This window comes from Phyllostomus discolor, chromosome 7 (genome assembly GCF_004126475.2).
Source record: "Phyllostomus discolor isolate MPI-MPIP mPhyDis1 chromosome 7, mPhyDis1.pri.v3, whole genome shotgun sequence".
Classification (NCBI taxonomy): domain Eukaryota; kingdom Metazoa; phylum Chordata; class Mammalia; order Chiroptera; family Phyllostomidae; genus Phyllostomus; species Phyllostomus discolor.
The window spans coordinates 427,498-567,825 of NC_040909.2; the positions used below are offsets into that span (position 1 = coordinate 427,498).

At 62.2% G+C, this 140,328-nt stretch overlaps 1 protein-coding gene across 1 annotated transcript; it reads right to left on the reverse strand.

Annotated features, from left to right (window-relative positions):
- Positions 1-1,293: 1,293 nt before the first annotated feature.
- On the reverse strand, positions 1,294-113,694 carry LOC114501801 (contactin-3-like). Its single transcript, XM_036031499.1, has 24 exons — positions 113,632-113,694; positions 85,558-85,692; positions 78,727-78,853; positions 67,335-67,510; positions 55,136-55,231; positions 42,129-42,332; positions 40,553-40,655; positions 39,685-39,869; positions 36,318-36,454; positions 35,165-35,294; positions 32,759-32,909; positions 23,829-23,956; positions 22,889-23,064; positions 18,077-18,194; positions 17,023-17,181; positions 16,772-16,921; positions 15,135-15,205; positions 12,975-13,209; positions 10,812-10,927; positions 4,530-4,713; positions 4,130-4,242; positions 3,336-3,624; positions 2,245-2,442; positions 1,294-1,394 (listed from the first exon to the last, which is right to left on the reverse strand). Exons 2-24 carry the CDS (start codon positions 85,610-85,612, stop codon positions 1,294-1,296), a joined length of 3,402 nt encoding a protein of 1,133 aa, XP_035887392.1. The 5' UTR covers positions 85,613-85,692; positions 113,632-113,694.
- Positions 113,695-140,328: the final 26,634 nt, after the last annotated feature.

A 140,328-nucleotide genomic window follows, 5' to 3' on the forward strand; every position in this document is an offset into this window, starting at 1 on the left:
GGCCTCAGGTGCTGATGACCTGCAGAGAACCGCAGGTTTCTGCCAAATGTGACGTTGGCAAAAAGAGAGGTAAAAAAAACCTGATTTTGCGATGTCTAGCACGACCTGCCCCGTCCATGGGTTCCCTACGTATTGCTGTGGGGTCAGGTCGTGGGGACCCTTCGAACACTGCACGCAGCAGCCGGCTGGGCCGCCCGGTTCTGTTACAGACTAAACCGGACACGAAAATCCTGCCAGACTCGTGCAGGCGGCCGGCCAGATCTCATTAAAAAAACCACCCACGTCACCCAAAAAAGAGAGGGTCCCTTAATGGAATCGGAAATGGGAAATGGAAAATCGTGTGAATTTCGCCTCACGTTTGGGTTGAGATTCGGGCCCTCCCTTATTTTTGCCACCGTGCGTTGTTCCCAAAGCCCGAAAGCTTGCTCATAGGTGTGAAGGAAACAATTCATTTTTTATCATTGTTCCTTATTTCTGAGAAAGGAGGAAGTGGGATCGTTTCGGTATCCCATCATCGAATGGAATAAAAAAACTCTGCCCAGAATGGAATGCAATCTTCACAAAGGCGCCTGCTGCTCTGGCCTGAGGTGGGTCTCTTCACACGGATGTCCATCCACACAGGCCCAGCGCGAGGGTCAGCCAGGACCACGCCCATTTCCTTAGTCACGGTTACGGGGCGCTCCCGGGCAGACGCCGGTGAGCGGGCCTCGAGGCCCTCCCCAGTGGACGGAGGGGCAGGGAGAGACCTGGGCGGAACCCCGGCTGGGCCAGAGGACGCCGGCACCCACAGCGCCCCCGACCCCGAAGGCAGGCGGCTCCAGCCCTTCCGTGAGTCTCGTGCGCACCCTTCCCGACGGGGGCGGGGTTCAAGCGCATCTGTGACCCTCCCAAAGGGACCCTGAGTCGGCCTTCCCAACGACGCCGCCGCGGCGAGAAAACGACATGGGGGCTACACGAGTGTTTCTGTGTCGATAAACACGGTGCACATGTGTGTGTCCGGCGGGAGCGCGGGAGCCTTTGCCCACGGGCAGTGTCGGGAACGACGGCTTAAGGTCGTCCATGTCGGGAGTCCGGAGTCCGAAACGTGGGGAGTCCTTTGGTTTGTGTCGAGTATTAAGGCATTTCAGGGTCTCCTGAAAGGATGCACTGCACTGCGAGTCACGTTGGCATCATTCCTGGGCAGAAAGTTGAAAATACGGAGTCGGGAAAAAAACATGCACAATCACTGCATTTCATGAAAGCACTTTTCCGCGGCCGATTCACTTCCCGGTGAGCAGTCGGAAGGAGCGGCCGTCACCACAGCGCGCTGACGGCAAAGCACAGGGCCAGCGGCAGGCAGCTGGCCGCGGGGCGGGCCTTCGGCGGGGCTGACGAGGACCCCCTCGCGTCCGAGTCTGTCGAGGACAAGAAACGGCTCGTTAGTGCGGGTCCCGCCGGCACCCGTGACCAGGCAGAAGCAAGTTTCCCTCCCACACCCGGGCCCCGGCCAGAGGCTCCCCGAGGGCCGCATGCGGGATCAACCCCCCTCGGCCTGTGCCGACGGCCACGTGTACCTAGGCAAACACCGATGTGGTTTTCTTAGATAGTTCTAGGCTTTGTTCATCTGGGTTATTTAATGTTAAGACTTAAGGATCTTGAATCAAGGGTTTAAATAAAGAAACCTTCCCTGGATAAGGATTTGAATGATCTGTGTTTGTTTCTATTGTTTTTTTTAAAGATTTTATTTATTTATTTCCAGAGAGGGAAGGGATGGGGAGAGAGAGAGAGAGAGACATCAACGTGCGGCTGCTGGGGGCCGTGGCCTACAACCCAACATGTGCCCTGACTGGGAATCGAACCTGCGACGCTTTGGTTCACAGCCCGCGCTCAGTGCACTGAGCTACACCAGCCAGGGCTTGTCTCTATTGCATACATTTTCAGAGAGGTGATCGGGCAGGATTAACGAAACATCATCTCTCAAACAAGGCCAGCAACCGCAGCCCGTCTCCTCGGAGGAGGCCTGGCCCGCACCGTCTGAGCGGACGGCGGGCGTCACCGGACACGGGGCTCCCGACCCCGAGGCCCTCCAGCTCGAGGAGGCCGCCGGGCCCCGCCGAGGCCTAGAGCCCGTTCCCGCCGACAGTCACTGGGCCGCCCGGAAACGCCCACTCTGTCCCTCGCGGTGTCCTCGGGACAGGACAGCTCCTCTGCGTCACTTTAAAACCACCCTCCTCGTCATCGGCTGATCCCCGGTCCGGCTCCCACCGAGGTGCCCGCCCCCCCAGACGCTCCGCCTGCCGCCCAGCGGGGCGTGTGCAGGTTCCCGCCGGTTCTGAGATGACCGGTTCTCCTGTCTGCGTGCGGCCTGGCTGCCTGTGTAACCCGAGTACCGCGGTCTCCTGCCCGTCTCCCCACCCCCCTCTCCCTCCGTCAGCCAACGAGGCCCCACCGAGCTCTGCACGGCTGCCGGGGGGGGGGGGGGGGGGTTGGGAGGCCACAGCCTTGAGTGCCGGACACTGGGGCGTGGCCGAGCTGCCAGAAAGGCCGGGAGCGCAGGTATCCACGCCCCTGAGAACCGCAGAGCCGGCTGCGGGGCCGGCCGCCCCTCCCCCGCAGCCGGAGCCCCAGAGGACGGCAAGCCGGCCTCCCGCCCGCGGGTCCCCAAACGCACGGGGACACCGTCTCCACCCGCGGGCGGGCGGGCCGGCCCACAGACGCTGACCCAGGGCTGCGGAGGGCCGGCTGTGCCCGGGATGAAAAAGCCTGCACAGGAGTGAACCCTCCCGGGTCAAGGGTCAACCCTGTGCAGGTCAAGGGTCAGCTGTACTCAGCCTGAGGCCTGAAAACTCCAGATTTGTGAGATTTAGAAGGTAGAATTTTTCCATCACTGTCACTGACAAAGTACAAACCCAAGCCTGCTTCCCCACCCGACCTCCGAAAGCGGATTCCATCACGAAACAGGGTGCGCTTGGAGCTTTAAAGGGAAACTTAGTGCGAACCTCGTTTGAAAACAGAAACAATTTTTTTAGGTGTTTTTGGTCTGGCCAAGTGGTTTATGACCTTAATAAGGTTACTTTTTTCTACTTTTTAAAGAATTCGTAAGACGTAACTACCATTTGTAGAAAACAAATAACTTGAATATTAAAAATCCTAAAAAAATTCTGGGTTCAATACTGCCCTTAAGGAATTCTGTTTCTACACGCAATCCAAGGGCAAATTTAGGCTCAGAATGTGGGGAAAAATGCAAATTCACAGTTTTGCTAAATACTGGCTGAATTTGCTGTTTTCTGGCTTTTACGTTTCTCCTCATTTTGCACGACTCCGGCCTCACGCCCCCATCCCCCCGCCCCCCAAACCTCCTCGGCGCCCCGCCCCCACCGACGCGTGGTGGGAGGAGCGTGCGCAGACGCCCGACGCCTCCGCGGGGCCACGGCGGGGACGCTGCCGACACGGAGCTGCCCCTCGGGCCTTACTGGTCATCCGCGGGACCCTGACGGGCTCGCTGCTGGCGCCGTCCCCTCCGGCCGTGGTCGCGCGGACCTGGATGACGTAGCCTCCCTCCTCCACGGGCAGCCGCAGCTCGGCCGAGGTCCCCGTGGTGCTCAGCACCCGCACGCGGTCCTGGCCGCTCGTCCTGTAGAAAACCTGGAGCGGGGACACGCGTGCTCGCCACGGGCCGGCTCGCGGGCGCTCACAGAACCTGCGGCTGTGGCCGTGTTCAGCCCGTCACAGCTCTGTCCGCAGGGGCTGGCACGTGGTGGGATCATCGAGTCCTCAGGCCCGGGGGATGGGCAGGCGGAAGGTCACCGTGGGCGGGTGTTGGGGGGCTGGGCAGGGTGTTGGGCGGCTGGATTGGGGGGGGCACTGGACTGAGCGATCACAGAGCCGACATTGCTCTTAGCGTGTCACGTGGGCAGGATCAGACGCAGCAAACTAACATAAAAAATCCACATTTTCTCCAAAATCCGCACACGAGCAGACTTATTTCACCTAAACTGCACTAACGGAATCAGACGTTTCGGAAAAGGGCCTTTTACTGAGCGGGTTGGCCCGGGCACCACAAAGCTACGTTACAGGAGGAAGCCGGGTCGCCCACGCGGAGAGAGCCAGCCCGCGGCCGGGAAAGAAGTCCCGGCGGATGCGCGCTCACCTTGTACCCCGTGACCTCCGACTCGTTCTCGGCCGCGCGCACCCGCTCCCAGCGCAGCAGCACCTTGGTGTCGGTGGCGTTCCAGACCACGTTGCCGGGCGGCTGGCTGGGGGCTGGAGGAGGAAGTGAGAGGTCAGTGTGGGGGCGGGGGCGGGGGCGGGCGCAGGGCACCCCCCTAGAGCGGATACGCGTGAAAGTAAAGCGGCTCGGAGGGTCAGGGGGTGGACTTGCGCGCACCCCTCGCACTGAGCTTTTGCGAGGTCGCCCGAGGGCCTGCAGATGTCAGGAGGACGCGCGTGGCTCGGAGCTGCAGGGGCCGGCGTGGATCTGGTTGCTGTGGCCCGCCCGCCCCAGACACACACGCCTGTCCCTGCGTCCCACCCACGGGGAAGCTACGTACGCATCTTCTTGGTGGTGGCGTTGACCGTGGCGCTGAAGGGCCCGGCGCCCGCGCTGTTGTAGGCCCGGACGGCGGCGTGGTACGCGCGGTGGCTCCGCAGGCCGCGGAGGCGGGCCGAAGTCTTGCCGGCCGCCACGGTCACCCTGCGCGGCGGGCCCTCCTCTCCGCTGCTCCAGTAGCGCACCTGCGGGCAGAGCGGGGCAGAGCCACCTTCAGGCTGGGGGTCCCGCTGCGGGGGGCGCTGCGGGCGCTGCGTCTTCCTCATTGACTGAACAAGCGTTCGCAAGGCGCCTACTGTGTGCCGTGCCGCCCCGGGCTCTGGGCCACGGGGTCAACGGAAGGGCGTCCGAGAGACGGACAACAAACAAGTGCACAGATAAGCCGGGAAACTTCAGAGAGGACGCGCTAAACCCCAGGAGAGGCGAGTGCTAACGGGGGACAGGAAGGAGAAACCGCCTAGTCAACGGTGAGGGGTCCCTGCGCCCCCCCCCCCCCCCCCCGGCGGGGCCAAGCCCGACTCCAGAACGCTGGACGCTGCTGCAGCTCCCTCCACTGCGGGGGACTGTCCCTCTGGGAGGGCAGTGACCGGGGGAGAGAACACCATCGCGGAGCCAGCTCCCAGCGACTGCCCTGCGGTGACGGCCACGTGCGCACCAGGCCGCGGAGCTGCTGCGGAGGCAGGGGCGGGGCGGGGCATGGCGCGGTGGGGGCCGACGGTAAAACGCCTGCGTGGGTTTCGTTCTTCCGCGCTGTGGGAAACGACCTGGGGCTTCGCCTAGAAGCAGACGGTCACGGAGCGCAGGGATGGCCGCGGGTCCCGCGGGGCTGTGCCGGAAGTCCGACTGTTGGTGCAGCCAGAGCGAGGCGGGAGCGGCCAGGGCTGCGCGGCGGCCAGCAGGAGGCTCACGCGGAGCCCGGACGTGGCCGCCTGACCGCCAGGACACAGGACGCAGACACAAGGGCAGGCTGTGCACACGTGTGTTACTTTCATGAAGAGTCCGTGCTCTCCTGCTGTTCTTGGAAGATGCCCTTTCTTTCTCTCCTTTTCCCACTCTTCACAGTGAAATGCAGAGACAGGGAACCGTTGGACAATTTGTGCACGTGAGGCTGCTGGCGCAGGTGGGGGCAGGTGGGGGGGGGGCGTTGAGAGGCCTCGGACTGGGCTGTGGCGGAGGGCGGGGCACAGTCCCACTGCCCCTGGGGGCGGAGTTGCCGCACGGCTCTGGTTGACCGGGGTGGTGGGCCCGGGAGGGCGGTTCTCTTTGTTTTGTTTGTTTTTTTATAAAGAAACCCTGGTTTTAAGGTGAAATGCCCCGAGCTCAGAGTTGGCCCCATTTCTTGCAGACACTGCAGGCGGAACACGGTGTGGATATTATGGGCTGCGCAGGGTGACCGGTTGCAGTCCGCTGGGGAAAGACGCTAGACGTTATGGCTTTTTGTTGTTTGAGTGAACACCTATCGGTTCGTTCTGTGAAAAAATCGTAGCAAAGCACAAATTCGGGACTTTCCACAGTGATCCCAGATCAGCACGCTCGTGTTACACCCGCCCAGCATTTCCCCTCTGTGTGCGTGTGTTTGCATGTGCACACGTGTGTTTGTACATGTGTGTGCACGTGCACTTGTACGCACTGCGTGTCTGCGTCTCCTGGAAAGGAGCGACCAGTTTCTGTAAGAAGGACGTGACCCAAACGACTGGGGAGAAGTCGAACGTGTCGTCCCTACAGCCTTAAGGCACCGAGTTAACAGTGCAACTCGATGACGTTTTAGCCGCATAAAAAAGCACATAAATGGCAGGCGCCGTGTGCCACTACGGGAGAAAACCACGTGGGTAAGGCGAGAGCCACACGCCAGGGCGTCTGCTCCGAAGCCGCGGCCGAGCTCACGGCGGGCGGGGCTGGGGCCCCGCGGGTCCTGGCTGTGCGGACGGTGAGCGAGGCCAGGGAGGAGGGCTGGCAGGGGGCCAGGGTGACGAGACAGTGGCCCCCTCCCCGAGGTGCCGCCCGGTTGTCAACGAAGAACGACGTGTGATCTCGGATCCCAGCCCAGCGTGGAGGAGGCCTGAGGGCGTGGCCTGAGACGCTGCACAGATGGGGGCGGGGTTGGGGGCGGAGCCAATCTGACGGATGGGCTCCGAGGACCCGTGGGGGCAGCGGGGACAACGGAGGGGGCAATGCGACCCCGCCAGGGTCGACCTGCCACTCACTCTGGTGGCCAGCTGCGACCCGTGGTCCCCCCTTTCCCGTGTGAAATCGCCTCGTCAGAAGCCCCCAAACGCTGCTCCCCAGGGGACAGAATTAAAGAGGAGGTGCACGCGGCCCCGGGCCTGCGGAAGCCCTTCCACGGGTCCGTCCCCGGGAGGAGCCGGAGGTCCCGGCGGCCGATCGCCGCGCAGAACCAGACGTGACCTCAGGTGTCCATCCTCACGTTCAAGGAGGAGTTGCTTCATCAGGGAGAAAATGCCGCCACACCCAACGTGGTGTTGGTTAAAATGGATCATGGACTCTAACTCGGCTCTCCTTTAAAAACTGTGCGAATATGCATTAAACCAGAAGAAATAAGCTGTGACATTAATATTCCCAATTTCTGTGAAATTTTCCCCAAAAATATTTATATGAGGCTGGGCTCTGTTCTCCACACAAAGAGGGAGAAGTCAGGAGTGACCGGAGACAAAGGGCCGTCTGTCCTCCTGGCTGTGGCCCGAAAAGGTGCCCCCCCGCCACTTGCTGGGGCTTTAGCAGCGTGGGGCGGTGCCCAGAGCTGCCGAGAGCGTTGGCGCTGCCAGATACCAGGGCACCGTCCACGGGAGGCAGCGGAGGCAGATCGCAGCACACAGGTGCCTGAGGACCAGGAAGACGGCGGGTGGGGTGGGGCCAGCTGGCTCACCCGTCAGCCTCAGACCCTCACTTGACTCTCTGCCCCCTGGCAAGTCCACCGAAGGGGAGACCTGACTCGTGACGCGGGAGGGAGGGAGGGACAGAGAAGAAAGGGGGCGGATCTAGAAACCATGGAGCAGAGGCACGATGTTAAAGACTCGGACCCGTGATGGAGCTCAGCGGAGGGCGAGGAGGTGATTGAGGAGCCCAGACCGTGGGTGGAGGAGGGTGTGAGCACCGTGCACCCACAGGCAAGAGGCAGGGAGGACGCCGTGAGCGTTCTAACCCGAGTTCCAGAGGGAGAGAGCTGGGCGACGGAGAGGGAACACCCGAGAGTTTTCCAGAACCGAAGAAACCCGGGGGTTTTCACGCTGTGCATCCCGTCCACAGACGCAGCGTCAGAACTGCACTGAGTTACGCGGGTCGCCCGCGGGTGCCGGGAAGTGGGATGACCCAGGGAAAACCCACAGGCTGGGTGCAGGGTACAGCGTCCTGCCGTTCCTCCTGCTGGTGCCGCAGACCCCCTTCCCTGCGGGGGGCGAGTGCCCAGACACCTGCAGCCACCGCGGGGACCGGGCCCTAAATCACACTCTGCCTCTTCCTGTGACACACGCCTGAGACAAAGCCGATTCACAGACCAGATGAACCACCGGACAGTTCACGAACTAAAACCTCTGAGGGGTTGATCTGTGGAATTTCCGTTACATTCTCAGAGCCCGGGGGGCCACAGGGCTCGACATCCGGGGACTGACACACTCAGGCCGACACTCTGGGTGTGCGGCACGCCGGAACTCCCGTTTCTGGGTGAGAGATTTTTTTCCTCCAGGACCGTAAAACCACTCCGCAGGCCAGAGCATCTTCACATGCGCAGAAACGAGCTCGGGGATGTCAGGGTTCCGAGTGCGACCGCTGTTTCTGCGAGGGGTTCGGTCGTTCCGAGAATGGATGGCCCTGAGGAAGAGGCCTAATACGGCTGCAGCTGAGACGGCACTTAATTTAAACTTGAAATGAAATGCAGTTTGTAAAAATAATGCACTGAAAAACGGTGCCTTTTTTTAGCCATTAAAGCACAGGTATGAAGTCTAAACTGCTCTTTTAATGGGCTAAAATAATTCTGTTCATACTTACAGATTTGCAGAGAGGAGTGTTTCCGTGGAGCTGCCAGACCGAACACATTGAAACAGATATCAGGCAGGCGAAGGTGCCTCCGCCGTGCTTCGGAGGAGACAGCCAGATCTGAGGTCTCTTCCTCCTCCTCACCGGGGTCTCAGGCCCGGGAGGGCCCGGGCCTGAGGGGCAGGCAGGCCCCTCGCCCTCTGACCTCTCCTGTGGGTTTGGGCATGGACACAGGAGGCGGGGGAGGGCTGGGTCTCAGGTCCGGTCCCTCCAGGCTGAGCTGGGGTCTGGCAGGAGCCTCTCTGCCCAACAGGGACGCAGCTCTGCAGGGGCTCCCTGGCTCTCAAGGGCATCTGCCGGCTCCCGGTTTCTGCAACTGTGTCTGCGGGGGCAGTGCGGGGTGGGGGGGGCTTCCCCCACTCTCCTCTGTTCTTCCGCTGGGTCCAGAGTGGAGTTGCCCCTTCGCCTGACGGCAGGGAATCAGACTCAACAGGCATGTCTTTCCTCCCAGCAGAATCTTCATCCTCAGAAACCTCCTCCAGCCCCTGCCGTCTCTCTCCGGCCCCGGTGAAAGCCCTGGGGAGCCAGCTCGCCCACCCGGCTGCCGACGGCAGGAGGCGGTGAGGGCAGCTGCGGCGTCTCCATCCGGTAACCCGCACGCCTGTCTGGTGACAGTCCCTGCCAGGTGCTTCTAAAGACCGAGAAGGTGCTGGCACGCAGGCTCAGGGGCCTGTGCTGTGGGCCAGGTCCACACCCGGGTCTCCACCACTCACCAAGGTCCAGCCAGGCCCAGAGGAGTCTCAGGATGCGGCCCGTGGACAGCGTGCCGCTGGATCCCGGTGTCCCCCCCGCCCCCTTCCCCCACCCTGAGCTCTGTCCGCCGGCATGGGAGCGCGCCAGCTCGGTGGGACGCCGCCACGGCCCCGGGAAGTGGGCCCTTCAGTGAGGACTCCGTCCCATTGGGGGAGCTGGTCGGGGGCGCAGCCCTCACGGGGGAGCCCGGCGGGGTCAAGGCCATGCGGAGGGTGGGGAACGGCACCCAGGCAGCCGGCCCCCACTGGGGCCCTCAGGAGCCCTCGGTTTTCCAGGTTGGTGTTCACATCCTGACCGACGCTGAAACACCGATGTTCTTCTCTGTGTGAGTGTATAAACCACGTCTGAAGGCGTCCCCCGTTAGGAGGTCTTCAGCTGAGCCGGTCTCGTTCTCATCCCACTTCCGGGAGCCCCGGGGGAGGGACGCACCGGCTGTTCCTTCGGGACTGGGGTCAGGCCCCGTGGATGCCCGGTGGGCTGCCCAGTGGCAGGCTCGAGCTGCGAGGCTGTGCCCAGGACTCGCCCCCCGGAAGACGCACCCCGGCCCCTCCCCACCCGCCTCCCACTGACGGCAGCGCCGCAGGGGAAACACGGCCCCAGTCCCACGCTCGGGTCCTGCCATCTCCACGTGACTTCACGGGGTGTCAGACTCCCTGCCAGGGACATCCACCCCAGGACCCACACTCAAAACAGGGGGGGCTCCCAAGTCGTGGGGTTGCTGGACGATGGCCGTGAGGTAGGTGGTCTACTGTTATCACCCTCATCGGGGTGACTTCGGACAGAGCGCCCCAGCATCTCGCCCCGGCTGTGTGAATGCAGAGCCTGGGGGGGCGGCAGAATCGGAGGTGGCTCGGGTGCGATCTCAGGGCCACACTCTGCTGCAGGTGTGCTCCCTGCGTCCCCTGCCCCCACCTGTCCCGGCAAAGCCGTTTTTTGCACCCGTGGGGCGCTGCCCCGGCTGCCACCATCTGTGGCACTTGGGTGCACAGCCCTGGGGCTGGATGGGTCCCCTGCCCGGGCTCCGGGGCCCTGTGTGGGCCGACCCGGCTGCCCTGCTGTGCGGTCACTGGTCCCTCCTTCCTCAGCTCTGTGCTCCCTACTCCGGGGACCTCAGCCAGCGTCCCGTCACTAACCCACAGGAGGACATCCCCACGAGTACGTCCCAAAGTGTCCATGCACGAGACCCATCCCCGGGTGTCTGGGGTCAGCGGGTCCAGGACGGTTCTGGGAGCTCATCTTTAGTGGAAAACTCAGGTAAACCTGACGGCCAAGGTCCACGGGACACCAGTGAGGGTCACGCTGCTGAGCGATCCTTTCTCTGTCGCGTTCGCCCAGGTCAGTGCCCGTTGGGCCCAAGGGACAGGACGCCCCTCAACTCACACACCACCCGAGGGTGGGCCAAGGGGCTGGGGGAGTTTCAACAAAGGCCGGACTTCGGCCGAGAGGTTGCTGTCGAACACAGGACATTCCCGGGACTCACCTCGTAGCCCAGCAGGCGGCCGCTGCTCAGCCTCCACGGCACGGCGCCCCAGGACACCTCGATCTCCGAGGCAGACAGGCTCTCCGCCGAGACCCGCGGCGGCGCGGCGGCGGGCTCTGCAGGGGGGCGGGGGGGACACACAAGGGGAAGCGCAATGTCAGCGCCGGCAGCACGTCTGAAACACCCCCCGCGGTTCCCGGTGTCGGCCAGCGTGGCAGCGCGTGGGAGAATTTCCACAGCGGGCGGGGAGAGCGTTTGAGAACAGGAACCGTCACATGCAAACAGAGGCACCGGCCGACGGGTGTCCGTTTCTGAGGACCCGATGGCATTGGAGCCGTGCATGGCCCCTGCTCTGGGGCCACGGTGGCCTGGGCGCCCCTCTGACTGGTCCTGGACCCCCACTTTTCCCCCCTTCCCTTCACGCTCCCTGCCCACCACCGCTCTCTCATCCTGGCTCCTGCCTGGGCACCACCATGCCCATGACAGCTACTGGTTATTGCTTTTCAACGTCCCAACCACAGTCAAGGGCTACAGGTGTCACCTCTAAACGGGTGGGTGGCTGCTGGGGCCCAGGCCGCTTGCACCCGCACCTGGGCGGGGCGCCCTCCGAAGGGGTGGGCACGCACAGGACGCACATGGTCAGGGGCCCCTCGGTGGCAGCAGACGGCTCCGGGGGCTCCGGCCCGGGGACCCTCCCCGCTCAGCGCAGCCCTGAGCCGAGACCCTCTCCCCCGAGAACCCGCCCTGTCGGTAACCGACTCTGCTCACTGCCACAGCGGATGGGTCCCGGGACTGCGCCCAGGCCCCACCCGGGCCCCTGGGTGTTTCTCCTGGGAATTCCAGACTTGGTTTGGGAGGGTGAGGGGTGCTCGGGGCCCATGGACCCAGTCCTGGCGTGCTGGGGAGACAGCCCTTTCGGGGCCCAGGCCTTCACTGACAAAGGCTCTTGATGAGGCTCTCTGTTCAACTCTTCCTCCACCCCACAAGGGGCCCCAGAAATTCCCCAAAGACCCCTCAGGTTTTCATAGACCAGCACCCTCTGTTCCTGATGCTTGGAACCGAAGGACCCGTCACCGCGTCCCCAGGGGCGGCGGGGGGGGGGGGTCACAGGAGAAGGGAGGTGCGGGTGCAGGAAGGGTCGAGCTGTGTCTGTCCCTCCCCACGGCGCCCTCCGGGCTGGGGTGCCTCGAACCCCCTGATTCACTGGGACCCGACCCGGACCCCAACCTGCCCCAGTCCCGAAAGCCCAGCACTGCTCAGAAACGGGGTGTGGGTGGGAGTGGAAAAGCTCTCTTCTGCGAAGCTGCTTGTGACACGTTTGTGTGTCTGCCCAGAAAAACGGGGGGGGGGGGCCTGGGGGAGAGGGCGGAGGAGAACGGAATGTCTCCTTGTCCTTCTTTGGGAGCCGCGGCCGCAGAGGGCACAGCTGACAGCGTGTTTCACAGCTCGGCATGTGCCAGCTCGGTGGGTCGGCTCCACGGGGGAGGGGGGGGGCGTGTTTACCCGTGTCATCCACAAGCTTCCACGGCCCCACGTGTGCACCACGAGACCCCCTGAGCCCCTGCAGGTCGCCCGGCTGGGAGAGGCCCGAGGAGGTCACCTTGGCCACCACACCTGCTGAGGGCTGCGGCTCCCAGCGGGGCCTGGCATCGCGGTGCTTCGTGACGAGAGGCAATACCGGGGCTGGGGGTATGTGAGGGTGGACGGGGTGGGTCCAGGCGAAGGGTGCCCCCCGGGCCACAGCTCTGAGCTGCGCCTGGGCTGCCTGGCTCCACCACTGGCCTCACCCTCCCACTGAGCCCCTTGCTCGGTCACGGTCGTGGTCACGGGCATTGGAGCCACCGTAACACGGGAGACCAGGGCGCCTCCCGGGGAACCCCGACCTCCGAGCCCAGGAGAGGACACTAGGCAGGGCGGGCCCCTCCCCCCCTCGCAGCCGGGACTCAGCATGCTCCCTGCACGGACCGTCATGGAGGGTGACGCCTCTACCTGCCCAGAGTCTCCTGTTGGCGAGGGGCCCTGGGAACCTGTGGCTCCCACCATCGTGCACCTGGAGGGACACGCCTGAAGTCACAGGGAACCACCCCCCGCCCCCCAGAGGTCAGCTCAGGGACAGGCCGGTGGGCCTGTGGGCAGAGCCGCCGGACAAGCTGCCGCCCGTACCTTCCTCCGCGGAGAACACGGCCGTCACGGGGCTGAAGGGCCCCTCCCCCTTGTCGTTGTACACGCCCACTCGGACCTCGTACGGGGAGAAGGGCACGATGCTCTCGTTCCGGAAGACGTATCTGGGGGTGTCCGCGGACGGGACCACCGTCTGGATCCAGCTGGAGGCTCCCAGCGGGCGGAAGGCGACCACGTAGCCGAAGCCCTCCCCGTTCTGCAGCTCTTCCGGCACCGGCTGGGGGGAGACGCAGCCCGTGGGCGGGGCCGGCTGCCCCGCGGGGCCCAGCCCCGGCAGCCGTGACCCTCGGGGGGCGGGCAGGGCGGCCCCGGAGAGGAAGCCGCATCGGGGGACGCGGGTGCGTGAACAACAGAGGACAGGCCCGGGCAGACGTGGGGTGCTCCCTCACAGCCAGGCCCGTGGAGCCCTTCTCAGGGCCCTGGGGACCTCGGAGCCTCCCCGAGCCCCAGTCTGAGCTCTGGACGATGGTGATGGTGGTGGTGATGATGATGGTGATAATGGTGGTGATAGTGATGGTGATGATGGTGGTGGTGATGGTGGTGGTGATGATGGTGGTGATGGTGATGATGGTGGTGATGGTGATGATGATGATGGTGGTGATGGTGGTGGTGATGATGGTGATGATGGTGGTGATGGTGGTGATGATGGTGGTGATGGTGAGGATGATGATGGTGATGATGATGGTGGTGGTGATGATGGTGATGGTGGTGGTGATGATGGTGGTGATGGTGATGATGGTGGTGGTGGTGATGATGGTGGTGATGGTGATGATGGTGGTGATGGTGGTGATGATGGTGGTGATGGTGAGGATGATGATGGTGGTGATGGTGGTGGTGGTGATGATGGTGATGATGATGATGGTGGTGGTGATGATGGTGATGATGGTGATGATGATGGTGATGGTGATGGTGGTGGTGATGATGGTGATGGTGGTGATGATGATGGTGGTGATGGTGATGATGATGATGGTGATGATGATGGTGGTGATGGTGATGATGGTGATGATGATGGTGGTGATGGTGATGATGGTGATGGTGGTGATGATGGTGGTGATGGTGATGATGGTGATGATGATGATGATGGTGATGATGATGGTGGTGATGGTGATGATGATGGTGATGATGGTGATGGTGGTGGTGATGATGGTGATGGTGGTGATGATGATGGTGGTGATGGTGATGATGGTGATGATGATGATGGTGATGGTGGTGATGATGGTGGTGATGGTGAGGATGATGATGGTGATGATGATGGTGGTGGTGATGATGATGATGGTGGTGATGGTGGTGGTGATGATGGTGGTGATGGTGATGATGGTGATGATGATGATGGTGATGATGATGGTGGTGATGATGATGGTGATGATGATGGTGGTGATGGTGATGATGGTGATGGTGGTGATGATGGTGGTGATGGTGAGGATGATGATGGTGATGATGATGATGATGATGGTGATGATGATGATGGTGGTGATGGTGGTGGTGATGATGGTGATGATGAGTGGATAACTCCTCTCTCATGCCAACTAGGAACCATCTAGTCCCCACACTGATAGGGTAATTAAGCCCCAAAGTAAAACTAGGAAACCAGGAAGTAAAACAAGGTGTCAAACTCCAAGCTGTGTCTGCATCGTGTCAAAACCCCCTCCATCATGATCTCTGCACTTTCACTTTTTCAACAACGTCTTCAGATAACACAGATGAGTGCAGTTAGTGCCTCCTGGCTTTAATGTGCTCATTGAAACGGCCCCTGATTGTCACATGAAGCAGCCGCTGTGAGGACACCAGGAGGCTGGCCCCTGCCGGCACCCGTGGGGGCTGTGTCCCCTGCAGGGGGCTGTCCCCGGCGGTGGCGTGGCAGCTGTGCAGAGACCTGCAGGGCCAGCTGGACAGTCCACAGCCAGGACCCGACTCTCCCTTTGGTCTGCCAGCCCAGTGGCCGCAGGCAAATTATTTAACAACTCTGTGCCTTGGTGTCTCATCTATAAGTTGTTGCAAGGATGCAACTTAAAAATATGCAAAAGGGTCGGAACTGTGCTCAGCACAGGGCGGGCTTTGAGAGCATGAGCTGCTGGCGGAACCACAGCCCCGGTCTCCGGGAGGCCCGGGGAGCGGGGAGCGGGTGGGGCGGCCGACACTTACGTCCCAGGTTATCACCAGCTCGGACCGGCTCCCGCCTCCGCCGCTGACCTCGGAAGGGGGCACCTCTGGAGCTGAGGGCGAGAGAGACGGGGTGAGGCCCTGCGAGGAGACGCCCTCTGGCTCATGTCTGGTGTTTGAAGCAATCTCATCGCCGGCACATTTTACACGTGTGTGTGAGTCTATCGGCGATGCGTGCACTTATGTGTGTGCACAGCTGACCCGGGAACAACGCGGGCTCGGACACGGTTGTCCTCCCTGAGCCCTGGGCTGTTTCTGACTGTGGTCAGGGTGTCTGCGGGTGCAGGGGGCCGGCTGTGCGCACCCATCTACCACCTCCCTCAGCCGCGGGGAGCTCCCTCGTGCTTTGCAGCCGCCCACAATCCCCAGTGGGAGCTGCCATGCAGCTGCAGTTGTTGGGGATTCCACCCGGGGAGTCCCACCCCGGCTATCGACTGGGCGGGGTCCGTGCTCGCCCTGTTCAGGGTCAGCTGTGTCTGTCTCTAGGGCACCGTCGCATCATTTGTGTTTGCGTGACGTCATCGAAGTTTCAAACAGTGAGAGCGAACGGCTGAGGAGCCATAACATGAGGAACGTGACTCCCCGGGGACCATCCGAGGACGATGCCACCCTCGACCCAGTGGTGGCTGTACACACACATGCCCAGACCGCACCCTCCCGCCCTGTGACCCGCTGCCCTTCCCGACCCTCAGCCAGACGCCGCGCTCTCACGGGCCGGGAGGCTTTGGGCTGGGGAGCCCCGGGCACTGCGAGAACGCTGGATCCCTGCCATCCGGTCGGGCCCCGCTGTGCCCACGGTGTCGAGAAAGTGCAAAGCCCACAGAAGACACGCCCTCCATGGGTCACGTGAGTGAGGGCAGCACCACTCAGACAAGGTCCCCTGCATCCCCAACACCTGGCACCAATTGATCCGTGTCATTCCCAGTAAAATGGCATCGTTGAAATTGCTGAGACCTGTGCCATGACTCCTACGTGGCTCTATTCACAGCTCTCACTGACGGGAGAACTGTATTTGAAACATCATTTTACTTAATACCACCTAACATCACAGACTGCGCAGGGAAAGCCTCCTGGTCCGCCCAGACGCCTCCGTGACGTGACACCGGGCACAGCTGTGATGCTCAGACGCTTCTGTGATTGTGAGCTGGCCTGACGGCTGCCACGAGCAGCCTCCCCACGTGGACAACATGGATGACTCCCTCCTAACGGAACACGCACGGGGCCAAAACGGGCCCCTCAGTGACAGCCTCCGCGCGTCCCCAAGCTGCTGGCTCCCCGGCGTCACTGCCCTCCCCCCTGCCAGCGCCCCCGTCTGGGCAAACGGCACCTCCCCCATCCGCAGAGTGACTGGGCCGGGGGTGCTTGTCACCGCCGGGGACGACACTGTGCTCGCTCAGCGTGCACTGACAAACACCGTGGTGCACGGGACTCCCGGACACGCCACACGGCAGCAGGTCTCTGACACACGCCGCCCGGCCGTCCCCAGTCCTGCCGCGGGGGGTCGGGTCATCGCCACGGTGCACCGCTGCGGCGGGACCCCGCGGGCCTGGGCACCAAGGGACAGGGGACCCGCGCCCGGGGGACCTGCCACCCCGTTACTCAGGAAACGGAACACTAACCTGCCTCTTCGGTTCTTACTTTTTCTGAGGGTAAACTGGGCTCTCCGCCTCCGAGTCTGTTGCTGGCCACGACCCGGAACTCGTACTCCACCCAGGGGCTCAGCTCGACCACCGTGGCCGTTCGCGTGTTCCCGTCGAGCAGCCCGGGCACTGCGCGGGGCGGGTCAGAGGGTGAGGGCCCGCCCTCGGCGCTCGGCGGGGACCCACCGCAGCGCGCTGCCCGGTGCCGGCGGCGTCCGCCTGCCCCGTACCTGTTGTGGCGGCCTGCCAGCCCACGGAGAACGGCGTCCTCGCCTGGACGGAGTAGGACGTGACGGGGCTGTGGTTGTCGGCTCCTTCTCTCCAGGACAGCCGGGCGGTGGTGTCCGTGGTTTCATCCACCTTCACGCCCTCGGGCGGCCCGGGGGGGCCTGCGGGAGGCGGGGCCCGTCGGCGGGGGGCCGTCCCTGCACGCCGTCCTCCTCCACCACCAAAGGGGAGAGCACGCCGGGGGCCCCGATCTCAAACCACCCGGACGGGCCCACTCACCTGTGATGAAGCCCCCCCCCCTCCCCCCACACACGTCTGTGGTTAGAGCTTCAATCAGAAGGTGAGGCAGTAACTCCGAGGTCAGAGCACCCCTCGACGGCACACGGCGCCAGCTCTGGGCCCCACTCGGGACTCCCGCTCCTACCCACATGCAGCGCCCTCTCCTTTGGCTGTGCAGCCGGCCCCTCCGCCCGCTCACGGGGAGGACTCGGGCGGCCCGGCTGCCGGGGCTGCTTTGCTGTCTGGGGCCGGGGTCCCACCCAGTCCAGCCCAGGAGCAAGTCAGCACCTCGGACAGCAGCTCCGATCCGTAGCCTCGGGCATCCTGGGAGGCCAGATCCTGCCTGGCTCACTCGCACACATGCAGACACAGGTGCGCACACACGTGTGCATATGCAGATGTGTACACACGCACACATGAGTGCACACACACCCACTCAGAATCATGCACACATGCACACACTTGTGCACGCACATGCTCACATGCACCATCACTGTTCCCTTGCACAGCACACACGACCGCTGCGTGACTGACAGCTCACACCAGCCAGGCAGCGGCTGTGATCGCTTGTCAGCGGGAGCCTGTGTGAGGGCAGCGCCGACAGTGCCATTCCTGTGGACCCGCACCCTCCCCGACGGTGCTGCCACATTCTCAGGGGGGGGGGGAGGGGGACTAATCGATATCTGAACCCGTGGGCTCCCCCCCTATCCCGAGATTCCCGCATCGGGGGGGCTCGGGCGAGACGGGAAACCACACGCGGAGGGCGTGGAGGGCTACCTCGGACCACGAGGTCGGCGGCCGACGACACGCTGTCCACGCCGCTCTGCACCACGCAGACGTACTGCCCGCCGTGCTGCAGCTGCACGTTCCGGATCAACACGTCGCCCGACGAGCTCTGTGGGGCAGACACGCGCTGAGCACCCTCGGCTTCGCAGGCCCAGAGCACCCTGAGGGCTGTGGGTGGCTCCCCCCACCCCGGGGTGGAGCCTGCACCCTGTAAGGAGACTGCGTGGGGGAGACGGAGGAAGCCGGGCCCGATGGAACGTGGGGACATGGGAGCCGGTGAAACCCCGGCCGGCTGCAGAGGGGCCGGGCGGCCTCTGGGCATTGCCGGTTCCAAGGACAAACGGGGGCAGGGGTCACAGTCCCAGAGTCGTTTCCTTCCGCCGGGCGACCCTCGTCTGCAGACCCATGCTCAGCACCCGCTCCCTCTCTGCTCCGCGCCCCACCTCTGCACAGACCTCCCGAGGAGAGGGGGGAGCCTGCCGGTCTCGGGGGAGAGGCGGCCGCAGGGCAGGGGCTGCCGGGGTCCAGCCACACCGGCACTCGCACACCTAAGGGTGCTGGATTGCGCTTCACCGCAGAACACAGGCACCGTCCACATGAACCCCTCACACGGGGGGATCAGAACGTTTCCGGCCCTGCAGGGACCGGCCGTCCACCGAGGGGCTCCCGGTGCCTCCGTGCTGGTCATTGGGGCCCACGTGCTGGGCTTTCGGAGCTCAGCTCAAACGGCCCTCGTCTTAGAAGGACGTGGAACCACGTTCACAGAATGACTGACCGCAGGCCGGCACCACACATCAGTCACAACAGGGGTTGGAGTAAAACGGTTCGGAAAGCAAAGCCGTTTCCAGGCGACCACTCACGGGAACATCTCTAAGTTGGTGCAGGTGAGGAAGCAACTGTGTATCTGTGTGTATCTTATTTACGAAAAAGGGAGTGTGACTCAGTTTCCCTAGGGCCCAGGGACAGATGGGTGCTGCCGCCCAGCTCCGAGGCAGCCCCTACGGTCTCCCGAGGGGCAGCTCTGTGATGGCCGCCCCCACCCTCAGGCCGCCCCACGGGCCGCACCCTCCCTGCAGGCTGGCCCCCCGAGTCCCGGGAGGAGGCAGATGCAAGGTGATTGGTGGCCGTCATTCGATGATAATCCAGGAGCTCTTAGCAATGTCATTGCTGCCACGCTGAACCTGGTTTCTCCCTCCCCGCCTCTGTCTCCCCCTCAGCGGGGTTTAGGAATGTGTCCCCAAACAGACCCTTCCCTGCTTGCTGCCCCTTCAGGGGGTCTGCAGGTTCCAGGGGCTCCGTCCGCTCACAGCAGCTGGATTCCAACTTCTGGAGAAATCTCTGTGTCCGGAGAAGCGGGAATGTTGCTGCTAAACGCGACCGAGGCACCGTCGTCGCCACCAGCAGTCCCCTTCTTCCCTGAAGGGTCGTTCAGCAGTTTGGGGGGCGCTGGGCCCTGGGGACCGGGACACGGCTTCCTGCGTGTCCTGGGAGCGGAGCGGCCCCTTCCGGGCACACGGCTCTGCTTCTTCACTCTGTTTGGCTGGAGGCCGGAGGGACGTCATCGCCAGCTGGTGGACACACCAGACCAGTGTCCTGCGGAAATGCGGTGGGGTCGATTCCGGGGAGACGGGATGTCGTGACCTTTCACACCGCGCAGCGGGGAGAGGGAGGGGCTCAGGGCCACACGGCGACGGTAGGGGCCGCTGATCACTCCTCCAGCACCGGCGTGGCATTGGACGGGGGAGCCCAGGCGAGGAAAACGCAGCCAAAACCAGGAGCGACGCCCCCCTCCGTGTCCCCCCTCCCAGGAAAGCCCACCGGCGCTGTTCCTCTCCCCGTGGCTCCCTCCCTCACGCTGTCGTCTCTCCGCGCGGCTTCAGGGCGGGGAGCCCACGCAGGGCACAGGGATCCGCGTGCCTGGGAGTGAGTGAGTTGTTTTCTCGGACCCGGGAAGCTCACTGAGCAGAGGTGAAGCGACCTCCCCCGGCACGGACCCCGTGCAGGAGCCCAGAGTGAAGGGGGCCCTGGGGGTCTCCTTCCCAACGTGGGGCCACCAGCCTTGTTGTCGCTGGGGGGGGCGGGCGGGGGGAGTGGGTGTGTGGACCGGGCGGCCACTCCGGAAGCTGTTTTGGAAGCTGTTTCGTTGCCTAGACGACGGGACGTTCGCAGGAGTCCGACCCCGCCGCTCCCCCTGAGAGTGTCCCCCGAAGAGGAGTGCACCTGGCGTCGGGAAGCACGTGTGTGGGCGGGGCCGTCGCTGCCGCCCCTGTCGCAAAACTTGGGTGTGCACCCCCTCCGGGCCCCCCTCCCTGCCCTTCTGCTGCATCGGGGGTCAGGCTGTGTGTGAGGCGGTCCCTCACCCCGGCTTCCCCCCGCCCCCGGCTCCCCCCACAAGTCTGACGGGGGGCCGACAGTGAGGGAGGGGGACTTGCTCATCAACACTCCTCCCTGCAGAGCTGTTCTGAGTGACTGTAACAAAAACCCCCAAGTCTGGCCCGGACACCCCCCTTCCCCCCAGCAGCCCAGTGTGAGCCCAGGAGGGCGCAGGCTGATCGGCCACGACCGCAGACGGGGGGGGGCACCCCACGGCTGTCCCCACGCTTCCCGGGGGCCCCCTTTCCCTCTCCCAGGTTCCCCGAAGGGAACGGGGACCAGGTTTGGTGTGAAGGTCGGCGACCATTAGACTATTTTCTGGTGAAAAGCTTGATCTGAAGTTTCAAAGTCCATGTAAGAAACACAGTTTAAAAATCAGTTTTTACTGTTAATAAAAAAGTTCCTGATGTTGACGGCCACGTTTTAAATCGCCGTAAATGAACCGTTCATCCTTCCCTTCCGCGTCCATGGTCGCATCAGTTAGAGGGCCCCATGAAGCACCACGTCTGGGAAAGCGAACGGATTCCCTTCTGCAACTGGGGCATGAACCCTCAGCCAGCGTGACAACTTCAGCGCAGCGATGGAAAGGCCAGTGAGTGCACCCCCGCCCCCCGCCCAATGCACCCTGGGTGCGTCCCCCCGGCTCACTGCCGGTCAGCACCAAAGCAGCTGGGCGTCACGGCTCCACCCCAACGGGAGGGAGAGATCTGAGCCAACGAGAAAACCAACCACTTTCCTTAGACATGGAGACGTCACAGACACACCCACAGCCTCCGACACGGGGGAGACGACAGGCTGGGGGGCCCTTCTGTCTCGGGACGGCGCTGAGCTCCGTGAGCAAAGGCACAATCCTGGTGGTGGTCCCCCGTCCCGTGCACGCCGTCTGCATTCAACCCCAAGGCCAGGCCACTGCCGGCACTCCGGGCCGTGTGTGCAGGAAACGCCCAGCGGGCGGACACGCAGACACACGCAGACACACGCAGGGTGGAGGCCTGCAGCTGGCAGTGGGGTGGTTCTGGGCAACGGGCGTGAGGCCTCTTTCTGAAGGAATTAAAACACCCTGCAGTCGACTTTGGTGACCGAGGCAGAATTTGGTGACTGTGCCCCAACACTCGGCTGCTCACGTGGAGTCGCTGCTCCGTGGGGCACATGAGTAACGCCTCAGGGACGCTGCTAAGGACACCGGCACCCGCACTGCAGGACCAGCCAGGACCGGCTGGGACTGGCCTCCTCCCTGTCTGGGGCTGTGTGGTCCCCCGGTCATTGCCCTTGTCGGACTCGCCCCCGTTTCCCACAAGTGGTCTCTCCAGAGCAGAGAGCTCCCAGAAAGTCTGCAGCACCGCATGGCGGGAGGGGCACAGAAAATTCTAGAAACTGTGCAGAAGATACAAGGAAAGGGGGAACAGGCAGTCCACCATTGCAGGCAGTGGGACCCGGGCTCCTGGGTGAGTCCGAACACAGGTCCCGGCTGCTCTGATCATGTCTTGGCCTGTGGTGACCCCCGACTGGTGGTGACCCCCTGACCGGCGGTGACCCCCGACCGGTGGGTGCGGCTGGTTCTCGGACCCTCCTCTGCAACGTGCTGGTCGGGCTGCAGCCTCCGGGAGACGGTGCATCACCAGCACCAGGCACTGCCTCGAGGTTGGTTCTCCGCAAAGTCTGAACCCCTCCTTGAAACTGCACTTCTTTTTATTTGAACTTATTTACTGACTGATTGATTGGAGAGAGAGACAGGCAGGTGGAGAGAAACATCGATCTGCTGCTCCACTCATGGACACACTCGTTGGTTGGCTCTTGCCTGTGTCCTGACGGGGAGTCGAACCTGCACCCTCAGCGTACCCGGATGATGCTCCAACCAACTGGCCTTCCCGACCGATTCCCGGTCGGCGGGACCGTCACGGAGGAGGAGACGACGGAGCACCGGACAGCACCTGTGTTCTGCTGGAGTCTCGATGACGGCCCTCCGCAGCCCGGCAGCGCCCGGCGGGTGAAAACACGTTTCAGACCCTCGGCCTGTGTGCCCGGGTCACGGCAGTGCCGCCGCTCGCGTGGGGGCCGCCGCGGGGCCCTGTGGAGGGGGCGGGGCTCACTGAGACCGAGGTGCTGCCTGGCCAGCCTGTTCTCGGGCGGTGGACACCGTGTGTGTGTGGACGTCGTTCCTCCCGTGGGCGTGGGCGGCCCCCGACAGAGCCGCCCGGGACGGCGGGTCTCGGACGCCACGTTGCACTGGAACCACACACTCCAGGTGGCGGCAGACGTGCTCACGTCCAGGTGGTTCCCAGGACGCCGTTGGGTCCTGACAGACCTGGGAGCCCTGGGTCACGCGGGTGACGGCGTTTCTGGGGCCGCCCAGATGTGCGGTCAGCGGCCTCTGCACCCACGGGGCCGGAGTCTCGAGTCCTCAGGGAGCAGGAGGGGCCCACGACTTACCCCGCCGACCTTCTCCAGGTGGGACCCGGCCCGGCCGACGTCCGCCAGGGCCCCGTTGAAGTACCAGGTGAAGGTCGCGTGCAGCAGCGGGTCGTGCCGCGCCTGGCAGGGCAGGAGCACGCTCTCGCCCACGGCCACGTCCATGTCAGGCGGCGCCACCGTGATCCGCGTGGGCTCTGGGGGGACGGGGTTCGGGGCAGAGCGTCACCACTGTGTTTCGGTGGACATGGCTTCCACCGGCAGATCGCTGGTCTAGGTCAGGGTGTGTGTGTTTGGACATGCACACGTATGTGCCGGTCTAAGAGAGTGTGTGTTTGGACATACATACGTGCTCATCTAAGTTGGAGCATGTGTTTGGGCATGCACACACATGGGCTGGTCTGTCAGAACGTGTGTGTTTGGACATGCACACATGCTGGTCTAAGAGCATGTATGTTTGGGCACACACACGTGATGGCCTAAGAGTGTATGTTTGGACATGCACATGCATGTGCTGACCTAAGTCTGTGGATATGTACATATGTGCTGGTCTAAGTCGGAGCCCATCTGCCCCGTGAAGGCTCCCACGGTCTCCCCTCCCCACGGCCCCCCTCTCCCCGCTCCCTCCGCTCGGCAGCAGCAGTGGCAGCAGCAGCAGTATCGGTGGAGGTGGCATCTGCCCCCCGCGCCCTCCCCTCCTCCTCCCCCCACTCTCTCCATCCCTCCCGCCTCCCAAACCCTCCCAGTTTCCTCCCACCTGCTGGCCGCGCCCTCCCTGCCCCTTCTTTCCTACGTCCGCCCTCGTCCGCCCTCGCCGCCTGCCTGCAGCTCGGCGGTTTCCCTCACTCGTCTCCGCTCCTTCTCTCCGAGACTCGCCGGCCCCCTTCTCCACGGGGCCCGGCCCACTGAGACCGCCCCCTCCGCCTGGTGGCGCCCCACAGCACCCTGCCCGCACACCCACCTGTGACCACCAGCCGCGTGGAGTCGTTGGCTCTCCCGAACCGGTTCTCGGCGAAGCAGGTGTAGGTCCCCGCGTCCGCCTTGGTCACGTTGGCTATCCTGAGGCCTCCGTCTTTCAAAAGAGAAATTCTGGAGGAAACGCAGATTGGACCAGTGAAGGCCCGGCAGGCACATCCCCCCGAACACGCAGCAAGGTTGTAAGCACAAGTGCTGCCTCAGGCTGTCCCTTTCAAGGCCGCGAGGCCAGCTGTCGCCTTCAGGAAATGGAGACGAGGAAACGACGTTTCCCGTGCACCTGCCGGGGCTCCGACTCCCGCCGCCCGCCCCCACGCCCCGCCAGGACCTGCCCCAGCACCACTGGACAGTGGGCCGGACCCGGCGGATTCTCCCATCAAGTAAGTGTGAAGTACTCTCCGAAACACACGCCGTGGAGGTTTGGAGAAAGCAGATACGAGACTGTTTATCTTCAGCTGGAAACCGTGTACCAGAAATAGGAAACCCGCTGGCCTGTCCTTAGGAGCCTGGAGGAGGCGTGTGCGGCCGGAGAAACCCAGACTTTGACGGGAGAGGCTGGCGTGGTCGCCGGGGGCTTCTGCTCAGAAGCCGGGCTCCCTGTTGGGCTCCTGCGGCTCTGGCATCCGAGTCATCAGTGAGGAACCCATGGGTGCTGGGTGCTCTGAGCCGGGCAGGAGCCCACCTGCCGGGGGGCAGGCCCCGGGCGGTGCAGGGAGTCCCTCCCCCCACAGGTGCCCAGGTGGGGTCCCGCCCGTGAGGCCTGCTCTGGGGACACGGGGGGCGGGGGGACACCCAGGGGGTGGCGGCCGCAGGAGAGCCTCTCAGAATAGGCGTCACTCAAGCTGAGAAGCAAGAACGAGGAAGGCCAGCCGCCCGCCCGCCCGCAGCCCCACCCGAGGATCCCTGTCACCCCTCGTCGCCCCCCTTCACTGTCTCCCCATTCCTCTAACTCCGTCACCTGCACGACCCGCAGCAGCACCTGGGGCTCAGCACTCCGTGCTTGTCAAGGGGACCGACCATGTGGAGTGCTGGGCATGAGAGGCGGAATCCCGGAGACCCCTGTCCCCCAGCCTGTGTGCCGGCTTCACCGCGACTGTCGGTGTGACCTGAGCCGCCAGTCACGGCTCTGGGCCTCGGGAGCCTGGTGGGGGCGGGCTCACCCTGATGGCACAGCCGGGTGGGAACCAACGCGGCCACGCTGGGCTCTGCTCTCTGAGTACATCTTCTAAGAGACGGATGCTTACGATTGCCGGTGGGAGACGCACCCCCAGTGCAGGGGTAACGGGGGTGATGACGGCAGGTGTGCAGGGCAGACGGAAGTCGGTGAACGGCACCGGAACCTCGGATGCCGGGTGGTAACAGCCCCGAGGTCAGGGGCCGCTGGCTCCGAGGAGAAGGGCGTCGGAACCCTCATCTCTCAGCCACCCCCGCTCTGGGCTTTCCTCCCCCAAACTCGTCTGCATCAGCCACGTGATGTATGGGCTGGAAGATTTCAAGGACAAGGGCAGCAGAGAAGGTACAGCAGTCGGGGACCCTGCGTGGGTGAGCGCCAGGCCACCGACACTCCCCACGGGACCGGCACCCGGGGTCCGAGCCACGGTGTGGCGCGTCTCGCAGCCCACGGACAGTCCCGCACGTCCGTGAGCACCGGCAACAAAGGGACGGTGTCACGACTCCCGGGACACCTTTCCAGGGCTGCCCAGCGTGCCAGACACGCCAGGAGCCAGATTTATGGGACAGTGACGCGGTGGTTTTTCTTTCTGAAATAACTGAGATCCGAAAGGCCCCTTAGAGGACATTTCTCGTTTTAAGGGTTTTATAAAGCTATTCTCCTAAGCAGTTCGCGAGACCCAGGCAGCAGCCCGTTGGGGACACGGTCAAACCCTCACGCAGCAGCAGACAACCTGCCGAGGCTCTGAGTGCCCGGGCACGCGAGGCGGTGAGAACACACGTTACTAGGAAACCCGTCCGGACGGCTCACGCACAGTGAACCTCGGAGGAAACGCTGGTTTAGGTCCAAAGGGGGCTCCGAACTTGACACTGATGTTCTCTGCCCCGTGACGGGCTCACGAGTCAGACCCTCGAGGGTGGAACCTCCGGCTTCGTTGCCTGCCCTACACCGGGAGCCGGTGCAGACCTGCCGCCCCGGAGCCGGGCACGTGGGGTGCGCGGGGCCAGCCCCCGAGCTGCACAGACGCCTGGGGATGCTTCTCTCCAGGCAGGAGCCAGACCTGCCTCTGGGGGGTCAGAGCCCCATCACTGCAGGGCTGCCCCCTTCCTGGGCCCACCACCCTGGGGTGCAGCTCACCTGCGACCACACCGCCAGGTGTGCTGTGCCAGCTGGCACCGCACCCAAACGGGGAACCTCACCAGCTCAGGGGCCCGGAAGGAGCGGGTTTGGGCTGCTGACACGGGGCACGACCTTGAGGTCAGTTCCACTGCGAGGTCATTAAAAACAGATTCACGGAAGTCAGCTAAGAGAGGGGTGGTCTGTCTGTGGGTCAAGGGTTCCGAGTCTCTATGTGCTCAAAGACGCCCGTGGGTCTCATCAGGCCTCGCACTGTCTTTCAGGGGCCGAGTTAGCATCCTCTCCTCACGGTGCCCCCCCAGCAGGCAGGCGTGCCGGCACCCCGTGGCCAGGAGGACTCGTGCGCCCCTGACCGCTGCCTCCTCCGGCACCTCGGGTTGTGGAACCGGCTCCTCCGTGAGCAGAAGGCTCTGGGTCTGCACTGAGGGTTCGGACCGTGGGTGCAATTCTTCCCCTGGAGCAGCCTCGGGCATCAATTGTACGGGTGCTTTTCAAACACCATGAACTTCCCAGTTAAGTAAATTAACACATAGCATGAAAACTTAGGTGCCTAACAAAGTCTTAAGTCAGAGTTCAAGATGTCTCTTTCCTTAGCATTTGAGTGTCAAAGGCTGGGTAAACACTTTTTTCAGAAACAAAATCAATTCTCATACATTCGAACCCAATTACAGGGGTTTTCGGGATCACAGGCCCACGAAGGGCCAAAGGCTCTGGTCTTCCCACAGAAACCGCTCAGCCACGACGGCTGCGTGAAGACAGAACCTCAACATACCACAGAGGAGACCGGGCAGGGGGAGTCCAGCCACACAGCGGAGTTTCTGAGGGTGTCAGGCAGCGAGACCTCCCGCTCGGTGACGGAGCACGGGAGTGCGCACAGCAGGCCGTAAGTCGGATGTGCCGCGGCCGGGCCCCAAGTCCGTCCCCCTGTCCCTCCCCACGTCCGTCCCCCCCGTCCCTCCACCCGCCCCGAGTGCGGCTGAGGGCTGCAGGAGGGGGTGCACACTAGAATGGCACCCCCCACTGCTGATAGGAAGCCTCAGGTAGAAATCTATAGAGAAATCAGTCTCACACGTTTCTGAGGAACGGCAGCAGTGAATTAAACAAGAAAACGATAGGTGCGTGGGGACAGGTGCAGGAAAGCCTGGAAGACTCTTCCACAAACGCCTGCGGGGTTCTTGCCACGCCCTGGGCGCGTTCTGGAAAACCAGAGGGGTGAGGAGGTGCCCGACCCGGGGAGACCGACACCGACGGGGACCCGCGTCCCGCAGGCGCATCCGACCGCCCGCTGTGACCGCCGGCGGGGGGCCGTGCATCGGAGCTGCCCCCTCCTTCCCTCCATGGCGCCCTCGGGCCGGCCTCCGAGAAGCCGCCGACCCCCAGCCGCCCCTCGCCGGCCTCAGGGCGCCCTCCTGTCTCTTCGGCCCTCCGTCTACACCACAGCCCGTGCCCGCCTGGCCAGACCCTGGCGCAGCCGGCGTCCGCCCCTCCACCGACGCTGGCTCCCTTTCTGGTGCAGCCATGATTTTGTCGCGGTCCCCGAGGGCCCCGCGCCGGGACCCGGCCCCTCTCATCCTCGATTCCTGTCACGGCCCTTTGCACACAGCGTTGGGGACACTGCGGTCCTCAGGCATTCGGGCTCCCCCCTGGCTCCAGGAGTCCATCCTCTCCCTGCCCAGGCCTGGGCTCCGGCCGCCGCTCCTCCTGGGAGGTGGTTCTTCCAGCCCCCGGCCTGGCCTGTGGCTGACCTCGGCCTGACCTTCCAGCGCTCTGCCCGAAGTCACGTCCTGCAGGAAGCCGTCCTCAAGACGCCCGACGTGAGTGTCCTCCCGGCCCCTCTGTGCGCCTGGGTGCCTGCCCCCCCGCAGTGCCGGGCCCTGCTCCCCACGGTGGCCACAGCCCACCCCCCTCCAGTGCTCGCTGTCCTGGGACCCAGGGAGTCTGGCTGCCATGGGGATTCTCCGGGAGCCGAGGGACCCGCAGGAAGGGGGGTCTGCACCTGCCCGGCCCGGGGCTCAGCTCCCAGCTCGCTGGCTGGAGTCGGACTCCATCTGGGGGAGATCTCACCTTCGTCACCGTGTGGGACCCTGAGAGAGCCGCGCCCTTTCCCCTCCAGGCTACGCAGCCCCTTGTCCCTTCTCTCTCGCCTGTTTGTTCACCTGCACAGACAGACCCTTCGAGACGCAGCCCCGAGGTCACTGCCCCTCCCTCCGCCCCCAACCAGGGCCGGACACAGCCTCTCCTTGGTCTCCCCACGGGCCCCTCGTGGACACCCCGACTGCGGACAGCTGGCAATGTTCAGATTCCTGGAGGCCATTGCTGACAGCATCCCTGTTCTCTCCCCAGGTGTCCCGGTGCACAGAGCTCCGAGGTCACCTGGGTGCAGCTGGTGGCCGGGTGGCCCGCATCCCACGCACGCTGTGGGGCCCCAGGGGGGGCTGGTGCTGGATCTTGCTCACACGTGCGAGATGGCAGTGCTGGGTATGGCCCCCACGCTGCGTGAGGGTGGGATGAGCAAGTGGACAGCGTGGGTCCCTCCCTGCAGACAAGACCCAGGACTCGGATCCCTATCCAGCCAGACCCGGGTCCTCACCCGGGGCCTCACACGCACGACACACAACCCTCACTCGTTCCGGAAAGGCCGGCGGTTAGCGATAAACCGGGAGGGAAGGGGGCGGGAGGCGTGGAGGGCTCGCCGAGCCACAACAGGCCGGGGGCCTGAGGCTGGCCCCGCCCACACCGGTCATCGGGAGGGGCGGCTGGGCACGGGAGGGAGGCGGAGGGGACGAGCGGGGTGGGCGGACGGGTGCGGTGACCAGGATGTGTGAGGGAGAGGGGACTCCCCTGAGAGGAGGGAGACAGAGAGGGGGGGGGCCAGGAACCGTGAGGCGGCAGCAGCAGCGAGGGGCGCAGGGGGGCACGGCTCCGCAGACGACGGGTCCCCCTTCTCCAGTGCAGAGCTTCGGGGTGTGGGGCGGGGGGTGCCAGGCCGCCTCAGCCCCAGCTGCTCTCTCTCTGACCGGTCTCCGCCGACAGGCGCAAGTTCAGACTCCGCCCCGAGCGATCTCACTGAGCAGATGGCCCCACGTCTCCCAGACGGCCAAGGGCCCCGCGGGGAGCCCTTCAGGGGGTGAAGCCGCGCGAGGAATCGGAGGGAGGTGGCGGCGGAACTGTGAGCACGTGGCTGTGCGAGGGGGCCCAGGTGTCTGCCCAGAGTGTAAGTCACCTTCCCTGCGTGTGGCTCTGCGGGTCTTCACAGGTCAGGGGGGCCGCGCCCACCCCGCGGCAGCCGAGGGCGGAACCGTCCCCTCGTCCCGAACCCCCCGCCCCCCGCGGGCCTCCCACCTGCCCGCCCCGCCCAGCGGCGGTGGCTCTTCCCTGTCCCCAAGCTGCGCCTGGCCCAGGGATGTCGCAGAAACAGGGGCCCCCGGCCTGCGGTGCTCGCTGCCTTGTGAAGCCGCTTCTGACGACGTGCAAAACGATACACGGAGAACTGGTCGCATTTCTCAAACCTGGTCCGCATCGTGGTCATTAGCAGCTGGAGGAAATGCGGGCCATTGATTTCCCCCTTTTAAAGGCGTTCAGACGTCCGAGTGTTAAATGCCGCTCAGAACGCACAACGAGCCGAGGCCGCCGCGGCGAGAAACCTGCCCCCCCGGGACAGGCAACAGCACGTGAGGGACACGCCCTTTCCGGAAATAGCCGGCTGGTGCGTTTCAAATGCCAGGGGAGGCCCAGAAGAGCTGAACATCCTGTCAGACGCGCCGACGGGCGCCCCCTTCCTGCCCACGGGGCCCGGTTGCGTTCTCTGGGCCTTTTCCGAGCCGCTCGCTGGGGGCAGGGGGAGCACCTCCGTGTTCACTCTGCAGCCTCGAGGACGGGGGTTCGGGGCCCTGCGTGGCTCAGAGAGCCTGCTCCCCGCGGGGGGGAGACGCCCCTCTTCCTCCCAGTGACAGAGAAACCACAGAGCAAAGACGACGACGACCATGAACCCCCGACACGGCAAAACCACTTTGCTCCCTGCTGGTGCGCGCCATGGCCCAGCGCGGGCTGCCCGTCCCCAGGCGAGTCACGCGGGCCTGTGACCTGAGTGGACAGCGAATCCGTCGCTTGTGAACTGGGGCCGCCAGACACTGGGACGGGACCGGACGCACGGACCTCCCCCTCCGATCCGGGTTTCCTTCCCATCCACTCTGGGGCGAGGGGCGGCCCCTCCCCGGGGCCCCGGGTGCTGACCGACAGGCACCTGCCAGGACGACTCCAACTCCGTCATCCACGGCCAGGTGCCTTCCGCCGCCACCCACCTGCTCACTGCACCTGCATCCCACCTGCGGCTCCGGCCTCGCCCCGGAGTCCCCGACTCCGTCAGCCTCTAGGGGCACAGACACGTCCGGCTGGGCCTTGAAGGGGCGTCTCTGACTCAGCCAGCCACAGCCTCTCCGGGGCCTGGGTGCCTCGTCCTGCTCCCTCCGCTCCGCCTGGCCCCGTCTGCCTGAACAGGTGGGCCCCCCTGTGCACCCCCCCCACTGGGGCCCAAGCCGGACACTGAGGACTCACCCCGTCTTCCTGCTTCAAATCCTCAACCAGACCAGCACCGTTGTGCCGCCGATTCAAATACCCCCCACCCCGCCTCCCTCTGTTCCCACCGCCTTCTGTTTCGTTCAGGCTGCAGTTTGCCCCTAATGGGGCCCCCACCCCCTCCCAGGCCCCCCCCCCGCCCACTGCCGCCGCCTCTGTGGTGTTTGTGAACAGAAGTCTGATCCTCTGGCTTGGCCACGTGGACTTCTGCTGCCACTGCCGGTGGCTGCGGAACTGGGTCCAGACCCGGCATTCAGCAGCCAGGCCTCTCAGTGAGAGCCCTCTCCCCACTCGGCCCCTCCCACGGCCCGTCCCTGTGGGGGCAGGCAGCCTCCGTCACTCGGATGCCCAGGCTGTGGCTGCGGCTGCCCGGCCGCTTCTCCTGAACCTTGGCCCCCGCCCCCCTCCCTGGGACGCTGACTTCCCCGGAACGCCGGCCCTCTCGGGGAACCACTGAGCACCCCGGGGCAGCCCTGTGTCACCTCCTCAGACCCTGGAAACTGAGCACAGCAGCATGGACCACTCTGATGGTGCCGGGCCCACCGTGGGCACAGTCGGAGGGTCTTCAATGGCGTGACGACACTTGTGCGGGGAGGCCGGGGGGCGCCACTTGCAGCCGAGCCCTTCACCTGTGCCCGGAGCAGCCTTCGGGAGACCGGCCGGAGCTAATCCCTGCACTACCTGCTCGCTCGAGAGGCGCTCTCCGCCTGAAAGCAGCCACGCTGGTGTCTTCCACTCGGCTCTGCGATTTAGGGGTCTCGGCGCCTGAGGTCCCCGTGACAAAGCTGGCACCACGCGGCAATAGATGCTCGCGGCCCGGGAAGGCAGTAATTACCCAAACGCACGCTGTGACTGACACGGGGCACGGGGGAGCGGCCCGCGGGACCCCACAAAGACACTGAGCTCTCGGGTATTCTCTTCTGGTTTGAGCTCTGAAGGACGCTATAGACGGGGAAAATCAGACAGACAGACACGGGGACAGGTAGATGGACAGATGGACAGGTGCAGACACGTGTGTGTGTGTATCCGTACACACCCACACGACACATTCACACATCGGCCTAATCGCAAGTGCACTGGCTGCCAGCAGCCCTCACGGGAGGCTGGAGAAGGCTCTCACACTCATCACGAGTCTCTTACTCGCCGAAAACCCAACTTCATCCCCAAAACCACCACCACCGCCGCCGACAAAGACACCCCACAGCACCTGTGAGTCCCCAGTCTGGCCATCGGCACCCTGTCGGCCACCTGAGCCTTCTCCCCTGTTTCCCAGGGTGTCCCTGAGTTCACTGTCCCCCCAAACAAGCTTCAGAACAAGCCCCTCCATCGCCCCAGCGGCGTCTGGCCCGCGGCCGGGCGGGTGACCTGTCTGTGCCCAGGGGCTCTGCGTGGGGCCGGGAGGCGGACCTGTCTGCGCCCAGGGGCTCTGCGTGGGGCCGGGAGGGGGACCTGTCTGCGCCCAGGGGCTCTGCGTGGGGCCGGGCGCGAGGGAGCTGCAGTGGCGGGTTTGGAAGACGGACGACTCTCGTCCCGAGGGGCTCGCAGAGCCGCGCAGCCCCTGCCGTGGAGGTTCCGGGACGCCTCACGTCTCACCGAGACGCCCCTCCCTCCCGTGCGCCACGCGCTGCGGCCGGTTCAGGACGAATCAGGGAGACCGGGCTGGAAATGGAGCCGGGAGCCCTGGGGGGACTCTGTCAGCCCGGCCACCGGACCCCGGACGGGAGGGCAGGACCGCAGGCCCGAGGGGGACGCACTTGTCCTCTCAGCAGGAACCTCGCCGGCGGGCGGGCTGCCTCCACCTGAGCCCTCCCCAGCTGCTGCTCTCGGGGGGCCGAGCCGCCGGTCCCCCCCACACCTGGACTCCTGGGCAGTGCACCCCGCTCACCCCTGCCCCCACCCCCTGTGTGACATCCCCGTGCTGCTCCCCAGCAAACCCGGGCTGCTGGCCGGATAATCGGAACGACCGGCCTTGGGCTGTTCTCGGGCGACAGGTCTCTCTAGGGGGGTGGGGGGGGGGCACGGGGGGCAAGTACCTTCCGCTGTCCCGCACGGCCACCTCGCCTCTCTTCCAGGAGGACCGGGCCCGGGGCGAGGCGCGGGGCCGGCAGTCCAGGGCCACCTCGCTGCCCACCTGCACCTGGGCCAGCTTCCGCATGGGCGCGCTGGAGAAGTCGGGGGCGGCGGCTGCGGGGGAGGAAGAGGAGGAGAGAGGAAGAGAGAGGAGGAGGCTGCAGGTCTGGCCCGAAGGGTCTGCGTCCCGCACACCTCGCAGGGGGCTCTGGACGGCCATCCGTGAAGCTTCCGGGTGACGGACGGACAGAGCCCCCCAGGGTGGGTCTGCCTGACACGGGTTTCCGTGGCCCACCGGTCCCCGGACGGGGTTCTCCGCCCACTCCTAACCCTGGGGACAATCAGGTCACGTGGAAACCGCAGCCGTTTACTGGGGAGCTTGAGGTCGCTCTACCCTGAGTCTACAGGAGCTGAACACATTCGTCAGGGGACCAGAGGAGTCTCCCCCGTGTCACCGAGGCAGCTGCCACGGCCTCAGGCCGGGCCCTCGGCCCCGAGTCGCACACGGAGGCCGGGTGCCGGGTGTCGAGTCCTCTTCTCCCACATGAATGTCACCGAGACCCGCCACAGAGTGGCCCCGTGAGCCCCCGAGTCTGGGGAGCGCATCATGACGTGCGTCCTCACGGGAAGTCACAATGTCACCCAGACGCCAGCACCTGGGTCACCTGGCGCAGACGCCAAGTTTGTAGTAATGTGTGCGGGGGACTCTGATCTGGGAGCATCTGCAAGTTCGTTGTGTGTAGGGAGGGACCGCAGGAAGGACGTCACACCCTCACCCAGTAACTCCTCCTCCCGCGGCAAGTGTGGGGGACATCCGGGGCCTAGTGCGCTTCCCAGGCCACCCAAAGCCCTGTCTCACGGGCAATCACAGGGAACGCGACTTGTTTTTGGGAAGTGGAGACCGCACCACGAATTACACCGTCCACAGGACGGTCCACAGAGAAGGAAGGCACCTCCGGAGGTTGTGGGCCTCACAAATGACGATTCTGAGAGAATCAGTTTTACTGAAACAAGCCAAAAGGACCTTTATGTCTCAATAAAATCATAAAAAAACCATATCTGGCATTTTTCCCCAATAAAAGGCCACGCGGCGTGTAGGGTAGGGACGCATCGTGCCTGTAAGGTGAGGTCAACACGAGAGCAGCTGCACCTGGTCCTGAGACTCCCGCGTGAACTCCTGTCCCCACGCCACACCCCTGCCAGTTGGGGGACACAGGCCAGCTTCTCAGCAGAGGGTCCCCCTCCAGGTGCCGGGGACGTACGTCTGTCCTCCAGACACTGGGGCTGAGAGACCCGCTTTCGTTAAGTCGGGATTTTTCGAGGTGAACTTGACCTTTGGGGCTGGGTCGTTTGCCGGGACAGCTGTCCTGCAGGTGTTTCCTCAGCCAGGAGCACTGGCCAGCGGCCCCCTCCTCTGCCCAGCACAGCAACCAAACACGTGTCCAGTCACTGCCCCGGGGGCAGCACCGCCCCCAGCTGAGGAGGCCAGGCAGATGCATCAGGACCCTCCTTCCTTCGGGCTCCAGGACGTGCAGACTGCGGTGGGCAGGGGGACGTGGCCCACTCAGGCTCCGTGGGCCGGCCGCAGGGCTTCCATCGGAGCCACTAAGGAAGCCACCTCTGCCCCATGGACCGACCACGGTGATGCCAGTGCGTGGGGAGCAGCACTTAATGTGGGAACGCCGGTGACGTGTGGGTCTGGGGTCAGGCTGCGCTCAGATCCAAAGATTTTTTTTCAACACGTGGACCTGCAGTCCACCCTTCCTTCCACCCTTCCTTCCTTCCTTCCTTCCCTCCTTCCTCGTTCCCTCCCTCCCTCCCTTCCTTCCTCCCTTTCCTCCCTCTTTCCTCCTCCCTCCTTCCTTCCCTCCCTCCTCCCTCCTCCCTCCCTCCCCTCCCACTTGTGCCACGCTGTACTGCACTCTCAGCTGCAGCCGGGTTTTCAGGCCTTTGCAGCGTAAAGCGTTTTTCTGGCCAATCGCCCTAAACACGACAGGACGTGCTCGCCATCCCCAGGGCCCGAGGTGCAGGAAGAAGGGCATCGCCGACTTCCGCTGCCGAGCCTTCGCTACGAAACCCTGCGCCTTACCTGGCTGGCCGCTGCCGGCAGCCTCGCGGGAGAAAAGGCAGCTGCGGTCAGACCAGTGAGAGACTCGCTGGAACCGGGGGCGTCCCCGGCGGCCCCGCGGCCTCCTGCGGCCGTGACCCCTGCCCTCCTTCGGAGTCACCGGGGTGCACGCTTGGTCGGGAGCCCCGACAAACTCTGCGGGGACCTCGTTAGGGGCAGGGACGTGAAAGTAGGTACTTCTGCTGCCCGCAAAGCAGGGGATCTAAGGAAAACCAGGACGACCAGAGGAGCCGCATCTTACCCACGACCTTGAGCTCGGCACTGGAGTAAATGAGCCCGTGCTTGTTCTCCGCTATGCACTGGAACATTCCAGAATCTGCCACAGTGAGGTTCGCGATGGTGAGGGCGCCGTTTTCTATCTGAATCCTCTCCTAGACGGGAAGGAGAGGGTCTCGCACGTGGAACCCACGGTGCCGTCTCAGCAGGAGAGCCACCACCACCGACTAGCGTGGGGTCGCACTCGGCCCGGGACTTGAACTTTCCCGCACGTGGAAATGGGGGAGTGACTTTCACACGACAGCCACACTCCGGAAGCACCAACCAACACCCTTCGGGCCGACAGCGTGCCGCTGAGACATGTCACCGGGGCGGGGGGGGGGAAACGTGGCCGTGGTTCACGCTCCCCCACGGCTGACCCCAGGGACGCAGGGAGCCACGGCTTCCTCTCGGCAACCAGAATGGTTTTCACCGTTTTTAAACATCGACCGAAGACGTCAGAAACTGTGAGCGCTGGGAACAGTTCTGGTCTGGGAAGCCCCCGCGCGTGAGGGGTCTGGGGCGGCGTGGAGCATCACGTGTGGAAGCGTGAAGGGAGACCAGTCGCTCTGCACTCGGGTGAGAGCGAGCAGAGACCACGGGCCCATGGGAAGGAAGAGACGGGAAACACACACTCGGGGGACCAGGCGCGGGGGTGAGACACGTGATTCCCTCCGGGGGCCGGGCCACACGGGGCAAAGGGTGCTGTGTTCTATGCTCGACTAAGGGATCCCTTTTCTTTTTTTTTTTTTTTTTAAGATTTTATTTATTTATTTTTAGAGAGGGAAGGGAGAGAGAGAGAGAGACAGAGAGAGAAGCATCAATGTGCGGTTGCTGGGGGCCGTGGCCTGCAACCCAGGCATGTGCCCTGACTGGGAATCGAACCTGCGACACTTTGGTTTGCAGCCCATGCTCCATCCACTGAGCTATGCCAGCCAGGGCTGGGATCCCTTCTCTAGTTTCAAACCCAAACAGGGGCCTGCCCTTCCACCGGCTGAGTTCACAAAGACCACCCTTTCCCAGGGGAACGCAAGGTCGGGAGCCCCCCACCCCAGGGACCAGGTTCATCCCCACCCGAAGCTCTGGGCGCCCACCCGCCCACGTGGGGTGGAGGGCGGGCTCCCCGGGCCAGGCCTCACCTCCAGCACCAGGGCCTCCCCGTTCTTGAGCCAGCGGTAGGAGGGCCTGGGCTTCCCGCCGGCCCGGCACTCCCAGCGCAGGGCGTCCTGCACGGCGGCCTCCACGTCCCGGATGAGCTGCACCCAGTGGGGCTTCGCTGCAACGAGAGGGCGCGTCAGACCCCCGGCCGAGGGGCAGCAGATGCTTCCCCGTCGGGTGCTGGGACGGGCGCAGGGACGGACACAGGCCGGTGGGCACAGGGCCGACTCGGGCCCGGGGCCCGGGCTGACGGCTCCCTCCCCATGCTTCCCCGTGTGGGTTCCCGGGTGTGTACATATGTGCGGACGGAGGCGGCCACTGTCCCCTCCTCGGCCGGCCGAACTCCCCCTGCTTTGTCTGTGGTCACTCCGCTGCCCCCGTGGCAGGCATCCTGCGGTGCCTGGCTGCAGGTGTCCGACACGGGCACTCAGAACGGAATCCCGTTTCCAAAGCGTCGTCTGAACCACGAGATCGCGACGGACGGCAACCTCCTCCTCGGAGGACGGCAGACGCTGGTCCGAATCACGGACCAGAAAGAACCTCACGTCCACGGAGGGGGAGCTGCCGCAGCCCAGGAAAAAGTGTTTCCTTCCGGGTGGAAATAACTCTCCATCAAGCGCAGACCGGCGAGCGTCTCGTGAGCCTCGGCGCTAATTAAAACGAGCGCCAGGGAGACGGATGCGTCGGCTGGCTCCCGGTCGGCCCCCGGACGCAGGAGGTTTTGTGAAACAGGAGCCGCCCCCGCACCTTCAATCATGTATGCAAATCAGCCGCGGCGAGCGGGCTCATGCTTTCACTCAGAAGACACTGTTTGGAAAATCCTCTCCACCGAGGAAGCTCGCTCCGCCTCTGGGGAAGGCACTCCGCGCACAGTGTGCTCAGCGCACGCAGGCTGGCTCAGGGTCGCCTGCACCGGGAGGCGGGCGTCGCACTGCTCACGCGAGGGACGTGGGCAGAGTGGGGTGGGGGTCCCGTCTGTACCCCCCGAGTGCAGCGGCAGCGGTTTTACCCAGTTCTCCTTAATTGCAACCATGGGAGAACCCGCCTTTCCATTTCTATCTCCCAAAATTGCTTTCTCGAGAGATGAGATCGAAATGAAAACATGGCTATTCAGCTTCCAGAGAGATTGGACCCAAGTTCTGCCTTATTTCATTTTTCTTCTTTCATATATAAACCGCTTGCCCACTCTGAGGGACGGTGCGGTCCCAAATCACTTCTGGCTGTTAAAGCCCATTTTCTTCTCCCAGAGATCCCCGGCCAAGGCGGACGGGGCCCGCAGACAGGCCTGGCACACGAGCCCCTGATGGACGCTCTGTCTGTAGGACCCTGTGTCTGTAGGACCCTGTGTCTGCAGGACCCTGTGTCTGCAGGACCCCGTGTCTGTAGGACCCCGTGTCTGTAGGACCCTCTGTCTGTAGGACTCTCTGTCTGTAGCACCCTGTGTCTGTAGGACCCTCTGCCTGTAGGAGGGCTCCCGCTGGCAGCCCCGCTGTCCTCCTCCCCCGAGGGACAGGGGCATTTGCCGGACGAGCCGGCCCAGAGTGGCGGCTGCCCCACTCACTGCGAAGCCCCCTCATTCCAGATGACACCCACATGTCCTCTCGGACCACTTTGTACGTGAAATATGACGCAGAGACGCAGGTAACTGTGGCCACTTTCACAAAACTGCATCTCGCTGATTTCCGAGGCACCGGCCTCACAGCACAGACGCCGGGTGTGCCGACCACAGGGCTGCCTGTCACACCTCCTCCTCCCCCTTCATTCCTGCAACAGCCCCGGCTCCTCCTGTGTGAGGCCGTCCCCTCCTCCACCTGCTCCCACGGCCCCTCCGGCCCGGGAACCCCGACCTCACTCCCCGTCCCAGCCAGGGCATCTCACGCTGTCCCAGGCCCATCCCCTTGGTGGGGACGGGTGCAGCGGTCGGCACGGGGCCGTCGGGACGGGGGAGGGAATGCGAGGCGTCTCGGAGGAAGGAGGGGAGGACAGGGACGGGCATGCCGGCTGTTGCTGGTGGCCCCCTTGTGCCCGTCGCGAAACCCACATTAGCAGGGAAAGGGAAAAGCCAGACAAAAACCGAAGCGAAAGTCGCAGAGAAGCCGAGCCGGCGCCGAGCCTGAGGGAGGCGAACGCCCGCTCAGCCTGGGTTCCTGGTCCTGCCGTGCGCACCGCTGACTCGGGGCGGCCGGCCGCGCAGCTGAGGACACCCTCCCCGTCAAACAGGGAGACGGGGGCCGGGGGGCTGCCCTGCGTGCCCCCCAGGGACGGCCCTCTGCACCCGGCCGGGCTGCGGCTGCTCGGAAGGAAGGGCTAACCTGAGACAGGAGGAGGACTCACTGCTTTGGGGGGGCCAGGGAGGCCGGGGAGGCAGAGCCACACGGGGAGGTGCCCCCCGCCCGTGTCCGCATCGCCCACCAGCACGCAAGGCGGCAGGGGTCACACGCAGCCTCCCTGTTGTTCCCGACGGTCCGGACGTCGTCCGGGACACAACACTGTCGGTCACGGAGCTGAGGCACACACACACGGCCCGTTCCCCTCAGGGGCCACCACGGACCGCATCGCTGCCACCCGTGTCCGTGAACGTCCTCTCCCTGCAGGGCCGTGAGCGACACGCTCAGGCTCCCCGCCCCCCCCCCCCTCCAGCCTCTGAGACGCACAGAACGCCGTGCGGTGCTCCTGCGGGGAGCGGCCAGTCCCGCGAGGTTCACCGTGTTCCCGACGGCCGCACCGCCAACGTGGATTCCCCAGCTCCCGCGGCCGCGTTCGCACGGCACGCCTCATAAAATCGCCCGCTCACGCTTTCTAAAATGCGCTTTCATCAAAAACCGGGGGTATTTCTAATAAAAGGTATTTGCAAACAAGTTTTGAATAAAATGCGATGTAATTCTCCTGCAAATGAACTCGAAACGGAGATAACATTATTATCCTTTCCCAGACGGAGCAGCACATCCAATAAATGTGATCACGAGTCGTGGGGGGCAGCGGGCGCGGCCGAGCCGGGGGGCGGGCAGGGGCCACCGAGCAGCAGGGACCCGGCGAGCGGGCTCCTGCCCGGCAGCTCCCTGCTGCTGAGCACAGACAATACACGGATAAACCCACGCTTTCTACAAAAGGCGTCTCCCTTGATGTGGTTAAAGGCCTGAAAGGTTGTTCTTGGAAGAAAGAGTGAAATGTTTTATCACCCTGTGAATCATTTTAAAATGCAAAACCAAGGGTGCCTGTAGATGCAGAACTCCGCTGCTCGCCCGCCCCACGGAGGATTTGCACCCCGATGACGCACAGACCGAGGTGGACACCAGGTCCCGCTGGGCTTGGCCAGGGGCCGCCCCCCGGGCCCACGGGGACACCCACCGTAGTACGTGAGGCGCCCTCGGGCCACGTTCCGCCCCCGGGCGTTCTCGGCGATGCATTCATAGGAGCCCGCGTCCTCCTGCTGGAAGCTGGGGATCTCCAGCACGCCGTTGAACTTGCGCGGCTTCACTTTGCCGGGGAGAGGCTGCCCGTCGCTTCTTCGCCACGTGATCTGGGGCACGGGGCTGTGGGGAGAGGCGCCACGTTGTTCGCTGTTGTAAAGAGCCTAGCCGCGTTTGTGGCTCAGCCAAGTAAAGCCCGGGTTTGGGCTGAGAAAAAGGCCCCGACCCCGGCTGGTGTGGCTCAGTGGATTGAGCACCGGCTTGCAAACCAAAGGCTCGTGGGTTCGATTCCCAGTCAGGCCACATGCCTGGGTTATGGGCCAGGTCCCCAGTAGGGGGCGTGCATGAGGGGCCAACCACACATTGATGTGTCTCTCCACTTTCTCCCTCCCTTTCCCCCTTAAAAAAAAAAGTTCCTTGAAAAAAATAAGTCCCGTTTTTTGTCAATCGTGCATGACACAAACCCGGCACCAGGGCGGACCTGGTTGTGTTAACAGTTTAATAACACAAATGCTGTGTTTTCTTATTTCTGATCTAGTGCAAAAGGTCTAACATACCCACTGTTCTGCCACACGAACAGAAGAAGAAAGATAACACCAATTCAGTTTACAAAACGAGGCAGGCAGAGCCATCGAAAGTTTTAAATTAAATTATATATGTGCATTTTGCCTGTATTTTATTTTTCCTTTGCTTCTAAGTGAAAAAAGTAGCAAACACGAAAACCAGCAGCGTGTGTCAAAAGCAGCCTCCGTCTCCCGAGCAGCCCGCCATCCCCAGGTCAGGCGGGGGCGAGCGGAGAAACTTACTTGCCCAGGGCGAAGCACTCCAGCCTCACGGTCGAGCCTTTGGCGGACGGGAGAGTTTCCGGAAACTGCACTTCGATTTTCGGTTCGTATTCACCCATCACGCCTGTAAATCCACAAAGTGGACAGTTTCACTGTTTCCCTAGGAGTTTCCCCTTTTCCTTACCTGTACCTTCCTCTTGCTGCAGTCTGAGCTAGCCTGTCCGGTGATTTAAACCCCCCACTTCCCGCCTGCTGGGCGCATGGAGAGGCCGCGTTGGCTCCGGCCAAAGTGCAACCTTAATACCCGCCCTCGAATCCCGAGACTCGTAAGTCACTGTGTATGGCGCAGTCCGAGAAAATCGGCCAGCCGCTCACGTCTCAGAAGATGGGGGCTCTGGTGTTCCGCGCTCCTCGGGGCTGTCTGCAGCCCCACTGGGGCACGGCAGGCATCGGGGCTCCCTGCAACGCCCTGGAGAGCCAGCCTGGTGGCGGGGCATTGCCTGAAAGGCGCCCTGGTGGCGCGGGCACCGGCCTCAGACTCAGAGACCGGCTCCCTGCGGCCTCTCGGAACCCGGGGAAGGTCCGGTGCGACTGCCGCCGACCGGAGGTGTGGTCAGGCCTCGGGGAGGCTCACGGGGTCCCCGAGACAGTGGCAGCCAGGGGGTGAGGACACCCTTTCCTGGCTGCACTGAGGGGTGACGGGCAAACACCGCCTACATCCAGGTCACCCCACGTGGCCATCCCGTACCCGTGCATGCTGGGAAATGACTCCCTCAGGCAGGCGGGGACACAGAGCCCCCCACGGAGATGCCATGTTTAGTTCATTTCCTAATTTTTTAAAACTTTATTTTAGAGAGAGAGGAAGGGAGGGAGAAAGAGAGGGAGGGAAACATCGGTGAGAGAGAGAGAAGCACCGATCGGTTGCCTCCCGCAGGTGCCCCGACGTGGGTCGAACCGGCCACCTTTCGGTTTGTGGGACCACACCACACCCCACCCGTGCAGCCACACCGGCTGGGCCATTTGTAATTAACTCTTAAATGTTTTTGTGAAGAGAACCCTTCAGATCTGCACCCCGAGCCAATTCCCCGTGCACGGTGCCGTGTGGTTAGTGAACCCCCACTGCCCCGCGGCTGGCGGCAGAGAAAATGCAGCCACACTCGTCACCAGACGAGTGAGTTTTGGGGACCTAACATTCCCGTCTTCCCTTTATCTTCTTACGGAGATGGCCCACAGCCTGTGGCCAAGGCCCTCGCACTGGCGAAGGTCAGGACAGCTGACTTCTCGGGCGGCCAGTGGGCCGGGCTCGCTCACGGGGCCCTGGGCGTGGGGTGGGGGGTCAGGGTCTGGGACGCTCAGTGACGTTGGGGCGATGCGCCCCGCTGTGCGCACTCTGCACCGGCCCCTGCGAGTGACCAGGCTGTGCCCGCGTGGGGACCGTCATGGGGACCTACGGCTCAGGGACTCATTTGGGTCCCCCCATGCCTGCTAGACATTCTGCTCTGAGACAAACGGAACGATCCCGCTTCAAGACCGGCCTCCCGCCCCCCCCCTCCAGCGCCTGTGCCCGCCCCCGTGACGCCCCCCGGGGCCGCCCTACCGTCGGCGCGCAGCGTCAGCGGCGTGGGGGCGCCCAGCACCCGGCCGGCGGCCACTGTGCTGGTCGCCACGCAGGTGTAGTTCCCCACGTCGGACGGCTCCACCTTGGCGATGTACAGGTGGCCCGTCTCCTGCGACACGAACCGCCGGCCGTCCTCCTGCACGAAGGCCGGGTAGGCGTTGAAGACCCAGGCGTAGGAGAGCTCTGAGGAAGTGCCAGGAGGAGAGCAGGGAACGGGCTCCGTGAGTGAGGGCAGCTGCCCGCGGCAGGTGAGCACCTGACGCCCCACCGCACTGAGGGGTGAGGCTGAGCGTCCGTCTCCGCGGCGGGTCGCAGATAGGGCCGGTGACAGGGATGGCCCGTGTCCCATCCGCGTGGCCACACCCCTGGCCAGCTCCCCCGAGGGAGGGGCCTGTCGCCGTCGCCCTAATCGCACCTGTGTCCCCAGGCCCCTCCCCCCACAGTGTCTCCGGCTCCCGTCCAGACCTCTTCTCCCACTGGGCTGCACGCCCGTGACCTCCTTCCCCGCCCAGTTCCTGACCCGGAGCGCCCCACCTTCTGCTGGGGCCTCGGGAACACGGCAACCGTGAGGGTCCCAGGAACCTTCCAGATGGACGGGGTTTCGGGTCTTGGGTGTGACGCAGCCCAGCTCACAGCCCCCCCCCCCAGGGAGGAGCCCCCACACCAAAGGGGTCACGTGGGGCGGTGCTCACTTCTCCATCTACCCTTCCACTCCCCCCCCCCCCACACCCACGCCCGTTTTGCTGCAGAAACACCCAGGGGGTGTGCAAAGCTCGGTGCCGGCCCCAGGAGTCGCCTGCTGAGGGACGTCTGCCTTCCCTCGGCCACCGGGCAACCTGGCACCTTCCTCCACTGCCCTGTGACCGTCAGCACCTGCTGGCTGGCCCGCCCGCCCCACCCAGCAACTCCCTGGGACACACCCCGGCCAGTGAGCAGCAGGAGTCACCGACCACTGAGCAGCCCTCAGTCAATGTGCAGGAGCTCATCAAAAGTGAGTCGATGCCACTGCCTACCTCCTTCCTAAAGGAGGTCTGAGCGTTTTCTTCCCCTTCGGGTCCCAGGGACCGGCTCCCTCCCTCCCAGAACCACGTCGGGACTCAGCGCAGGGACGGTGCGCACACGCTCCGGGCACCGCCCCGTGGGAAGGGCTAGAAAACCGGGCGAGTCACTGCGTTTGGGGCAGAGGAAGACGCGCCAACCTGCACGCGTGCAGCCCACGTTAACTGCGCACGGCAGAGCAGGACACGCGTCATCCCATCAGCGTCCTTTGGAGGTTTTTCAGCACGACTGTACGCATGATGACAAACACAAAGCTACCACAACAATGATCATGTTACGTCCTCACTCAAGCTAGACTTTACAGAACCCTCGCCACTGCCCGCATCGATCGTAACCACGTGGTGCCCGCACAGCCTGGCCACCAGGCTTTCCTTGAACGACGCGGCTCGGACATCAGGGTCGGGAAGCGTGTTTTACAAGAGGACAAAGAGGGCCGGCGATCAAAGCCGTGAGTCCGCAACACGGATTCCCGAAGCCCTGCGTCTGGAAGGTGGAGCGCACGGAACACCCTCCTCCCGGCGGCCCCTCCGCCCGGGCACACGCAGCAGCGGGCCGGCCGGTGCGCGCAGGGATACACGTCGCCGCTGTTGCCCCGGAGACGCGCGGATGCACACACTGCGGGCAGGACTGCGGCCGCGGGAAACCCCATCACCAGGGAGGTTCAGTCTCTGGGCACCGGCATTTCCTAGGAGAATTTCTAGAGGAAGAGACTGCCGCTGGACACCACTGTGCAGGACATTTTGGCCATTTGCTGGGGGTTTCCCCCCCCCCCCCCCCCGGGGAAGAGCGACCCAGTTCAGAGGAAGACGACACGGATTTGAAAGGGTCTGACGCCCCCTCGGGGCCTGCGGGCGGTGCTCAGGGTCACAGGAGCCGGCAGTGGCTTTGCTGTGAGGCGCGGAGAGGGCACAGCGCTCGGGGGCGGGGAGGCAGGACACGTGGGAGGCCCTGAATCCACGCAGCAAACTGAAGCTGGTTTACGTTGTGAGCAGCTGAGGACCAACGGTGAGGGCTTTGAGGTCGGCACCTGTGCACGCGCCTGACACACCCGCCTGACACACCCGCCTGACACACCCGTCCGCGTGTCCTGTTCCGGAAGCTGCTCTCCAGGTGGGCGTGGGGGCACGGTCTGCACACACAGCGGGGTTCCTGGCTCAGCCTCGACGCCTGCGCCTGTCCACCGTGAGCTCAGCACAGAGGGGCCTGAGGCCGGAATGGGGAAGGGACACTTCCTCCCTCCGTCCACACTGGAGCCAGTTCTGGGTCCGGGGCTGCTCGGGTGGTGAACTGACCGTGTGAACACGCCTGCTGCTGCGTGCCCCGAGCAGATGCAACACAGACCACATGCCACCCCCCGGCCTCCCGTGCGGGGGGCCCCCGAGGCCCCCAAACCAGTGTCTCCAGCCTTGTCAGGGGACCCGCGTGAGCCCGCCGGGGGGTCAGCGACTCCCAGGACATGCACGGCCCGGGGACGAGCCGGCCACAGAAGGTGAAGTCGGCCGGACCACACCCCCTGGTCCCATCCACCCCCGTCTGAAGAGCCCTTCGAGTCGCGCCGGTCACTTCACAAAGATCTGTTGATCCAGTGGGAATTTCTGGTTCTCTACCTGCACCCGTGCTCTCTCTTCTGTGAGGCCCCGAGCGCTCGGGGATGCCTTTGGGAAAAAAACTGGAGAAGCAGACACGACCCACCTGGAAGCGTCAGCAGTGAGCCACGAGGAAGGAAGCCACGGAGGAAAGGGGCCATCGGGAGCCCTGCTGCCACCCTGTCACTGTCACTGTCACACACAGACCCTCAGCCCCGGGCCTCCCCAGGGGCAGGACCGCCCACTGTGCCCACCCCCTGTGAGCCCGGCCACAGGACACACTTGGAGGGCGGATCTGCACACCCAGTGGCACTGCAATGCGGTGTCTGTGTGTTCTGAGGACCACAGTCTGAGGACCATGTTTCACGTCAGCTCTGAGCTCCGGGCCGAGAAGGGCTCCCTGGTGCCTGGGATTCCCAAGTGAGAACACACACGCTGCTCCCCAGTCCTACCACAGGCCCAGGAGTGCGTGTGCAAGGAGGGGAGTGAGGAAAACCCCAGCAGGGACACGCGTGCGACCTTGTACCGTGAAGGTGCTTCCTGGGCGACAGGCGTGGGCCTGGTTTCTGTGAGGCCAGCTCTGTTCTCCAGGAGGCGTCCATCCGATGACGGTCCCTCCCCGGCGGTCAGCTTGCTGCAGGAGGCCACATTCCGTGCACTCCCCACGCTCAGCCCCGGCCCCCGGGGGAGAGTGTTGCTTCAGCCCATCCCGGGACCGCGCACAGCACAGCAAAGACCCGGTGGCCTGTCCTCGCTGCCACCGAGTCGGGGCCCAGGACGAGTGCTCAGGGTCGCAGAGAGAGTCGGTGCTCACGGAAGCCGCCGGTTGTCACCAGCTGGCTCTGCCTCCCAGGGGCCATCACCCCCAGCTGGGCCAGAACCCTGAGCACGTTGTCATCGCTGTCCCCTCACATGGCCGCTCCTCGGCGGACGCAGGGCCTCACCCCACGTTGGACAGTCTTTGTCAGAGTGTCGGGAACCCCTTCGAGTGTCCTCGTCCTGCTGGCTGAGTCTGAGGGGCGGGGCTTCACAGTGTACAGAGCCCGGGGCACGTGACTCGGAGGGCCCCTCAGGGAGGCCGAGAGGGGCTGAGGGGCGGAGACCGCCCAAGCTCTGCTGCCCGGTGAGGCCTCGGCCCAGGACGGTCCTTCTCCAAACACCAGGCTTGTTCGTCCACAAGGCTTTACGGCTGGGCTTTGAAAAACATTTTTACTTGTTGATTGGGAAGGAACACAGAAAGGGAGAAAGTGCGGGGAGAGAGAGAGACATCGGTCTGATGTTCCACTGATTGATGCATTCACTGGTTGACTCCTGTAGGCTCCCTGACTGGGGATGGAACCTACCACCCTGGTACATTGGGGCAGCACTCCTAACCACTGAGCCACCCAGCCAGCACCTGCGGCTACACTGAAACCGCAGTGGGGGTGCCGCACATCCCAGTGTGACCTTGGCCAGCGTGCAGCCGGTCCCCACGACAACATCGGCGGTGGTGGGGGGCAGGGAGCAAGGGCCCTCCTTCCACACGACGACTTATCTACCGAACAGCAGAAAGCGGCGGCCTTACTGGCCCCGGGAGACTTGGAGACGGTGCTTGCTGCACCCTCTGGGGACACCAAGCATCCCCCAAGAATTAATGCACCGGCCCCAGGGGAGTGTCCAGAGAGTCAGCAGATCGCACGGACGCTGGCGGTCTCCCTGCACACCCGCCGCACTCTTCAGAAAAACAGAGGCAATCACCGGCTAGATGACTGTGGCCATTTGTGCAGAAAACGATGCGCAATTTACCGAAGGACGTTGCGATCTCAACGCTGAAGAACACGCCGTGTTTGTGCGTGTGACATCTTAATGCCGTAGTTATCGATTTCCCAAAATAACGCACGCATCTCACATCCCTCCCGTCCGGATCTCACCCTCTTCTAGCGCCACGACTCTGATGCGCTTTTGGGGAAATGCGTTTATTTGAAAGATGATCCTTTTCTCTTTTTTTGTCAAAACAAGTGGCGTGAACCGGGAACTTGACGTACGGGCTGCTCAGACATTATGGAATGAAAATGGGTTTAGCGTTTAAAATATAATGAGCTGCAGGAACAAACGCCTCCCTCCCCCGCGGGCCCCCTTCTCCGCCCAGACAGCCCCCTCCCGCCCCAAATCCATAACCTCGCCCGGGGAGGAGCAGCAGCCGCGCCGTGAGCCGTCAGGCTCGGGCTCAGGGAAAATAAATCGCTGGCACGGAGCAGCCCGGCGCGCCGCGTGGCCGGTGATTATTTTGTTTCTGCCAGAGGAGGAAAGCAATAAAGGAGAGACGAATGGGAGAGCTTCTGCACCGAGCGTGTACGTATTAATTCTCCCCAGGCCTGAGATGACAACTCCACTCGTGTGTGACGCCGGGTCGCGTGCCGGAGGAAACAGAAGGGAAGCAGCAGTCCCGTTCGAGGCCGCGGTCCTTGGGGCCGGGGACGCACCTCGAGGTCGAGCCAGGCGGAGACCGCGTTGCAGGGTTAACCTGGAGTCTGTGGCATTGCCCGCCGTGGCGTGCAGCATGCGGCGAGACGGGGCTTCGGGGAGATGGCAGGCAGAGGGACAGCTCCTGGGCACAGCCCGGGTCACGGCGCTTCGCAGACACGGACTATCACTGTTTCACGCACGGAAGGCCGGTGGCGGCCCTGTGTCCAGCTCGCTGTCCACCGGCACTGCGTTTCCACCAGCACATGCTCACTTCCTGTCTGCGTCACCTTCCCTCGATGTTGTTCACCGTCAGGACGGCCGCCCCGGCTGGGGTGCTCCGAGACCAGGGGTCTGTGACGCCGCTCGTGGCGTGCACGGCCACACGGGCCTGTGGAGGACGATGGACCTTGCTGACAGTGGCTCAGCGGCCGCCGTCCCACCGCCCGCCGCTCCGGTCCCTCCACGTCACCCCAGGCCTCCCTGGTCCCCCGGACACGATGGCAGTGGAACGGGGCCAGTGAGGGATGGACATGGACTCTGACCGTGCAGTCCAGTCAGAGGGAGGAGCCTCGCGTGTCCCTCACTGTGAGTCAGGAGCTAGAACCCACAGCGTGCCGCCAGAAGGGGGCGCCAGCGAAGGCTGAGGCAGGCGGGCACGTGGCGGGTGGAAAAGAGGAGGTCTCTGTGGACCTTGGAAGTGTGGCCGCGGTGAACTCACAGGGGATAAGGAAGCGAAACAGCCTTATTGTTGAAGACCCAGAATTCCTTGTGCCCTGTCCTCCCGGAACCTCTTTAAACGGCGAGTTCGGAACATCCCGGGAAATCAATGTGAATGGTGGAACATCACACGGAACTGCTTCCACTCCAAGGGACCTCAGGTGGGTCGGACGTGACCCCTTGTTGGCATTGAAAGGAGCCAGGTGCCCCTCTGGCTAGCACAGGGCCCCACGCCAGAGACCCTAGATGCGCACAGTAGGTCCCCCTGGCGGCTGGCAGCCGGGAGCCACACGAGCGTCTCCAGCTGACCTTCCTGCGACCCAGTGTTTCCAACGGAGCGAGAACAGCCCAGAAAGCCGCCGGCTCCCTGCAGCCGGCTTCCCACGGGGAGGGAGCCCCAGGGTCACTGGCACAGCCGGGCAGACTCGGCTCCGCTGCGGGAGGCGGCAGACCACAGGCTAACGCGCTTCAAAGGAAATTGGTTTCCCATTGGCCTCACAGCCCTGCGACACAAACCCCCCGATTTACGAGGAGGCGGGTTTCTGACGGGCCTCCGGAAGTCCGGTCTCAGTGGGAAAGGAAGACAGACTCTCCGGAACACACACCGCCGGCCCCCCACTGAGAGGCCCCCACCGCGAAAACTGCACCCGGATGGTCTCCCTTGCACGGCGGCAGCGGCAGCGCCGTGTTTGAGGGCCGGGCAGAAGGGCAAGGACAGGGCTGGCCCGGGAGGGAGCGCTCTGTGGACTCACACAACTGCCCTTGAGGGACGCGGCCCGGTCCTTGGAGTGGACGTGGCTGCGGCCAAGACTGTGTGCAGTCCGAACCTCTCTGGACGGACGCCTCTGCCCACGGAGCAGATGCCGGACGGGGCCTCAAACACCCAGCCCGGGGCACAGACCAGGGGCAGCCTCCATGAGTGACTCAGGCTCTCGGGGTGCCCCGAGGGCCCACGGGGCCTCCTGCGTGCATCTCCATCACAGGCTCCTCTGTGTCGTCGGGACGACTCCCGGTGCCGGAGGCTCCTGCTTCCACGGTTCCAGAAGACTCTCCACGGAACGCCTCCCCCCTCGCCCCCCTGTGACTCTCCCCAGGGGCCCAGGGGGCCAGCAGCAGGGAGTCTCCCAGGGGTGACCGGGTCCCACCAGGCGAAGACGGGGTGTGACTCTCTGCACAACAATCCGCTCTGTGGTTTTTCCATTCCCGTGTGCACAGGCTCTGGAGTCCTTCTGCCGGCAGGCTACATACATGTGGCTTAGAAGACGGGCCTTCCGTGACGTAAATGGTGCGAGAACTCTGCACACACGGGAAGGCCACGTGTGTGTCCTGCCAGGATGTCTTGGCACGGTCCCGACAGTGCCACTGCTAGCTATCCCGATTCCTACACACGGACTCAAGGAATCCGTCCCTGATCACGTGCATGAGACCTGGAAGTGGCCCTGGCTGGTGTGGCTCTGTGCATTGAGCATAGGATGCGAACCAAAGCATCACCAGTTCGATTCCCAGTCAGGGCACATGCCTGGGCTGTGGGCCAGGTCCCCAGTAGGGGGTGTGTGAGAGGCAACCACACACTGATGTTTCTCTCCCTCTCTTTTCCCTCCCTCCCCCTCTCTCTAAAAATAAATAAATAAAATCTCTAAAAAAGAGACCTGTGAAGGGACCAACTTAACGAAACACGCAGGTTTCCCCCGCTCCCCAGAAACCTGCTCCTGCAAAGCCTCTGGTGAGCTGAAGGGGCGGGAGCGTGAGAGCCACCCGCCCGCCGCAGGGACAGCTGCCGAGTGTTTGCAGCACCCAGAGCGACGCACCAGCCGCGGCAAATGCCCGGGAAAGCCCAGCAGACGGTGGGGGGGGGGGGGGCGGGGAGGGCGTGTGCAGCTCACACACAGGTGTTATGCCGGTTTCTCTGAGGACCATGAGCATCTGCGGATTGGGCGTCTGGGGGGTGGGGGTCCTGGAACCACCCCACACGTGCCGAGGAAGGACGATCGTGTCCCAGAGCAGAACCTCACGTGTGGATTCTACATGCTCTGTGCGGAGTCCACCCGGCTGCCGCTCCCCGGGCCTGGCTGCTGCCTGCTTCCTCCGACCAGGACGTCCCCTCGGCCTGTGCGGGCCGGTCTCCGAGGTGACAGTTGGCACAGCCACTGGGTTCAGGTCGACGGCCCCTGCATGCCTCTGGCAGCCCCCCCCCACTCCCCACCTTGGGCAACACCTCCACGTGGTATTCCCACGCTCTGGTCGCCACGGCTCGGTTCTGGCTGAGGGCATCTCCTCCCGCTGAGCCGCGGAGGCTCACGGTGCCGCAGTGGGGAGCAGGGTCTGGCAACGACGCGCTTTCCCGAGACCCTGAAGCCGCGGCTACTCAGGGCACCCCCGCGCCCGGGGGCCTCGCACGTGCTTCTGCTCTGGCTCACGGACGGAAAGAGTGACAGCACCTTCCGGCCACCCTCTGGGCGTGACAGTGTGACGGGTTCCCAGGGCTCCGTGCCTCCCCCGAGCCCCACCCGCTGCTGCAGGGAACACACCTGTCACCGTGCGTCCCCCCAGCCGCTGACCCCCCTCCACCTCAGCGGCGGCGACGGGAACTCAGGACCCCAGCCAGCGGTGGGACACCGAGGGACACCCCTCCGGCGTGCCGGCCCCGGGCTGAGGAAGCGCTCAGCCGCGGTGTCGCAGCCACGGGAACACACACCACATCGCACCCGCGTCTCCGAGTGTCTGGCAGCACCACAGTCTGGCGCCGAGAGTCAGCGTCTCGTGTTTACAGCAGGTGTCAGGTTCGCAGCGCCTCGCTCTGGGCTGTCGGAACGCACAACACGGAGAAAAGGCCACGTGGGGGGGGCAGGCGGCGCGGGCGGTGCTCAGAGACGTGGCGATGCTGCATGAGCTCACGTGGAGCCCACGCACGCCCCACGCCCGGCGCCGTTTCCCCGCTCCAGGGGCCCGGAACTGTCCTCCCGACCTGACTGCCGGGCAGCATGCGTTTGGGCTGAAACGCCCAGTGGGCTCGGAGGGCCAGTGGATGGGGCCCCTCGTCGGACGGTCGACGAGGGTGGGGGATGGGTGGGCCGGTGTCCCCACCGGAATGCCCCAGCCGGCGACTGCCACCGTGACAGGTGTGACAGGACCCACACCTGATCCACGGAATGCAGGGACCCTAATGTGCCCTTATGCTTCCGCCCCCCCCGCCCCGTCTCAGGGTGACGTGATGAAGAACCCCCCCTCCCCCAGACCAAGGCTTCTACAGCCGAGATGAATCTGAGCTCCTTCAGGAGACGACTCCCCTGCTCCCTGGTAGAGTAAGGCGTATTGCTCCTCCTGCCCCCGCATCCCCCTCCTGTACCCTCCTTAGTCAGCACGGCACCCCACTTTTTAAAGGGCCTTCCCGTGGGACTTCCCCAGCTCACGTGGGTGAGAGCAACACCGCGCTCCCTGCGGAGCAGCGGGGACGGGAAAGGTCGGTGCGCTTGGCTGTGCCCCTGAGAACTTGCACAGGCCCCTGCCCCCCCGATTGTGGGGCAGAGGACATGGGGAACATCTGGGGGGCTGGGCCTGGGGGCGTGCCCCTCCCTCAGGGCTGCTGGGCGGGGAGTGAGTGTGGGGGAGGCCACAGGGAAACGTTTCCCCTCTCAGGGAAACGTGACACTAACGTGGTCCCGGTCGGAGCCCCAGGAAGTGGCCGGATGACGCTCCTCGGCTTCCCCGGCAGGTTGACCGCGTGCTCCCCTGCGAGTGCTTGCACTGCGCAGGTGCCTGTGTGATGGCACGAGAACTCGCTGTGACAAACGCCACCCGGAGTCACACGGGTCTCTGAGTCCAACGCACGCTGACGGGGGCGGAAGCCCACACGGGCACCCGGCATTCTCCTTCCTGCTTGCACCGCAGCAGGGCCCCCGGGCGAGGCGGTCGTCCCCAGGGCAACTCTGGGGGTTGCTCTGGGGGCAACTCTGGGGGTTTCACCTAGAGTGAAACCACAAACGCGAGCCTCCGCGGCTTCGTTCTGTTCAGCCGGCAGATCGATCCGGACTTTGGGGTCACGGACAACTTGTTCAACAACACAGGCACCTGGCGGGGCCGGGGGCCGGGCGCGCGTCCGTCCCGGCTTCGGCACAAGAATGGAAACCGGGTCTGCAGGGCCGCGTCCGGAGGGACCGCGTGCTGCCCCCGATACGGCAGCCTCCCGAGCCCTTCATTAGCGGCTTAATTAGTCTTGCTCGGAAGTGATGCACGCACTTGTGACCCGAATAAAAGTGAGTTTTAAAGGCCGCGCCCTGCTCTAGGCGTCTCTCGGCCCTGCCCCCTCATTCTGTTGCATAAAGGGGGCTTCAGACGGTTCGCCCTGAACGACCTTGAGGCAGGACCCCCGCTGCGGGTCACGGGCCGAGGGAGCCCGGCCGGGGGCTGTCTGACCCAGGCTGTCAAACCACCTCGGGAAATTCCGCCAACACGCGGTCTCTGGCTTCCTCGCAAACCCACAAGGCTGCTTCCTCCGTGGCTGTAGCCCGCGGGGCCTGGGCGGCCGGGGCCCCTCCGGGTGACGCTCAGCTCTGACCGCTGGCTCCAGACGAGCGGCCTGGCTGCTGGGGTCTCAGCTGGTCGATGCGGAGCGGGAGCGGCACCTCTCCCGGTGTGGTGGGCGGCGGACCCCCTCGGCCCGGGGTCTGTCCGGAAACAGCCCCATTGTGCTGCCTCAGGGTGAGCTGCCACCACCTCGAACCGGCCCGTCCGTGTCCGGGGGGCTCCACGCCCCCAGGAACCAGAACCCCTCCTGCTGCTGTTTCCCGAACACCAGCTCAGTGGTGCTGCCCGGAGTGGAGGCTTGGAGGGGGGGTCAGCAAATGTCCCTTCAAACATATTCCTACACCTGGCTGGCGTAGCTCAGTGGATTGAGCGCGGGCTGCGAACCAAAGTATCGCAGGTTCGATTCCCAGTCAGGGCACGTGCCTGAGTTGCAGGCCACGGCCCCCAGCAACCGCACATTGATGTTTCTCTCTCTCTCTCTCTCTCTCTCCCCCCCTCTTCCTCCTCTAAAAAATAAATAAGTAAAATCTAAAAAAAAAAAAAAAAACAAAAAAACCCCACATTCCCTTCACGTGCACCAGCAGCACTCCACAGGTCTGCTCTGCTCCATGCCGAGGTCACCCGTGTGACGGGCCGTGTTCGCTGCAGTGAGATGGACACTCGGTGTCTCCCACGCGTCAGCAGGTACCGGACGGATGCACCAGGGGGTAACTGAAGTGGATGGACAGACGGATGGACGGATGGGAGGAAAGGAGGAGGAGTGTGAGGGAGGGAGGAAAGACGGTGGTGGGGGGGGTGCTCAGCCAACGTTTACAGCCTGAAGCCCCCACACTCCCGTGCTCTGGAGGAAGCCAGGTGGCGGACTGGTTGTTTGGGGAAATTCTCGCACTGCGCCCTGGTCACAGCCAGAGACGCCGTGCAACAGTCTTGTCGTCTGGGCCCTAGAAGGGCCCGAGGAGCCTGGACCCGTCTTCCCAAGGCACCCTCCAGGGCACCTTCGCTTCGGTCCCCCCGGCCAAGCTGCCGGGGGCGACTCTTCCGTTGTTGGTCCTGGGGGGGGGCGAGGGAGACGCTGACACAGAGGGTGTGCGTCCCACCCTCCTGCTCCCGGGGCTGGCGGCCTCCCCTCGGGCACCGGCTCCCGCTCTCGGGCGTCCCCCAGTCCCCTGCTTGCTCACGCCCGAGGCTGTGCTGGGAGCGCGGCGGCAGGGCCCGGGGCAGCGTGTCCGGGGCCTGTGGCAGGTGAGCCGGCAGGAAGGAGGCCAATCGGAGAAACACGGGGAGAGACGGGTCCCGTCGGCCACCTTCCAACACGACCGACGCTGTGACCACGTGCACGGGAGGGTTCGCCGAGCCCGTGACCTCCTAATGCCAACGGTCTGGTCCATTACTGTCTCGTTAACGTCTAGTTAGCGCTCGTCGGGACGGGCCCGCGCGGCCATTGGGTGACCTTGTTTACAGAAGGGCCGTCTTTCGTGCTCATCCATCTGCGTTTCTCGTGGCAACCACGGTCCCCGGCTTTGCATGTGCTGGTGATGAGACTGATAATGAAGCCACAGGGCACACGGGTCCCATCCCCACTCCTGTCTCCTCCGTCCCCAGATGCCACCCGATTCCCACGAGCAGCGAGCGGCTCTGGTCCTGGAGCGCCGTGGGGCTGCTCCGCGGTGACGGCGGGGGGGGGGGGGGGGGCGTCGCAGGTGGGAGGAGACGTCACAGAAAGAGCGAGAGGCGTCTCCCAGGACAGCAGCCTGCGTGGCTGGGCAGTGACATGGATTCACGGCCACCAGCCGTGAGCCAGGTTCCCTTCTCTGGCCTCACCCCCACGGTGGCTCCCAGCCCCGCAGCCTGGGCCGCTGCCAGCGTCGAGAAGGGTCCGGCAGGCAGAGCGAGGGGCTGAAGGGCTCACCCGCACGGTTCCCGCCCCTTGGGGAGCCCTGCAGCCTCCGCCCACCAGCACCGCCCCGGCTGACGCTGGAGGAACATTTCCGATTTTTGTCCGAATGAACAAAAGAAAGTTCAACACGTACGTCACCAAGAGAAGAGGTGTTTAACACGGTTGTATCATGGGCCAGTCACGGCAACAGAATGTCTGGCAATAGTTCAGTTTGTGCCAATGCAGCATAAAAATCTGCAACTCCAACAGCCCAGTAAAAATGCTGTGAATATACACACGGACCAATTTCATATACATTCTGCAAAAACCAAGATGTCCAACAGCGTATGTTACTAAGTTTATGTAAGAGCGTGTGTGTATCTATACATATGTAGGTATCTATGTACACACATACATGTGGCTATCTCTATGTACATACACACACACACACACACACACAGAGCGAGAGCACACACTGAAAGACCACATGGCACACGCCCGGTCTGCCACCCCGTAACCGATGACGACCAGCGAGGCTAGAGCCACGCTCAGCACCATCCAGTGGCTGACGTGGCCGTGAGCCCGCCCACCGCGGGAGCCTGCCACGGGAACCAGTAGCCTGCGTTTACAAATGGCTCTGGTGGGACTGCCTTTCGAGGAGTTTCTCACCCGCCACCTCACGGGCAGCAGCACCCCGAGGCCCGGGGCCACTGACGGATGCGGCCACAGCCCAGAAGCGTCGCCAGGAAAGAAGCAAAGCGAAAACGGGCCCGTCTTACCTCCGGAGTGTGGCGGGGGGCCGCAGAGCAGGACGACGCCCTGACCCTCACGCACGGACACGGTGCTTCTCATCTGGGTCTTAAAATTTTCCAGATCTGGTCGGGAAACACAACGAGACAGAATTTCAGAAAGAACCGTAACGTGAAAATGCCCGCACAGAGACACGCCTTCCTTTGGTAGGACAGCATTTAAACCCCTTCTTAGGGGTCTCAGGAGAACGTCTGTTTTGAGAAGGAAAAGAAAGATTTTGATTTCTCTGTTAGGGCTCCTAGAAATTCAGTGACACAGCCGAGACCCGTGCCCCTGACCCTGCGCTTCTGTCGTGGCGTCAGAAATGGCCGGGCCACGCCGCAGGGCGCAGCCTTGGGGGGGGGGGCGCTACCCAGGCGGGAGGACCAGCCGAAGGAGGAAACGGCGCGTCTTCGACCAGACGCACACACACTGGCCCCACCTCTGTCCAGTGCTTCACCAAATCACCGAGACTTCCTCTTCCTGTAACAGAAGCCCCTCACGGACAAAATCTTCTGTGCGATGTCTCACCGTCAGTGGCACGAGACGCCTTCCTGCCACCCTTCACAAAAAGGGTGGTGAACATTCCACTCCCGGTCACCGGTCCCGTGGGCCCCACGTCTGGAGGACGCTGTGGGCCATGTGCAGCAGCCACTCGGGGGCGGGGGGGAGTTCATGGCACAGCCCACCCAGGTCCGCAGACCCCTCTCGGCTCGCAGCTCTGACAAACGCTGCTGCTTCCGTGTCTGTCCAGAGGACGTCTGCCCGTGGCTCGTGGCGCCGTCAAGGCCCACGCGGCTTGGATCGCCAGAGGGTATTTTTAAAACAGTGCATTGCCTCCAGCAGCAACCCCGGGCAGCCAGTCCGCCCCACACCCTCCAGCCGAAAGGAAGGCGCACAGAAAGCCTGCTGGCCTCATTTCGAACAAAGGTTGAGCCGATGGGGGAAAGGAAGAAACTAATCTAATTTACTGCTTCTCCGAAGTCTGGTTTAAAAAACAAAACAAAACAGATCTACGTTTGTAAGAAGCTCAGGGCAACCGCACTGTCCATTTGAGAGAAAACACACCCGTTTCGTGGCTCTGGAGGGCGGACCCAAGCCACCGGTGGGGGTGCCACGCAGAGGAGCCAGCGTGCGCATCTCAGGGCGTAACTTAGAAAGTTTCCACCCGCCGTGGAAAACACTAGAGGCAACATGACATCTTCAGATTGATGAGACTGCAAACGGTCGACACGTGGGCATTCGGAGCACCCTGAATCGGCCCCTCAGAGGGAGGAGAGCGTATTTGCCTGATTTCGTTGTTGCCGAAAGCGTCACATAGCTGGTCGCCAGCGTGAGTGAAGCAGTTCCGTGAAACCAGGAGTTCCGAGACGGAAGGAGAAGTAAAAGAAGAAAAACGTTGCTATGGGCTCACTTTACCCAGAGGGGACCCCACAAACACAACGTAACGTAGCACCGTGTCACCCCACATGTGCACCTACAACGCAGCATTATCGCGACACCAAGGCTCCGGAAGCTAGAACCGCCAACCCCGCACCCCCCGGGGTGTGCAGGGGCCGCCGGGGAGGACAGCGCATCCGTGAGCCCCCAGAACACGATCAGGGGGCACTCCCTGACCACCGGGCTCGCGTGTGTGCTCCCTGCGGCTGCCCCCACCCCCTCCTGCTTCCTCTGTCCCATCACTTCCCACCCTGGCGGGGAGTCCGCATGGGGGTGGGCGGGAAACAGCAAAGGGGGAAGAGTTCTAAAGCTCACTCCCGTCCCCTCTCCCTGAATAAGGGTCTCCCTGCGGCACCGACGGGACCACCAGGAGAAGAAGTGCAGGCAGAGGCTCGGCCTCCTCCCTCCAGCCCAACCGCCTCACTCAGCGGAAATCTCGCTGAGCCATGCCCACAACACAGAGAAAATGCTGCTTCGGCGGGGGGGGGACGACACCGTGACTCCTCTTGCATTCCCTGACACCTGCAGAAGCTTCTGGAAGGTCTGCTGCTTCTGGACACGAGACACAGTCGGTCGACCCTTAACCACCTTCTCTGTGGGCAGGTCCGAACCAGACACAGCTGTGCTCTCCTGCTCTGACACTTGACTCAAGTCCCGTCTTTATTTTTCTTTTCATTTATGCCGAGTCTGCATCTCCAAGGGCCACGTTAAAGATTCACCCCGTGCGGGAGGTGCTCCAGGGACAGCACCCTTCTTGCCACCCAGTGGCCTCAGCCGCCCTGCCCGGCCGGCACCCACACCCCTCGGAGCCTCCTCTGCCACCGGCTGGCCGGCTGTGTCTGTCGGCACAAGGGATCACACAGGTTCGGTTTTGGTTTAAATGAATAGAGAAATTTAAAAAAAGACCATGAGATACAACCATGAAAGGAAAGGGAGCTGCTACTTTAGTAAAAATAAAACGAGAGGGTCTGGAACAACCCAGTGAAGGAAATTCACCCTCCATGGTGGTCCCTGAAGTCAGTGCCCAAACTGGGCGGGAAAAGCGTAAAAGCCTGAAAACACAGAATAAGAATCGCAGACCGCCTGGGCACCCAGGCTGCACCAGGAATGAGCCACCACGCGCACCCAAGGGAACACAGGCCCTGGAAAAGGCACAGGAGAGAGAACTCGGTGCGGTGCGAGGCAGGATGGGGAGCCGAGCTGGTGCGGCAGGGACGGCGGCGGCGCCGCGTGGAGAAGCGACGGGCGAGAGCGAGAGCACGGTGCACACACGGTTCCGTGCTGAGGCCGAACTAAAATGTCACCACACATGTCTTCCTTTTTAAAAACAAATGCCTGTTGTTCAAAGAGTTCTTCAACGAGCAGTCCAGTGCCTGGCTCTGACCACATCAAACAGGAACGCCCCTTTAGGTCTTTAGAAAAAAGCAAATGTTGGGTTTTTCCAATCCAGCAACAAAAATCAAGGATACTTGACTGTGTCGGTTATTGGCAATTTTGCTCTTTTAGAATCTGTTAAATCCAGAAAAGAGACAAAAACCTCTTTTCATCCGATTGTGGATGTTGTTTTCACCTGTAACACCAACGTTTAAAGGATGGACAGTTAATATCCCTGAGGAGTAAAATAAATCTCTACACTCCGCACATTTTTTCTTATTATATTTCACACATGAAGCCCCGTTGGGCCATCAAAACCACATTTTTAAAAATCTCTGTGGCCGTCCCGCAAATCACTTCCCTTTCCTTTGGAACAGAGACCCCCGGGTACCCCAGAGGTCTGGGGTAGCCCAGCACACCTGCCTGAAAGCCGCACCTCGAAAGTCGATTTGATCTTAACAAGGCCACAGCAGATGCCAGGGTTCCCGTGGAAACAGCGCCAAACAGAGAGCCATGTTTCCCAGACCTGCCCGTCCGGTGGGCGCACCGTGGGGGCCCGAGCGTCCAACCCACACGCCCACTGGAGCCGACACCCAGACCGTCTGCAGAAGCGACGCGACACCCGGCAAGGGCAGTGCCCTGCAGGTGGCGGCAGACCCGGCACGTCAGCGCGGTTACCTCAGTCAGGTTCTCAGACATCTTCGGAAGAGCTTCCGGCGGCCCCGGTGAGAAGGTCGCGCCCTCGGCACAGACACGGGCCTGGGCGGCTGCTGCTCGCACGGGCTGCGCGGGTCTGGACGGAAGCCTCAGAAAACGCAGACCCCGTGGCCCACGGGAGGGAGGGAGGGGAGGGAGGGTCACAGGAGGCGATAAACACAAAGGTGTGGGGACCCGGGGGGGGGGGGCGCAGGGAGAACTGGGGGGCGGCCCGCCTCTGTCCTCAGCCTCCAGACCCGGGCCACTGGCCGAGGCGATGCACCCCCAACTCCTCTGGGGACCCCGGTTCGTCCACATTTAGCCTCGTGCCCCCGACGGGCAGGTCTCTCCCCCGGGAACATCTGCACGTCTCAGGGACGGCCGTCCTCCAGGCAGGCGAGTCCAGCTGCGGGTGGGCGCTGGACACTGTCTGCTGGCGTCCACCCTCCCGGGAGCGGGAGGAGTGGGGACGAGTCAGCGAGGCACCGGCTCTCCCGGCACTGCGGGAGGGTGTCGGGCAGCGAGGCCCCCCCCCCTCGCCTTAGTACGGACATGCTGTTTATTTTTCGGTGCCCCCACCCCCCCACGGCCGTTTGCCGACGGGCAGCTCGGCCCACGGGGTCCGGCAGGCGAAGAGCGCCCTTGTTTCTTGGGACGACACTAATTAGTTTAATTTTTCATTAATTATGGGATCGCTTCATACTGAGAGTTTTTACCCGAGTGAGAGACCTCGTGATTACTTACGAACTGGCTGAAGAAATACCTGATTTCGAGGTGGACGAAGACGTTTACATTATTTAATTTTTGCTGACTGTATCGGGGTGACCGTGGCTAGTGAGATCACACGGGTTTCGGGGTGCGGCTCTGTAGCGGGTCATCCGTGTGCTGCGTTCTCAGCCCGAGCCCCAGGGAGGTCTCCTTCTGTCACCGCTCACCCCCCACCTCGTCTGCGCCCCCCCCCACCTCATCTGCCCCCCCACCTGGTCTGCACCCCCCGTCCTTCCAGGAAACACCGCACTGGGGTCTGCTCTCTGAGGCCCCGAGTCTCCTTCTATCCCCGTTTAACCCCTTCGCCCCGGCCCCGGCCCCTCCCCTCTGACGGCTATCAGTCTGCTCTGCGAGTCCGTGAGTCCGTGGGTCCGTGTCCACAGGCACGAGCCTCTAACGACACACGACTTCTGACCGGGTTTCAAACAGATCTGTGCGGCCGGCGACACGCACTCTCGTCATCCCCAGGGTCTGCGCGGGCGAGCCGGGCGCGGGAGCCGAGGCTTCGCCCCAAGTCCCGCCAACAACTCTGACCGTCAGAGCCGAGTGGCGCCCCCGCACCCCAGTCTCTGACTCAGAGCAAAAGAGGGGGTGCCGCCTCCAGATGGAAGTCGAAGCTTCCCACTGCTTCCCCGTCGTCCGGAGCTCTGCCCTTCGCAGACTGGACCGGAAGGCGTTCGCTCCGTCTGCAGCTCACGCTGCAGGTGTTCGAGTTTGCTCTGCTCGTCGCGCCGGGCCGGGCCGGGAGCAGGGGTCCAGCCTCTGGAGGTCACCTCCGCCCGCCCTTCGCCGAGGGCTCAGGGCCCACGTCTCCCCCACAGGCCGGACCCCCCTGCCCGGGAGCCCGGGAGCCCGGGGCCTGACGTGGGCTCTCAGGTGCTCACGACAACACAGGTGCAGGTGCGGGTGCTCCCCTCAGTCCCCGCCCCCGCAATCTAAGGCAGCGTTCGGTTCCTTCCCGGTCCTCGCCCAGTGTCACCAGCCGTGTTGATCTACCGGGTGCCCGCCCACCCCCGCCCTGGCCAGACGCGGCGCTTCAGGACAGAGAGTCCAGTGTCCACTCCCTCCCGTGTCCTGGGCACACAGGTGGCGAGTCAGCTGCGTAAGCAGATGTCACGCCCACGCCCCACGCGCACCCACACACGACGATGGAGTCCCGTCTGCCGGTGGGAGGCGGACGGCAGCCGAGGCCACGGCCTTGCACGGCGGTTTCATGGTTCCGCCAGGGAGCCCTCGGTCACTGACTGGAAGCCCACCCAGCAGGCGGGGAACGAGGAGCCCCCACAACACGTAGCTGCGGAATTTAAAGCGGCATCTGCATCCGCCCTCTATCCGACGTGGGGGCAGACCTACTGTGTGACGTCCACTCACTCTCCAGGTTAATTAAACAGACGGAAGTGTGCAACTCCCAGCTAACAGGGAGCAACGAGACGTCACACTTGCAATTACAACAGCTTGTAAGTTTTCACGGAGTCTTTAGAAACACTTAACTGAGGGGAAAATCAGCCTCATATACAGTGATTAAAGGGGAAAAGGTGGTGTGCATTATTGTGTGTTCTCAGCACCGCATCCTACGGTGAACTCGAACACAGGGATAGGTGGATATAAATATTATGGTGGCCTGCTGGTTGCCACGGAAACATCCCCGTCGGTAAGCCCCTGGGCACGCGCTCCCTGCCTTCGGCGCCTACGGAGCCTCCACAACGGTTCCTGGGTTTGAATTCCAAGGTGCCCGAGTGCACACAGGTCAGGAAGCCCTTCAAACCGGTTCCCTGCGTCTCCTGCAAAACGCCCCTTGGTTTCTGTCAAACCCGGGGTGTCCAGCCCGGGGTGTCCAGCCCGAGGCCTGAGTGCGGCCCAGGACGGCTACGACTTCGGCCCAACGCAAAACCGTAAATGTCCTTAAAACCTCCTTTTGGCTCATCCGTTTTTGTGAGTGTTTGCGTGTATTTAACAGTTGGCCCAAGACAGCTCTTTTTCATCCGGCGTGGCCCAGAGACGCCCAAAGGCTGGGCAAACGACGCCCGTCACTGTCCAGCCCGCATCCCCGCTGCTGGGGCCCAGGAAGGGCCAGCCCACCTGACAGCTGGACGGGGGCCCTCTCCGGCAGCCCCCACCCCCCACCCCCCACCCCCCGTCCGCTCTCCCACCGGCTCCCTCTGTCACCAGTCCCAGCCTCCCGAGTGGCCACCGGGCGAGGCTCGTAAATATCCGCGTGTCGCTCGGTGAAATTAATAGGGGCTCTGCGGTCGGTCTCTGGCCGGGCCGGCTCGGGGCTGGGCCCACGGCCACAGAGCGGGAGGACGGCTGAAAACCACATTAATTACGCTCAGACGAGGCTCCGAGTCTTAAGTAAATCACAGCACCGCCGAGAAGACGTCGCATCTGAATTATTTATGTACTTCTGGAGAGCACTAATCTCTTTAATCATCTTTGCTCAATTAAGGAGAAAACCAGCCGTCATTTTTAATAAAAGAATAAAAACCACTTGGGGTTGATGATTAGCCAGGAGCGGGAATCAGCGAAGACCCCCCCACCCCCCAGGCCCCACACCAAGGAGCCTGAGGTGCGGGGGGATGGGGAGGGGCGGTGACCCCAGGACCCCACACGAGGCGTTCCACACACAGGTGGTCCCCCTGACGCTCGGGAAACCCTCCGACAGACGCCCTGTGTCCTTCACCGAAACCAGGTCCAGGGCGACTGGGGCCGTTTCCGTTCTGACATTCACCGGAAGCTCCGAGGCATCGACTCCCCTCCTCCCGGCGTTCAGGAGCACAGCCGGCCACGGCCCGACCCCAGACCCCAGACCCCGACCCCGACCCCGACCCTGACCCTCAGGTCAGCCTGGGAGCGTGGCCATCGGCAGAAGACGCGCTGGAACCGCCGACCTCAGGAGGGGAGTGAGTCACGCGCGGCTCTGAAGAGCCTGGTCCAGCCCACCCCTTCCTCGCAGCGTGTCACCGTCACGGGCTGCCACCCATGCACCGCTATCGTCACGTGTCGTCATGCATGGATCTAGCGGCCAGGGAGCCCACCCTGGGGCGTCCGCCCCCTCACCCTCTGAAAGTGACGTGGCCCCGGCGTCCGCACGCAGTGGGTCTTCCGGTGCTGGTGGGGAGTCTGCACACAGTGGGCCTTCAGGCGGTGGTGGGGTGTCTGCACACAGTGGGCCTTCGGGCACTGGTGGGGCGTCCGCACACAGTGGGTCTTCGGGCACTGGTGGCTCCCGCCCGGCCCTCGTCCCTCGTGGCTGCTCGGCGCTCCTGCCCAGACATTCTAAACAGGCGCCATTTTCGAAACTCAGTCTGAGGGTCTGTGAAAGTCCCAGTGACCGGGTCGCGGGAGAGGCTGAAGCGAGCTTGCTCAGAGCCGCTGAGACAGACCCCGCGCGTCCCTGGGGGGAGGGGGGTGGCGTTGGCTTGGAAAGCGCCGTGGCAGGGCTCCGCCCGTGTCCCCAGGGGACCCTCGCACCCCCCTCCCCGCACCACGATCTGCAAGCGAAGGCAGAGGGAGCCTGGACCGTCCTGGAAGGGACCCTGGGAGAGCACGGCCCCCCGAGGCCCTGGGCGTCGGAACCCCGGCTCTGTGGTCTTCCTGAAACACTGGCGCCCAGGCCCCCCGCCCCCCGGGTCTGAGGCACTAGGCAGGAGGTGGGGCCCGGGAACGAGCACCTGCAGTCAGCTCCCGGGTGGACCTGACGCCCTGGTCCGAGGAACAGACTCCGAATGCCCCGGTCCGTGCTCTGCACCGTTGCACACACGTGGGAGAACCGGAGCCCCGTGTCCCGGCATGACACGCTCTGCGGCAGGTGCTGGGCAGGACCACACCCGGCCACACCTCGGGGTGCAGAGGGCTGGCCGCCAGCACTCCGGGATCCCGCTGCGGAGGGGGCCGCTCTCCGCAGTGCCTAGAGCACAGGCCACGTGGGGTTCAGCTGCCACAGAGAACCAGGTAAAGGCCGCTGAGCTGGAACCGCCTGACTCCCGAGCCCACAGTGTCTGCCCGCTGCCGGGAGCGCCCACTCCAGAGGCTCCGCGGTGGCAGAGCCCGGGCTCCAGGCCGCTCGGGAGGAGGAGGGGACAGGCGTGAAAGTGGCCGTGTCTTTCCGAGCGAGAGCACTGGGCTGACGCTGAGTCTTCACGCCGGCGCGAGCACGCAGGGCAGCAGAGCGGGGGATCCCGCTCATCCTCGGGGCCCCTGTGTGCGGGGACGTCAGTGGACCGTCGTCATGCAGTGTCGAGCGGGAAGTGAACGGGAACAGCTGGGTGGTTCGGCATTTTTCCCACGAGCGAGCCCGTGACTGGCCGGAGGTCGCATTGCAGCAAACTGGCATTTTCCACTAAGAAAACAGAAGCTTTCTCCCTTTTCCTTGTTGTCCCCGAGGCTACCACTGTCCGGGCCGGTGGACACGTGGTGTTCATCTCGCCCAGCTTAAAATGCTCCTTTCTCGCTGAAACGGCTCCGTTCTGAGAGGACCCACCGAGGGGAACGGACTCCCCTTCCACAGACCCGACGCAGAGAGAAAACAAAATAACTCGGAGGATGCACAAACGCAAATCTTACAAAACTTCTCCCTCGGACATGCTACACTCCGTTAATGGTGGGATTTGTCTTAGTGTTAAAATAGCACATTTGATAACGTTCTCAGATAAAGGCAATACTGCGGTAGCCAACGGTTTATTCCACTTTATTGTTAAAACCCGACGTTCTGTAGACACTGAAGGTAACCCGGCTCCCATCACCGACCCTGGTGGGGACAGACAAAGCCGCCACCACCGGTGTGAAGGAGAAGACCAGAGCGTGCTGATGACTCGAGAAACCTGAGTGCGCCCCAAACAAGTGATGATTTTCAGGGAGTAACTTCCCCACGATGCAGTTTTCGAAGTTGGCTGTGTCCACGAGCCACAGCCTTGGATTACAGGTCATGGCCCTGGCCGGTGCTCACCGTGTACCGGCAGCGTGGTGCCGGCGGCCTGTCGCCTGCTCTCCCCGAGACCCGGTCTCTGCCCTCGCCTCTCCCAGGGGAACGGGGCGCCCCTCCCAGAAGCCCCCCACCAAACAGCCCAGCACTGGGATTTCCACATCATCTGTAGTACTGGGCGGGGTACAGGGGGCTGTGATGGACCACTCCTCCCGCCCTTTTCCAGATCAAATAATGAGGCCAAAGAAAAGCGTGTCCTTTGGCTCCTTCCGAGGGTGCTGCACGCACACCCGCTGTCAAGAGTAAGAAGTCTTTGGCATTTAGCATCTATGAAGTCTGATGGTACCCAAACTTCGTTAAATTTTTAATGCCACGGCTTGTTTAAGGAACTATTTTGCACGGCTCAGAAGGTACATAATATGTGACAACAGGCAAATTGGAGGAATCCAACCAATTAACAACTTTAAAGGAGGAAAACCATGCAACAGAGCCAGGGACTGTGACAAAGCCCTAATTACTCATCTTCGGGTCACAAGTTCCATTCCGACTTCCCTAACAACTTTCAAGGTCATTTGGTCGGAGAAACAACTCTCCGTGTCCAGAAATTGGTTTTTTATTTTTAAAATCCTGCAGGTGAAACGCAGCCACACCCGATACCAAGATCCCAGCTGACGCCTACAGGTCCCCACGCCGAGGACTCCGTGGGGTGACGGGCAGCCCCCCCCCCATGCTGGGGAGCGCTGCAGGCCGCTCCCGCCGGCGGCCCCTTCTGGGCGAGGTGCTGAGCTTTCTCCACGCCCACCGTTCAGCGCCGCATCAAGACCATTCCCAACACGACGACAGGCATGAGTACAGGTGTCCCGGACACAAGGGGGCCAGTGGTCTCCCTCGCTGAGCCCACCATGAAGGGAACCCGAGAGAGCCCGAGGGCGGGGAGGGCGCTGGTCCCTGGGAACCAGCTCCTGGCTCCGGTCTACCCGGCAACGCAGACTGGCAGCTGCGGGGAGGGCACTCCTGTTGCCATTAGCCGCCCCGGCCGTGGCAACAGCAGCCCCAAGGAACTCCTGGTCCAGCGGGCTTTTTGTGTCACAGATTCCTCCTCTCTCCTGTTTCTTCTTTGTCACGCCATCAATCAGGGGAAGAAAATCGGCTGTTCATGCTGTTGAAATGATTACGGTGTGGTTTGGGCTAATTGTATCTCTGTGGTGTCTGTTAACGGGAGCTTCTGTCCCCTAACCTGGTGGCCTGACCCAGCGGCCGGATCACAGTCGGCACCACTGACTCATGCGTTTTCACTAGCTGTGATTCACAGGTGGCACCGTGCACTCTCCGTGGCATCCGATCCAGAGGCCCCCGGTTCTGTGGGTCCCTGGTGGTGAGGTTCACGTGTCCTCTGCTCCCAACCTGGACACGTGCACCGCCATCGATCTGGAATCTCCAGTGAAACCAAACTTTCACGTTTTGGCGTCTTTGCCTCTGGTCTGCAGCACAGTTTCGGAGACTCACGTGAGCTCATCACCACGGCAGCCCGACGGGAGGGAGGAGCCCGAGGAACGGCACAGCAGGCACTCGCTGGTGTCCGAGGGGGAGGGGAACGTCCCCACAGAGTGACGTTGTGAGTGGCCGACCCACTCGTTTTCTTGTTAAAATCACGTCCGGGACTCAATTCTGCTTCACAACTAGAAGGACTCAGATGTGCCTCAAAGCCCCTGTGCCCGCCCCTCAATGATGACGCCTCCTTCTAAACCAGCATGTACGTGGGGGGCGGACGCCTGTGTCACCCGTGAACTCGCAAGTCATTCCCCCAAGTTCGCGTGACCACTGGAATCTCCCGGAGCACCCTGGCTGACGGTCACGGTCAAACAGAGCTAACGCAGGTTCCCTGAGACGGCGGAGGCGGGGCCCTCGGACCCCGCCGGAGGAGACGCGGGTGCTCAGGGGCATCGTGCAAGCGCGCGGCACGCCCTCCGAGGGCCGCGTGTGGGTCGCACAGTCCCGCCAGCCCGGCCTCAGGCGTGGACGCAGGAGGGTGAGCAGCCACACCTGCGCACACACTCGCACGCCCGTTTCCAGCAGCAGAGCCCCTGCCAGCCCCACGGCGAACTCGGCCCGATGGCCGTCAGCAAACGCTGGGACAGCACGGGGCGTGTCGCAGGCTGCAGTGCCGCTCAGCAGTGAACGCGAGCAAAGCGCTGACGGGTGTCACCGAACACGCGAGTGTGCAAGGCGCCACGCCGAGCGACTCTCAGAAACCTCCAGCGGAGCCCCTGACTGGTCCGCCCAGAGACCCCCCACGGCTCGTCCCAGGGACTCGTGGCCAGTCTCGGGGAGTCCAGGCACGGACAGCAGGCCCGTGGTTTCCTGGAGCGGACGGGGGAGACCGGGGGACGGGAGAGGTGGGTCTCGGGGGCGAGTTTCTTTTGGGGACGACTGGTGACAGCGAACTTCTCTACTGAGCAAAGCGCACAGACCAACTTGAATGCTCCTGTATGTTCCCGCGTCTGTGGCCACACCACAAATCACGCAGTGACACCGTTTCAGGGGAGTGAGCTGCCGTGTGGGCGTACCCCAACCCAGCTGTTGTAAACGATACCCCGTGACCTGCCCTGGGTCCGGCCGTGGCGAGTCCCTGCTGTCGTCAGGACCCGCCGGCACCCGAGGCCCTTGGAGGAGCTACACAGAACCGTGTTCCCTGTGCAAGGCACGGAGTGACCCCACCCCAGTGCCCCCCCCACCCCCCGCCAGCCAGGGCTGGGCAGCCGCCACCAGCCCATGAGGCCCCGGGCAGGGTGTGGCCTGTGCAGACACGCTGGGCAGTGCAGGCTGACAGGTCACCCCCCACTGCCCAGCCAGGAGGGGAAGGCCCTTTCAGGTGGACGGCAGGAGATGGCGTCTGGGCAGCCCGACCTTCCCCGAGCAGCCACACCGTCCCCCTCCCCATGCCCCCCACCACCACCCGGGGCTCGCGCACAGGGGGATCCGGCACTTACAGGCGAACTGGAGTCTGGCCTCTCTGCTGACCACGGTGCCCAGCGAGTTCGTCGCGAAGCACTGGTAGCTGCCGGCGTCGCGGCCCCGGCGGGGGCTGACCAGCACGAGGCTCCCTCCGCGCAGCCGGTACCGAGAGGGCTCGTGCGGGTCGATGTCGCTCCCGTTGAGCTGCCACCTGGGGAAGGTCAAAGATCGTGCCTCTCAGGATGGGTCTCCTTAACTCGGCACACAGAGCCCACCGCACACGTCCCCTCTCCCCGACGCCACAGGTGGCGCACACATCCCTGCAGTGTTTCATAACTAAAGATCAGCTGCGCCCAGTTATCTGTCAGCAGCCAGAGGCGGCTCGGAGTGGAGGCCACGGCGGCGTGGCGGCAGGAAGTTGGAGACGCCTCAGATCGCCCGAGGAAGTGGGAGTGATTTGGTCGCGCGCCGGGACCATCAGGCTGGGCCCGGGCAGCCAGGGGGGGCAGAACGTTGAGGTAATTGTCTCCTTCCCCGCAGGCCGGCCGCTCGCTGGCCCGGAACGGGGAAGAGCCTGCTCCTGCGATTGATCCGGGTGGACGGGGCGTGGTTAATAAATTCATCAGGAACGCGCTCAGCATCCGTGTCCATTCGTCTGGGTGCACGCCCGCCCGAGGCCCTTCCGAGCCGCCACCATGCTCTCTGCCAACAGGACGCTGAGGCGAGGGCCCCAGTTACCCCCGGGGTCGGGAAGGGACACGGCGGGAGCCCTGGAGGCATAGTCAGTCATCAACGGGAAGGCAGGAGAAGAAAAGGAAGGAGGGAGCGGCTGGCCTCCAGCAGGGGCTTTCGGACAGCAGCCCCGGGAGCCTCAGCCGGTGGGTCTGCAGACATGCCGAGGCACACGTCTTCATTAAAACCCACCGTGTGCCACAGTCCCCGGACACGCCCACTCCCCACGCCCAGCCTCCCGCCTCCTGTTCTAATGACTCCATTATTCTCATTAGGAAGGCCTCGTCTTGATAATAAAATCACGCGGCTACCTGTTCCGCAAATTTTAGCACATTACGACAGCCGTCCTCATTGCCCTTTATGGCAATTTTGAGAAAACGGGAGGAGGCATTAGGCCCGTTTCCTAGATGAGGCGCTCAGCCCAGCAGCTGGGCGAGTTGGCGGCAGTCCCACGAGGGTTAACCGGCCGGAACGGAAGCGACGCCCACCTCGGTCCTAGCCCCAGCCATGTCCTGGGGCCTTGCAAGGTGTCTCGTTAACACAGGGAGCACTGAACCTGGACACACTGCGTACCGCGAAGGCACAGGAAGAGGTGAAACGTGAACACCACCCCGAGTGAACTCGCAGAAGCTGAATGAAATATTAAACAGCTGTGAAAATGCATGAGCTTGTATTAACATGAAAAAGTCTCGATAGCTATGGTTAACAAAACTGCAACATAAAACATGCGGTTTGAGACCATTTACATAAAATTTAAATTTTATGTAAAAACAGGTATACTCATATTAGGACTATTCTAAACATACATCTTAGTGGATGGAAATGATACACCTCGATTTAAGGTATTTTAATCGCTCTCGTGGAGAGAAAGGAGGAGGTGTTGGGGCGAGTGTGGGGAACTCGGCTTTCGTGGCCACGAGAAGGCTCATCGTCACACTTGGCTGTAGGCATGCGCCACGTTCCACATCGGAAACAGCGCGCAGTGGGGTGTTAATGCCGGGGACTGGAGGACATGCGCAAACGCGTTAGTTCAGTCTCGGGTGCTCAGCGAGTGTTTGATCATCTGCTCCTTTTCAAAGTCAACAATTTCTTGGTTCGTCTTCTTGGTTGATGTAAGTCTCCCAGGTCTACTAAACCAGCATTTCTCCTAAGAGACCAAGTTACAATGAAGAGAAAAAGCTGGAGGCCCCAACTCTTTTTCTTCCGAATTTAAAAAGAAAATGACAGGAAAAGAATAGAAGGAGCCGTAACCTCCTCCTCGCGGCCAAGTCTGCTGTGGGTCTTCGGCTCTGTTCTGCATGTGGAGCGACTCTCTGAGGGTCCTTCCCGAGGCAAGCCCATGCCCATGCCCACGTGGGTGTTTTGGGTCATTGTCTTCGATTTTAACTTTAATTCTGCCCTTCGAGTTTTGATGTCACACTATGATAAGCATGTATTAACCCCCTCTCATCTGATTCTTCCCCAAATCCGAGAACTACAGAAACTCCGAAAAGGAGATGAAACACAGGAGAACTGTCCATCCATCCTGTGTAAATTCTGTTTGCTTGATACACAGTGTGCTCTGAGGAGCATCATCATCATCACCATCACCATCATCATCATCATCACCACCACCACCATCATCAACACCATCAGCACCATCACCATCAGCATCATCATCACCACTACCACCATTATCACCATCAGCATCATTAATACCATCACCACCATCACCACCACCACCACCACCATCACCATCATCATCATCACCACCATCACCATCAGCATCATCAACACCATCACCACCACCACCAACAACATCACCATCATCAGCACCATCACCACCACCGTCCCCACCTGGGAGTCTGCTGGACACACAGAGCCTCGGGCCCCACCCCAGACCTGCTGCAACAGAGCTGGCATCCTGACAAGGACACCGAGTGTTTGATGTCAAGCTCTCTAAGTTGGAGACGACCTGGTCTACGTTCTACCCAAGGAGCCAGCATGGGCAACCTCTGGGGACACGAGCAGGTGAGAGCGCCCACATGTGACTGATTTTGTGTTCGACAACCGCACTTAGAGAGCCCTTCCTTTCTCCCTTTCTTGAGGAAAACACGGAGCACCCTACGCCAGGCCAGCTTCTGGTTTCTGCGCATATGGTGACAGGGGTCCCTGCCTTCAGGAAGCTTCACGTTGGTGGGTTTTTCCAATTTCCTGGTTCCTGCCCTGCCCTCCACCTGGGTCCCAGGCCCCAGCCACTCCCACCAGGTAACAGCCTAGTGCACCCCGAAGGGACTCAAACCAAACACACCCCACCCTGCGGGCTGAGCCGACCCTCCACCGGCTCGGTGACCACGGGCCCACCACTTACCTCCCACAGACCTGAGTTTTTAACATGCAGATTGGAAGAAAACGCCATCTTTGCCATAGGGCTTCTCCATAAATGTATGCAGACGATGATGCCAAGCTCTTAGCTCAGGGGGCCGTTCAGCCAACAGGAGGCGCCACTGCTAATGTGGAGGAGACGCCCCCCTGGCCGCCAGCCGTCTTTCTCTCAGCTTCCCTTTCCTCCAAGTGCCTGCTGGTTCTCCGTCAGCTCCCTCCCTAGGTGCTCCCCACACCGGGACCCTCCTCTCCCACGGAGCAGACTGTGTCTCAGCGGACAGTGTGTCTGCACATGCACCTGCTGGAGAAGCCAGTGAGCACGGGACGAGACTCGTGCTGGCCTTGACCTTCAGGGAGTAAACCCAACAGGGTGTCACAGGACACGGGCTGACACTGACCCTTGTTGGTCAGTGAGGGGCTCCGCGCCCGCAGCGGGAAACACGCTCTCCAGTCAGGAACGACGGAGCTACTGTCAGCTCGGATGGACCAGTCTCACGACAGAGGGCACCTGTGTCTCCGTCACCTGCGAAGGTCAGCTAGAGTGGAGGCGGTGGGAAGAGATGCTGGTTCCGGAGTCGGCACATCTGTGGCCTGGCTCAGCACGCTGGGCGGTGTCCCTCGAAAACTGTGCTTTGGTGTTTAGCCGGCGGGCACCCAAGACGCAGCGGCTGCGTGGGGAATCGTAGAGATGCTCGCAACTTGGAGAAGCACCTCTTCCCTCCTCGTCCGTAGCTGGGAAGAGCGGGGGGTCAGGACGCAGGGGAGTGAGTGCCTCCTCTCAGCCATGGTCTCCGACCTAAGAGCTGTCGCCCCGAAGTTCTGGCTTGTTCTGACTAGGAGAAACACGGAGAAGGTGGGTTCCGGCCTCATGCATGTCCTCCCTTCCTTCAGCTCGGGGGTCTTCATGTGGTCACCGTCCCCGAGTTATCTCACCACCGAAAAGGCAGGAAAGACTCGCCCTCCAATCCGGCCCCGCCGCACCGGGGTGGACGGCGTTTCTTCCCGCAGACCCTCAGAGCCCCGCACACCTGCAGTTCCTGGAAGAACAGTCCTTCTCCTCCAGCAAAGCCTCACGCCGATTTCTCACCTCCCCCAGCACAGTTCCTCATTAATGGAACTCATCCTCAGGTGCTATAGAATTTTTCAATATCTTATTAAATATTGATTCTTTTCCTCCTGCTGAAAGTGTGTGGATTCAAAGGAGTCGTATTTGTTTAAACTCTGAAGGATGTACGAAATCTCTGGGCCTGGGTTTCATCCTGAGAAAACACTGATGCAAAAATATGCCCGCGTCGGCCTGATTTGTAAATGCTCCTGACATTTTTGTTGGCCCAGGACACGTGCAGGAAGACTGGACGCACACACACCCTCCTTCTTTCCTGAGTCTGCCTCCAAGCAGTGCCCACGGCAGCCTGGGGTTCTGCAGTGGAGTGTCCGCCAGCCGCTCGGGGTGGATGGGCACGGCACCCAGCAGGGACCTGTGACCTGTGACCCAGGGGCACGCTCAGGGCGTAAACTGGGGGACCTTTTCGGGGAAGGTGTTCTTTTAGTTTTGCACCCTCACTGTCCTTTGTAAACGTCGCAGCAGCCTGCTTTTATGAAGGGGTTTTGCAGTTCGTAAGGAACTTGACAACCTTACGATGAAATCTTTTGAAACATGGGAATTGTTCAAACCTTCACGGAAGTAGCACTGCATTCCAAAGGCTCTACTCGGCGACCTGCAGCCAAGGGGAGCCAAGGGGCCGCCCCTCCGCACAGGCATCACGCGCTGACCGCCAGAGCGAGCCCGGACGCTCGCAGGCAGCCCCCGGGGCCAGACGCTCGCTCTGCTCGCACCGGGATCTGCTTGTAGGGCCCTCGGGGGAGAACCGGCCCGTGACTCCCACTTCTCGAACCCACTGCGTCTCAGCTGGCGTGTCCCAGGCCTGGGAGCTGCTGAGCGAGGAGACACGTGGACTTGTTCCTGGGCCGGCAGCCCAAGGGGGAGATCGGGGTGTGGGGTGCAGGGTGAGACATCTGCTGGCCGAGCCAGGCAGCAGGGATTCCATGCATCCATTTCTGGAGATCAGTCACTCATCCACACAATCAGAGACGCCCAGCTCCCTGGCCCGGCGCTGGGCAGGCGGAGCGAGCGAGCGAGGGAACAGGGGGCCCAACCACAGAGGGGCGCAGTCGTGGGGTCCCCCCACCCCAAGCAGCTCGAGAACAGCTGACGTAACACCTCACGCACGCCCGCGACCCAGCAGGCTTGCGTCTCGAGCACAGAGCTGGGGCGCCGGACACAGGAGGTGTTTCCACGGGTCGACGTCCCTCTGGACGACAAAACCACGCCCCCTGCGTCCAGCAGAGAAAGTGCCGGGTTGGCCCCAAAGTCCGTGTGGTTTTCTCCATGAAACAACAGACACGCTGTTTGGTTTCCCCGGTAACTGTATTGTTGGGTATTTTGAGCATGTCGGCTCCCTCCCGTGTGGCAGAACACGGACTGTTCTCCGTTAATGTCTCCATTTCACCGCCGACAACCTCACCTGGCCGGCCCGACCCCGGAGCACCGTCGGGCGAGAAACCTCCAGCACGGGACTTCACGGACCAGTGTGACGTGTCCGTCAGTCACAGCACCTTCTCCACACACGGCCCAAACCTGTCTCTGCATTTCAGCTGCACGTTTACCGCTACTGAAGTAGTGAAGCACGACATGCCATAGACGTTGCCTACCTTCTTCTACCTTCGATATCAGAATGGCTGCACAAAACTTCCCCGATTCCGATTCGTCTTTTCAAATGCACGCTGATACGACAGCATTGACAATACGATCTAACACAGCAGTTTTGGATGAGGTTAAAGATAACTAAGTGCTCCTAGAGCCATCGTACGGACGAAACCCAGCGAACTTCTTGGCCGACCCACGGAGCACGGATGGTGCAGGGGCGAGTCACTGCCCGCCTTCCCGTGCAGAGAACACACCGTGTGAGAGTGTGTGTGTGAGCTCAGGTGTGTGAGAGCTCAGGTGTGTGAGAGCTCAGGTGTGTGTGAGCTCAGGTGTGTGAGAGCTCAGGTGTGTGAGAGCTCAGGTGTGTGAGAGCTCAGGTGTGTGTGAGCTCAGGTGTGCGTCACAGTGAGTTCGATCAACGCGAAGGCCGGAGCGTTGCTCCCCTGAACGGCCCGTTTGGCTCCCTTAGGACTCTGCCCGAAGCTGGGGAGACGGCGAGGGGAGCCGCTCACAGGTGCGTCCTGACGAAGCAGCCGGACCCCGGCCTCCCACCTGGCCAGCACCGACCCTACACAGACCCGGCCGCCCCCACGGCCAGCGAACACCTCCGAGACGGGGAAGGCGAAGGCAGGCACCGCTGTTCCCACTCCCCGCGCCAGTCCCGGTTCGTTTGCCGGCTGAGGTGTCACCGCAGGGGCAGCCTGTCACACAGGCCCCCCCGGAGGGGACGCAGCGGGAGTAACCAGCGACAGGTCCCGTCGCCCGTGGGACTGCCGGCGCCGAGTCCTCAGTCCGGCCTCCCACCAGGCCTGGAGAGCGAGCTTGGAGAAAGCCGCCCGTGGACACTGAAACTGGCACCACCACAGGCAGAGGGAGGGACTCTGGCCGTTTGACCGTGATCCCGGGATACGGTCCACCGGCGACGGACGGTGCGGGGCCGCTGTCCTGCAGGGTGCCCGCACCGTCACACCGGATCTGAGGAGCGTGGGGACAGAAACCATCTTCTGGAGCAAAAGACATGTCCCCTTGGACTCCAGCATCGAACGAGGCAGGAGGAACACCGCGATGCGCCGAACCCTCCCAGGGGCTGGGCTGGGTCTCGGACGTCGGCCGACACCGACCCCTTGTTCCGCCGACAGGCAGTGCTTGACTCAGGTCTTGACAAGAAAATTAGGAATTTAATCACAGAAGCAATTCTTGGTTCCAGATGCGGCTTCGCGTTAATAAGCAAATGCATTTGTGCTCCAGCGCGGCGCTTGTTAATATGTTTGCTGAAGTGATGAGAATAATTGCGGCCCTTGAAAGAGCACATCTCTGAATTTGCATATTCAGTACTTTATCCAGAAATAACCAGCGAGGCTCCGGCAGTAACTGCTGAAGATATAAATGAGGTAAATGGGGATGCTGTGTCTTTTAAAATCGAGTTTTTAGAGTGTGTTTTATGATATAGATTCCCTTTTGTCATTCACTGGCCAATTTAAACATAATATTAATAAGAAAAAAAAAACAGACCAGAGCCACATTGGGATTAAAACAAGACTTCAGTTTCCATAGTTACAGCCCCGTGCCAACTGGTCGGCGAACGGCCTCGGTGGTTCCGGGGAGACAGGGAGAAGATGGGGGTCTGCTGTTCCCGCGTTTCCTGCAGCCGGGGTGGGTTCTCGGGACCAGCTCCCCTTCCACGGGGCCACAGCCCACGAGACCCAGGCTGGGCCCCGGAACTCGCCCTCCGGCCCAAGGACACCGGGGACGCACCTGTCAGCCTCCCCTCCCCCTCGGGAACACCAGAGCCGCCGCCACAGGGAGGCCCGTCTTCTCTGCTGTCTGTCACAGCCGGGACCCGACCGGCCCCTTTCTCCCGGCTTTTGCCCCCGCTGACCCCCGGCTCTGTTTGCGGTTCCCGTTTTCCCGGCGGGGGCAGGCCCTTCCTGAGGCTAACGGGGACGACATCCCCTTTCCCGGCTGAGGTCAGGGTGACGCTCTGGGCGGCCGCCCGCCCTCGTCCCTTCGCTGGAACAGGTCTGCAAGCGGAGCCAGGCAGGAGCAGCAACCCAGACGCAAGGTTGTCCCTGCCTCTGACCTGTGCCCCGACTCCTGGTCGGACCCCAGACGCCCTGCTCATCCCCTGACCTCTGTTCTCACATCTGCGTGTCGGGCAGGCGGCTCCCGGGTCCAGGGACAGTGTGCATTGAAGACGCCCAGGGGGGCCGTGCCCGCCTCCGGGTCCGGTGTTTCCGGCCTAAATCACGTGGGGAAGAAGCGCAGGTCGACACCAGACGTGGAGAGGCCCCCAGCAGAGAACGTCTTGGAGCATCTCTGGAAAAGCCGTGGGACGCTGGGCTGAGACCCCAGGGTGCCCGCAGGAGTGTGGGGCAGCCGCTGGGACCTGGGGGGCTGGGGCTGCCGTGGGACAGTCCCGGCCCCCGGCCCCGGTTTGGAGGGCGCTCCGGCAGGCCACCCCTTCAGGTCTGTTACTTCTCAGGTCCGTTTGGGCTCCAGCACGTTTCACCCAACCCAGCCCCAATGGGTGGTGCCTGCCTTCGGGGCTGAAGGCACCTGGGTGGCCGGAGGCCCTGCTCCTTGGGGCCCTGCAGTGAGCATCTGTCACCCAATGGGACGTCGGGGAAAGCGCTTGGTGCTTGACCAACCCACTGGGGCCGCCCAGGGCCACCTGCTTGGGCGTCACCAGCAGGTACAGGGAGACCAAACTCTCCCCAACCTTCGAATGGGGGGTGAGGCACCCGGCGGGGACGGGCCACGGGAAGAACAAAACCGCCAGCCATGCCCCAAGACAAGCGAGTCTCTTGAGGGTGTCTGAACGTTCGGGCTTCGAGCACGGCCACTGAAGAGCTCCTCTTCCCCGGGGCGGGGGGGGGGGGGGGTGTAGTGACAAAGAGGTCTGTCCCGGACGAGGTGGCTCCAGTCCAGGGGGACTGGACCAGGGGGACAGGCTCCGACGCCCAGCTGACCGTCTCCCGTGAGACGGGGGAAGTGGGCTCTGCATCCTGGGGGAGGTGTCCGTCTTCCGTCTTCCAGTGGTTTCCCGAGGCCCCCAGCGCTCCCCCTCGTGGCTACCTGTGCACCTGCCTAGTCTCTACCGCCTGCCTGTGCATTTATGTAAGGGTGTGTGTGTGAGTGTGTGTGCACCTACCTGTCCTCCCCCCACTACCTCCCCACCTGTCGGCTCCGATGTGCAAACACTCACACAAACACGCTCTCTCTCTCTGGCTTCCTGGAGCAAGTTCCCCACATCCTTTCTGACGGCCCCGCGTGACCACATGTTTATGGTGTTTTCTGCAGTTTTTGAAGGGCAGGAAAAACGTAAGAACAAGCAACCATATTTTCTTGGGAACATTTAGAGGATAATGTAAAATATGACCCCGTTGATTGTTCCAGCCAAACCCTTGGGGGGACATCAGCCGTGTGAGCCGAGCTATGACTCCCGCCCACGTGACCTTACACGCCCACCGGCTCCGTCCACCGAACCCGTGCAGGCAGCGCCCACCAGGCTGCCGTCGCTCGTTACAACAGAGGCGGATGTTTCTGAAACACAGAGGTTCCCTGTGCTTTCTGTACGGTCTGAGGGGCTGTAAACCTTCAGTTAAAGTGAAATTTTATATTGCCTGCAAATCTGAACTTCAGAAAACCTTTACGGCTTTAATGAAAGTGCTGGCTCTTTGCTCCTGAGCAAGGGTTTACATCAGGCCTGCGTGTTCGGCGACCCCACACGTTACATTCCTCCGGTGTCAGACGTAAAACCGGTGGACTGATTTAAGTCACCCATCTTCCTGTCCCAGTTACGGGTCGTGTTTAAGTTCCAACATAACGCCCCAGGCCGTACGTTAAACATACGAGGGACTCGGCAAAGGGCAGAACCACTTCATAAACACGTGTGCATGCTGCCAACACAGTTAAGAACCCCCTGCCTGCTTTTCCAACACGTGCCTGGCACGCAGAGAAATAAAGACAAGAGGCTGTGTCTGCCCCTTTGAGCTCCACACTCCTTACTGGGTGGTCCCTCTCCGACCCTGATTATCCATGCAGAGACCCCCCTGGACGACAGACTCCGGTGCCTGGGCCGTCCCTCAGCTGCACGGGTTCATCACCCACTCGTTCGGAAGACGAAGCCGGAAACACGGTCTCCTGACCGGCTGCAGGAAGGCAGCACCAGCCCCCCCGCGCTGGCCCCTGAGTCAGGCTCATGGTCAAGTCTCGGCGAGAGCCGGCCATCCCAGGGAGGGACCGATGGAGGCGCTTTTAAACGGGTGAGGACGTCGTCGGGAAGTGCTGGGAACGTTATTCCAGGGAACCTTCTCGTTAGGTGGACACGTTCACCTTCCCCCCAAGCAGGAACTGTGTCCAGGGGTCCGAGTGGTTTGTTCATGTGGCTCGTGTACCACAGCTCCTCGCAGAGTGAATAACCGTCTGTTAACCGTCTCCTGTGGCCGGGGGGGGGGGGGGGGGGGGGCGGGGGGGGAGGGAGACGCGGAGGGGCGGGCGCCCTTCTCAGCTCTGCCACTTCCCGCCGGCCCCTCACCTGGGACCGTGTTGGGGACACACAGCACAGGTGCGGGCAGGCAGGCTGGGGAACGTCACCCACCCGGGTGCCGGCCCGCGGAGGCCGGCTGCTGGCAGCAGTGGGCCCCGACGGCCTGCGAGGTGTAGCTGGGCGCCCGAGGCCCGTGAGCGGCAAGGCTGCCCTGCACGGCGGCCCTGCACGGCGGCAGGGCCGCGGATGTGGCTGAAGTCCGCGTGCTCTGCGGGTGTCCGGCCGGGGCGGCCCAGCAGACCACTTCTGGCGACAGTGTCCTGGAGACGCACGCTCTCAGGGCTCTTGTTTCCAGGGCCACCGGCACGTCCCCCAAGGCCCTGCCGCGAAGGCGGCGCATGCGGCTTACCAGCGAGCCATCCCCCACTAGTGCCGGCCCTGGGCCCCCGGGGGGCGCCCCGTGGACGTTCTGTCGGTGAAGAGCAACCCCCACCCCCCACCCCCGTCCATGCCCCCCAGCCCCGCCCCCCCAGCGTGTTCACACGTGTTTGCACCTCGGGGCGTCCAGAGACCAGGGTTCTGTTCCCTCTTTCCTCACGTCTTTCCGTGACGTGGGAAGTTCATCAGTGAAGGGGTGCTCCTCCCGTAATCTGCAACACCCAGACTTCTGCACGAGAAAACCCTGATACACATCTGCCTCCTCACGAACAGTGAAGAATCAATGGCATTCTAAGAGCGCAGTTTGTTCTGTAGTTAGCAAACCCCCCCCCGCCCCCACACGCCCCAGGAGAACGGCATGGAAGCCGGTTACACTGCAGGCGGCTTTTCTGAGCTGCAATCCCCACGCCCCTGCAGACACGTTCACCTTCATCCCCACGCCCGCACGGAAGTCCACGTTCACCCGTCAGTGGCACCGTTGGACGGTGAGAACCACTGTGCGTGGGGAGACTCTGCCCAGAATTCCTTCGACCCCAAGCCCTTCCTGGGAGGTGGACGAGTCTCTGTGCCCGGGGCCTGGCGTGCATGCGTCAGGTCCGGTGAACACCAGGTGCTTCTCCCCCGAGGCATCGGCGTACGGACTCGAAAGCACCCCGGTCTCCCCACCACCGCATTCGTAACCCGAGGCTCACTGTACCTGTAGTGAGGGGTGGGGCTGCCCCTTGCTTCGCAGCTCAGGGTGACTCCTCTGTCCTCGGACCCCACGGGGACCATGCTGCTGCTGGGCTCTTGGACGAACACGGGGCCGTGGAAGGGCCCCTCACCTGCGGGAGGGAAACAGCCAGAAGTGATCCCGGTCAGTGGGAGGGTGGCAAAAAGCTGAGTCCAGCCCCAGCTGGTGTGGCTCAGCGGACTGAGCGCTGGCCTGCAAAACCAAAGGGTCACCAGTTCGATTCCCAGTTGGGGCACAAGCCTGGGTTGCGGTTAAGCTCTCCAGCAGGGGGCGCACGAGAAGCAACCACACACTGATGCTTCTTTCCCTCTCTTTCTCCTTCCCTCTCCCTCTCCCTCCCTCCCTTCCCCCTCTCTAAAAATAAATAAATAAAATCTAAAAAGTAAATTAAAATAGTTTTGTAAAAAGCTGCATTCCAGAGCTTCAGAGGAAAGGAGGGACTCGTGTCTGCTCTCAGGTTCCCCTCACCGTCACACGTGCCTTCTTTCCTCCCTGGATGACAGCACCCCGGCTCTCCCTGGGCCCCCCACCCCGGCACCGCTGCCTCTCGCCCCGACGCGCTGCTACACAGAGCAGACCCGGCAGCGGGCCCCTCGAAGCTGCCGGGCTGCCCGTGCGGGACGTGTGGGGGAAGGGAGGGCAGACGGGGCGTGAGCCCGGGGCGGGCGGCCGGTGAGACACGCTGAGACGCCAGCCGCTGTGCAGCGGTGGCCGTGCTCGGGGACAGGGGAGGACCGCGGGGAGCTGAAATTCAGGGGCGCTTCCTATCACCAGCATGACGGCGAGACCTGCGGTACCGACCAGTGGGGAGTCCTTTGCTGTGGCTCGCATGCACGTGTGTGCACATGTGTGTGTATGCACACGCGTGTGAGTGTCTTGTGCTCCCCATCTGCCATCCTTCATGCATCGGCCCCTGACACCTGCCCCCGTCCAGAGTGGGAGGGGGGCCATTCCGTTCCTCTCAGCTGACACAGCTCCCGGACACACACACACACACACACACACACTCACGCACTCACACACGCGGGCGCTTAAACCACTTGTGCGTGACGCGCCTTCAAGGGCGCTCGATACTCGGGCGGCCATCCAATAAATCGGTTTGAATAAGCACTTCCTTTGCAGGAGCCGGGGAAGCAGTCAAGAGGCACTTTGGAGGCAGCGAGTAGTGTAAAAGCCAAATAAAGTTGTGGGTTTTCCTTAACCTTCTGTTCGCTGAGCTCCAGCAGCATCTCCAGGACCCGTGGTTCTCTCGTTCCCCAGATGCCTTTTTGGCCGCCGCCAGGCGCCCGAGAGCCCGACAGGCGGAGCTGTCACCCATCCGCGTCACGGGGACACAAGGCACCACGTGCTCGCCCTCCTCCTCCTCTGGCCCCACACGCACGCTCTGAGCGACCGCCGAGGCCCACGGGGGAAGCGCAACGCCCTCACGGTTGCGGGCGCTGCCAGGGAGGTGTGCGTCGCGGGGACCCGAAGGTGCCGGGTTCTCGATCAGACGCCGGCGCCGTGTCCACGTCCCCAGCATCTGGGCCATCACAGGAGCCACACGGCACAGAGACGCAGGGAAGAGACGGCGGCCTCGGGAGCTCCCGTCAGCAGCTCTCGGCCACGGCCACGGCCACCAACATGTCCTCAGGGGCACCAAGGGAGACTCCAGTGAGTGTGGGAACCAGTGGAAATCGGCTCCACAGCTACTTCAGGGAGAACCAGAAAAGCCTTTTGTCCCTCACGGTGTCCCACGGTCAGCCCGGGCAGGTGTGGCTCAGTGGGGTGGGCATCGTCCCGCAAAGCCAAAGGCCGCTGGTTCAATTCTCGGTCAGGGCACATGCCTGGGCTGCAGCCGACTGATGTTTTTCTCTCAGAACATTTTTTTGAATATTCATTTATCGATTCCAGAAAGAAAGGAAGGAAGGAAGGAAGGAAGGGAGAAAGAAGCATCAATGTGAGAGAATCATCAACCAGTGGGCTCCCACATGCGCCCCGATCAGGGGCAAACCTACAGCCCAGGCCTGCGCCCGGACCACTGCCCTACCCGTGACCTTCCCGTCTCTGGGGTGACGCTCCCATGACCCCAGCCACACTGGCCAGGCGCACATCACTGTGTGTGGGTGACACCGAGAGTCAAATCAACGGTGTGGGACACGAGGAAGAAGTAAGCATTCAATCAGAACAGGAAGAAGAAATTTAAAAAAAACATCCAAATCATAGGGCTGCCAGAAGGAGAAGAGGAAGAGCAAGAAGTGGAAAACTTATTTCCAAAAATAATGGAAGAAAACTTCCTGAATTTGGTGAAGGAAACAGACATGCAAATCAGGAAGCACAGAGAGTTTCAAACAAGGTGAATGCAAAGAGGCCAGATCCAAGACACACACAATTAAAATGCCAGAGGGTAAAGATGAAGAGAGCATCTTCAGAGCTGAAAGAAAACAGGAGACAGTTACCTACAAAGGAGTTCCCATATGACTGTCAGCTGATTTCTCAAAAGAAACCTTGCAGGCAAGAAAGGGCTGGAAAGAAGTATTCCAAGTCATGAAAGGCAAGGACCTCCATCCAAGATGGCTCTATCCAGCAAAGCTCTCATTTAGAATGGAAGGGCAGATAAAGTGCTTCCCAGATAAGGTCAAGTTAAAGGAGTTCATCATTACCAAGCCCTTATAATATGAAAAATTAAAGGAACTTACCTAAGAAAAAGAAGATCAAAAGTATAAACAGTGAAATGACAATAATCTCACAATGATCAATAACTGAACCTAAAAAACAAACACTAAGCAAATAACTAGAACAGGAACAGAACCACAGAAATGGAGATCACATGTAGAGTTATCAGCAGGGAGGAGGATGGGGGTGGATGGAGGGAAGGCACGGGGAACAAGAAGCATAAATGGTGGGCACAAAGGAGACGGGGGGGGGTAAGAATAGTGTGGGAAATGGGGAAGCCGAACAACCTTTATGCACGACCCATGGATGTGCACTAAGGGGGGTTGCTGGCGGCGGGAAGGTGAGTGCCAGGTAAAGGGGGACAAAGGGGGAGAATTGGGACACCTGTGGTAGCATAATCAATAAGATGTATGTTTTAAGAAGAGAGTTTCATGTACCCAGCCAGCCCCACCAGGAGATTAACACTGAAGGCAGGTGAGACTCTGCCAAGTTTGGGATCTCCACGGGTGTTGATCGAGGATTCGCCCACGTTCACCCGAAAACCGTGCTCCCCGGTCAGAGGGTCACGGCCCTGCGGCCGCACGGACTCGGGGGGCAGTGGCTGCTTCTCACACGGAACCCGAAGTCGCCGCGATCTCGCTGCGCCTGGGCCCCTCCGACAGCAGACGTCACGGAACCTTCGAGAACAATGTCTGCTCCACCGACGTCACAGCCGTCCACGGAAGGGCAGCACGAGCCACACCCATGTCCCCTCGAACGCGCTGGCAGCCACATTACACATGGCTACAGGGAACAGCGACATTTCTTTGGAGACTATTTTTACTCGACCAAACGCATCTAAGATAGTATCAGTTCAATGTTTAGTCATTAGAAGGCTGTCGAGATATTTTAGTTATTTATTTGTTACCCTTCGTATTTCTGGAGAGAAGCCTGAGGCTCTGCAGCCACTGTACACGGACGCCACCTCTGAGCCGAGGACCGACAGAGGTGTGTCTGCACGTGGCCAGGGCCCCCCCTCCCCGCCGCCCCCGTAGGGCCGTGAGCCCCGAGGCTCCGACACGGCTGCGCGGTGAGCGGGTAGTTAAGTGGGGGTCCAGCCACCTCCTGGGGGCCTCCGCGGTGCTCAGCCCAGGCCCGCCCCCCGACCTCACGACCTCACGACCTCACGACCTCACGCCGGGGAAGAAGCTGCCGGAGCGGCGAGCACCGGTGACTAGGGCGCTGGACATGGGCACCGCAGACAGAGAGACCCTGCGAGGGCGACAGACCGAGAAAGGCCCGAGGCGCTCAGACCGTCTCCTCGTCTCTGAGACAGACGCAGCGCTCTCCATGTGCGTGTGGGAACCGGAGGGGCCACACAAAGCTCCCCCAGCCGTTCATCATCTGGTCACCGTCACCAAGGTCACGGCCGTTGCCAGCAGTTTCGCCCCCAGGGAAGGCAGGGAACACAACAATTAGCGAGCGTTGGCTTCGTCTGCTGGGCCCGTGTCCCCGGCTGCTCACCGCCCTACAAGTACGAGAACTGGCACCACACACAGAAGTAAGGGTCCCAGCCCGCCTGCAGGGTGTGGCTGGCCAGGCAATAACGGGGTGGAATAATTTACATCTTAATGTGAACCTTTCACCTGCAAGGCCCTAGGTTGTCCTCGAGTGTGGTATCGTGACACTACAGAATCACATGCTCATGATTTCACAATAAAAAGGAGTGTCATTTGTGCTGGACCCTGTATTTTCTTTCACTTGCCCTTTGCTATGAGATCACCCCTAAATCAGGAACAGATTTTTAAACTTTAATGCATTAAAAAATGACCCAGCGTTGGTTCTCAGAATACCACACGAAGAAGCGAGCCTTCTAACCAGACATTTCTGCAGGTTCGGGACGGGAGGGGCTGGAGGCAGCCAGTACTCCAGAGCCCTGCTAAGAGCCACACGCTGCTCCAGGTTGTAACTACGGAGACCCCCGGTTCACCCAGCCACCCCTGCATAGAGCTCAGCCACATCAACTAATTCAATTCTCCCTTATCAGCCCTCAGAGCTCGTCTTGACCAACATATCCAGAGACTCGAGCTGGCCCTTGCAATGCTCTAGAGATTATACTGATTTATTTTTAGAGAGGGGGGAAGGGAGGAAGAAAAAGAGGCAGAGAAACATCCCTGTGAGAGAAACATCAACGTGTGGTTGCCTCTCGTACGCACCCCGAGAGGGGACCTGGCCCGCAACCCAGGCCTGTGCCCTGACTGGGAATCAAACCGGTGGCCCTTTGGTTTGCGGGATGACACCCAACCAACTGAGCCAGAGCAGTCAGGGCTGGCCTTTCGATGTTTTAATTAATTATCAATATTTCAGTCAAACGGATACTGTGCTTTTTCCATAAATTCATTCATACATATGTAAAAGATTTCTCAAAAAATGCTGACAACGGTTCACTCAATTTGTACACCGTGTAAAATCACAACTCAAAATTTTAAACCTCTCAAAAACGGATCTTTCCCTTTAGCCACACTCCACTTCTTCCTACTTCCAATTAACGGGGGCGTTTGAAGGTTGCTCCCATAAAACCTGAGTCATGAATAATATCATTTTCCCCCTTCTACTACAGAATTCAAGGTTGAGACTCTGTAAATGAAGAAAGTAGCCCTGGAAGAACACATTCTGGAGGGATATCTGCACCGGTCTTTCCCCAAAGCCCACATAGACAGGCAGGGATTTGTAAGTGACACTCCTTCTCTTCTCAGTGCCAGAGGCGTAGCCATCAAAGAAAAAAAAAACATTTTAGGGACGGAACTGAGGCGCCACAGGGAAAAACCTGCTAAAAAACTTTCATTTAAAGGTTGGCGGTTTTCACTTCATTTAAATATTTGAGGGATGTTTACAGTTTGAGATAAGGGCTCGGAAGTCTACCCCCCCCCCCCCCACACACATTTCTGACAATGTGTTTCACCTGACCATGCGTGTGGCCTCCTTACACATCCGGCAGTGTTCGGTCGGTTCCCATTTTATGAGGAACTGTGTTTATGTAAAAAGTTGTTCCTCTCAGGAGAGGGGTGCTGAAGTTTTTTAAAAAGATTTTATTTATTGTTAGAGAGAGGGGAAGGGAGGGAGGAAGAGTGTGAGGGAAATATCAATGTGTGGTTGCCTCTTGCACGCCCCCTACTGGGGACCTAGCCCGCAACCCAGGCCTGTGCCCTGACTGGGAATTGAACTGGCAACCCTTTCGTTCACAGGTTGGTGCTCATGCCACTGAGCCTCACCAGCCAGGGCAGATGCTGAAATTTTTAAGGGTGAGAGGTCATGCCTTCCATATCTTTCTTTCAAACAGTTTCACACATCAATCAGTTAATTAATGGAAAAAAAATACACCCACATATGTACACAAATAGAACAAATACAGTAAAATGACACAACGGTTCAATCTAAATGGTGCCTAGGTGGGTGTTTATTATACTGTTCTTTAAATTTTTTAGGTGCTGGAGAATTTTTACAATAAAAAAAGAAAAACAATACAGTAAACTCAAAACTACTTACAAAATTCTTCTCTTATACACGCCTCCAGAAAACAAAACAAAATGAACAAAACAGAAACACATCAAATGATTTATTTATAAGAGCTGCTTTTCCTATGGTGGATATGTGGAAAACGATCCCTTGTTCTTTCCGCTTTGTTCTAAAGGTCAAAATTTCCAAATTAACAAGTAAAAAGCCTGTGCTTATCTTTGTTCCCTTAAATAAGTTATTTGCTTCAAGGGAAGCTGTGTTGTCTTCCAGGTTAGATATGGAAATATCGGCCTCCTTTAACATTTCTATGCTCTCTTTACACTAGAGATAAGTTTGAGCTCCTCCTGGAAAAAACTCATAAATTAATATCCTCAAACTCTGGCGAATGGCTGTAGTCATACGCTGCAGGACATCGGTGATATAAGAAGCCATTGTATTTGCTACGGAAGTAAGACAGTGTGCCAAAATTAGAAGCTGCAATGAGAAGCTGATAGGCAGAAGAGAGAATTTGAATTTTTTTCCTGAAAAAAAAAAACACCCTGTTTTTCTTTGCTGCTGGCAGAGTATTACTTCAACATTTCAAATTATCGACTATATGACTCGAGTACAGTGCTAACCTCGACTCCGAACACAGCTCCTTCTTACCTCCTAGGCAGCCAATGAGGGACAGCAGGACCAGCTGTTTCCATGACAACACCATCTTTAACTGCCCGGAGCAAGGACCACTCTGGTCCAGTCTCTGATGAGCAGGATGCTTTGTCTTCGGGAAAATCCCTTAATCTGTCAAAGATATGTACAAGGAAGTTAAGACTTGAAAAATGGGTTGCCTTAAATAATAGATTTTCTTCTTTTCATAAAACTGTAAGTCACTCAAAACCCTAAGTGAAAGAAATCTTTTTTGATGCGAGAGAGAAGGTGTATGAAACATAAACACTCAAAAAAACACCGTATGTCAGGGGAGGCGGTGGGAGTGGCTTCGCCAGACCGCAAATGCGCAACGGTGCTAAAACAGTAGACACCAAGGCATTAAATATTAACACTTTGGCCAGATAATAAATGCAGCAAATAAACTATAACCTGAAACGCCAACTTTTCTCCTCCTCGCCAGCGACGACACGGTGGTGGAACCCAGAGAGCTGCCCCACGGCAGGGTCCGGGAGCACGGCTCGCGTGGCCCCGACCGACCGAGGCCCTGGCCAGGCTCCTGAGTTGGAAACACCGTAGATTCCGGCGCTTGGGGGCAGCGCACCGCCAGGGGCTCCCGACCGCCACGGCCTGAAACTGGCCCAACACGCCCGGGGCGGGGACTCGGGGTGAACACGGCCGCCCTGCAGATGAGGCCACGTTCCTCTTCTTCTTCCCCTTCGTCCCCCCCCCCCCCGCCGACCGACGCTGCTGGAGGGGCCGTAGCGACGGGACGGCCTGGGTCGTTTCCCGCGGCCACTGGACCCCAGTCGCCCTGCCGCTCCTCGGTCAGCAGGCCAGCGGCACACCTGGTCCCGGGGACCCACTCTGACCGGGACACCGGGGGGCGGGGCCCCGGTGGGGGCGGGGCCGGGGCCGGGCGAGCTGCTGCAGCGCCAGGGAGAGGAACCTCAGCTTTCCCGAGACGGAGGCGCTCAGAAACGGGGCCTGACCTGGGACGTGACGTGTCCAGTGAGCACTGCGTCCCAGATAACCCGTCCAAGTGGAAACAGAGCAATGCCCGGTTATGTTGTTAAAACGACACACGGACCCAGCGGCTCCTGGAGTGACCCTGGGTGTCCGCCTGCCGTTGATGTGGGGGGGGGGGCCTGCGGCCGGACGCAGGGTTGGCAGCTCTGGCCCTGCCCACAGGACCTGGGCCCCGTCCCCGGTGACACGCTGCACGTGTCTCAGTCCAGGTTCCCATCGGCGCACGGGCTGCGGCGTGACCGCCCCCGCAGGCAGGCCGCCCAGCAGGCAAGGGAAAGCACAGTCGGGGCGGAGGGAGGTGGGCGGGAAGGGCAGGCGGCCTCGAAGGTGAGACACGCAGCCACCAGCCGTGGGGACGCGCACTCCCCCCGGGCAACGCCCCGGCGCGTCCGGCACACCAGGCCGGTGACTCGGGCTGGGAAGCTGTTCTCGACGGCGTCAGGTGCCAGGCTCCGAGGGCCGGGGGCCGGGTGCTGCCTTCCTTCCGTCCGTGGGGGGACGCACTGCCCACCCAGTCGCTGCCCGGCGGGCCGGGCGTGCAGACTCAGCCCCTTCCTTCACTCCGGCTCCGTCGGCGACACGCTCCCGGTCACGAGTGAAAACCGGACCGTCCCCGACTCGACGCACAACCGGGGCCGCCTAACCCCCGCCCCTCCTTCTAACCTCGTGTGTGTGTGTGTGTGTGTGTGGGTGTGTGGCGGGGAGGGGGGCGCTCAGCAGTACCCAGGCTGGCCAGTACCCTCCCCCCCAGCCTGTCCTGTCCACAGCCGCCTCCCCCCCACCTCCGGGCTGCCCAGACCCCACCCCCACCCCCCAGACCCCCCCACCTAAGGGCTAGCTTGGACTCAGTGGGGGTGCGGACTCCTGCTGCACGGTCAGTGCCCGGCACCCGCTGCGAGGTCAACGTCTGGCAAAGGCCTTGGGACTCGGGTTCAGGGTTCGGGGCAAGAGCAGAGAGCAGACTCACGAGAGAGACTCGGGGGAAAGGAGGCTGCCGACCCGTGAGGAGCTGGACCTCACTCACAGGTGCCCGGCTGCGGCCCCGGCCTCGGGGTGAAGCCCTGTGAGGAGCCACCGCGGTTCTGACCAGGCGTCACGTGATCTGATTCGCAGCGGGCATTCCCTTCACACGTGTCATCGCCTGCGCCCAGTCCCTTCACACGTGTCATCACCTGTGCCCATTCCCTTCACACGTGTCATCGCCTGTGCCAGGCTTAAAGGAGCAAAAAGGAAGCACGCTTTCCGACACGCCCACTTCACCCCTGCCCTGGAATTCGCCGAGTCACAGGCGGGAAAACCTTAGGCAGCCAGCCCGGTGGGAGCGGAAATGCACACGCGTGTGCTCTAATGTTCTAGGAGAGGCACACACGCATGCACACTCTCTGTAAAGTGTGAGGATGGAGAAATGTCTCATCCAGGAACATTATGGCTAAAAAGTGTGTTGCTTGTTTTTCGTCGGCGCTAAGGAAGGCGCTGGCTTCCCCAGTGATGAACAGTTACGACTTGGCAGGGCTGCCGAGAGCCCTCGCAGAGGGAAGGGCCGAGCGAGAGCCGGTCCCGCTCCCGGAATCGCTGAGCTACAGAATTGCAGCTGGACCTGGCTGGCGTGGCTCAGTGGACTGAGCACGGGCTGCGAACCAAAGTGTCGCAGGTTCGATTCCCAGTCAGGGCACATGCCTGGGTTGCAGGCCATGGCCCCCAGCAACCGCACATGGATGTTCCTCTCTCTCTCTTTCTCCCTCCTTTCCCTCTCTAGAAATAAACAAATAAAATCTTAAAAAAAAAAAAGAACTGCAGACGGAGACGCTGAAGCCAGACACAAACGGATCAAAACGCCATCGGCTGAAAACGAGTGTTCGCTGCTCACGGGAATGTTCTTGGTTCGAGAAAACGCAGGTGCCCTTGGGGTGTTCTCGGCTCTCGGATGTTTGCACCAAGTGGCTGGAGCTCCGTGGAGTCAGAGCACGTGGATCCTGCCGGCTCCTCCAAACGGCCCCAGTGTCCGGGGCAGACTGGACGCCGGGCCAGCTGCTCTCGACGTCCGCCGAGCTCCCAGACACGCTGGACTCTGGGCCAGAGGCCACGGAGGCTCTCGATGGCTCCTGGTTTCTGCTCTGAGACCGGCTGTGGCTTGTGCCACCCGCATCCCCAAACTGCCGCGGAGGTCCTAGATGGCGACCCACAGGTGGGCACAGACCGGGCACGCGTGTGGGCCCCTCCGACTGCAGCCTGGGTGAGTGCTCGGGGCTGAGGCTGCTCGGTGCATGTGGGAAGTGCCTCTTCCCTCGGCTTCGCTCCCACCAGACCAGCGGGGACCTGCCCAGCGCCCTCCTTTCAGGGGCATGCGCCCGCACCTCCGCTCAGGAGGGCGACGCACCTGACGCATCGCTCACCTGCAACTGCGACGCCGAGAAACAAACCCCTTTCTCGGACAGACACTGTAGCCGGCAGCCACGACCGGCCCCTGCCCTCCTGCCCCCTCCAAAAACCCCACGCCCTTGAGCAGGTTTGAGACCTGGAGTGCAGGGAAACAGGCGGGAACAGGGAACAGCCTCACGCCCTGGGCTGTCTGCACTCGGGGTCTCCCAGGACGACTCCAGCCCCCGGCACGGACGCCACCACGGCGCCGTGGCACTCAGACGGCAGTGAGCCACACACTCCCACCGAGCAGAACTCGGGCACGACCCACCCGCCGTCTTCATCCTCAACCCCCTCACTCAGGATCCTCCCCTTTCCCGCGGACACAGCCTGTCCACCCTGCCCGTGCTCTCCAACCCTGGGTCTCCTGCCGGGGTGGAACCAGACCGAACGCTGGGCTCCCAGAGTCCGGGTGACGCCACGCACGTCCCCCACAGGTGACAGGTGTGTGGCAGGGAGGGAGGGGGGACCCTGCAGGGAGCCCGTGCGAGGTCACCGTCCCCCCCCACCAGCGGCTCTGGGTCCACAAGACGTGGAAAGTCCGTGCTGCCAGCCCCCCCCGCCCCCGTGACCTGCCACGCTCCCACGCCTTCCACCGGCGGGGGGGGGGAGACCGTGGCTCGCTCCTCCGAATGACATCCTGTGGGACACGGGCACGGGGCCCCTGCGAGTTCAGTCCCTCTGGAGAACCCGCCCGATCTCCAAACACGCACAGGCCGACATGAGCTAACACGCTCCGTGGTGTATTCTTACCCCCGGCACTTCCCAAAATAAACAGGGAACCGAGCAAACGGATTCCTGCAACCACAGGAGCTGAGGGGCTTGCTCCGCTGCCTCTCCCACAGGAGGGCCCCCGAGCCCCAGGCTCCACGAAGGGGAGCCACGGCTGCATCACCAACCACGTCCCTGCCGCCACCGCAGACCCCGCTGGGGTTCCAGCACAGCCGTGCCGCATCGCTGGGTCTGAGCGTTTTCCACGGGGGAGACGAGGTCCCAGGGACCAGGACGCAAACAGCTCAGGGACCTCCCGACAGCCGGCTCGGACCGTGTGCCGGTCACAGGTGTCGGTCCTGAGCCCCTCCGTCCCCACGTCCGCCCACGAGGGGCTTCTGCTCCGGCCCCCGGTTGTGGATAAAGAGGCTGAGACTCAGATGAGGTGAGGAACCCCCCACCGGCTGGGGGGGCGCGGAGGCAGAACCCCAACCTCCCAACGACCGGTCCCGGCACACCCAGGTGTCCCCAGGCCCGACCCGCGGGGAACAGGAAGCGGGACCCGGTGCCCTCCCTGTGTCTCGGGCACCGACCGACAGCGGGCACCGGGGGGGTCGGGGGGGAGCGGGGGGACACACTGCACGGCTCCCACCGCCGGGTGAGAGAGGAGCAGGCTCTGAGGGGGGGGCGGGGGGGTGGACACTGCACGGCTCCCACCGCCGGGTGAGAGAGGAGCAGGCTCTGAGGGGGGGGGAGGGGGGTGGACACTGCACGGCTCTCGCCGCCGGGTGAGAGAGGAGCAGGCGCTCTGCGAAGGGCAAGGGCTTCAGGGGGCCCCTCCGAGCGCACCTGCCGGTCACCGGCCTGGGGTCGGAGGGCGCAGCCCCTCCTGGGGCCTGAGTCACGGCACCGCAGAGACACCCTGGGCCACAGACACAAGGTGAGACACAGCGTGTGAAAGGCGAGACAGCCTTCGCACAGGGACCGGAAACACACCCGTGAACACACGCGTGTGAGCCCGGGAGTGTGGAAGGAAGCGTGGGCGGGAGGGGGACGGTGTGTCTCCGGGGAACAGAGAGAAGACACTTCCCCCCTGTGCTGCGTGTGCGTGTCTCTGCAGCACACACGCGCCGACGGAGGAAGGAATGAGCACACACACGTGTTTAAGGAGGAGCAGACCTCACTGCACTCCGACACGGTCCACGACGTCGCGGCGAGAGGGGCTGGAAGGGGCTGGAAGGGCTGAGACGGGACGTGCGGGGGCAGGGACAGCGGCGCTGCAGGGAGGCAAGGCCGGCGTCCCCGCCTGCGATTCTGGGTGAAAGGCAGGGGGGTCCCCGGAGAGCGCACACACACAGGCACCGGGCGCCCACGGCTCGCCGGGTGCAGAGAGGACGTTTATTCTAAAATACGTCCCAAATCGTCCCCTTGGCCCTCACGGCCCTTCCCCTCCGAGAAGCGTCCTGACGGAGGTGTTCCCACCCGGGACTCTGGAGTAGAGGAGGGGGGCTCTGAGGGGTCACAGTGGGGTCGCCCCCAAAGGCAGGGCAGGCGCCAGAACACAGCCCGGGAGACCTGGCTCTGGGCCAGCTCACAGCCCGCCCGGCTGCCCGGGGCGGGAGAGGGTGTGGGAAGGGCTTCTCCCGAGAGAATTCCGGCGACTCCCACCCGGGGTGGGGGCGGGTCCTGGGACGGGTGTGGGGCGGCCGCCCAGGCGGCGTCCAGGGCCACAGCCCCGAGGCCAACCGGGGACTCTGGTGGTGCATGTGAAATCTGTGACACCGTAGTGGGTTCAGTGCTGAGCTGAGATAACCGGATTTCTTCCCACGAAGGGTGGTCAAACACAGTGTGAACACCATGAGAGGCGGAATAAGTTGTGGCTAAACGTGTGTGTGTGTGTGTGTACATGTACATGCAGGGTACATACACGTGTGTGCACATGCAGTTGCATCACATCGGGCAGGTGACTCGTTGCTTACACCCTGTTTGCCCTGACCTTGGCCTCTGGGAGGTGGGGCGGGTGTGGAGGCTCATGTCTGGTTTGCGGCGGGAGGGCTGCGACCCACCGCTGAGCCAGCGCCTTGGGGGTTCAGGACCCCCCCGGTCCCCACGGCTGCTTCCGGAAATCAAGTCTGATCGGCACCCGGGCTGGTGATAAATCACGGGCTTCAATGAGACATCAGCTGCTCATAACACTTATTATTCTGCTTAACTGTGTGTTTAAAAGTTGCTTTTTATCACAACGAATGGAGTGATTCTGACACCTTTGGAAATGCTAATCGAGGCTATGAATAGTTACCTGCCTGGAATTCACACCTATTAGGGCCGCGCCGAGGTGTGTGAAACACCCACGCGGCTCAGAAGCGAGAATCTAAATGGGGGCAAACTGTGAATTTATACCCACGGGACGGATTTCAGCTGAGGAGACCCAGAGGAGAAGTGGGGGTCCCCCCACCACCCCCCGTTTCCATGCAGGCGAGCAGTGGTTCAGGTGGAACCCTTCACCCACACGGGTGTGGGGGAGGGGCCTCGGGCTGCCCGCCTGTGTGGAACCATCTGGAACAAGCCCAGAATCAAACCCCCGGGAGGGGTGAGGGCCAGAGGGCGTGTCCGCTCACTCGGCCTGGGGCGCCCCCTCCCCACAGAGCCGACGTGGTGAGTTTCGTGAGAGAGCCCCCCCCCCCCCGTGGTCCCCGGGAGCAAGCAGCCCACTCACACCCCAAGGCCCAAACACCCGTGCAGACCGAACCACGTGTGTCTGCGACCTCAACACGGCCCCTCCCGAAATGTCTGGCCGAACTCACCTTCCCCGCTCTAGACCCCGACGCGGGTCCTGGGCCACCCTGTGCCCGGACACACACACACACACACACACTCAACCGTGGGCCCCACGCACTTCGAGACTCTTTCCCATGTCCTCCTTGGGGGTGGGGGTGACAGTGGGGAAAGGGGGCCCCCACCCTCCAAGGAGGGAGCCCGGGACCCCAGAGGGCCTGCGTGCTGGTCAGCCAGATGGTCCCCCTCCGCCCTCCGAGAGCTCCCGTCCCAGAACCCGGTGGGCAGCCCAGGCTCGGCGGGGCAGGGGTCCCCAAGACGGTGCCGCGACGGGGCCTTCCCTGGGCCCTGCGCACCGGCTGCCTCGGCCTCCGAGCCCCACACCGCCGCCCCCTGAGCACTGGACAGACACCCCCTCTGTTGCACCTGCCCCAGGAAGGGCCGGGATGCAGGCGGAAGGGCCGGCAGGAGAAGGTAAGACCCCAAGGAAGACCCCGAGGGGTGGCAAAGCCTCATCCCCCCACAGCCGGCCGACTCAGCCAACAGCCCGGACTCTCCCACAAGCTCCCTGCAGACCCGGGGTTGGGGGGGGGAGCCCTGCTCTGCACAGCGTGCTGTTGCTCGGCCCCCTCCAGCTCCCCCTCAGGAGTAACTTTACGAGGAACGTGCTTCCGGAAAGGACCTGGCAATGCGGGTGGGCCCAGGCCCCAGGCCCCGCTCCCTCCGGCCTTGGCAGACCCTCCAGAGGAGGCCCCGCCCCGAGGACCCCCAAACAGGTTTCTCAGTGGCAGCACCAACGCACGGCCCCTCCAGGGGCCCCCACATTCCAGACCAACGGAGACGAGTGACCGTCCCCACAAACACCCCCGGTTTTCCGGGCACATCAGGACGTGAGGGCGTCAGGGGCCGGCAGACGCTGGGGGTCCGTGAACAGGGCCCAGTGGGGCGGCCCGTGCCACCCACCCCGGACACGGGGACAGCTGCTCCGGGGTTCGAGGCGGCAGATGCTCACTCATTGTCTGGTTTTCCTGTCGGCGACTCATTCTTTTTTCTTTTTTGTTTAAACACGGGGCTGGCCCAGCCGAACGGGGCCAGACAGGGCCTGCAGGCCGGGGTTTGAGGCCGCTCCGCACCCGGCAAGAGGAGACACAGAAAACTCGAGGCACTCACATCCCGCCTGGCCGCGGCCCACACCCCCCCCCCCGCCGTCTGCCCACCGCCCGGCCCCGCGCGGGGCCCCGGCGGACGCGAGAGCAGTATGTGCTGCATTAATGAACGTCGGGTTTCGGGCCCCGGCGGCGCGGCTGGCCCCGTTCCCTGACCATCCAGGGGAGCCCGGCAGGAACTCGGCTCCCTCACCCCTCTGCCTCCTCCTTCCCGGGCGCCGGGCCCAGAGTCGCTGCTGTTTGCTTTTTAAACTCCCACCGCAGTGCTGCTGCTGCTGCTGCTGCGGCGGCGGGGATGCCCACGCTCCCGGAGCCGGCCACGCTCCCAGCGCCGGCCCGGATGGCGGAGACGCGGCAGCTTCGCCTCCGGGGCTGCTTGTCCCCCCGGGGCGCGGGTTCATCCACGGCTCTACGCTGCCTCCGGACAAGGGAGCGGGGGCAAAGTGCAGGGTTCAAGTTCAAGTCGTCCCCAGAGGACTTGCTCCCCAAAGCCCATGGCTTGTGGGGAGACCCACCGGGGAGACTCGGCCGAGCTCTCGGCTGGAAACACAGGAACAGAGAAGGGGAATGTCCCTGGATCCCCCCCAGGCGGCGGGGCCTGCGGCTGTGAAGGCCGGGGGTGGACAGAGGGCACCGGCCACCCGGAGTCCTCAGGATGGTCCCCAGGCACGGAGACACGGAAGCTGGGACGGGCGCCCTGGCTGGAAGGACACACACAGCCCAGGAGGGTGAGGACCAGACACCGTCCTCCGAACGCGGCTCACACTTGCCCTGTCACAGCCGGGGCCCCTGGGGGACTCTGGGGACCACAGCAGGACAGCTGGGCGGTGGGGAGGGCCTGCCGCCGGAAAACCACCTGCAGGGAGTCGCAGACACACGGGAAGCTGGGTCCCTGTGCCGTCCACACTGGGGGCGGGGTCCTGCCCGAACCGCGCCCGTCTACAGCGAGGCGTTTGACAGGAATGTGGGGCGACACCTGCTCGAAAGGGTTTCATGCCGACTAATTGGTGACCAGGGTGAAACGCCTCGGTGGGTGGGTGGGGGGGGGGAACACGCTTCTTTCTTTGGCTGCGTGATCACCGCTGTTGCAGCTTCGAAACGGAATGACTGCGGCGTCCGCACCCGAGAAAGCGGGCAGCCTGGGCCCCAGCTCCGTCCCCCGCCCTCTCCTCCGGGCCCGGTTGCTCGCAGGGGCGGGGGACGGCTGTCTGGTCTGCGAAGCCGGCGCCGTAATAACGCGCCGTTTCAGGCAATGAAGGGAAGACGGGGCCTAAATGGGAACGGCAATAAAACCCTCCCCGCTCATTCAAGAGAGGCCCGAGTCGCCCGCGTCCGCCTGCAGGAGATAATGCTCCTTATCACTCAGGCACGTTGAGAAGCCAAACATTGGATGAGATAAAGGGTTTACGGGGTGTGGGGACCCTCGCAGCCTGGGTGGGGGTGCAAGTCCCTGCGGAATTGCTCCCTGGGGCAGGAGCGGGCCGATGGGGAGCAGACGAGGCTGCTGGCTCTGACTCGAGAGCACCTCACGCCAGGGAGCCGCTGCATCTGCAGCCCCGTCTGGGCCTGTCGCTGCCCCATCGCCGCCCCCACCCCCCGCCCCGGGCCGGGTGTGGGGGGTGTGCTGTCCTGGAGTGGACCGGGTGGGCCCCCCTGCCCCTGAGAGCGTTTGCAACGCCACCCCTGGTGCATCAGAAGCTGCTCCGTGGCTCTGCAGCACAGAACCTCCCGGGGCGGTGCTTTTCCCGTGAAAGCGACACCCCACGTCCAGGTCCACTGAACTGTCACCCGTGGTCCCCAGGACGTGGGTCCCACGCGAACGGGCGCGTGTCCAACACAGGACGGTGACAACCAGCTCCAACGGTCGGACGAGTCCTTCTGGGCAGGAGTGTCACTCGGACATTTCAGATTTAGGTTGTCACAACGACCGAGTCGCCGGGTGGAGCTGAGGGAGGAGCCCCTGGAGGTGCTGACAGCGGTCCCCTCACGAGCAGCTGTCCCGCGTCCGTAGCTGTGCTTAGGGTCCCGCCCAGCAGCCCAGGTGGACGGACCGGCACCCTTCCCAGCGGCACCAACCACGCTGGCATCCGGGGTCCCCAAGCAGGTCGGCCTGGAGCTCCGTTCCGGCTGATCCCTGCGGGCGCCTGCTCCCCCCACGGACCCCGTGTGGCCACCGAGAGCGTCCCCCCGTGCGGCTGGTGGGAAGGCCAGCCACTGCCCGGCACAGGGGGCGTCAGGGGGCACCGTGCTCCGGGCCACGGGCGGGGGAGCAGGCTCCTCGCAGCAGCACATTCTGTCCCTCCCTCGTGAAGATGTCGGTCACTCACTCTCCAGAGAGCCGGTGGCCATTGTCTGCAGCCATGTCCTTTGGGCCTCTGATTTGGGCAGGTCCATGGCCGGCTCCCTCTCCAGGCCCTGCCCCGTGGGTGCCCCGACACCCTGGGGTCTTCCCCAGGTGGGGGGGGGTCCTCTGCCCGCACTGACTGTGCACAGGCCCCCGGTCCCTTCCCATCCCTGGGCGTCCGGCGCCTCGGCCCTCGGACCCCAGCCGGGCTGAGCCCCTTCCCCTCCATCAGAGCATTGTGGTGCCCGGTGTGCCGGGCGCGGTCCCACCCGCGGCCCCAGGAAAGACCCCGTCCCCTGTGCAGGGTGGCCCCTGGCACGCTCCCCCACCCCAGACTCGGCGCCCCCTCCCTCCCAGCTCGCACCCCTCACCCCACCACCCGAGTCCAGCGTCCCCTGGGAGACGGGGCGGAGGGGCGTGGAGGGGAATCATCCAGCCGGCAGCCGTGTGAGAGCGCCCCCTGCCTTCCGTCTGCGCGCCCCCAGTGGACCAGCTGTGTTCTGGTCAACAAACCGGACCCAGCCGGACCGCCGATCTGCACGGCCTCTTCCTCTCCACTTAAAAAAGGGAAAAGATCAATAGTCGACATCATGTCTACTTAAAATAGAACGAGAGAAACTCGTGGCCCAAACCGGGCCACACACCATTTCTAGAGCTCAGAAAAAATAATTCCTGGCCGAGCCACAACCAAGGGGGAAACAATTTCATAAATCGATAAAAATTGAAACTGCATTAATCATTTATATGCAAACCAGAAAAGAAGTTCTTTTTATGGCTGAGATAAAAAAATCAGTCATCATGCATTATCCCATTTAAAATGCCCTTAGATAGTATTTTGTGTTTCTCACATTATAATTTTTTACTGAACTCACTGGGGTGACTGGTTAGTGGGATTACACAGGTTTGGGGTGTGCAGCTCCGTGGTCCATCATCTGTATATTATTGTGTTGTGTGTTCGCCACCCGAGTCACGTCTCCTTCGTCACCTGATTCGCCCCCTGCACCCTCCTCTACCGCCCCACCCCTGCCCTCTGGTCCTCGCCGCACTGTCATCGGGGTCTCTGGTTTGTTTTGGCTCAAGACCTTCTCCTGTCCCCCCACCAACCCTCCCTTGCGACAGCGGTCCGTCTGTCCTCTGCATTTAAGGATCTGCTTCTAGTTTGTTGTCTGTCTGTCTATTTTGCTCATTAGATTCCGCGTGTGTGTGAAATCACATGGTCTTTCTCTGACGGGCTCATTTCACTCCACATAACGCTCTCCAGGCCCACCCATGCTGTTGCAAAGGGTAAAATTATCTTCTTCTTCTTTTTTTTTTTTTACAACCAAGTAGTATTCCACTGTGCAAACGTCCCACAGTTGCTCTGTCCACTCATGTACAGGTGGACACTGGGGCTGCTTCCATATCCCGATTATAAATAGCGCTGCAATGAGCACAGGGCGCCTATATTCTTCTGAATTAACGTTTGGACTTCTTCGGGCATATTCCCAGGCGCGCAACCTCTGGATCACAGGCAGGTCCGTTTTTAACTTGTGAGGCATCCCACACTGCACCCTCAGCGGCTGCCCCAGGCTGCACTCCCACCCACAGGGCACGGGGGTCCCCTTTCTCCACGTCCTCGCCGGCACGTGTTTGCGGGTTTACTGGTGACGGCCACTCTGACAGGCGTGAGGTGATACCTCATGGTGTGGCTTTAATTTGCATCTCTCTGATAATCAGTGACATCGAGCATCTTGTCGTATGTCTGTTGGCCATCGTATGCCCTCTTGGGAGAAGTGTCTATTCAGGCCCTCTGCCCACTTTTTAATTGGGTTGTTGTTGTTGTTGTTGTGTGTGTGTGTGTGTGTGTGTAGTTGTAGTTTACACTAAATAAAAAAAAGAGGGGCACATATCCTGGTGCTTAATTTTATTTTCTACTTAGAAAATCAAAAGTATTACTGTATACTTTTTACAAGTACATGGTTTAAAAATAAAATCACTCACATGAAGCCTTAAATCCTACTTCCCTACTAGAAACACGCCGAGTCTGTTTTCTGGGCTCCAACCCCCAATGTTAAGCTCATTTTCTTCCTCGGATTAACCACGGATCCCTGTGGAGTCTCCCGACCGCCCTTGACCTTCTGAGAGGCGGCGGCCTTGACGCGGCAGGAGGCAGAGGCTTCCGACTGTGCCTGAGAGTCACCTGAACAAACACCGTCCAGGTGTGCTGTGTCCCTGCTGGGGAGGGCCCAGGTACTGGCCGGGGGACAGAGTCACGGCCTGGCCACCCGAAGTCTGGCGGTTCCAGAGGAGGGACGTGTGGGCGATGCTTCCGCACACGTCCAACGAAGAGGCTTCGAGAAAATGGATCGTTAAGCCAGGTGACGTCAGCAGTTCCTCTGTCAGAAGCTGTGCCGTCCACCCGTCCCACCTCCCCCAGGGTCCCAGCGCGACCCCTCCCCTTCCGGGGGTGCGGGAGAAAGCACCGCCGGCCCTGAGTGTCACCGCAGGGACCGCAGGCCCACAGAGCAGCGCGAGCCTCACGGTCACTCCCACGCCAGCCCCGGAGCCACCGCCTGGCACCCACGGCGCCGCCTCCCCCACCGGCTTTCCGGGAGTGGAGGCGGGCGGGCGGGCGGCCTCCCAGGATGACCACTGCGGGCCGGCCGAGGCCTGGGGCTCGGTCACACAGCGGCGCGAACTTTCGCCGGAAGCTCCATCCTGCACCAAGGACGGTGTCACTGACCCCAACCCGGGACAAGACGTTCTAGGTTGGTCGTGTTCCCGACACACACACACGTGGCTGGCACACGTGCCCGACGTATAGAAGCTTCACCCTGATGTGCAGAAAAGACACCCGTTCTCCATGTCCCGTGTTTTCATCGCAATAAACTCGAGATCCATCCTTACCAGTCCGCAGAGGACATGCTGAGCGTCTCCACTTCCTCCTAAGGTGACGTTAGGCTGCTTATTCGCTTCCTGTGAAAGGAAGCCTCCAGGACCGCATGCTTGAAAGTCACGTTTTTGTTCGGCGTGTTATCAACAGAATAATTAACAACCCCTTGACCAAACCGGGGTTATAAATGGCGAGAGAAAAAGTGAAGGCTGTGCAATCACTGCAGGACAAAGGACACAAATAAAACAAAGCCCAGCAACTGACGGCCGAAGGCCCCCGATGCTCCCGAGGTCAGAAGTTAATGCACAAAGTTGCCAGCACCTGGCAGCCCGAGGAGCTGCTCACCAGAGGGCGCCTCCCTCCCCAGCCCGGCGGCACGCACCCCACTCTAGGGCCCAGCAGCCGCACAGCCGGCGCCGTGGGGGCGCTGGGTGAGGCCCATCAGGAGGCCGGGAGCCACGGACGCCCCGGCGGCTCCCTCGGCATTTTCCTCGGGCTCCGGAGAGGACGGGGAGACGGGGCCCAAACCACAGGGCGTCCGTCACTCAGTGCGAAAGACTTAAAAGCTTTCACTACCTTAGATCCTTGCCAAAGAGCTGAAAAAGTAGGTACATGGAAACGGAAGCCCTGAGAGTTTGTCCTCCTCCTCAGCAGGGGTCGAGAGAGAACTCGGGCTTCCCGTCCGTGACACCGATACCCAGAGGGGGCCACAGCCACACGGGACGCAAGCAGACCCCACGCAGCCAGCAGGAGCAGCGGCTGTGAGACCGGGCCGAAAAGCAGCGACCGTGTGCCGTTTGCAAGAAACACAGTTTGAATGCAGGCGGGCAGGCAGGCTCGAGGGAAACAGCTGTGAGGAGGAAGTGTGGGGGCTGTAAGTGTCGGTTAGCCAGTGTCACGTGCCGATGTCAACGCAGAACGTGAAGACAGCAACAGGGTGTTCCACGGTGACACCAGGGTCACGCCGTCTGAGAGCAGTGACGACCCTAAGTGAGCACCCACCGAGCAGGGCCAGAGCCTTAAGCACAGGAAGCCCACACAGACAGCTCCAGGAAAACGGACACCCCACCGGGCGGGGGAGACTTTCAGGGTGCCCTCTGCATCTCGGACAGAATGACACAGCAGCCCTTCCCCCGCCCCCCCCCAGGTCAGAGGAGACGCGGGAACCTGAGAACCAGCCTCAGCCACCGGACTCCCCAGCGTCTACGTCACCTTACCCTGAACCCCGAGACGCGTCCTGGACCCCGAGCGACCGCTGCAGGGGCTCTGTGAAAATAAGCTCTAAAATCACCCAAGAATGGAAACAAAGGGTATATTCTCTAACGGTAAAATGGTAAAGGAAAAATGAGTAACAGGACACATTCATGCATCCACCAATATTAAAGATTACATGCTTCTAAGGAACCCATGGATTACAGAAGAAATACGAAACACTTTTAAATGAATAATGATGAAAACCACTCAACATTCTCTGATGCAGAAGAGGCAGTTCTGACAAATTTAGAGTTTTAACTCTTAATGGCAAAGAAGAAAGGTTTCAAATTAAGTCCGAGATTCCCACTTTGAGAAGCAAATGAAGCTCAAAATAAATGTACCAAAGAAAACCTAAAAAATAAGAGCATAAGTGAACTAAAAATGTAAAGGGCAAACAACAAGGAAAATAAACACAGTGAAACAGTGTTTCTTTAGAAACAAACAAGGAAAATAAACACAGTGAAACAATGTTTCTTTGAAATAAACAATAAGGAAAATAAACACAGTGAAACAGTGTTTCTTTAGTAACGTGAATGCAATCAACAAACCAGGAGCCCAGTGGCCCAGGGAGAGCAGAGCTGAGGGACTCCCACTTGAAGGGGAAGAGCAGCGTTACCACCGGCCGGCCAGGAGCAGAGATACCGCAACAACGTCACGCTAACTCGCTCAGCACACTTGATAACAGGGCGACTCCTCCAAACACACACAGAGCTACAGATGACTCGAGGCGGTGGTGTAGAGAATCAAAGGAACCACCTATCGATGAACCAGACTGAGCTCGCAATCAAACCCTCCCCACCCCAGAGGCCTCGGGCCCCCCGGCTTTGTGGGCGAGCGCCAACCGGAGGAAGACAGCAGCCGTCCACACGGAGTGTCTGGGAACCCACAAGGAGGGGTGAGGCTGGCCTACGCAGGACACCCCAAATCTGGTGGCCGTTCCGGTAAAACCACAGACCAGTGGTTTTCTCATGGAAACAACCTTAGAAAGCCCTAAAAATACAGCAATCCCTAAAATATCAGCAGGTCAAACACCAATATTAAAACAAGGGCAAAATGTCATGAAAGATGGGACTTGTCCCCAAATATGCGCTTGGTTTAGCATTTAAAACACCAGTCGTGGGAAATGCCACACTAACAAAATAAAACAGAAAAAAACCCTGTTCTCAGTGGAGGGAGAAGAGTCTCAGGACAAAGTCACCGCCTTCACGATGGCGTCTCGGCCAACCGGGCACAGACGCGGCTGCCCCTGCCCCGGCGGTGAGGGGTGTGGCTGGTAAGCCTGCACCTACCTGCTTCTCCAGGCGAACACCGGCCCCTCCCACCGGGGGAAGGCCGGGAGGTCCTCTCTCCACTGTTGGCCCTGACTTTGAGGCCGGGCCAGTGCGCCCCAGTGGACTGAGCACGGGCCTGCAAACCAAGGGGTTGCTGGTTCAATTCCCAGTCAGGGCACATGCCTGGGTTGTGGGCCAGGTCCCTCCCTGGTCGGGGTGCACAAGAGGCAACCACACACTGATGTTTCTCTCTCTCTCTCTCTCTCTTTCTCTCTCTCTCTCTCCGCCCCCCACCGTCCCTCTCTTTCTCAAAATAAACAAACAAAGTCTAAATAAAAACCTTCCTTAAAAGAAGTAAGAGGCATTCGAATGGGAAAAATATAAAGCTCAGTATTCGCAGACAGTACGACTGTATACCAGAAAAGCCCATAAAATCTGTAAAAGAAACCCACTTGGATTGTAATGCAAACCAGCAACGCTGCCCAACACAAGGCCAGTGCGCTACTAAAACCGACTGGTTTCCCAAATGTAACTGCAAAACGGAGTGTGGGAGTCCTCTCATAATGGCATATCAAGCACCAACAATCCGGGAAGAGACCTCCCGTGTGTGTGCCTCTCCCTGCGCCGGACCAGAGCCCCGCCGAGAGGAACTCAGATGACCTGGAGGAGGGGAGGAGGGGGAGGCCGGCTCAGGACTCGCCGACACAGCCCTGGGACACCCCCGCTCCCGAGGTCACCTGCAGCCGGCCCTTCCGATGAAACAGAGATCATTCCAGCATCTACACGGAGCTGCACGGAACCTACAAAACCCAGACCCAGCTCCACCCGAGATAATTCAGCAGATTTTGTTTAGTTTTAGAGAGAGGGAGAAAGTGAGGGAGAGAAACATCAGTGTGTGGTTGCCTCTCACACGCCCCCTACTGGGGACCTGGCCCACAACCCAGGCACGTGCCCTGACTGGGAATCGAACCGGTGACCCTTTGGTTCACAGGCTGGCACTCAATCCACTGAGCCACACAGGCCAGGGCTGGTTTTCTGTTTTTGAACCAAGGCACTGAGGTAGTGCACGGGTGGGGGGGGGCAGGGCGTTCAAGGAGTGTTACTGCAAAGGGGAGCGGGCACACGAAGCGACCCCCGGTCTGTGTGTGCCCCGCCCACGTGCGCACACACCCGACCAGGATCGCGGCTCCAACGTGAGACCGGAAACCAGGAAGCTTCCGGAAGAAAGCCGTGTGGCTGTGTCTGCGATTACCGACAATGATGAACTGGGGTTCTTCCAAATTAACGATCTCTTGTCATAAATGGTGTCATTAAGAAAATTGATACCGTTAAGAAAATTAACCACTAAGAAAATTCATTAGGTCTGGGGGAAAGCGGGCAGCACCCTGGTGGGCTGAACACACAAGGAAACGAGGAAGAGATGAGAAGGGCTACAAAAACGGGCGACAGGCGTGAACAAACACTTCCCGGAAGACAACGTAGAAGTGAGAATGAGCGCACGAGAAGAGGCCTAACGGCACTGGTCACGCAAATGAAGCCCCGGGCAGGACCGCGGTCCCATTGCTGGGGTGGCTGCCACCGAAGACTCAGGTGGGCAGGGAGGGGGGGCCCGAAACCCGGCCGGGCTGGTGGGCCCGTGCGGACAAGGTGCGGTGACCCCGAGACACGGACGCCGGCTGAGCTTCTACCCCGGACGCCCACCCACGTGCAGAAGGAATGGCGCTCCTGTGTGTGTGTGTGTGTGTGTGTGTGTGACCCACATCTACCATTTACCACTGGCTCATGGGTACCCCTGATTTTAACCGATGGTAGAGGCTGAGTGAGGGCACGGAGGGGTTGACGCCCCTGGGAGATCTGTCACCTGGTCCCCCCAAGGACAGTCCTTGGCCCTGTAAGTAATTAATGATGCCAGACACACGGATACGGAAGCCAAGTGAGCACAGGACGGCCAGAGCCCGAGAGTGGACAGCAACCACGTCCATCAGCGGGAGGTGCGCAGGCCGGGTGCTGCGTCCCCTTGGGGGCGGGGGGCTCACACAGAGACCGGGCACCACCTCGGTGCGTCTGCGTCACAGCAAGGGCGACGGCCGAGAGCCGGACCCCAGTGGACACCGGGCTCCCGGCTGCGGGAACCAGGTCGCTGTCCCAGGGCCCAGGGGGGAGGGGCCGCCCGGAAGTGCCTTGGGGACGTCCAGGCAGGAGCAGTGACCCAGGTGTCCTGTGGCCCCTCTGTGGCCGCCCTGTGCCTAAACGGTCGGAACGCACCCCACGAGCCAGCCAGGACTGCGCGCTCAGCTGTCTTGTAGCCCGACCACAACCTCTGTGACTTGAATGTCATGTTTGTACGTGACCCGAAACCTCCTGAGGCAACACTGGCCTTTCAGAGGACAAGCCAAAGAAGCCACACACTCGCGTTATCAGGAAACATCGTGTGGAAAATAAGCACACTTGTAAAGCACACTGCAAAATTAAAACGCTTACTGAACTTTGGAAGACCTCCACTTCTATCATCTTGAAATACTGAGTGGCTGCCTTAATTAAAGCTAATAACTTTACTGTTTCCAATAAATGCAGCTAAGAGCGAAACTTCAATGTCGGATAAATACGGATTAACAGGGATGCAGCCGTGGCCAGTCTCCCAGTCCCGGGTTGCTCCGCGGTCAGAGGCGCTGCCGGAGAGCAGACGGACCTCTCCCCGCCTCACGTTGGGTCTGCACGAGGGTGAGAGGGTGCGGCTAGGACCCTGCCGCTGCCTCGTCAGAATGACAGTGAGTCGAGCAGAAACACAGACCCACGGGGATAATGGTGAAATCACCGGCTGGCGTTCAGACTCCATTTCCTCGGCGTCCCCTCCCGGGGCTGTGACAAGCCGCTAGCCGTGTCCCCGGTGCAGGGGGCAGCGCAGCAGCCCCATCTCGGCCGGCAGGGGACGGCCAGACAGACAGACAGCGGTGGGCCGAGGAGCCTCCCTGCGCGGCGGCCGCCCTGGAGGGACCCGGGACCCGGGACCCCCGGAGGAGTGTCCGTCGGATGCCGGCTCCTCCGCGGGGCGGAGCAGGTTTCCCGCGAACCGTGCGATGGAAGTTCCATCGAGAAAACTCGGGAAAGCCATTAACAGAGCGGGAGCCTGAGGGAGAACGCCAGAGCCCGCGCCCACCGTCACTCCCTCCCCCGACCTGCGGCCTGACCACCGCTCTGTCCCCTGACCGCGTGCGCGGTGGCGGCCACGCCCCGATGTGAGGCAAAGTGGTGTTCAGAGACGAACCAAGTGTCGGCCTGGACAGCGGTCACGGCGACAGCACAGAGCGGCCTGGGGAGGGGGGGGTTCACGTCAGCTGGGGTGGGGACAGCTCAGGCAGAGGACGATGACACAGCAGAAACACGGCTGAGTTCAAGGCTCGTCTCTTCACAGACGTCACGCCTTTCCCGCGCCAACCGCACCTGCCTGTGAGCGGGGCCGTCTCACGGGCGGATGATGCCCCGAGCTGGGGGGGCCGGGGGCGGGGGGCAGCGACGGCGAGGCCTGCGCAGGCCAGGCGCCGTCGGGCGCAGGAAGGAGGGCCGGCCGGGACACGCCCCCTGCTGTGACAGGGGACAGCCGCCTGGGCCTCGGGGATGGGGTCACCCGGGGGTGGGGGTCAGCGAGTGGACAGAGTAGCGCCCACACAGAGAGGAAGGAGATCGGGGGTGGTGCCGCCCCTTCTAGAAGCTCCATGGGGGGAGGGAAGTGGAGAGAGCTCAGTCTGAGGGTCCCCGCCGCCACGCAGAACAGGGGAGGGGTGCTGACTGCCACGGACGGAGCCCACAGGGGAGCCGGAACAGCGGGTGTGCATCCCCCCAAAACACCACTTGGTGAAAGCGAAGGAGAGAGAAATGCCCAGATGCACTGCACCCGGGGCGAGTCCTGGCGGGTCCTCAGCCTGGGGGAGGGGCCGTCCCCCCAGGCTCGGCCACGTGGCTGACGCTTGGGTCACGTCTCTGGAGGGAAAACCAGGGCACCGCCCCTGAACGCGCCTTCCGGATACGGGGCGGGCGGATCGGGGTCATCGCTTAAAGGGGAGGCAGGGACCGCCCCAACTCCCGGGAAAGCTGTCCCCGAGGGGGCTGGCCTGTGCTTTATCTCCTTCTACAATTCTCCTTCTGGGGAACCAGGCGGGAGATGTTTTCTAGTGGCCTTCCCTGCGCCCCCACTTGCCCTGCAGACAAAGGGGCGCCCTCTGGGCCCTCAGAGATGGCCGAACACGCTCACCACTAGGGGTCAGTACAGAGGAGTCGGGCAGACACAGGGCAGGAAGATCCAAAGACAGCTCAGGAGAGCAGGAGGTGGCCGCGAGGAAGAGGAAGAGGAAGAGGAAGAAATGGCCAGCTGCAAACACCTTGGCCGTGGGCCCCGACCACAGCCCAGAACTCCTCCCGGCCTTCGCCGCTACCCTCTCGCTCACGTGCTTCTCAAGTGTCTGCTCCTTGCCTTACGGACAGGATGCTCTGGTGTTCGGTCTGTTCCCTCGTCTAATCTACAGCCGGGGTATCGTGTGTGTGTGGGGGGGGGGGGGCAGGATAAATGACAAAGAAATAGAGTACAGATAATCACAGGGAAAAAACGGAAAAATCAAGGTTCAGGGGGAAAAATCCAGAAGGAATTTTTAGAAGAACGGCAAAAGATACTCTGAAACTAGTCATCCTACGAACACCGTTGCAGCGACAGACAACGAAGGCGCTACTAGATGGAGGTAATAAGGCCCGTGTTCCGGGGTTGCCCATCACACGGCGGTGTGCTGGCCTCGCACACGCATCTTCCCGGACCGGACGACGTGGTCGGTGTTGCGACGTCCCAAAACCACACGCACGGAGACCCTTCCTTCCTCTGAGAGACCAGCACGCCGTGGGCCGGTTCCAGAGCACCGGCTCTGTGAGCCCGGTTACTGCTTCACCGTCCGGAGGAGTCTGACACAGTCTGCTGAAGACGAACGAGTGCTCTCCGCTGCACTTGAGACAACCTGACCGAGCTGCCGGAGAAAGCGGGAAGGAGAGGGAGCCTTCGACCCGTGAGGCTCAGACTCCAGGGCTGCCCGGCCCAGGCACACAGGGGCCCTGCTCGGCCTCACGCAGCAAAATGGACAGCGTCAGCAAAGCTTCACTAAGAATAATCGAGAAAACGACAAGGTGCCTACTATGCGCTGACGTGAATGCTTCTGTCGGCAAAGCGGACAGGTACGTGTCAGGGGGCGCCGTCCCCTGTGGCTCTCGCCCAACGTGGGGCGGACGCGCCCCTCTGTGTCCCCGAGCCGACGGATGCTCACGGGCTCCTCATGGTGACCGGCCATCAGCCACTGCACCACCCCAAGTGCCCAGCAAGGCGCAGCGTCAGCCCGGGGCGCAGTGCCATTGTTCTGGCCGGTTCTAATCGCCCGGAAAGGGTCACCGCCGTCCCCTGCCGGGTGCAGAGTTACGTACAAGAGGGACCGTTTCTGTGTAAGAAACAGAAGCGGGGTGTGGGCCGGACAGTGCAAGGAGGCACCGGCCGAGGCTTGGCCTGAGGGGCCTGGGACCCCCGTCCGGGTCTGACTCGAAGAGAAACTCGTGTTCCCGCCGAGCTTTGAAAGGTGGTGCGGAGAGCCAGCACAAACGCACAAGCCGGTGGCCGCCGAGAGCCTCGGGATGTCACATCCCTGGTCTGTAAAATGCCAACACTCCCATTTCCATAGCAACGTGCACGGGCAGGCCGCTCCAAGGAGAGGCGATCATGCTGTTTAAGAACAACCAGACAAATATTTGCCGGGAGAAAGGCCGAGGGAGGTGGGATTTGGAACCTCGAAGACGCCTGCTCAAACGCACCGTCAGTGTGAGCAGACACGCACGCCAGCTCCCGGGACATCTGCTCCTCCAAGTACCACCCTGGGTGCCCGGGTCTGCACCTGGGACGGAGCTGCACCCAACCACCCCCCACACACACCCACACACACCCTGGGGTGAAAAAAGGTGACGAATGGGGTCTGCCGTGAACCTGTGACCGCAGGCGGACTTGCCACAGGGGAGCAGCGTGAAGGGGACACAGGGATCCCTGTGCTACTTCTGTGACTTCACCTGTCACCATTTTACCGGGCTGGCCAAAGGGTCCCCTGGTTTTTCCCCGAAGGTGGCTGTTAGCAGTGCACAGTGGTCTTTAACTTCCTTCGAAACAGTTTTGTTAGACTGCACTGGGACGGCCGTCAGATCAGCGTGCATTGACAAAAACTTATCAAAACGGCTGAGTTTTTGTGTAGCCACTTTATCCTGAAGTTGGAAGAAAATACACAACATTTTCAACATGTTATGCTTCATAGTTTCAAGACGGGTAAAAACACAACTGAAACTAAAAAAGAAAGATTCGTGCCGAGTAAGGAGAAGGGGCTGTGGCTGAAGGAACCTGTCGGAAGTGGTTTTGTGCAGTTTCCTGCTGGAGACTCCTCCCTGGGCGGTGCCCCAGGGTGGGCCGACCAGGCGAGGCCGACGGCGAACAGATCCAGACGCTAACTGAGAACAATCCATGCTCTACCAGGTGGGAGGCAGCCGATGTACTCAAAACATCCAAATCAATAAAGTTATCGGTAAAAATGAAAACTGTGTCTTTTATTTTTACAGAAAAAGAACATATGGACTTTTGGGCCAAAACTTTAAAAATGTAAGTTTACCAAGTCTGACACCAGCGACAACTCGGTAAACCCTGCAAGGGCCGAGGAACGCCCACTGTTTCAACAGGCTAGTCGCTAGTTCCCGAAAGACCACAGGAGGGGGAGGGGCCTTCCCGGTGACATCGGAGGGGCGCCTTGGGGCCCCGTTTCCACGCCGCTGTGGTTACAGTTGAGGCGATGCGCCGACCTGTTTTCCAGTCACTCAGTCACGGCTCCCACCCGCCAGGGCCGCGCTCCGACGGAAGGAGGGTTCGAGAATTCCAGGCGGCCCCTCGCGCCACAGCGAGGCGGCTACTCCGAGGCCCCGCCCTCCGCGCGCCCACCCTCCGCTCGGACTTCCCGCACCGCGTCTACGCTCCTGCTCGCAGGGTTTCCCGGATTCACACCCCCGGGGCATCCACCTGCGTGCAATTACCGTCTGTCACCCAGAAACGTGCAAAATAAAACCTTCAGGCTTATCCACTGAAGTAACTTCCAGCCCAAGAAAACGGTGCTACGGCCTAAGGGAGCTGCAGTGGAGTTTCCTGTGAACCAGTGGTCGGCGGACTCTCTTCCGTTCACAGATGTGCACCGTGGGTGTGCCCCCCGCCCCACCCCCGCCCCGCCTGGCAGGAACCGCCGAGACTGAACAATTAGGCGACCCCCACGGAGCGGTAACCCATGCGGCCTCTGCCCAGGAAGCGCAGACGGAGGGGGGCGAACGTGGGGCTCACGCCTTGTCGGGCAGGGAGCAGAGCCGGGGTCACGGGGCAAGGGTCAGGATTGGAAGTGAAGAGCTCTACTGGCAGAGGGGAGAGTGAGCTGAGGGGCAAGTAGGGGGAGCTGCAAGGGTCCCCGGTGGCCCACAGGGGTCCACCTGGCGGGGGGGGGTGTGTTTCTCCAGGCAGCAGGAGTCCCCCAGCACCAGACTTGGGGCTCACGGACTCACCCTGACCCCTGTCAGGGAGGCTGGCCCCGGCGGGCAGCAGGGCAGCAGGCAGGGGTGTCTTCACCCCACCACACCGAGTCAGAAGTGTGCACCCCGGGCTCAGACCGGGGGCTGGCACAGGAAACCCCCGGCGAGCGTCCTTGTGTTTTACCCGGTTGACCGGTTCCAGGGACAAAGGGAGAGGACGGTGCCACAGGCCACCGGGGCCACAGGCTCGAGGACCACAGTGCGCGTGAACACGCAGAGACACGGTCACCAGAGGAGGGCCCGCTCGGGAGCACGTGTGAAGCTGTGTCCACACAGCGGGCTGGTGTTGGACACACTCGGGCGCCAGGGGACCGTGGGCAATGCGGCAGGAAGGACGCCCGTGAACTGGGGCTGCGGCCTCCACAGCGTCTTCCGTCACAGGCGCCTCCGTCCGGAGTTGCAGACTCAGCACCTCCCGCGGCACAGTCCCGGGGGGCTCACCGCAGCTCCCTGGGAGCCGGGGCTGTGACCGGTGCGGCCGCGCAGGACGGGGTGGAAGCACACAGAGGTGGTTGCTGCACGCACGCCAGAGGCTTACAGGGCAGCGAACACGGAACCAGGAAGGAAACTGGGCGAGTGAGGGCCCTGGCTGGGGATGACCAGAGGAGCCCGAGAGAGGAGCTCAGAGTGGAGGGTGGGGAGGAGGAAGAGGAGGGGGTGGAGGGGGAGGAGGGGGAGGGGGGGGGGAGGAGGAGGAGGGACGGAGAAGGCCGTCTCAGTCACGTGTGTAAGTTACACGTGGCCTGAGGGGGAGCAGCTGTGAAAACCCCCGTGTGTCTGCCCCTGTCTGTGTGCTTGGGGTTAAAGGCTGGAGGGGACAACCCGGCAAAGGGCAGGATGAGCCCCGTGGCGGAGGAAGGTCAACGAAACCTCGGACGGGAAACGGCGGACGGAGCTCCCACTCCACAGAGCACGGCGTGAGGGGGGCTGGGGGGGCCCCAGGGGCTGGAGCCCTCTAGGGCACTGCAGGTGATGCTTAATAGCTCAGAAGGCGACAGGAAGCCCTTGAAGAGCTTTGGAGAGGGAAACAGTAATTTAACATACATTTTAAAAAATGCTGCTGTGACCGCTGTGCAGAGGAGGACCTGGGGGAGGCAGCGGGGAGAGGGGCAGGGGGCCCGCGCAGTGGGCCGGGGGAGACGGCGGCGGCGGCCGTGTGCGGAAGGACGCGAGCGGAGACGCAGACGGGGCGAAGCGGACGACCCGGAGACACTGTCAGCCCGGGCACCGAGAGGACACGGGAGCTCAGAGCTGTGCCAGTTCCCAAAATAAGAGCAGCGGGCGCGTTGGAACCGGCCCGAGAGTTCTTTATCTGGGCAGAAAGGGCCGGGTGACGGGCTCATCGATCAGCAGCACAATCCAAGTTGGTTTTGAATTACAGATTTCACCCCGGAGGAGCTCGGAAGGCAATCCAAAGCAAGCACTCGAGAGAGAAGCAAACAAACAAACAGAACAGGTGTGTTCCCCCGCTCCAGCACCCAGGAAATGTACAGTCTGAGCCTCTCAGAGGCACCCGAGGGGGTGCAGGCAGCTGCCGGGTCCCGCAGGACAGATCTCTCGCGACACCCAGGGCTGCGGTCAGGAGCCTGCGCGTGCCGTCGGGATTATTTTATCCTGCTTAATAAAACAGTCACTTTTTCTCACTTTTTGGCGAGGCAGCTTCTTGCACAGTAACGATTCCACAAATGTTTACATTCCCGCTAGCAGCACCCTTTGAGGCTATCGAGTCCCGCCAGCACCCCGCTGAGAAAGCCCCACTTCCTGGGTGCACTGTGCGCTATCGGGGGTGGGGGTGGGGGTGGTGGAGGGGGAGTGGGGGGGTTGGGAGAGTGGGGGGTGGGGGAGTGGGGAGCAGGGGGGTGAGATAGTAGGGGGGTGGTGTAGAAAGCAGCAAGGTTGAAACAGCATGCAGCGTCTCAGCCAGGGGGAGCTTTCTCCTGCAGCAAATTTTCTGAAGGCATGAGCTCCTGTGTGGGGGAGGCAGCTGTGGGGAGTGGTTGGGGGTGGTGGGGAAGGGATGGGGGGCAAGGACAAACCCCAGAGCCCGGCCAGCACACGTGAACACCTCTGGAGCTGAGATCTGCCCCCCCACTTGCACTCCAACACCCCTGAACTAGCTGTGGCCCAGCACGTCCAAGCTGCTCTGCAAAAAAGGGTGCTATTGAACGCCCGGTCCTCAAACACAAGGGGCTGGTCCCCGGCACCAGGAGACTCCCGAGTGGTATCAAGAAGCAGCGGCCGCCTCAGAAACGCCCACCCTCGAAGGGACCGAGGAACTCCTCCGCTCAGCAGGCTCGGGGTGGGCGGGCTGCAGGGGACTCGGGGCGGGCGGGCGGGCACACGCACGGTGCCGGCAAGCCCCCCTGCCACCCGCGTGCCTCCCGGAGGCACACAAGTCACATCTCACCGCTAACAGCTCACCCCTCGGGGACCGGAAGACAGAGCCTGGCTTCTCTGCCGGGTGGCCTCGCGGCAGCTCCGAGACAGACACCTGGCAGTTTGCAAAGGCGCGATGATCTTTCTATCCCGTTTCAGCACAAAACAGACGCAGAGTTGAGGAAAACTTCCAGGCAGACGGTCACACGAGGCGGGAGAAGCCAAGCCGGAGGACGCGCCCCGAGTGTGGTGCTTGCCCATGAGACGGGCATCGGTACCGCCGGCACGGCCGAGAGGCTGCGTGTGTGTGAGCACCGGCACGCCGCTGGCCTTGGCCCCCGCGGGGGAAGGGCTCGGCCCGCGGGTGCTGGTGCGGGCGTTGTGGGCATGCTAAGGAGCACGTGGGCTGTGGGACTGCCGTGAGGGTGTTTGAAAGTTAGGCTTCTCCCAGGGAAGGGAAGAGGAGGCCTGCTCAGGAGAACACTGACGACACCCACAGCCAGTGGGACGCACCCCAGGGGGACGCGGGGCTGAAGGAAGGTTATTGTCCGAGGCAGCAGCTGCCCGAATCTGTCAGCCCACATGTCACTTAGCCACACACTGTCTCAGCCACCCCAGCTTTCGACAGGAGGCCCCCCACACACACCCACCCACACACACGCCCAACCCGGGCACTGCCCTAAGGGCAGCACAGCTACTCGCTCTCCGTCCCCGGTGGGTGCTGACCCACTCAGGGGTCCTCAGCCACACGCCCCTTCTCAGCGGACCCCCAGCTGCCACTCAGAGGCTCCTGAGGCCTCTGCTTTCATCAGTCACACACCCTCCCCTCTCCCAGAGCGAGGCTGAGCCCCGCCAGACGTCCTCTGGGGGCACGTCCAGGAACCTGCCCCACTGCGACCAGGGGCCGGCACACAGTGGGCGCTTTGCAAGCGGCGTCCCTGTGGTCAGGGCTGGTCACCTGCAACTTCCTCCCAGGCCCCGCGACCCGGGAAGGGTTAAGCCACAGCCTGGCACCCCTGGACCCCACCCCCAGTCCTGCCTCTGTCGCCAGACACGGCCCCAGAGCAGGGCCCCAGAGCAGGGCCCTGCGGCGGACCCCGATGCCGAGACTTCCCAGCGCCGTCACTCACAGCATCCGCCCCCCTCCGGTCTGAGGCGCTCTGACTCACCGTTCTGATTAATTCCTGTTTTTAATCTATTTACAGATCAGGGTTCTTTGCAGCCAGCGCGATATTCATCTCTGTGGGGGCAGACAGAAGCCACGGCGAGCAGCCTTCCTAGTATTTTTAGTTATTCTCGCTTCATCGTTCTGGACGACTTCTGGATTTACCTACTCACCAGATGGGCCGGGGCTCCTGACCTCTCCCGCACCACACCCGGCAGCCCCCGCCCCCGCCCCGTCTGCCCGCCTTTCCCCCGCTCGGCTTCCCCGGTTCTGGTTGCAGGGGACCAGACCTGCAGCCCCCTCGCCAGGGCTCGGAGGGGAGCCGGCTCTCCTCGCCGGGCGGCACCGTTTATTATTAAATCATGCCGTGGGCGCCTGTCCTGAGTGCCAATCAATGAGCAAATGCAATACGGGCAAGGGCGCGGGGCCGGCGGTCCTGCGGAGCCCAGCACCAGCGGAGCCTGGCGCCGTCCCCGCCGCGCTGTGACCCGGGAGCTCGGCCGCCCCCCGCCGGCGCTCGGTGACCCGCGCGGGGCGCCCTGTGGGGCTCCTTTGAGGCGGAGCGGCAGCCCAGACCCGGGTCCGAGATCAGGAAACCCCGACCACAGCCTGTCAGAGGAAACCCCCGCAAATTAATGCGACAGGGATTCCGTCCCCGCCACGGGTCTGGAAGCTCAGAGAACTCGGTCTCTGGAGGGGGGTCTGCGCCCGGCGGCCCCGGAGCCCGGCGGGAAGGGGTTTCGGGCGCGCCGCCGTCACATCCCCACTCCACCGCAGGCCGGGGACTCTCCCTCTGCGTCCCAAGGGTCCGCAACTTTTCCCCCCCAACTTTTCCCCGGCCAACGGCGGCGCTCAGGGCCGGTCGCAAGGCCGGGCGGGCACCTCCCCCGCTGGGGCTGGATGCCAGCCTTTTAACCCCGAGACAGCCCTCGCCTGTGAGGGAACAAGAGCGCCCCGAAGCACATCGGCCCGAGAAGCCTGGTCTTCCCCAAACTTTGGAGCCCAGGGGCCTTGGAGCCCGCGCATCCGGTCTGCCCGGCGGCTCTAGGAGGGACCTCCCGACCTACCTGGACCCGCGGCCTCCGCGCGCCCTTCCCGCTGCGCGCCGGCCCCGCCAGCCGGGCTGTGTGTGTCTACCGCCGCCGCGGTCCTGCTGCCGGCGTCTCGGCCGCTCCTCGCGGCTGGGGGCGGGGCCACGGTGGAGAGCGGGGGGAGGGCACGCGGAGCAGCTGATGAGCAGCCAACCGGGCCCCGCGCCCACGCCCCGCCTCCGCCTCCGTGCGCCCACGACCCTCGTGCACCTACGTCGCCTGTGCACCCACGCCCCGCGCCCCCTGCGCTTCCCGTGCCCACGCCCCGCCAGAACACACGCCCCCTGCGCGCCCCGCCCCCGTGCGCCCACGCCCCACCGGATCCCTTGCCCCACGCGGCTCATGTGGGGCCACGCTCCGCTTCCCACGTGCCCATGTCCTGCGGACCCCCGCGCTTCCCGTGCCACCGTAACCCACGCCGCACGCCCGGAGCGCGACCCAGGCTCCGACCCCATGCCCACCTCCCTTTCCCAGCCCCACACCCCAGTGCGTTCACGCCCCGGGCCCCGTGCTCCCACCCCCACGCCCCCCAGCGTGCCCACGCTCCCCGCAGGCTCTTCTCACTCCCTACCAGACTGACGCCCCACGCCCCGCCAAAGCTCTGCGAGCCCGAGTGTGTCTGGCCTGCAGGGCCCGAGGTGGTGGCGCTGGAGGGCCCAGGGCAGCGTGTCGCCGCCGGGAGGCCTCCGGCGCGCACAGCTGTCCAGGGAGCGCGGGGGTTAAAGGCAGGGATGGCACCCAGCTGCGCGCGGGGACCGCAGTGTGAATGATAAAGCCGGCAGTCGGGCAGGGCGCGCGGTGCACCCGGGAGTGGACGGCGCGATGCGATGGCGGCCCGTCTGCTCTGGGGTTTTCCCCGGAAAGCCTGGATCTCTGATGGGTCTGGGAATTAGTGAGGAGGAAATTAACTTGCCTCGGGCTGCCAGCCGGCAGTTCTGAGACTAACCCCCATTCTCCTCCTCCTCCTCCAAGGGAGGCGTTCTCACCTTTATTGTCCCAAACAACTCCGGACGGCGGCTGGTGGCACAGCCCGGACCCAAGCGAAGCCGGTGGAAGCCTCGGCCGTTGCCGGAATAGCGAGGCCCTCGCAGTCGCCGAACCTCTGTCGGAGACCACCTACCTGTGCACGGGTGGGGGCGCGACCCCAGTGTCCTGGGGACGAGCCCTGGAACCTTGGGGGGCAGCTGGGACTCGGGCACTGGCCTGCCGTGGCCTTTGGGAGTTTTGTCAGGAAGGGGGAGGCTGGTTTGGGTGTGTGAGTGCCAGGCTCCGCATTCGAGGTTTCTAGAAGGACCTCGCAGGGTACCAACGGCTGTCCTTGTCAGGAACACCGGAATGGGGGCTGAACTGTGGGATTCTCGGGCATTCTGTCAACAAAAGGTGACTCCCACCCGTCTAATGAGAACACGGACCCCCAATCACCGGGGCGGTGCAAAGAGGAACTGGATTCAGGTGCACCATTTGCAGATGGAAAACACAGCCCCTGGAGGACAGAGGGGAGGCCCCGTACACAAAGTGTGTCCCCCCCCCCCCCCGCCGCCCCCGGCCCTGATTGGTCCATTCTGATGCAAATGAGGAACCCAAGCTTGCAGGGTGCGCCCTAAAGACACTGTTGTGATTGGGATCACATATTCTGATTGGCCATTACGGAGCTGTTAGGGTTGCTCAGTAAAGATGCAAATGAGGGCATGGCTGCTCAGCTCGGATTGGACGGGCGGGTCTCCGCCCACTGGCCGGAATGGGATTCCAGGAACCCCCTGATAAGGGTGGGCGCAGCAGGGGCCTGGCTGCAGGTGTGCAGGGCGGTCCCCGGGATGCAGTTGGCACCTGTGACCCCTGGGATGCTGGGCCCCGAGCCCTCTCTGTCACATACATTCCTTCTCGGGGTCCGCATTTTGAAACTGTATCATAGGTTTATAGCAAAAGGCCTACGAGGTCGCTTAATTAGACTAGAAGGGAGAGCCCAGCGCTGTGCCCCCAGCCCTGTCCTCCCTGAGTCCTCCTGCTGCAGGGACGCCCCCTCAGGCAGGGCGGGGACCTGGACGTCCCAGGAGGCCCCAGGAGGTCCCAGGAGACCCAGCGGGCCTGGAAGGGGAGCCGAGGTTTTGACCACGCCCTCTCAGTCTAGCTTGCGCCTCCCAAAGGGCTCCCGTCTTGGCCCCTGCAACTCAGAACGGGACCTGAACTGGAAAACCTCTCCTCCGGGGTTTAACAGCCAGGAGGTAGACCCCAGGCGGGAGGGATGCAGGGTGCTGCGCTGCAGGGGGGCGCCTGGGGCCTGCTGGGCCCCCCATCCTGGCTGCGGGCGGGAAGGGCCCGCTCCCCAGGCCTGAGCACCAGGGGGCAGTGGTGAGCTCTTTCCTCGGAGCTCGCGGCGGTGGCCTGGACACGCGGGGACCGTCTCCAAGGCTGGCCGCCTCAATCCTCTCCCACGGTGTCAGGGAGCTGTTCTTCCTGTTAAGAAGAGTGGCTGCATTAAAAAAAAGTGGGTGATTTAAGTTTTAATGGGGGAGGCAAGGTGAGCTAGAGCTCGCTACTATAAATAAAAATAATGGGATTTCTCCCATCAGAATTAAATTGCAGTAAATTTGGGCTCCTTACGGCCTCTCCACTTAGCCAAAGAAAGAGACGGAACAGGGCGGAAAGGTGGTTTACGGCCGTTCCCTTGTTATGGGCAGTTGTAAATAATCCTTTTGCTCGCAGCCTGGGAACCTGCTGCCAACCACCCCCTCCCCCGCCCGGGTGTGACGGGTGTTTTATCGGGTAGAGCCGCCGTGCGTTCCGGAAGGCACTGAGACACGACCTGCAGACCGTGCGCCAGCTGCGCGCCGAGCAGGAGCCCTGACTGCCCCGCCCACCTCCCTCCCGGGAGCCCCTCCTCCGAGTTTCCAGGGCGGGGTCTCGGGGTGCGTCTTCTTCTCACGCACCCACCCACGCCCTGTCTGGTGCCAATAGTGGGAGGGTGGGGGGCTGGCCCCGGGCTGGGGAACAGTGGAGGAAGACGGCAGACACGATAGAGGGAGACCCAAACCTGGACCCCTCGCCACGCCCGCCCAACCGCCAGTTGTCTCCAAACTCAGGCCGCCGGCGCTGGTGGAAGCGGGTCACTGCCGGGAAGGGCGTTCATAGTCTCGGAGTCCGGTTGCAGCGGCGGCGGCAGCGGCTGATGGGGGGGGGGGGGGGGCGGTTGTAAATCGGTAAGAGCGCTGATGGACGTTTATTTATTTTAAGATTTTATTTATTCTCTTTTAGAGAAAAGGGGAGGGAGAGAGAAAGAAAGAGGGAGAGAAACATCAGTGTGTGGTTGCCTCTCATGCGCCCCCTACTGGGGACCTGACCTGCAACCCAGGCTTGTGCCCTGACTGGGACTTGAACCAGCGACCCTTTGGTTCGCAGGCCCGGCGCTCAATCAGCTGAGCCACGGCAGCCAGGGCCTGATGGACACTTGGTGCGAGCCAGCTCCGTGTGTCAGTCGGGACAGGCGAGGCGTGTGTGAACAGGCGCACACGCAGAGGGGGGCGGAGTTCTGCCTCCTCCCTCGGCGGCTCGGAGAGGAGGGCACGGCGTGAGACGACCGAGCGCCTGGTACTTAGCAGACGTCGACACACAAGAGCAGGTTTAAATAAAATTCCCATCCAATTTCTGGGCCGGAAGCCCAGGAAATTAAAAATAAAATAAAATAAAGGCGCGTGTGGGCCTTCTCTGTGTGAAGGCTGGATGGAGTTGTTATTGAACTTGGCCTCGCCTGATTGTGGCATTCTCAGCAATTCCGCAGTCAGATTCCAGCAGCCACTCGGACAGCGGGTCTTTTTTCAGGGTATTGTAACGGAGGATAATAACTTCCCTTTTATGAGGCGCCTTTTGCCCCCCAGCACTTTAAAGTGAGCTCATCCCCCCGCCGCTCGGACGCCCCACCTGTGCGGGGACGGTGGCGCCGTCTCCAGCCACGCGCAGCACGGAGCCGCCGCTCGCCGGTGGCTGGGGCAGCTGCAGGCAAGGCAGACAATACCTGCCGAACCCACAGGCGGGCGGACATGCTCAGGTAAAAGTAGCGATGGGGATGCAGCCGGTTTCCGAGTTAAATGCCTGTGTCTGCGGGAAGAGGTGTGCCCTCTTTTAGGACCACTTCTGGACGTCGCTGGATTCCTGTCCCTGAGCCCCGCCCCCACGTCTGGGTTGGAGCGTGTGCGTCAGGGAGTTCTCAGAATTCTCATCTCCAGCGCTGGGGTGGCTGGTCCCAGCGGGTTCTTTGTCTCAGACTAATGAGTACTGGTGGGTTTTCAGCATCCAGGATGCAGGGGAAAAGGTGAGGTTTCACGAAACCTACAGGGCAGAGGCAAACACCCTTGCATGAGTCATTCACCCTAACTGCCAGGTCACGCACTGCACGCTCTCTCTCAGGCACGGCCCACCCCTGACCGGTGAGAGGGTCTCGCGAGGTGCTCGATGTTGCACCCGGGACTTGGCTCCCGACACACATCACGTGGGGCTCACGCAGGTGCCTCCTCGGGAGACGTCTGGTGACTTCCCGTCCCCAGACGCTCTGCTGTCACTGTCTTTACTTCCCAGGACGCGTCCCTGGGTGACATTGGCCTTGTGCCGAGGTTCCTTACTGCCCGATCCCCTCACTAGGAAGGCCGCTTCGGGAAGGCCGGGAGGGACGTGGTTCTGCTCGCTGCTGTGGTCGCAGCTCCCAGCGTGTGGCTGGCACATGGGACCGGGGCCCCGGAAACGGTTGTCCCTCCCCTGCTGAGCCAGTGGCCGGCGTGCTGAGCCCCACGTCAGCTGCTTGTGACAGGCCTTTGCAACTCTTCCGAGGGCACCTTGAGGGAATGGTAGTTCCCACCCCGTTACAGAGGCAGGGACCAAGGCAGAGAGGGTAGGTAAGACCCGGGTCCACCAGTGGGACGGCAGAGACGGCTGACACCCGACACCCAACACCGGTCCCTGTCTTCTCGTCCCAGGCGCTGGCTCCGTGGGACCAGCTTCCTCAGGTGGGCTTCAGGGAGAGTGGAAGTGGCGGGGAGCCAACAGGCGGGGCGGGTTGGTGGAGGAGGGAGGGTGCCCACTCAGGTGGGCGGCAATGGCACCTGGGGAGGGGGGAGGGGGCCGCAACCTGAGGGAGAAGCCAGGTCCCCGAAGTCCGCTGTCTTGAACCGAAAACCTGCCCCGCAGGTGCTGAAGGTGACCACCGCGTAGACGGCCCTCCCTCCACCGCAGGGGGCAGCGCACAGGCCGAGTGCATGCCCCGTTCAGTGGCTCTGTTCACGTTGCCCCACCCCACCCAGACATGAACGGGGTGATGGGAATCTGAGGATGAAAAACAAGACCTTGGTGAACCGAGGACACTCGTGTTGGCTGAGGGAGGGTCTTGGGTGCAGTCCGTGGGACGGAGGTCAGGGAGACCAGGACGCAGCCCCACCGCCTGGGCAGTGTCCACCTCGGGCCTGATCCGCCATCTCGAGGCTGGAGGGCCGGCCTCGGGCCGGTCTGGCCGGGTCGCTGAGGGCTGCTCCTGGTCTGCGGACTTCCCGTGTCGTCACCCGGCGTGCGGGACACCCACGCGTGGCAGACGAGTGTGTGCGAGCCTGCAGGCACAGACCCGGTCATGAGGGCTCCGCTCTCGTGACTGCAGCCCGTCCCCAAGGCCCCTGCCAACGCCGTCACACTGGGGTGTGACTGCCACACGGGAATCGGGGGGCATGATCGTTCAGTCCGTCACCACGACACAAAGGGGGTCAAAGGGACAGAGTCCTGCACTGGGAGGACAGCCACCGGGAGCCACTGACCGCAGACCCCAGTTCGCCTGCGGGGGGTGTGGCAGCAGGGCCAGGAGTGCAGGGGAGGGGGATGGGCAGGTGTGCGGCCATGCCAGCAGGGCGCCGTCATCAGCACACAGGAGCGCAGCGTGGAGACAACTCACAGTTAATTACAGGTTAGTGACAGGGACGCAGACACACCGGGTGTCCGTGCGTGCCGGAGAGGGCTGCTAACTTCTCTTATCAGGCTGCTAGCTCTTGAAGGATTTTGGCATTTTCTATTCTGAGCACTAGGCAGATCTCTTTGGGGCTGTTTCTGGATTTGCATCTTCAGGATCCTTAGCAGGGGAACAATGGGAGGGAGGAGGACTGGAGGGCCATGTCCGTGGTGTCTGGAGAGGAGGCCTCCTGCCCTGCGGCAGCCAGGCCCCCGGACGTGGCAGGCAGCTGGCTTGGGGTTGTGGTGCCCGGGGTGCGGGGTGGAGGACCCCTGTCAAGCACACAGAACAGCCTGTCGTGTGCGGTATCGCGTTTCCACGCTTCCGTCACCTGTCTCTCGCGTTGCCGTGACGGCTCTGTCCACTGCTTACTGTCATTCTAAGCGCAGGAGTGTTAACAATGCCAGTTTCGGTGTGAATTTCACCACGCACCTTCGCGCTGTGCAACGCCAGTTTGAAATTCGAATACAGGAGCATTTGCCTCACGGGCAGAACCACCGAAGTCACGCAGTTGGTGTGTGGCGGCTTCTCACGCAGGTACGTTCTGTTCTCTGGAGCTGCGGGGACGCCGGACAGAGCTGCCCAGCGTTGTCCTGTGAGCCGATGGGCGTGTGATCTCCTGCACCCTCCGGGGGGCGCCCCGGGCGTCGGGGGGCGGGGTCTGGAAGGACTGGGAAGCATGGCTGCCCGTCTGTCCCTCACTCTCCTCGGTTGTCATAGCTGCCAGTCGGTGGCTGGCCTGGGCAGGGCAGTGATGACAGACACGAACTGCGGGTACAACTGCGTTGTCCGGTCCTTAGTGTTTCCCTACGGGCCTTTGCTGGGTGGGTTTCTGCCCTGGAAGCAAATTCTGGTTCCAGCGGAACACACGGTGTCCCGGGGCCTCAGCCCTCGGCTTCCGCAGCGGTGCGAGCGGCCAGTGTACGGTGTGCGCACCCTGGGTTCCGCTCACGGCTCCCGCGGTGGGGTGGGGGGTGCACCAGCGTCTGGGGCTCCGAGAGCACCGTTGTGACGGCACACGGGCTCACCCGCTGCTCCCACAATGCCTCGCCCCCTGGACGGCACTTACACTCATTCAGAGAGAAAGCTGTTGAGAATTCGCAGACAATGTGGCAGGGCACCAAACCCAGAGCAGGCACCCGTGCGGGTCCCCGGTCTGAAAAACCACTGGGCAGAGCCGTTGTGAGCCTGAAACTGTTATTTTCTTTTTTTTAAAGATTTTTAAAATTTATTTATTTTTAGAGAGGGAAGGGAGGGAGAAAGAGAGAGAGAGAAACATCAGTGTGCAGTTGCTGGGGGCCCTGGCCTACAACCCAGGCATGTGCCCTGGCTGGGAATCGAACCTGCGACACTTTGGTTCCCAGTCCGCGCTCCATCCACTGAGCTACACCAGCCGGGGCTGAAACTGCTGTTTTCCCGTGCGGCTCTGCCGCTCCGCTCACAAGCAACATTCCAGGTGGAGACGCCCATTTCCCCGTGACAGCGAGACATTCAGTCTCATGGTTTCCTGGAGGTGGATTGGAAAACGGTGCTTTCACATTCTCGAGACTCTATCCACGTTTCCACTCAGTAAAATCCATTTTTTTTTCTTGTGAACCAGGCAAGCGCGGTGGCGCTGACCGGATTCTCGCGTGCTGCCGGCCAGGGCCCCTCTCCGCCTCGGCCGTGAATTTGCCGGGGAAGCGGGCGGCCGCAGCCGGGACCCCGGACCCCAGACTCCTCCCCGCGGGCTGCGAGGTTAATATTTATGAGGGAACCGCGCGGTTTGCCGGGCCGCCACGCCCCCCTGTTTTGCAGACATTTACAGGCGTTCGGTGTTGTTTAATTAGCGCGCTCGTTTCCTCCGGCGTCCTTCTCCCCGGGAGCAGCTCTGGCGCCACATGTTGGGGCGGGGTGCTGGCCTCCGAGACGAGTGGCTCCGCGGCTCCGCCAGGATCCTCTCCCGCCGCCGCATCTGCCTCTCCCCGCTGTTCCTCTGCGGCCCGCGCCCTCTGTTCAGAGGGTTCTCACCTTCGAAAATCAGATCGTTAACGTGAAGCAGGAAACGGCAGGATCTCGAAACCGGCGTGGGTCACAGAAAACAGCCTGGGGGGTCGTCTCCCTTTCGGGGGGCTGCCTGGCTCGGGGACACGGCGGCTCTGCCGGGCGTTTGCCGGCGGCCCGCTCACCGGCAGGGCGGGTCTCCCTTGCGCTGATCTCGGGAAGGCGCCTGGGTCTGAGCCAGCTGCGGAGGAAGCTTCACAAACACCTACACTGCACCCACCCGAGACCCAGGTGGGCGGGCGACACGCAGTCCGCGGTCCCCGCGCACCGCCCGGGGCTCACCCACGCAAACACGGCGCTCGTGGCCAGCAGGAGAATCAAGGCGGCGGGTCCCTAAAGCGCAGGCGGAGGGTGGCGATGTGAGAACATCACCCCACTTTAGAGACACCCACGCCCCGTTCGCCTCCCCCCGGATCGCCTACAGCTTTTCAAACGTGCGTGTCTGTTCTCTGAGCCACCGCTTTTCCACGTGGACGACCAGGCCCACGAGCCGCCGTGGCGCCAGGATGCACGTGCTTTCTCCGGGGAGCACACCCGTCCGCTGGCGGGACCCTCGGGAGGCAGGGGTGATTTCTGAGACGGTCTCTGGCTCGTGGTGGAACGAGTCAGCTGAGAACTGGGGAACCGCCGCGTTGGACGGGCCTCGACAGGAGAATAAAATATTTGGGGTTACACACAAAGTGGGCGGCGGCACGTGGGCCCCCGAGCCCGGAAGCACTCTGGACGAGGGTCTGGGAGAGCAGGGCAGACGGGTCCCTCCTTCCTTGTTTCCTCTTCTCTGCTCCCCGAACACGACCGTGACCCTGCCAGCCTCCACGCCTGCCGGGCAGGATGCGTCTGCTGGTGCGACCCGTGTCCCGGTGCCACCCTCCTGCGCCCACGTGGTCACCCGCCCAGGAGAGACCCGGAGACCCCGGTGTCCTCCCGGGCACACAGGGTGAGTTCACCCGTGCACCAGCCCACTGCCCACCGTGCGTGCGTCGCTGCGTCCTTTGAGAGCGGCTGCGGCTGACGGGCGGCAAACTCATTTCCCATCGGCCACCTCTCTCCCCCCCGCCCCCCGGCCCCACCTTCAGCGCCGGACAGGGGCCACAGCCTGTGACCTCAGATAGGAGGCGACAGGTATAAGACACAAAGTGACATCAGCTGTGAAGTCCCCGCCTTTCCACTCTGCTTGCTCTGGTTGGGGCTCCCCCAGGCCACGGTGCTACAGGGACCGAGCGGTGGACCCCCCGACAGAGAGGGAGGCCGGGGAATCCAGGGCCCCTTCGGGCTGTGGGCCCCCAGGACTCAGGCCCACGGGTCGTCCCGGGAGCTCAGCCTCCGTCCCTCCCGCCTCCGCCGCCCTGCACACGGAGGTCGGTGTCGGGCATGTGCCTCTCACGCCTGCGGCCTTGGCAGCTCCGGGCTCGCCCCCTCACCCCTGGCCCACCGACCGGGACTCCTCCTCCACAGCAGGCCCAGCAGGGGCTCCGGGGCGGTCTCATCGCACTCCTGGGCCTCGCCAACGCCCCTGCTCGTCCCTGAGCCGGGCTCTGCTCCAGCGCAGGTGACGCCGTGATCGACAGACTGTAGTCACGTTCCCAGCGTGGAACATGCCACCCCTCCCCCCACTGCCGGCTCCCCAGACCACACGGGCTGGGGTCCTGGGAGGAAAATGAGGCCCTTCAGCCCATCAGGCAGGGAGTTGAGTCTGGGCCGGGGGGAGCAGCAGGCGTTTGGCAGATGCCAAGCCTCCGTGTCTCGTCTTCCCGCCTGTGTCCCTGGAACAAGCTGCTGTTGGGAGCCCCGGCCTCAGTGGTCACCCCAGGGCGGGCGGTGGGGGCCTGCGCCCAGGGGTAGGTCCTGAGCCCCAGTCCTGGTCGGTCGGGGAGACCGAGGCCTCTTCCCGGGACCCTGCACCGGCCGCACGGGCACCAGGGGGGGGGAAGAGGGGGGGCTTTCTGCCGCTCTCGGCCCAGGGCCTCGTCCCGGACGGCCCCGCCCCAGGGAGGGCGGCTGTCTCTAGGGGCCCTGGGCCTCTGCAGGGGAGAGGCTTAAACATGGGCCAGCGCGGCAGTGCTCCGGGAGCTTCATTGTGCATTCCGCGCAGGTCGGAGCGTTCACGGAACGCTGCAAAGCACAGATGGCGAGCTAATTGCTCCAACACCTGGGACCCCCCGTCCGCGTTCAGCCCCCGAGACCTTCACACAGTCCAGGGTCCAGCAGGCACCACGACGCGGCCCCCTGGCTGCCTCTCCCACTGACCTGTCCAAAGGCCCTGCAGCTGTCACTCCCCATGGAAGACAGGACGCACAGGCCCGTTCTGGACTCAGAAGGACCCGGAAGTCCCCCGTGCCTGTTTCCCCGAGGTCGTGCCCTCTGGGCTCTGACGTCTTTGTCGCTCTTGTTCCCCGAACTCGGGTCTGGGGGTGGCAGCGTCCGCATCCCCCGGGGTGAGCTTGTGGGGCCGTCGGTGCCCCAGGACCCGCCCTGGAGAGCTCCTCCTCCAGCCCCTGAGCTCAGCAGGTGCGGCCGCAGACCCTCAGCCTCTCTCTGTGTCCCTGTGTCCTTGGCCTCACGGTGGGCTTGGCGGGGCCCCGAGTCCCGGCACCACTGGGCGGTCATGCGAATCGATGCGTGTCAGGGTTCAGAACCGTGTCTGGGGCATGGGGATTCCTCAGTCGGCGTGAGTTCCTGTGACATAACAGCCACCGCTCCCCCATGGTTCTTACCGTCGGAGGTGAGAACACGCACCGTCACCGCCCCCAGAACCCGCGTGAAGAAGGTCGACACACACGTGCGTCCCCTTCCTCCTGCCGCTCTGCATCACGTGTCTCGAGCGTGTTCTGTTCCTGCGGCACAGATCGGGTGTTCGTTTGGTACATTTTGGGCAATGAGTCGATATTTTCTTGCACTTTCCCTGCAGTGCCCCTCACCAGGGCGCTCACACTGCTCTCCCACCCCACCCCACCCCCCCACACCGATGGCATGTTGCCGCCCACACGGCCGCCTCGCTGCCCCCGGAGCCACAGAGCCCGGTGTTTTCTCAGCCGAGGTTACTCTTCGTGGTTACTCTGTTCCCAGACGTCTGCAGGGACCTGGTGCTGCTCGTTGGAAGGCAGGTGGCACACCCATCGGTCCTTATCTTTACGGCCTCAGTTTTCTCCCCACCGGTACTGAGTTCCGAGGCGGCTTTCACAGCCCCTGTCTGCCGCTCCCTGAGTCCCGCCGGCCGGCACAGACCCAGCCGGTCCGACCGCACCTGATCAGGTCAGATGGAGTCCTCAGAGGTTAGCTGGGAGAGAGAACCTCGCACCCCGGGGAAGGGCCCTCAAGGCAGACTGGTGAACCCTGACCTCTGTCTCTGTCATGAGGCCACACAAAAATGGTCAAAATCAAACGTTCAAATACCGAAGTTCAAATGGAAATAAGAGGACGCATCGAGCTGGGCTCTAGTGGCCCACGCAGACCGGCTCTGAACCACGTGGTGGGCGGGGACGCCGGAGCGGAGCCCTGAGCTTCCCCCGGCTGTGGGGCCACCGGCTGGACTGAGGCCCTGGGGAGGCCCGGCCCCCGCTCACTCTCCCGCCCGCCACTCACAGTGCCCCGGTGCGGAGCCTGTGCCCCCCAGGGCTCCTCCCAGGGGGGCTCCTCCTGCACTCACCCGCGTGCCCACCCACTGGCGCACCCCCCCTCCATCCATTTCTGCTCCTTCACACCAGCCCCTCCCCCGTGTGTGCGGCACCATTAACCGGAACAATCTCAATCATGTCCGACACAGCGATGTTTTCCCTAAGGCGAGGGTGAACCTGATTCTTCGTCTCATTCATTTCAGCTAATTAGTCAACTAACTGTGTCACCCGTCTGTCGTGGGACCCAGGCTGGATTTCAGGGGCTCATCTGTGTGTCCTGGGGTCGCATCCCGCTGCTGCTTCCTCCGGGGAGCAAGGGGGCTCCAGGCGGGGACGGCCACGGTGCCGACGGTCCCCGTCCCTGTTCTCACCGCTGACGGTCTCGTCTTCGCCCTCACACACGCAGGCTTCCCTGGGCGGCCCTCCCTGGTGGTCTGGACCCCCGCAGGGGCCCCAACAGATGACCCAGGCCATACCCGGTGCGGGGGCAGCGTCCTTCATGGAGTGGTGCTCACCCCTCAAAGCACTAGCACACGCCCCAGGCCCTGGGTGCCAGGAAATGAGGCCGAGCCATCTGCCCCACCTCTGCACCTCCCTCCGGGCCCCCTGCTCCAGCCCAGCCCAGCTCCTCCTCGCACATGCACACGGGTCACCAGCTGCAAAACCAGCACAGAGCAGGCTGTTGGGCTGCGGTCCCCAGGAGGGTGCCCAGCTATGGGGCTTGGGCTCACAGCCACCTCTGGGAGCCATCGCAGGGCCTCGGCTGGAGAAACTGCCGCTCTCGCCCTCTGTGCAGGCTTTTGGCTCACGGGACAGAGGAGCAGGTGGGGCCCCTGGTCGCCCTTGGGCCAGGTGGCCTTGACCTCTGAGACGGGGAGGGGGGGGGGGGAGGAGGGCCGAGCAGGAGTCACTCTGTGATTTTGGAGAGGACACTTCACGTGCCTCCACCAGTTCCGGCAACGGCCCGACCTCAGCTGTGCGAGGAGCCGTGAGCACCCCAACCCGGTCCTTTCGAATCTCGGCTGCCTCTGCGGGCGGTGCTTCTCGTTCGGAGCATCGGGGGGTGGGGGCCGGGGGACCCTGGTCACGGCCGTGGGGGTCACAGCTGGGTGCAGCGCGTCCCTTATTCTGAAGCAGCTCTCACTCCGGTTCTCGTGTTTCAGGGGCGGAATTCCCCAACGTGCGGGGCCGTTCCTGGTCAGTGAGCCCCCCCATTCGGAAGCGCGTCCTGGCCCCCACGCAGAGCCACCAGCCGCGTCAGGAGGGGGCACGCGTGCACGGACGGGCCCTGTGACTTGGGGGGCTTCAGAAGCCCCCGCGGCCGCCCCCGGCCTGAAACCGAGGGCTCCTCCGGGCCCTGTCAGTTTGAGGGAGACGGGCAGTGGCAGCTCTGCTCCACTCGAATGCAATCACCGCTGACCAGGCCCTGGGCAGGCCAGCACCTGCCCGTCTCTGACGGACCGGCGTGGCAATTTCCCGGGGGCCGGTCCACTGGTCTGCGAGCGCCCTGTCTGCCGAGTTCAGCAAGCTGACTCCACGGGGGCCAAATGGGGGCACTTTCTGCTCCAGGTCTGTGGGGCGGGGGGGCGGGTAGGAGGGTCCCATGGGTTGTCCTCACGGCCTCGGAGACAGGGCATCGTGTGACCAGGTGTGACCCCAGGGATGGGGTCCCAGTGCAGGCAGGACAGCTGTGGGGTTCACAGGGCCCCCCGTCCCAGGGGGAGCCGGGCAGGTGCCTGTGGTTCACGGTGTCGTCCTTGACACCCGGGACGGAAACTGGACGAGACGGGCAGTTCCCACGACGGTCCTGAGTGGACAGTAACAAACATGCATCAGTATCTGAACACACTTTGCAATGATTCTCTTGGTGAAGGAAAGACGCCCGAAGAATATGGACAATCACATGGGTCAGGGCCCTGCCTTCTCCCTGGAGGCTTTGGTGAGCAAGGTGTGGGCTCTCGCGCCAGAAACGGAAGCTGTGAGTGAGGGACATTGCAACACTTCTAGGCTGACAAAGGACAGGTGTCGGCTGCAAACGATGAGGAGACTGAGAACGAAAGGGTTAACTGACTCACCTGAGGGCACAGGAGGAGGAGGAGGAGGAGCGGGTGGGCAGGGGACCACGTGCCCAGGAGTCGCAGCTGGACAGAGCCAGCTTGCCGGCCCTTTGCTGCAAGAAGAACGGACGTCCCCAGGCTCAGCCGGGGTGCCGACCTGCTGTGTGCGTGGCACCCCGCTTGCTCCCTGGGGGACACGGGGACCGGCCGGTGCCGCTGGCTGGGCTGGGGGTACCACAGTCCTTTGTCTCGCACCTGGACATCTCGTGCCTTCGTCATGCCCAGGGACGGCGAAGGGGCACACGGGGGCAACCAGCGTGAAGATCAGATCCCGCCTGACAACATGTTCGTTGGCTCCGCAGCGACTTGGGGGAAGGGACAGGGAGGCAAGGTGTCGCCTCTGAAAGAGCTGAGGCCGCAGGTTTGCCTGGGTGCACAGGCAGACACGGCAGCTCCCAGCGGGGTTCTAATGAGGAAGAACATATGAGACTATTATTAATGTTTGGTTACCATCTGTGAGGAGGCGCAGAAACATCATCTGATCGCTTTCACAGGGATAATAACACGTGGTTTTGAGGGAAAGCACTTCTGTTCTGTGTGAGGGGATTTTCGTCTGGAATTTGTAATGTGGAAATACAAACACACACTCATATCCAAAGCCAGGCTCTCTGTGTCGCTCAAGTATCTGCACCACAAATAGATTTTTCTAGGATACTACAGCTCCTATAGTTTTTATTTATTTTTTTTGTAATCATAATGTACTAAATACATACATATCTAAGGACTCTATTTCATTAATGTGAAGGATTGGAGATTTGTTTTAAAAGTTTTTATTTTTAATAACGTGAGTCACACTCTCAAAAACCCTCTGACTCAGACGGCAGGGGAGTGACAGTCTGTCCAGGTCGCCGCAGCCGGAAACTCAATCTGGGGCGGGAGTCCTGGACCCCGGGACCCCGGGGGCTTCCCCAGGAAGAAGCCGGCGGGAGGGCGCAGACTCCCTGCCCCCTGGGGCTCACTGGGCAAGGGCCCCCCTCCAGACCCGGTGGGGGGGTTCAGGGCCATCTGGCCACGTCAGCCCCCCTCGTCCCGTCCTTGGAAGCTGGGGCGAATGAAAGGCTTAGAAAGGGGCCACGAGTTTGTTAACAGAAAATCGTGGTAACTGAGCTTTTCCCCCCCAAAACATTGGTTCCTGTTTGAAGTTCTTCTGAAGGCTGGCTGAGCACCAACACAGCTTTCCTTAAGCCCATCGCTTGCTGTCCCTGACGTCACGGCTGGAGCGTCAGCGCACTTACTTGTTGGAGAAGCGAACCGCACTTGCAGGTCGATGCGGTTGTCGGCAGTCTGGGAGACAGGTCCAAGCTGGCCGTGGGACGCGAGCCCCGTGCACGCCTCACAGGTGGCCGCGGACCAGCCCTGGGTCCTGCTGGGACCGCGGTCTGAGTGCAGTGCGGTCACTCCACCCCCGGCCGCAGCTCACCTGGGGAGCAGGTGCCGCTGGCTCTGCCCTCGGGACTCGGGCCGGGGACGAACGGTGGACGCCCGCCTCTCGTGGTGCCTCCCGTCACACTCTGCAGGAGCCCGGGGCCAAGTCTCTCGCTGCTCTGTGGTCCTCAAGCCCCCCTCCCGCGTCCGGGAGGGGCCGTCCCCTCCGCTCCAAGCCCGAGGAGGCCCTTCTCCCCCCGCCCGTCCGGCAGCTGGTTTTCAGGGAGACCTCGCTCTTGCTCTCGAGAGTGTGCAAGCTCTCCCCCCCGCCCCCCAGAGATCAGCCGGTTTTTCGATTGGGATGTTGGCTTTGAAGCAGTTGGTTTTGCTCCGTTTGCTTCTCCGGCGGGCGAACAGCTCTCTGGAAGCTGTGAGCTGCGAGATCCTGCCAGGCCCACGCGAGTCTGTCGCTCCCGCGACGCTCACGTGGCCGAGGCGCGGTCCCTCGGTGACGGGGCCGTCACTACCTGTCCCCCCCTTCCCACTTTGCCCGCACGAACTAGCCAATGACGTCGTCCTAACATCTGCACCCAAGTCTCTGCCGGGAGGCAGGGGATTTACTAGCGGCGGTTTAATTTCCACTGGAGTCCCGATCAGTGCGGGGGAGGGCGTGGGTGTCTGAAGGGACGCGTGCGGGTCACCCGGGGCACACGGAGCGCCGCCGTGCGGGGCACAGGCGTGTGGCCGGTGTCAGCGGTGGCTGCAGTCTCCTGCTAGTTCCTGGGCCCTGGGCCTGGGCGACTGTCCGAGCCCGGCTGTCTCATCCGAGAATGGGGCCGCGACAGGCCGGGAGATTGTGTGACGCTGCGTCACCACCGCTGGACAGGCGCTGGCGCTCTGTTCCCGCTGCTACCGGCGCAGAGCCAGGGGGGCTGAACTGTCTCTGCTCCTTCGCGTCTGCGCCCCGCCCACGGCACGCCCCGCCCACGGCACGCCCCGCCCACAGCACTCCCCGCCCATGGTGCGCCCCACCCACAGCACGCCCCACCCATGGCGCGCCCCGCCCATGGTACACCCTGCCCACAGCACGCCCCGCCCATGGCACGCCCCGCCGACAGCACGCCCCACCCATGGCGCGCCCCACCCATGGTACACCCTGCCCACAGCACGCCCCACCCATGGCATGCCCCGCCCTCTACATGCCCCGCCCACGGTACACCCCGCCCACGGTACACCCCGCCCATTGCGCGCCCCGCCCACGGCGCGCCCCGCCCCTGTTACGCCCCGCCTAGGCCTGGAGTGTGGAGCCTCTGCAAGCCCACTGCCCCTAGGGCCACGAATCCAGACGAGGTGAACTCGCTCCCCTCCCGCGCACACACTCCGACCTTCCTCCCCCTTCTCCTCCCGTTCGTGCACTCCTGGCCTCTGTCTCCGCTCCAGACTGACCCGGCACCCGGCTGTCCCACGAGAGCCCCGGGCGTTCTGTGGTCCCGCGGGGAGTGGGAGGAGCTCGCGCTCTTACCTGCCGCGGTCTGCCTGTCGTCTGCCTCCTCTGGAGCGCGGCGTTGCCGGGGAACGCGGTCCGCGTGTGTTGACGCCAGGACGCGCGGCGGGCGCGGTGTGAGGCTGCGGCCCGCGGCCGGACTCGGGGCCTCCCCGGGTCTCTGCTCCCGTCTGAGGTCTGGGAGTAGCCGTTTCTGCGGGGAGCACCAGTTTCCCGGCTGGTGACCAGAGAACGGCGACATTCCCCGAGCTCCGGAGTGGGGTCACGGGGGGAGAACAGCAACCAACACCGCGGACACTGGAACATGTGTAGGTGTGAGCCGTCGCCATGAGAGCCACTCAAACCCCAGCAGCATGAACTAATTTCTGGTAAAAACAGGGTGCGACGTGGGGGCTTTTGCTGTTTGCTTTCAACTAAACAATCTGTAACTCTGTATGAATGATTCCCTCAAATTATTTTTAATTACTTTTAGCGTATAACGTTAATTTTTAGAATGCAACATCGGTGCACAGGAGGACGATTATTTCTAAAGACAACCGCGGGGAACGGTGGGCGTGGGCGAGGAGGGCTGTGCAGAAACTGGAGCCTCTGCGGGCACCCCTGGGTGGGGGTGCTCCCTGTGCAGCTGCTGTGGAAGCCGGCGTGGCGGTGGCTCCTGAGCGCGTGGAGAACGGGGCTCACGCATGCGTGACCCAACGGTCCCGCTTCTGGGCACACACCCGGGGGAGCTGACCGCAGGGCCTGGGGGACATGTCTGTGCACCGTGTTCGCGGCAGCGGCAGGGGGAGCCGCCCAGGGGGCCCGGGACAGGTGGTGGAGACGCAGGTGCAGCGCACACCCACAGCGGGTCCTGCTCGGCCCGACACGGGCTGCAGCACGGTGACCCGGAGGACACTGTGCTCAGCGGAGTCACCAGACCGATTCCACTGACAGGAGGTCCCTCCAGTGGTCAGGTGCACGGGGCGGAAAGGGCAGCAGAGGCCTCCAGGCACTCAGGGGAGCGGGTGGCAGGCGCTCACGGTGGGTTCGGTGTCTTGGGTCTCTGAGGGAGAGGGCTGCCAGAGGTGCCTGCTCAGCAGCATCAGCCCCACCGTGCCATCCGCTTGGATGGAAGTGGTCAAGATGGTCAGTTTTATGGCATGAGAAGTTTGCCACGGTTTTGTTTGAAAAGCCAAACGGGTATTTGTCTATTGTAAAGCTATACGTATGAAATCGACTGGCACCGTCCTCACAGGGGTCCGACAGGCCTGCCCATCATCCCAGGGGGTTCTCCCGCTGCACATGGACTTGAGTTCCTGCCTCTGTGAACGGGGCGGGGTCCACACAGCCACCTCAACAGTCCTGCTCCGAGGTTTCAGAGAGATGCGGCCCCCTCGGCTCAGGGGGCTGCCGGCATTTGGAGCAAGGCCCACCTCCCAGCAGCTTCAGACCTGAACCCTTTCTCAGGAGTGACCCTCCAGCTGCAGCGCATCGATGTCCCCCGCCCCGCCCCCCCTTCTCACAGAGCCCCCCTCCCGCTGAGTGAGGGCCCGCCCTAAATGCCTTGTGGAACGCCATGGCCTGTACAAGACCCGTTTCCAGTCAGGTCGCGTTCTGATCTCCTGGGGTTCATCACGGGAGTTCGGGGAGCACGAGGGGACCTCGGGCGTCTGGAGTGGAGATCGGGTGCCTGCTGGCGTAAGGGGGTTTCCCCAGACGGGCGGGGTGCGCTCTCTGGGCACGCCCCGTGCGAGTTCCTCTCAGGACGCGAGTGGTTTGAAGGGGAAACGTGACGTGGCTGAGGCCTCCCCTCCGCACACACCCGGGGTTACCGTGGAAAAGCGGGGAGCTGAGCGTCTCTCCCGGAAGGTGGAGGTGGGTGTGACTGTTTCCATCCTGTGCACGGCATGCTCTGTGCTTTGTATTTTTCCTCCAGAAAAGCCAATATGTCTTTATTGTCTGTGTCCAGACTGTTTTCTTAGAAATTGATCTCAAATAGAATATGCACCAAACAAACAAACAGACGGAAAACCCACCTGAAAACGATGAGAGGACAGAAAGCGAAAGAAGACAGAACGAGCCCAGTGGGAGTGCAGCTCCACAGCGTGGGCCAGGCAGGCGTGGGGCGCCGTGTCCCCCGGGGTCCGGCCCCCCCCGGCAGCTCTGCAGCTCAGGCCGGGGATCGTGGCTGTGGCAGAACTCTGTGTGAGCGGCACACATGCGTTCAGACTTACCCTGCCGAGCACTGCTTTAGGATAAGACTTGAAGGATGGCCGTCAAGGAAAAGGCGAGCTCTCTCCAACCCCACAGTGCAGCTCTCGGTGGAATGCGCTGGGCGGAGGGCCTTTGCTTTCCAGACACACCTTCACATGTGTCCCTGTCCCTCCGGGCACGGGCCCCTTCTGAGTGTCACGGGCACGATTTCGTGGGTCGGGCAGCCGTGAACCGGGCGACTCCAAGCAGACAGCTTTCTGCCGGCGTGTCGGAGGGGAGCTCCCAGAGCCCGCCGTCCCTGTGGACGAGACACCGAATGTGCCTTTGAAAGAGTGAGGGCGTTCACCCAGTCAGCCGGTCCTACCGACACATTCCGGAGGAAGACAAGCCAGTGTGGCCAGTTCCACGGCGCCCGACTCTTTCCTAAATGTCACCCAAGTGAGAAGGAGTCGATTTAACCAGGTTCCGAGTCCTCAAGGGTTTTTATCTCTCTGGGTCTTTCCTCCTCACCGCCTCCTCCATTGCTCCGATCACAGACCGGATGCTTGGAGGAGATTAAAGCCGTGTTTAAGATTAGGCTGCCTCTTTTTAAAGCAAAGCAGAATCTGGTTAGAATAACGCATGAGCGATATTGAAGAGCTTTGGAAACTAGATGTAAATATATGCTTTCAATAAATGAGTGAATTCGATACCACGAAAGTATATTGAATTTATTGTTCGCAGATACTGAGGCGCAGAGTGTACCCGTAAAAACTGTCCCAGTGTCTTGTGGGTTTAAGATAAACTAGTTCTGTTCATTACTGTTCAATTTAAGAATATTGAATTCTTACGGGTTTTCCGAAAAACATTTCAAATGTAAGTGTTTCCATATTTACCTAAAGAGAGTCATCAGAATAATGTGGAAATTAATTTCGTCTCTCCGTTGACTCATTAAGAGAGTCATTTTCTTCAAACCAAGTGTATGTATTGATTCTAACTTTAAGTCGAGCAGCTCACACCAGGTGACGTATTAGGAGCCGTGTTCTCCGCTGCGCTTTGCACGAACTCGTTCAGGCAGCGTTTCTGTGTCCGCCCTGCCCGGCAGAGTGGCACTCACTGTGCCTTGAGGGAGCTCTCCCAGGCTTTGAGTAGCTGTCAGTAACGTGGGCACATCCGTCTCTCCCAGGTAGTACCTTTCACACCGTCACCTCACACCCTGGAGGGCGCGCTTCCTGGGTCGTGTCGCCGGTGAGCTGTCAGAGAGACCACCCGTTGCATCCCCCGATTTGCGTCTGCGCGGAGCCTGGAGCAGATGTCGGGGGCGGGGCACGGGGCGCGTCCTTGGCCGGCGGCGGCCCGGTTCTCTGCACCGAGTTCCGTGGCACTTCCCACCCACCCCTGCATTTTATCTTCATTTAAAGTTAACCGGAGCTGGTAACAGACAGGAATGCAGACGCCAGGGGCTCTGAGCAGCTTTAACTGGCTAGAAGCTTCCCCGTGCAATGGGGTGGGGGCATGGGGGGGTGGCTTCCCGTTCTGCCCCGTGCGTTCGCCCGGGGCGCCAGCCACGGGAGGCGTCTGGTTTCCAGATGTGACTCCGGATCCGTGGCAGGCTCCAGTGGGAAGTGGAGGGGAGGGCGACACATTGTAGCAAAACGTCTGTGTTTCCCAAGGCTGCACACGCATCAGCAGGCGGAAGTCCGTCAACCACAGAATCAGCGCGGAACAGCGGGAGGGAAGATATTTCAGGAAATGTACCGGAACGTCCCACGCAGAAGGGGAGGTCTGCGGGCGCCCTTCCTCTTTGGTTGCTGAGCCCGCCCTCTCTGCTCCCTGGGGGAGGGGAGGGCAGGGCAGCGACTGGAAGCGGAGGCTGCAGCATCAGGTGGACTGAGTTTGCGACCCTCCCCCCTCCTCCCAGCCTCGCTCTCCTCCGCTTCCTGACCCACAGGGTGAGGACAGGGGTGCCCACGGCACAGGGCCGTCCTGAGGGTTGAATACGAGTCCGTTCCAGATCCCGAGCCTCCCGCCTGCCCCGCAGCCGCAGCCGGGGCACAGTTCTGGGCACGGCTGTGGCCAAAGTTGTTGTCGCCCCCTGCTGGTCGCGGGTTTGTTCCTCAGGGACTGCCCCCCCCCCGCCCTCCCCCCCAAAGCCCCCCCAGCCTGACCATGGGGCTCCTTTAAAGCGAGAACAGTTAGTGACCCTCCAATGCCGGGCAAGTGGCGAGGATCCTGTACTTGGGGGGTTTTCAGTGTTATAAGCAGATTCTAATCGCCAGCCTGCGGCTGATCGTGCTGATGGCCAGAAGCACTCGGTGATCTGGGGCAGGAGGGGGGGGTACAGGACAGGCTGTTAGAAAGACGCTGGCTCAGCCGTCAAGCCGGCAGGAGACGGGGACAAGGATGGGCCGGAATGCGAGCCTGTCCAGGCGTCTCCCTGCCGACTTCGCTCCCAGTGGCCCTGTGTCGCTCTGGGGTTGAGTTTTCAGGGCAGAACGGGAGTGGGCCGGCCTGGGTGAGCCCCTGCCGGTGGGCCAGCCGGGGGCGCTGTCTGTCGCCAGTGGTGTGTGTGCTGACGGCCCTGTGGGCCCACCTGTGCCACCCACGGGTGCCCATGGGCACTGCCGACGCTGGGGCTCCCTCCGCACCCGCTCTGGGACCCGGGGCGGGGCGGGACCTGGAAGTATGTGCCTGTGCACGTTTGACTTTCAGTTACTGAGAATTACAAAGTAACGGTGTAACTTGACAGTCACACCCCCCAGGTTTCCGGTGCTCAGCAGGCCCCGCAGTGCAGGCAACAGCGGGCGCGGCAGACGTGAGGAGGAGCCTCCACTCCTGCTGTGCGTGTGCACTCACCTGTCCATGTGTGTTGTCTGCGTGTGCTGTGTGCGTGCACAGGTGTGTCTGTGTGTCCATCTGTGTGAGCACGAAGAGCTGCGAGGCTGCCAGAATCGGGCGTCTCGTCTCTTGTGTCAAATCCACGCGGAGGCAGGACCCGAGTGACCTGTCCCTGCCCTGAGAGCCTGGACTTCAGGGGTCGGGGTGCCAACGGGACTGGAGCGCGGGGTCGGGGAGGCAGACTGGTGAACAAGCACCTCCCCCTCCCGGTGGCAGCCATGGTGGCGAGTGGGGAGCTGCCACCAGGGGCCGCCGCCCCACCCAGTCCACCCCCTGCTTTGGTGACAGTCCCCATCACCTCGTGTTTTTACCGATCGGTGAAGGCTGGTCAGTGAGGGAGCCAGGGCTGTGGGCGGCAGCGTGTCCGAGCCACCAGGCCCTCCCAAGTCCACCTCCTCAGCGACGTTGGAACCCTCCCCTCCCTGCTTCCCCACGCGCTCCCTTCTGGGCGCTCGGACGACTGTTACAGTGAGAGAGAGCATCTTAGAAAGTACGATTGGCTGAAGACCGTTCGTCTCTTTGGCGGTAACTTACCTTACGGAGGGCGGTGGAGGGCTCCGTGGGGTCACTGTGTTGGTTAGGGTCGCCGGGGTGGCAGTGAGCGGGGTGGGCAGAGGTCCGGCTCACCACGCACAGGGGCCGTTCACACGCAGGGGGGCGGAGGAAGGGCAGTGATTCCAGGTGACCCGATGCACCGCCCTCGGGGTCTCTCAGCCGATCCGCTCAGACGCCAGAGGAGAGCCTGCGTTTCCTGCCCGCCCGCCTGTGGGGAAGCCACGAGGGCGCCGCTCAGTCCCACGTGGTCGCCGCATGTGTGGGTGTGCTACCAACTGCCTCGTGCATTTACTTACGAGAAACTTCCAGATTCCGTGTCCCTCCAGCCGCCGGGCCTCTAGAGTGAGTGCTGGCGACGGTGCCCCTCTCTGTGCTCACATGGGCTCTGCCGGGGAGCATGCTCCCGCTCTGCCTCAGTTTACTTAGCTGTGAAACGGGGAGACGGGAAGAGGGCCTCAGGTACAGGCGTGTGCAGATCCGTGGGGCGACGTGTGCACGGCCGTTGGTGCAGAGCCACGAACCGCACGTGTGACATCACTATGGTGCCGGCCGGACGGGCGGGGCAGGACCGTCACCAGGACTGACCGCTGTCAGTGCCTTCCCGTCGGTGCTGTCGGCTGTGAGCGTCCCCCTGTCTGTCCGGGTGCGACCACCCTTCCGCCTGCGTGCCCCGTGTGCCTGCCCTGCTCGGGTCCATCCCCTTCGCGTCCAAGGTACACGCCGTCCCGTCTGTCTTTGCACAGAGGCACCCGCTGGGCAGCGTTCACGGGCAGGTGAGGCGCGGCGCGGCCCTCTGCCCACCAGTTAACAGTGTGCACGTCCCTTTCCTGGAGTGTAGGAGTGTCATCATTATGAAGACGAACGCCTTTTGGAGTTCTAAGTGATGCGCTGCGAGGGCCCACTGTCGTCGTTTATGATAACAGCAGCACTGTGGCGGCGTTAATGATGACCGTTTAAAGAAGAAGTTGGAGCCGAGTGTGCACGCTGCACCCAGGCACGGGAGGGTGGGGGGTGGGTTGACAAAACCCTCTCGGCGCGAGGAAAGGGGTCTCCTCTCTCGGGCCCTCCCTCCAGCCGCCAAAGGACAGTGGCCAGTGTCCCCGTCCGTCCCCGGGGTGGCCAGCCCACAGAGGGTGACTTTGGGCCATTTGTTGAGACGTTGAAGTGGGTTTACTGAGCTGAAAGCTGTTCCGTTGTCACTTCTGGGCTGAACAAACTGTGTTTAAATGCTAATCCACTCGAGTTGCTAATCCCTTTCGGATGCGCCCTCGTCTGCAACAAGTGGGGGTGCCGGGGCGGGGGGGGGGGTTGAGAAAACTGTGGGTGCACGGAACGGAGCACAGCGGGCGGCGGAGCACCGCTCCGGTGCAGAGCACACCAGACATCCCTGGGGACGGCGGGGCAGCCCCGCCTTCAAACCAGAGACTTACCGCAGGAGACAAAGGCTTGGCACGTAATCCCACACGTCTCATTAGTGACTAATCCCGGCCCCTCGTTAATAACCACTCGAAGAAATTAGAGTCTGTTATCACGACTCTCCAAACCTCGCTTCCATTATGCTCCACTGGCCACTTGACCTTCTCCTCCCAGTTCAAAGCTTTCCGCTGGCACGAACATAATTTTTTCTTTTCATTTGGGGCTTCTGCCTTTTGCTTTATTATTTCATTGACGTTCCCCTGTTTTAAAGGATGTTTCCACAAGAAATCCTTGGACTCTGTTGGGACAGCGGCATCCGTTCCTCTGGCTTGCAAACTTCCCCGTTTCCTCAATGCTGTTTTCTTCCTTCTCCTGTAAACACACATGTGGCTGAAGGCTTTCCATGCCTGCACTTCCCCGAGAACCACGTGCCACTAGGAAGCCACGTGCAGCCTCGGCTCCGCTGTGCGGGCCCCGTGAGTGTCTCCCTAAACCGGGTGAGTGGGGGGTCAGGAACGGTGGGGAGCTCACAGGGGCTGGGGTGGGTGTCATCTTACGCAGTTGTCAAAATGGGGTCACAAAGGACCTCACTTTTTTAAAAGATTTTATTTATTTGTTTTTAGAGAGGGAAGGGAGGGAGAAAGAGAGAGAGAGAGAGAGAAACATCAATGTGCGGTTGCTGGGGGCCGTGGCCTGCAACCCAGGCATGTGGTCTGACTGGGAATTGAACCTGCGATGCTTTGGTTCCCAGCCCGAGCTCAATCCACTGAGCCACGCCAGCCAGGGTGGGACCTCCCTTTTAAACCTTTGTTTGGTTCAAAACTGTTACAACCCAACCCTCCCGCTGAAAACCAGATGCTCCCCGACTGGGGGAAAAGCTGGTGCCAACCATGGGCTGCTCAGGAGAAGCTGACGGGGCCGCAGGGAAGCAGGACTCGGGCAGCACTGACCCCCGACCTCTCGGGCCGAGGCCACGAGCGCCGTGCGGAGAGCGAGGGCCCGTGGCCACGGAGTGCGTGCGAGGGGCCCCGTGTGTGCGAGGCTGCGGACGGGCAGACACACACTCGTAAACTAATTTAGAAACGAGCCGCACCACGCCCTTCCTGCTTGTTCACGTCCAGGCCACCCTCGGGCGTTTGGGGTTAGAATATTGGGGACTAGGTTCCCCAAATCTGCAGCTGGAATGCTTTTCCGAGGTGACTCAGAAGCAGTCGAAAGTTCGCAAACCACTGGCCTCCAAGATACTAAGGAAGGAGGCGTGTCCAGTGTGGACGGACAGACAGACAGACAGAGGCACAGAGACGCAGGCAGCTCCCCTGAGGTCACACAGCCCACGGGTCGGACCAGCTGGTCTCCCGGCCCCGATGTGGGACCGTCCCCATCACGCGGTGCGGGGCCCTGAGGGCCCCCCGCTCGGTGGGACTGTGGGACCTGGAGCCAGCCTACTTCCACTCTGAGTCCTGGGTGCCGTCTCCCCATGGGGGGCACCTCTGGCTGTGGGGCACACCGGGTGCCATGTCAGGTGGGCATGCAGGCGGGGCTCGGGGGGCAGTGGGTGTCAGAGACAAGCCGGGGTGGGGGGAGACGGGAGGATGGTGGGTGTGGGGAACAGACGGAGACAAGGTGGGGAGACCCACGTCTCCACCAAACGGCAGAAAGAAGAAACAGCAATCTTTCGATTTTATTGCATTTTCTACATTTTAGGTTTTAATGTTATATTTTTTTATTTCAGAAATCGTTTTTAAATTTGTAGAGAAGCGGGTCTACAGGAGGTAATAATTCACGGGTGGAGGCCTACTGAGGCCATTATTAAACGGAGATTTAAGTGAAATAGGGCACCATCCAGACGGGCAGGTTTAAAGTGGAAGAGAAACCGCAAACGTTCCGAGTCCTACTGTTATTAAAACAGGTGATACACTCAGAACATTAGTCCCACGTTCATTTCAGTTTTTACAGAAAAGTTTTCCAGGAAAAGCTTCTGTAAGTCAACAGCGATAGACGTGAGGCAACAGTTGTAGGAAGATCATACAGCTCTGATTCCTGTTACAACCCGTGTCTTTGTGAGAACCTGGTTATCTGGCACCCGTCAGTCTCAACGTGGCGTTTTTTCGCTGACTGCGTGTGGAATGTTCCTGTACACTGCAGTCACTTTCGTGGTCTTACGAGCTCGCACACCTGTGATTTAGACACAAAGGAAAAAGAGGTCGTTCCTGGGAAGCAAGCTGGGTCTACAGCTCCTTGAATTGAACCGATTGGATCCATTGAATCCATTAAAATACCTGAACAGCCTTCGCCAGCCCCGCTGAGAAGAGTCTGAGGCACCTGCCCACTCTCCCCCACCTTCCAGTCTGCCCCTCCCCCTTGCACCCGGGTGGCCCTGGTTACGGCCAGTCTCCGAGGGAGGAGCCGCCCAGGCAGGGCCCCACCCCGCAGGGTCCCCGGCTCCTCCGGCCACAGCAGGCCAGCCCTGACCTTCAGCATTGCTGGGGACAGGCCTGTCCGTGGGGTGCGTCCTGCCCCAAGACAACGGTGTCTCTTCCCACCCACGCTTCCGTCAGGTGACGCAGCATCGACAAGGTCGTAAACACGGCGGGGGGCAGGGGCAGGGCGGGGGGGGCTTCACGACAGGAGCAGACGGGACCGTCTCCAGCTCCGACCCACCGAACAGCAGGGGCAGGAGGACGACGCCTGTGTGGACGGGAAGCGTTGGTGGAGCGACCGGCTCACGGGGGAGTCGCATGTGGTGCAGGGTCCGTGGGGCTGCTCCCTGGGCCCCCACCTGGTGCCCGATGTCTGCCTCGTGAAAGCACACGTGTGTGCCGTGGAGGTCCGGCTACCTGGCCCACACCTTCCCGCGCAGGTGGGGCAGTCGGTGACAACTCGGCTCACCGGCTCGAGGCTCAGGGGTGCTGATGGCTCCTGTATCGGCCGGCCAAAAAGTCTGGAAGGTTTTTCTGTAAACAAAAAGACGCATTTGTCCTTTCACCAATAACTCAATGGACTTGGATATCT

Excerpts from the sequence above, each read along its gene's own strand:
- LOC114501801 (XM_036031499.1), bottom strand. The coding sequence starts at position 85,612 with ATGGTGTTGTCATGGAAACAGCTGGTCCTGCTGTCCCTCATTGGCTGC. Across the intron at positions 67,511-78,726 it reads AGCCCCACCCCTCACTACAG|GTGGCAGCTCAACGGGAGCG; the intron begins GTACAGTGAGCC and ends GACCTTCCCCAG. Across the intron at positions 2,443-3,335 it reads GGGGGCGGGGCGCCGAGGAG|CCGTGCAGAGCTCGGTGGGG; the intron begins GTTTGGGGGGCG and ends CCCCCCCGGCAG.